Genomic DNA, 144,179 nt, shown 5'->3' on the forward strand with positions numbered 1-144,179 from the left:
CAGACAATGGTGTATTGGATTACTATCTTGAGAGAGTGCAGCAATAGTGGCGACGGCAAACTGTAACCAATACACACAGATAAGACTCATCAGTCATTTGTACATACACAGGCTGAACAAGCTCTGCTTTCCTCCATTAAGGGGAGAGCTGTGGCTAATTTGGTGTGCTGTGAAACATCATCATCATCATCATCATCATCATCATCATCATCATCATCAAAGTATTGCTTTCACATAGTAAGAGGGAGAAGGTAACAGAGCTCTGTGGCATCTGCAGATGGATGCAAAGTGACTGCTTTCAGTAACAATAGCTTTCCCCTTTGTGTTGCTGGTATTGCCAAGGCAGAGTAATGCAGCAGATTTTGGATTCCATCAAAGCAGCAATCAAGAACCTCTGTTCTATGGGCCAAACAATGTCCAGCAGCACCTCCTGCATTTTGCCCATGCTCTGATTTGGCCCAGGCTATGCCCACCTGATGCTCTGTGATGCCAGGTGTATGTATGACAGAATATGATGTGGTGCAAAATTAAAAGAAAAGAAAAATTGGAGTTTGCTACTTGAGTTCCGAATGTTTTGAATTGTGACAGAAAATGCAACAAATTAAGAAAGCACTGAATTTTCCAAGCTGGTAAGGAAGAATTTTGAGTCTGCTTAGAGAGACTATGTGCCATTCTTCCTTTGAAGCCATGGGTTGAAAAGGAAGAATCTGTGCAGCTGTGACTTTATTTATTTATTTATTTACTCAAGCTGTAGCTTTAAAGGAAAAATCAGGAGCGCTCCTGATACTTTCTTTGTAGTCACAGGTTTTAATTGGAACCGCCTGATGTCCTATGGCATCAGATGACTGGCAGATGGGCGACCCCACTACCTGTCAAAGTGGCTCGTGGAGGGATATTCAGTTCTGGATCCCCATCCTTGCATTAAAGAGAGCCATATACAAATATATGCACATGCATCTACATGCATGACCACACACCCAGTGCAAAAAAAGCCAGTCTCTTAGCCACTAGAACTGCACACAGACATCAAGTTTTTAAAAATTCTTATTTAGCTCCCAAATATGGTGGGTGGTGGGAACTATGGTCACACAGCTCTGAATAGTGTACATTCTTCATATCTGTTTCTATGTATTCCTGTAGAGGAGGGATTGGGCTCATTCAGGAGTGGTCAGTGAGACGGAGCAGGGCTACAGAGCTGCCCTCCTAACACCAGTGTTACTGCCATTTTCTGGAACAGTGTAGAGGTGTAACAAAGAGGCAGTGAGATTAGGGGCTTCTCAGGCGCCCCAGTAGAACCACTCCAGTGCTCCTTCTCAGTGTACCAGATATTTTTGACTAGACCAAAATAAAAATGGTGCTAGGCAAATACAATTCCTAGATCTTGACTACACCCCACCCCTCCTCCGGGGCTAGGGGCAGAGGGGAAATTTGATTTTGTTCCCATTTTAATGAGAAACTACCTAACTCCCACTTCTCAAGCCAATATATGAATTGAAACGCAGCAATTTTCACCTTTCTGAATTTTGCGATACAGTTCTCCAACGAAACAATACATATATTGGGGAGAAATGTGCACAAAATGCATGAATTCATGGAAATAACATCTTAAACGCATTCGATTACAGAAAATTGGTTGCAGAAATGTGTATATTAGACAAAAGTGCACATCAAAATGTGTTTATTGAAGGACATTTGCATTAAAATGCATACAATTTTGCATGAGGATCCCCCTGCCCCGCACAGAAATGTGAAGAACTGAATTTTAAAATGGGAAAAATGGGAAAGGTAGATAACCAAAATTGACAGATTTGTCCATTCCTATTTGGGATTGCAGCAGCTAGAGATAGCATGCTGAGCAGGGGGGCTTTGTCCTATGTCACTTGGGAATATCAGGAATTAACCTCCATGATCAAGGGTGTGCTGCATCACATTTTATACTTAAGACGGTTATCTCTGAAGTTCAGTCATATTTCTCAAGCACAATCATGACATAATTTGTGCTCTACAGGGAAAATCACAAGAGTAAATGTAAGGTGTTCAGGCTACAATCCTATATTCATTTATCTGGATGCAGGTCTGATTGAACTCCATGGGACTTTGTGTAAGTGCATTTACAATGGTGCTGTCTGTGCTGGGAAAATAGTCACAAAACGGTGCAGACATAGGAAGAAATGGTTTGGCTTCTCTCAAACAAGCACCACACAGAACTAAAAATCAGATTCCAAAGTCAGATTGTCAGAACTTTGGGTGTCTACAAGCCAACAGAGAATTTGAAAAGCTGAGCAAAACATTTTTAGTACAAAAACCAACCCCTTCCCAAATTTGTTTCAGCACTTTTGCTCCTCTTTTTTATCCCAGTTATAGAGGAGTGCCATACTTTTCGATAATTGTAGTAGTACAAATTCCTTTCTCAAAAGTGTCCATATGTCATTGTAATGCTATAAACCCTTTTCCAGATTATTTTTGGACCACTCAGATACTGGCATCTCTGGGGTGCCATGAGTTTAAATCCAAGTTTGTGTGATTTTGCCCTTGATGTGTTGGTCCTGCTATTAAATTGCTTTGTTGTTGTAGTAGTAGAAAAAATGCATTGTGTGCCCAGTCCAGTGCTCACAATGGCCTTTACTAGTGGCAACTGATTTTCTTCTTCTTGAGGCTTTGATGATTGCTCTGAGCCCATGGGGACTAACCCTCCCATGAGTTTCTGCTCCCAGACATATGGGAAATGGGCTTCATTACCAGAAGAAGCTGAACATCTGCATATTGTCCTCTTAGCATTTTGTCACATGGAAGCATGCAAAATTTGCAGCTTCGGCTTGTTTTGAAGAAGCCAGAGCAATGCATTTCCCATATGTTTGGGAGCAGAAACCATGACGGGGGGGGGGGCAGCTGCAGCAAGCGGGTTAAGACTGAACTCATCCAAAGTGGCCGCTGAGGGTTCTGTTGCTTGCCCGACTCTGCTCTACCCCAAACAAGGAAAGGGGAAAAGCAGGTCCTAAAAAGATGCTAATAAATTAAATATTAAGGTCCTCTTTTCCTGCCCCAAGGATCTTTGCTTTGAAACTCTTATAGGGATAACCTACAGTGCCTGGGAAAAGAGCAGAGGCGCTGGATTTCTGGAAACCATCCAAGACACTGCCCCTGTAAAACCCTATAACCTTCAGCGCTGTGCTGGGAGGTGTTGCAGAAATAACGAGTGCATGCAAAACACCTACTCGAATCCTCCCTTGAAGGGATAACAGCAGCAGTACTAAGTTAATAGCATTAAAAGTAATTAATTCTGTTTGTCTGAAGATGAGTTACCCTGGACTCAGTTTGATTTCATTCTTTGCGAGCAAGCGACACATAGACATAAAATCCTCTCGGTCTCTCTGTCTGTTCACTTGCAGATCATCATAGCGTGGGAAAGACGCAAGCTGCCGGTATCTAACCTCGGGATTTATGCCGCTAATCTGATTACCCCCATATGATGGACGTGTCCACTTGGAAGGAAATGGAGGTGGCACTGGTTAGTTTTGACAACACCGACGAGGTAGCGGAAGAGCCTTGTTTTTCAAATGACCTCAGGGCTGCTGGCCAATCGCACAAAGGGCATCCCAGCTGTACCAGCCTCCTGTCCAACTGGAGAATTCTCATCAACAGTGAGAACACAAACAATGAGACCATATTCTCCAAATTGTCTACTGAGTTCAGTGACCACCTGGGCTTGGAGAATGTGGGCATGGATGAGGGCGACCAGAGAGTCATCATAAACATTGCTGGGCTGAGGTTTGAGACGCAGCTCAAGACTCTTGATCAGTTTCCAGAAACCCTTCTTGGAGATCCTGAGAAGAGGATACACTACTTTGATTCCATGAGGAACGAGTACTTCTTCGACAGAAACAGGCCTAGCTTTGATGGGATACTCTACTACTATCAATCGGGAGGAAAAATCCGGCGCCCAGCCAACGTCCCTATAGATGTCTTTGCTGATGAGATCATTTTCTATGAGCTGGGCGAAGATGCCATGGACCAATTCAGAGAGGATGAAGGCTTCATCAAGGACCCTGTCACTCTTCTGCCAACCAATGACTTTCATAGGCAGTTTTGGCTGCTGTTTGAGTACCCTGAAAGCTCTAGTGCAGCCAGAGGGGTGGCTTTGGTCTCGGTCCTGGTTATTGTCATCTCTATTATCATTTTCTGTGTAGAGACCTTACCTGAGTTCAGAGATGAGAGGGAGATCAAGGACCTCAAGGCTGAAGCTAACAATCTAACCAAAGCCATTGCGGTCCCTAATACCTTCACAGACCCCTTCTTTGTGATAGAAACTGCCTGCATCGTCTGGTTCTCCTTTGAGTTGTTTGTCAGATTCATTGTTTGTCCCAGCAAGGCTGAGTTCTTCAAGAATATTATGAACATCATAGACATTGTGTCCATCATTCCTTACTTTGTGACCCTCACCACGGAGCTGATTCAACAGACTGAGCTAAACGGCCAACAGAACATGTCCCTGGCCATTCTCAGGATTATTCGCCTGGTGAGGGTCTTCCGTATCTTCAAGCTTTCCCGGCACTCCAAGGGGCTACAAATCTTAGGACAGACCCTCAAAGCCAGCATGAGGGAACTGGGCTTACTCATCTTCTTCCTTTTCATTGGGGTCATCCTGTTTTCTAGTGCCATCTACTTTGCAGAGGTGGACGAACCACAGTCACATTTCTCCAGCATACCTGATGGCTTCTGGTGGGCTGTGGTCACCATGACGACTGTTGGCTATGGAGACATGTGTCCCATCACCCTGGGGGGAAAGATAGTGGGGACTTTATGTGCTATTGCAGGGGTGCTCACCATTGCACTTCCTGTGCCAGTCATTGTCTCCAACTTTAACTATTTCTACCACAGGGAGACAGAGAATGAAGAGAGACAAGTATTACCTAGGGAGGTAGAAAGAATACTCACCGGTGTGGTTACAGGGAATGGGAGTATGGACTCCCTGAACAACACAAATGAAAATTGTTCTCAAGACAAGACAAAAAAATATTGAGCAGTCACAGAAGATAAAAGCCTTGAAGGGTCGAAGGGTCTCTGACTGACCGATTGATAAACCATGTCTACTGTGTAACTCAATCTCTTTTTTAAAAAACAGCAACAACAACTTGGTTTGGGTTTTTCAGTCTTTCATTTTTGCTATCTGACTTCTTGTGACTTTTCGAATAAACAGAGTATTTCTTATCTCTCTTCCTTGATCCTCTGTCTCTTTTTATAACCAAGTGCTAGGCTGTCTCACATTTGTTTCTTTGCTTTGAGGTCAATACTTGTTCCCTAATGTGAGAATTTATTATCAATGTTTTTTTGTTTTGCTTTGTTTTACAAACATGCTCTTTCCCTTAATTCTAGGTTGGCCATAGATACTCTGGGTGCCTCCTCTACACAAATGGGGTTATTGTTGATGGAAATTAACAACAAGAAAAATTTAAACTGATATTTGTTTTAATTGCTATTAGTCTAGATGAAGTAGCAGAAATTTGACTATTGTGCCAAAATGCAGTTGCTGCAACAGGAAAGCTTCTTGCTGCCCTTTTTGTCAGCCTGTCACAATTGCTGATCTCAGCAAAATTTGGAGATTTTCTTGGTAGTAAGGGAAGGCACTCTGTATATGCTCAGAAATATTCTCCATTTCATTACAGTTTTCAGCAACATTTGGAGGTATCCTTGGTAGTAAGGGAAGACACTCTGCATATGCTCAGAAATATTATTTATTTCATTGCAGCTTTCAGAACTGAATCCTGCTGCTAAATTATACCTGCTCAGGGAAGCTATCATGAATATGCCATGCAGTCTCCTTTGGCAAAAACTGACCATTTCCCCAAAAGAAGAATTTTTTCAAGTCAGTCATTAAGAATGATTAGTGCTAATATTTTGACTGTGGATGGAAAGAAGAAGTGAAACTTTAAAATAGAAAGGGAGATAAAAGGAACTATTTCTGTATAATAACTTTGCATAAATATCCCATGATGCATGATGAATCACTTGGTAATCATGTAGAAGCTTCGGAGAAGACATCCGGCTGCAAAAAATGTTTTGTTCAGCTCTATAATTGGCAGTTCATTGACCGTGAACACTTGGTTTTATTTTTGCTTTAAGACATTAACAATTACATCAGCATTCCTATTATTAACCAGTGTCTGTAGTACTATATTGCTAAGGTAGGTTTTTAAAAATGCAAATTTTCACTGCAATCTAATAGCCACTAACTTTGAAAATAAGCCTCTTTCTTGCGAGTAGACATGTATCAAATTACAGTTAGAAAGGTATTAACGGCATCTATTCAAGTTTTCATACTATATACATGATATCAGGCCATATTAATTGCTGTGGTAAATTAATGCTGTTTTATGGTCTTCCTCAATGGATTTCTCACTCAATTTGACCCATATGCAATTATTTGGCAGGATCTCTGGTTATTATGAGCCATTTTTTATCACAAGACGTGCTATTAAAATAAACCTCTTTTTTGCATTTATTTAGAATATATCTGAGCATATATTTTTGAACCTTGTTATGCATTTCCCGCCAGCACTGCTGAAAACTCCCTCTCCCCCCTGTCCTTACCAATGAAATCTGAGATTGCTCCCCTGTTCTCACAGCTTCTACCAAAAGCTGTTTGTTGAATAGAAGTTGTGTATAAGATAAAAAAAGCTACAGAAGCAGAAAGAGAGAACCTGCAAAAAACTAGACAATCCTTCTGGTGCATAGAATTGCCCTGTGGGTCAGATTAACAGGGCAAAATCCACAGCATTGGTTTCATACAGATATTAAATATAGCAAATTTTACCAGCTGAGCATCTGACTATGTATGTAATTAAACACACACACACACCTCTAGATTGTCTTATTTATTTAGCAACAATGCTACAACTATCAAGTATGAGAGAACTTGAAAGATCCAGTTCTCAGGTAGCATCTTTTGTATTTCACTCTGACAGGATTCTTCTTTCTGCTGCTCCTTTCTGAGCCCCTCCAATATTTCTAGGCATGCTCCTGTCTGCAATTTACCAAAAAGTGTACCTGTTTCTAGACCCATTTCCTCTGTTTGCCCTTCTTTCATCCCTATCCCTTTTCACCTGGTTCAGCTCCCAGTGTAAAGGTGAGTGCCTGCTGCTGCTTTCTCAGGTGGCAACCCTGTACACCTGGACCTGAGAGCAAGTCCCTTTGCACTCAGTGGGACTTGTTTCTGAGCAGACCTGTGTAGGGCTGCACTCTCAATCACTGGCAGTCCGCCTCTCGACCAGGGTATGTTGCTCAATGCTTGTCGCATTTCATTTCATTCTCTTTCCTCACCTTATCTGTGTAATAATCTTCTTGTACCTTCCATAAATATGTGTCTTTTCTTCTCAGAATTGCAGGCATGGGGTGTTTTTGCCCAAATAACCACACAAAATAAACACAAGCTTTTGTGCAACCGTGGATGATTTTTCAAGTGTGGGCACCCGCTTTCCGAACCATTCACATGATGTAGAGAAGTACATACCTCCTTCTTCACAAGGAGCATCAAATATTTCTTAGGTCAAATGGATGAAGTTGAATAAGCACATCACAGAATTCTAACTTCTTCTATTATCTAGTGAGGCCTCTGTGGTGGACAGAAGCACTCTCAAAAAAGGTGGATAAAGCCCTCATCTGACAAAAAACTTTGAGGAAAAAGCACTTCAGGATTTTTTGAATTTCCACATTCCTGTTATCTCCTTGTTTTAACCCCTCTCCTTGGCCATTTTCACACAAACCTTTAATTCAGATTAGCGCACACACAGGGCCGGATTTCGGTTTGATGAGGCCCTAAGCTACAGAAGGTAACATATTTTAATATGTGATATTTTAGGGAGCAGGCTAGCTGGCGAGACCCATTACTTACATCATAGGAGCCAACGCAACACGAAACACTGTTGCTGTATGTAGGTTTAATTTTATTTGTTTTTTATCTTATATTTTGGAAATGTACATCCAGTCCCCCCCTTTAAATCTTATCTTATATTTTGGAAATGTACATCCATATTTTTTCTTTAAATTTTTTTTGGGCCCCAAGCTATAGCTTGTTTAGCTTATACATAAATCTGGCACCACACACACACACACACACACACACACACACACACACACCTTTGTTTCAATGCTATCTGTTCTTACTTAGATCCAATTCATATAACCATTGGATACCTGGTAGCTGACTGTGTGCAACTGTGGCTCATGTATGGAACTGAACTATTGCACACTACCACAAATGCTTTTTAAAGAACAAAACCACAAACCTGACTCCTGCAGTAAAATCTGACACAGGATGGTGGCTGCAAATAATCAGATGGCTAGAAGCAGCCAAGGTGGTAGGCAGGGATAGGCAAATCTCTCAGTTTCAGGTTCTCTCAGTCTTTCCCCCATTAAAAATTAGAATCTCTTCATTTCTACATCAGTTTGTGAATTTTGTTTAAGTCCTCGTGAAAATTCACCAGTGAATTTCTCCTAATATAGACTTTTGTATGCAATTCTGTGTAATATACATGTTTTTGCAGAGCAATTTCCCCTGAAATAATGCATTTTGTATGCTATATTCACTAATATGTGCATCTTTATACACACAGTACCCCAATATATGCAGTTTCTTATGCATTACTCGGCCTAAAAGGAGAATTGCAAAATTCAGAGACTTTTGAAGGATGGCTGTGTTTCGATTCATATTTAGCTTCAGATAGTACAGATTCGGTAGGTTCACCTTTAAATGCAAACACAGTCAAGTTTCTCCTCCATCTCTACCAGTAGGTGACAGCTTTTCAGTGGTCACTATATGCCAAATGTGACTTGATCCGGGGAGAGGAGTTAAAATGGAGGTAGCAGGAATATGAAGTCCTCTTTAAAGAAGTGAGCATACCTCTGTTTCTGGTTCTGAAATATGAGCCTGGAAGCTGGAGGCTGCAGAGCACTAACATGCCCCAGGCTGTTATTTAAAAAGTAAAGAAAAACCACATATGGCTGGTTGTGGCTCTCAGTCTGCCGCCTATGGAGGACTGAATTGGGGGTGCAGGCTGTGGCTTGCCTCTTCAGTACCCCCGTTCATTGCTGATTTCAACCTCAAAACCTCTCCCCTCCATGTGATACCCTTTTTCCTCCCGTTTACTGGAAATCCCTTCTTTTTCTCTCGGTTGCTATGGCAACCATGAGAAGGTCAATTAGATAACGGATGTGCATGTAGGGATTAGATGTCAGATGGTTAACAGCCTGGCTTGATAGACAGCTTTTCCTCAATTTTTAACAACTTTGCTGTCGTAGTAACTGATTACCCTCAGTTGCAAAAACATAATAGCCTTCTGTAATTCAACTTCCTTCAAACGACACAAGTGGTTTTCACTTATGCTCAGGCATATTGTACCCTTTCCTAAATTACAAAATGTGCGACCCGTTTTTTTTTAAGTTTAAAAAACCCTCACTCCTGACTGCGCGCCAACTTTCTATGGAAAGCAAATCCACAAAGGTCAGGCTAACACGGAAAGCTGAATGAATATCTGTAAAAGTAAGGTTGGGAAATGCGATGCCCTGCTTACTATTTTGGGATCTTGAATTTAAGCTGCTGATTACAGAATTATACGAGTGGACAAGGCTTGATCAAATCCCACCACAGGCCATAAGGATACTGTGCACTTGCGCTGTATACACACAAGGACTGCCGTCTAGCTCGTTGTATTAATTAATCCAAAGAAATTTATTTCTAATGCCCTAAAGGGTATCATTAGCAACAGCAGCCTTGTCACCCCACTCCCAAATTCAAAAAGGCCAGTGGGCAGTATTAATAGTAATAGTAGTAGTAATTGCTGCTGCTGCTGCTATCATCATCATCATCAGGGTGCTTACTCACAAACTCATCACCAAGAGGTAAGAAGGTGAGGCAGTAAGATCTGGCAGATGGTAGCTATTTGACCCTTTGACTGCCTGTGTCTATGATAATGTCATAGTCCACACAGAACCGAGAAGTAGAATTAATCTGAATGTTGCAAACCTAAAATTACTGGTAATAATACCATATTGGCCCCAATATAAGCCGCACCTGCAAATAAGCCGCACCTTTAAAATTCAAAGTGGAAAAAGGAAAAAAGACAATACCTGAATATAAGCCGCCTGCAAAAGTTGCCGTACAATCACTAAAATCGTGAATCGCTATTCAGTTGCTACAAATCCATAGGCACTCACACCCATAAATGGCAAATGTAGAAAAAAATCCTATGGGTACTAGAGAGGACCCGCAAGTGGGTTAAACACCTGTTCATAGCACTGTAAGTACAAATAAAAAACCAATATTGCACTGTAAAATATGGGAAAAGCGATGAATGACATTAGAATTAATTGCCCAACAGTCTCAAGCTTGCAAATCACCAATAAAACATTTTTTATTCCGTTTTACCGTATGTCTGTTTCAGCAGCGATATCATAAAAGCCAGTTTTTGTAAGGTCGCGAATTTAAGCTACACTTTGACTTTTCATGGTCGGAATTTGGAAAAAAAAGTGTGGCTTCTATTCAGGCCAATATGGTATATTAACAATGAAGCAAACATAGTAGGGCAACTGGAGTGGAAAGTCAACAGTGATCTAGAGGAGGGAGGAAAATAAGCAAGGGTCCCACACCACTCTTTCAGTCCGGGGTTTGTTGACATATTTTCCAGCTGGCAATAGTTATGGTGGCCTCAGCCTCATTCTGGAGGGAGAGTTTGAAAACAAGTGGGGGGCGGGAATGGTCTCAGATCAGGTTGTTCAGCACTGCTCACCCAGTTGCTGTCACCACACTTTCTCCCTCAAACAGGAATGGCTGTCTTGTTTTTCGGTTTTGCTTTTTTTTGAAGGGGAAGAGGACTTCTCACTGGATCCAGCTGCTGGCTGTCCCTTGGGCCTCACCTCAGAAATCCAGCAGGCCTCTGGACCAGATAAAGGTTGACTTTGATCCTTGACTGAAACAATCCCGTGGTGAAAGCATGATAATACAATCAGGTACGAGATACTGATATGATGAAGTGCAGAAATGATGCAATAAGCTCTCAAAGCCCTTTGTACTTTACTGTTACCATTGGTGGTCCTTCTAGGGCCATTTCCCCATCTAAACTTGATCTCTGGTGTGGCATGGATGCTACCCCACCCCTGGTGCTTTTCTTGGATTTGCTGCCTTGGAATTCCTCCTCCTTAATGACATGCGTTGATACACGCTGCAGTTGCTCGTGGTGAGGTATAAATATTCTGCAAATGCCTTGGAGGAGCTCTTTAGCCGCACATTTTGGAGTATTGCCTTTTTGCCCAGTAACAGATTCTGGAGAATCCCTGCCATACATTCCCCTCGTAATTTTGGAGCCACTGTGTGGCACCATTGTCCCCTGGCTTTGGAGTTATTGCTATGATTTTTATGCAGTAAATAAGATTAAATTATCTGTATCTATAAAGAAGGAGCAAAGTCAAAAAATTTCCTCCCACTTTGATAAGAGCAAGACAGAGGCAAAGATTTAAGCTCTCTACCTTGGCCTGTCTTGAGGGTGGACCCCACCAGCTTCGTGCAAAACAAAACCAAACCCAGTGGCACAATGACATTGAACGTCACATCCTTTAAAAGACATAAAATACAGAAATATCTCACCTGAAAAGTCCCTTAGTTAGCTTGGATAGGCTGAGCCACTATGTGCAGCAGAATAAAATGGTAAATTTTGGGAATATGACTCTCTACCTACAAGTCTGAAGTAGTGCCATCCATTCAACTATCTCAGCATTCTTTTGCCTCATTCTGCTGAATGAAGCTGACTATGGCTTGGGACAGATTCAGCTAACTGGTCCCACCAGCAGAAGCCTATGAAAGATTTGCACTAGCACAGTTGGACTTCCTCACCTCTTACCAGTAGTGTACACCACTGGAGAAATCGCTGCTTGACTTAAGAGCAAAGTGTTTTACAATGAAGAACAATTTGGTTCAATAAGAAACCAAAAAACCCCTCATTTCACCACTTTGCTAAAAATAGCACAGCCTGTGGTTTAAACTGTATAGAACCATGTCTTGTCTTGAACTGTTTAATGAAGTGAAACAAAAATCCATACATTAGTCATCCTTTGCACAGTCTGGCTGGCAAGTCTAACTTGGAATAGTTTATTCTTATTCGTACTATTGTGTCTGGCGGTTACCTCACTGCGAGAAGCGAAGTTACAGGGAACCAGGCAGAGGGCCTTCTTGGTAGTGGTGCCCACCCTGTGGAACGCCCTCCCACCAGATGTCAAAGAAATAAACAACTATCTGACATTTAGAAGACATCTGAAGGCAGCCCTGTTTAGGGAAGCTTTTAATATTTGATGAATTATTGTATATTAATATTTTGCTGGAAGCCGCCCAGAGTGGCTGGGGAAACTCAGCCAGATGGGCAGGGTATAAATAATAAATTATTATTATATTATTATCCTGGGACAGAGATGCTTAGACTGATACAGCTTTTCTGCCAGGAAGTGGATTTTCACAGGGAGTGGGGAGGATGTAGGAGTGGGATGAATATTTTGAATTTTTCTTTCCAGCTATTCTTTGAGTGGGGGCTAAAGCAAAACCCTCCTAAAAAAACAACAACATGATGGGGAGGTGGGAAAGGGATTTCTCTGAAATTTCCAGGAAGGGTTAACCATCCAACTGACTTGACCTTAGAGGTGGCCAGGATTTTAAGTGTTTTCTTAATATATATAATATTTTAAGTTTTAAAAGAAAACTTAAAATAAACAATGCATCAACAAAATGAACACTGAACCACCTCTCTAGATAAGTAAGGTAAGCATTTTTTCAGTGTCATTATTTGCACTTCTGGGCAAAATTGTCAGATGAATCAGTTCCCAATGCTCACATCAGCACAAGGCTCCTTCTGCAGCTTCCTGCTGGCTGCACTTTCTGAAAAGCCTTGGGATCAACTCCACAACAATTGCATTGTTTTGCTCCCAAGGCATTGCGTTGTTCTGCTGCCAAGAAAGTGTGGCTGGCCAGAAGTGTCTCAAGGTTCTCTCCATAGCATCTTACCAGCTGCACTTCCAGGTGGGATCCAGGGCTGGTGGGGGTGTGGCCTGGGGAGACTCCCAAGGGCCAGAGAGAGAGAGAGGGCTAGAAGGAAGCATTTGGCCACTGGGCTTGGGATTCTCCACCCCACCTTTAACTCTTAAATTGCCACCATTAACTTTCAGTTTTCCTAGACCCATTTTGAGTCAAGTTAACGACCCCTCCCCTCCCCAGATGTGTCAAAATCTGATGTGCGGGTTTCTTAACAATGTGCCTCCAAAGCTGTGAGCTTATGGAAAGTATACATTATGGAGATGGCTCTGGCAAGTGCAAAGAAAGCTGATTCTCTTCTACATGTTACACTGCTTTCATAGATACCCCTGATTTGACCTTTGTCCTTGAGACCTTTTAATTTGTCAGGCTTTTTTCTTTCATTTTCAGAGGCCAAAGGTTGAGAGACATCAAAGTCATTTTTTTATCCCAAGCATCCTTACAATTATACAGGACTGCAGTCATGGTTCCTGGCCGCTAGAGGCTGCTGTAGTCTTTATGCATATATAGAGAGACAATGACAGCAATTGTTGGTGACGGTGTTGCTTTATTAGGGAGGGGGAATCCAACATGAACCAAAAAAATATCACAATGTAGCAAGTATCCAGACATTTGTTCCTCATCTCACATCCCAGTTAGACACCCCATTTATGGGAGCTAATTCATTATTAACTGTAGAACTATGGGTTGGCCACTCCCTCTCTCATCTGTTTTCTTGGTTGCCTTGTTGTGGAGCACACACTCCATATGCATAAGGTCATGGAATCCTAGAGCTGGAAGGTACCCCAAGGGTCATCTAGTCCAGCCCCCTGCAATGCAGGAATCTCAGCTAAAGCAACCATGACAGATGGCCACCCAACCTCTGCTTGAAAACCTCCAATGAGTCCACTACCTTCCGAGGGAAGGTCAAGCAGCTCTTACTGTCAGAAAGTTGATTCTTAGCATCCATCTATCCCAAGAGACTATGGAGTGCAGCTCCAGGGGAGAAGTCAAACATCTGGAGAATCGCAGCAGCTGCTGTGGCATGCCGACACCTACTTGGAACTATACATGTATTTTAAGAAGCAGATAAAATTGGGATATTATTTCATCTATTTCCATAAGGATATTGTAAGTAGCTTTTGAGATGTAACCCTGAAGTAGAGCTTCATCCATTATAGTGACCTTTTTGATCATGCAGTGGGATTACTAGCATAAGATTAATAATGTTTCATATTGCCCAGCTGTCTACAGGCTTCCAAAATGCAGCCCTTCATATCCTACGTAATGAGCCTTATCTTCTGGTTTAAATATAACATGCACTCAACTGCCAATATGATAATGTTGTTGTGTAAATATACAATGTGACTGCATCTGGAATACTGCATAAAGTTCTGGCCGCCTCACCTGAAAAAGTCTCTCTCTCTCTCTCTCTCTCTCTCTCTCTCTCTCTCTCTCTCATAGTACTAGAACTTGGAGCTATCCAATGAAGTTGAGTGTTGGAAGATTCAATACAGACAAAAGAAAGCACTTCTTCTCACAGCGTATAGGAATTTGTTCCTCCAAGAGATGGTGGCCACCTCCTCAAACAGCTTTAAAAGAGGATTGAACAAATTCATCGAGGACAAGGGTATCAATGGCGGACAACCACTATGGCTATGTTCTACCATCAATGTTGGAGGAGGAATGCCTCTGGATAGCACTTACTGGGAATCACATATGTGGATAATGCGCTCCCATTCTGCTTGTGGGATTCCCAAGGGCATCTGGTTGGCCACTTCAAGAACAGGATGCTGAACTAGTTCTGCCTTTGGCTTGATTCCACAGCCACATCACATGGCCTCATGTACTTTCTTTACACTTGGGGAACACCGATGAATTTTATGTTTTAATTTCAATGGCAGATTCCAATTGTAAGATCACAGAGCGCATAACCAACTTCTTTGCTGTGGCCATCAAAACTAGATCACAATTATTGAAGGGGAAATTAGTCCAAATTTTCTGTATTTTTACCTATTTTGGATTTTGCAATGTTCTTGCAAAAAGGGCACAATTTGTGTGCGGGGGCAGGTGTTTTGTTCCCCCCTACCCCACTTATTTTGATACTCTTACAGTGTATTTGATGTTTATGGTCTGTAGACCAAATACACTTGACTTGAATATTCATTATGTAAAGTGTAGCGTAACGTGAAGACTCGTTCAAAACATCTGCTGTCAGCATTTCCTAGTTCCTATATGCTTTAAGTCTCAAGCATTCATTACCTCACTGCAAACAAGACCATGAGGACTACACTCAGCTGTCTTCTAGGTGAGTAGGAAATTGCTAGGCTAAGAAAGCCAACGTAAGCAAGGAGAAATAGCTCAGAGAGAGAGCAAATGCATTGCACATAGAAGGTGGCAGACTCAGCCTTAGTCCTGTCATCAGCAGTTAGGAGGATCAGCTAGTAGCAGGCAATGTTAAATAACTCTTTTCTTCCTGATAACCTGCAGAGCTGATGTCAGTCAGAGTGGACAAACAGACAGACAAATAATCTGACTTGGTTTAAGGGTGTTTCCTATGCAGGCAGATAAAAGTGAGCAACCCATAGAAACAAAATCTACATGCCAGCTTCCAACAAACTATTAAAAATACAATAAAATATCAAACATTAAAAACTTTGCTGAACAGGGCTGCCTTCAGGTGTCTTCTAAAAGTCAGATAGTTGTTTATTTCCTTGACATTTGAAGGGAGGGCGTTCCACAGGGCTGCCTCGTTCCTACTGAGTCTAAGACTGTAGAAGTTAACACTTTAAAAAATCTATTGCAGAAGGTTTTGCAACTGAATTATTTGCACATCTTTATAATATGTTTGTTCCTATTGGGATAGCTCCTAACATCTTATAGGAAAGCAAACCTAGATCCGGTCCGCACTAAGCATTAGGGGTGGGGGTGGGGAAAATATCCTTTCTGATCCTGGTATGCCACGTTGAGATGGCCATAGTTTGGCCTCCACCAGATCTATCCGTAGGCAGAAAGGAATCATGATGGGAGCAGTGCGAAACCACCTCCAGCTGTTAAGGCTGCCAGGGCTTCTATGCACTTGGGAGAAACCAGTGTGGCTCATTTTAAGGTAGTGCCTGTTAAGCTTGGCATGTGCAAGAACTTTCATTGGGCCGCAACACAACAAACTGCAACGAGGACCATTTAGCCAAAGCCTTCAGCACACCCTATTTTCAGCGAAAGAGGTAGACACCTATGCAAGGATTAGCACTAGCGTAACTCAACTTCCACCCCATTCCTCCCTGTGTATGCACCCACACAGCCCCCAGCATCTGCTTTGGAGGTTTGGGGGAACCCCCAGAATAGCCCCAGGGGGCATGTGGGGGGAGGAGAGAAGGAGGGAGGACTTTCCAGCACACAAGGAGAAATCTTTGCATTGATGGACTGTTCTCTTTGCCACTGTGTTGAACACCAGGCTCTCCCAATAGCTCAGTCGGTAAAGCATGATACTCTTGATTTTGGGGTCTTGGATTTGAGCCCCACGTTGGGCAAAAGTTTCCTGTATTGCAGGGGCTAGATGATCCTCATGCTCCCTTTCAACTGTACAATTCTATGATTAAGGAGGAGGAGGCGGCGGCAGGGAGTTACAGCCCCTTCCAGGAAAAAACAACACCTGGGAATATTTGAAGGATATTTATTTCAGTAAAAATGCAGAGGACCCTTTGGCATTTTAAAGATGAATGCATTCAGTTTTGTGAGGAAGACTTTTCTGCTTTAGACATCTTTTTTGCTTAATTTCCAAGCATCTGCCGTCTCAGCAATGTTCTGTTAAAAGAATCAATACAGGGCTTTCTATCCCTGCAAACAGGTGATTTTTAACACAAATTTATTTTGGTGTTTATCCCAGGATCCATCATTTTTCACAGGATTATCTCCGGATTTCTCATCCTCGAAAATGTAAAAGGTAGAAATTACTTCATCTGCTGCAGGATGGGGAGGGATGGTTGGTGATAACTTAAGTTACTGCGGCTACGATGCAGTGTATCTATGCCAGCTCATTTTCTTTGCAGTGAAAGCCTGCTTTTCATCATGTTGTCCCTTTCCTAAAGTTATCCATAACCACAGCAGCTTTTAAATTATTGTAAAATAAGGTTTTACAAAGCCCAGTCTGGGACGCTAGTTCTCCTGCACTGCACAGAGCTCACTTGAACTTATGGGGACAGGCTAGTGCAATTCCAGCCATGTCACTGTGTTTGTATACTCCATATTTTTATGAAACATTCAAAGCACTTTTGCTATTTGTTGGCAGCAAAAGTGGGACTATGCTGGTGATTTTCTGGGAGGGCTTCTCCTAGTGGCAGTAGTGGCAGTCCTCCAGCTGGCGGGTAACCCCCACCCCTGATCTTAAAGTGCCTTGTTCAGCAGCTTCCTGTTTTCACCATTTTCAATTTTGTATAATACACATATGTAAGTAAGTAAAAAAAAAGAAAGTGATAAAAATGTTTCTTCTTTTTTAAATAGGAACACTTGGTCCACAGCAACAGCCCCCTGCTGCATATTGGATTCTTCTGGAATCGAAAGGTACATTTTGGACCATATCTGCAGCATTAGCAAATCATATGCTAAATCAACTGAATAGTGCACATAGCACCATGGAGTGGTGCCTGACACTGAACAGACACCAACACAGCAATTGCACCTGCTATAAATCAGTATATAAAGTCCATGCAACCATATACAAGTGACCTCATGGCACAGAGTAGATTGCTGTAGATTAGTAGAGCATTGGCTTGAATTTGAATAAATTTTTATTGATTTTCCAAACACATAATAAAAACAAACAATACACAAAACAAAAACATACAAACATATAAACATGTATAATTTCATAATCTTATTTTCATACACCTTACTTCCCGGACTTCCCCATACCTCCCCTTTTCTGCATCCTTGTTTTACATTTCTTCAGCAACTCCTCCAATTAACTAATTATTTAATTCACTTTCATTAGATTCTTTTTTCTTTAACTTATTGATTACAGCTGCAATTCTCTATTTCTTAGTTCCTTAACATCTTAACACTCCTCAATTTTACAGCAATTTTTAAGATATATTTTAAATTTCTTCCAGTCTTCTTCCACTGTCTCTTTGTTCAGTTTCTGTTAATTGGTTCTCGTGGGAAACTTGCAGATTCTAGCTTCGCACAATTAACTCAGGCTGGTGTCAATTTACTCTTGGCAGAAAGCCCAGGTCTGCTTGACCTAGAAACTACTTACTCTGATTGGTTAACGACCAGCACTCTGCTCTGTTATCAAGGGATTGCTAGCTCAGTTTGATGTGAGGTGTTGTTGGGAGTAGAAGTGCTGTGTATGGTTTTGAGAGAGAGAAAGAGAGGGTTTATTTTGCTTTGTTTTGTATGCAGAAACTCTGCTGGTTTTATTTCTCCTTTTTTAATAAATCCTGTAAATAGTTATTCTGAGTCTAGCTGACTTGTCATTACTGCCGCAACTAGCTTCCTCGCTGTGCAGGAAAACTCTGCTACGTTTGGGCTAAAGCCAATAGGGCTATGCCTGACACTTCAAAGTTCCATGAGGTTATGGGCATTGTGCTGCCAGCCTGAGTTGTGGTGGTGTCAGCATCAACGGCGTTGGTTCCAGTAGTTCCAGAAGTTGTTGGACTCTGGCTGGTTCCTGACCGTGGTGAGCTGGTGACGCAGCGGACACAAGGACAACAGCTGCAGCGTGTGAGTGCTGGGTGCTGTGGTTCCTGTTTTCTCTCTCGGTGGTCGTGAGTAGCTGGTTCCGGGTTCCAGGGACATCGCTCTCAAGATGGCCTCACAACCAGTTCAGATGGCTTTTGAGCATCTGAATGACTCCAATTACTTGCTGTGGTCGGAACGCATGCAGGCAGTGCTGCAGAGGGATCGTCTCTGGCAAGTGGTGAGTAAGTTTCCTGCGAAGCCTGATGATGAAGACCTCGATAAAGACCAAAGAGCAAGGGCCACAATTGTCTTGGGGCTGGAAGATTCCCAGTTGCCGTATGTGAGGGGAATCAAGACAGCTAGAGGTGTGTGGCAAGCACTTAAAGAACTCCATGTGCGTGAGACAGCGGTTTCCAAGCTGTTCATTCGCAAGGCATTGTACAAGGCAATGTTACAGCCTGGGGTTACAATGCAGGAACACCTACACAGTTTACAGTTAAAGTTTGTTGCGCTACAGGAAAGAGACTGTGCGTTAGACCAGCAGGAGAAGGTGGCTATTATTTTGAGTTCTCTCCCGGAAAGCTGGGATAATTTAGTTTTGTCTCTAGAAGGCATGCAGGAGCATGATTTATCAGTCAGTTACGTTACTGGCCGTTTGATTGAAGAATGGCAGAAGAGGCAAGAAAGGTCGTTGGCTGCAGAGGCTTCTACAGGTGGGCGGTTTGGAAGGAGTTCTCATGCCGTGCCAGAGGTGAAGCAAGAGCAGCGTACCGGTGAGGAGTCAGCGTTTGCTGTTAGGCGTTGTTTCCAATGTGGGTCTTCAGCGCATCTAAAACGACAATGTCCGGAGTTGGTCAAGTCTCAGTTGCCGGTGCAGGAGCAGAGACGAGATCAGCAGCAGCAGCAGCGTAAAAAGAAATTCTTCAAACGAAAACAGTCGGCTCAGCTGGTGACCGGCGAGGTCAAGATTGCTGATGAGAAACAAGCGGTCTGGGTGGTCGATTCGGGAGCATCTCGCCACATCGTGAATTCAGATGAATTGTTTGTTTCCAAGAACTCAGCACAGCGCAGCCAGGTGGCTCTAGCAGACAGAAGTACTTCCGAAGTGATTTCGGGGGGTGCAGTTTTTGTTCCTTGTCTTCGTGAATGCCTGCAAAATGTACTTTGTGTGCCGTCATTAAGGAGCAATCTGATGTCTGTAGATTGTTTGCTAAAAGCTGGGTTTAAAGTGTATTTTGAAGGAGACAGTTGCATTATTAAGAAGGCTGGTGAGATTTTAGGCACTGCTAAGTCAGAGGGAGGCTTGTTTTGGCTTAAAGCAGGATCTCAAGTTGCAGCAGTAGTCAGTAAATCTCAGCCTGCAGTGAATAACAAAGCTATACATGACAACTGTGTGCACTTATTGCATAGGAAAATGGGGCATGCTTGCTGGAAAAGTGTACTAAAAATGTCTGAATTGGCTGATGGGGGTAATTTAAAGAGTTGTAACAAGTACCTTGATTGTAATGTGTGTAAAAAGGTTAAAACCCACAGAGTCTCTTACCCCAGAAGTGACAGAGTTAGTGAGGCACCGCTACAGCTGGTTCACATGGACGTAATTGGTCCATTTGCTGTAAGCAGGGGTGGATCGCGCTTTTCACTAACAATTGTGGATGACGCCACGCGTTACTCTTGGGTTTTCCCCATGAAGAATAAGGGTGACGTGTTCACTAAGTTTAAAGGCTGGGTGGCATCTGTGGAAAGATTTCTGTCCATTAAACTCAAAAGGATTCAGACGGACAGAGGTGGCGAATTTATGTCAAATGCCTTTAAAGATTGGTTACAAAAGCGTGGCATTGGGCATAGAAAAACGAACGTTTTTTCCCCAGAGGAGAATGGCGTTGCAGAGCGAAAAAACAGATCTTTACAAGATATGATGTTTGCCATGCTTGATGATGCTGATTTGCCCATGTCTTATTGGGGGAGAGCATGCTCACCGCGTGTTATCTCCAAAACAGGCTCTTTCATCAAACAATAGGTACAACCCCGTACTTTAAATTGTTTCAGAAAAAACCCAAAATTGACCATTTGCATGTGTTTGGATCAAAAGCCTGGGTATTAATTCCGAAACAAATGAGGAAGAAGGGAGATCCTAAGACCAAACAGCTAGTGTTTGTGGGTTACCAGGAGCTGGGAAAAGGTTTCCGCTTTGCTGAAGGGACAAATGGCATTGTGATCTCCAGGAATGCCAGTTTTTGTGAACATAGTGGCTGGGAGAGACTACATGCCAATACTGAGGTTTGGTTTGAACCTTCCCAGGAGCTTCATGACTCTGAAGGTAGACACAGGGAGTCAGAGTCTGAGGGGGAGGAAAGTTCAGATAAGAGCTCTCAAGAAAGTGAAGTTAGCCAAAGACCAGTTGCTAAACAACAAAAGAGAGGTCGTAGTTCTGAGGAGGAAAGTGGGTCAGAAGAAAAATTTTCTCCCAGAAGATCTAAAAGACAAAACAAAGGAGTGCCTCCGGTGCGTTTTTCTCCAGATACTGCAAATGTGTTTAGTGTAATTGCAGAACCCAAGAGTTTTCAGGAGGTGTTAAAGTTACCAAAAGAGGAGGCAGAGCGCTGGAAACAGGCAATGGAGGAAGAGATGTCCTCCCTGAATGAGCACAAGGTTTTTACACCAGTAGCAGCGCCTGAGGGGGCAAAGATTGTAGGCTGCAGGTGGGTGTACAAACTTAAACCTCTGGTGACAGGAGAGTACAAATACAAAGCTCGTTTAGTGGCTCAAGGATATTCTCAAAGGCCTGGAAAAGATTATGACGAGACTTTTTCCCCTACTGCTAAGGGGGACAGTGTAAGGCTTATTTTAACGCTTGGAGCAAAGAGAAAACTCCTGTTAAACCATTTTGACATTCAGACTGCATATTTACATGCATCAATATCAGAAGACCTGTATCTAGCCGAACCGCCTGGTTATGAGACAGGTTCCAATAGAGAGTTAAAATTAAACAAAGCTCTATACGGTCTCAAACAGGCTGCAAGATCTTGGAACAAATGTTTCCACGAGGCCTTAGTGTCATTTGGTTTCAAGCAGAGTACAGCTGACAATTGTGTTTATGTACGTGGTACAGGCAGTGATCAAGAGTTTTGTCTGATTTATGTAGATGATGTTTTGTATGCTTGCAAAACAGATAAACAAACTAAAAGGTTTGCCAAACAATTGTCCAGTAAGTTCAAAGTGAAAGACTTAGGCCCGGTTAGGACATATCTAGGGTTGGAAGTGTGCTGGGCCCAAGATGGCAGCTGTCTAATTAGTCAGCAGAACAAAGTTAAACAACTACTGACTACATACAGGATGCAGGATTGCAAAGGGGCAGTGGTGCCTATGGATCCAGGTTTCATAAAAACACTTCATATAGATGAGAGTCCTGAATTTGAACATCCTGATGTATATCACTCTGTAATTGGAAGTTTATTGTATATAGCACAGTGGTCCAGACCTGATATTAGCTATGCAGTAGGCATATTAAGTAGATTGGTCTCAAAACCCACACTAAATGCCTGGAAAGGGGTAAAACAAGTTCTGAGGTATCTCAAACAGACAATTGGCTATATGTTACAATTAAATTCTTCAGAGGATGAAATGTTGAGTTGCTACTGTGATAGTGACTGGGGAAATTTGCCGGATAGAAAATCTGTCACAGGACTGGTCATAATGGTCGGTGGAGCTTTAATCAGCTGGGGTCACGCAAGCAAGACGTTGTAAGTGTGTCATCAACGGAATCAGAGTACGCCGCATTGAGTGAATTGTGCAACGAGGTGATTTATTTCAAGCATTTGTTGGCAGATTTAAACGTAAATTGTGGAGAACCAGTACAAGTTTACATTGATAATCAAGCTTGTATAACCTTAAGTAAAACAGAGGGTTTCAAATCGCGTTCCAAACATATCTCTGTAAAATACCAAAATGTACGTTGCTGTGTACAAGACAATGTAATCACCTGTACTTATGTATCAAGTGAAGAAAATGTAGCAGATGTGTTAACTAAACCATTGGCAAAGATAAAGAACAAGCGAATGTGCAAGGGTTTAGGTTTGCTGGAAAAATAATCTCCTACATAGGTGTATTTGATGTTAATTGTTCAGCAGAATCTGTGAGGGGGTGTTCAGTTTCTGTTAATTGGTTCTCGTGGGAAACTTGCAGATTCTAGCTTCGCACAATTAACTCAGGCTGGTGTCAATTTACTCTTGGCAGAAAGCCCAGGTCTGCTTGACCTAGAAACTACTTACTCTGATTGGTTAACGACCAGCACTCTGCTCTGTTATCAAGGGATTGCTAGCTCAGTTTGATGTGAGGTGTTGTTGGGAGTAGAAGTGCTGTGTATGGTTTTGAGAGAGAGAAAGAGAGGGTTTATTTTGCTTTGTTTTGTATGCAGAAACTCTGCTGGTTTTATTTCTCCTTTTTTAATAAATCCTGTAAATAGTTATTCTGAGTCTAGCTGACTTGTCATTACTGCCGCAACTAGCTTCCTCGCTGTGCAGGAAAACTCTGCTACGTTTGGGCTAAAGCCAATAGGGCTATGCCTGACACTTCAAAGTTCCATGACTCTTTCCCCTGGTCGCGAATTCTGCCGGTCATCTCTGCCAGTCCCATATAGTCAATCACCTTCGTCTGCCATTCTTCCAGAGTGGGTAGTTCTTGTGTCTTCCAATACTTTGCCAGAAGAATTCTTGCTGCTGTAGTGGCATACATGAAAAACGTCCTATCCTTCCTTGACACCAATTGGCCAACCATGCCCAGGAGAAAAGCCTCAGGTTTCTTAGGAATGGTCCACTTAAGGACTTTCTTGATTTCATTATAGATCATTTCCCAAAAGGCTTTAATCTTCGGGCAGGTCCACCAAAGGTGATAAAAGGTACCTTCAGTCTCATTACATTTCCAGCATTTATTATTGGGCGAATGGTAAATTTTTGCAAGCTTGCCACAGAGCCAGCTGCAAAAATCCATTGACTAAGCAGCATTTAAAATTTAAATATTAAACCATAACAAAACCAGGACAGGATCGCCAGATTAGGATTCTCAGTCTCAAGTTGCCAGATACTGAGATGAAGTAAGTACAGTGGTACCTCGGGTTACATACGCTTCAGGTTACATACACATCAGGCTACAGACTCGGCGAACCCAGAAATAGTACCTTGGGTTAAGAACTTTGCTTCAGGATGAGAACAGAAATTGTGCGGCAACAGCGGAGAGCCCCATTAAGTGGTGCTTCAGGTTAAGAACAGTTTCAGGTTAAGAACGGACCTCCAGAACAAATTAAGTACTTAACCCGAGGTACCACTGTACTACTTTTCCTGTCAAATGGAGGAGACTTTTCCTGGCCTCTTGCCATATTGACAGGCACTCCATGTGACATTATTTGGACACATGCCTGCTAACTTGCTAGTAGCGTTGAGTGCAGCCATGGTCCACCATTGTCACTGGCTCATGCTGGGTAAAGCAGGATGGTCCGATTCATCTGCCACTGTGACTCAACTGCCAGGACCATCATAGAATCGTGGAGTTGGAAGGGACCCCAAGGGTCACCTTGTCGAACCCCCTACAATGCAGGAGTCTCATCTAAAGCATCCATGACAGATAACCACCCAACCTCTGCTTAAAAACAACCAGTGAAGGAGAGTCCACCACCCTGTGAGGCCTTGTGTGGATCCCAGACCCCCTCAATTGCTGCTCGTTGCTTGGTCATCTACTACTCTCTATCTTATCACTATGAATTAATCAAAAGCTGACATTTATTCAGAGGGAACCAAGGCAGTATAAAATAGAGATGATCCGAAAATATTGCATAGAGCTGATCATTGTTCCCTTTTCGGATGAAAGTCATTGCACTAGTTAGTACTGCTTCTGCATGTTTGGCGTAACTATTTGCTGGTTGTCCACACCTTCCTAAGTTCTTGTCAATAAGACCTCTTCTGAATGAAAGAGGGCACCATTTCTGCCCTTGAAACACACTTTTTATTTTCCTAGGTTTCTTTACTGGGCATGAGGAAGACACGGACTTCAATGGCAGTGGCATAGTCTGTGAAGAAGGATACAGGGTTGTATCTAGGAAAAAGATTTATATGTGTATAACACTGTGATGCCAGATGGCGGTGTGGAGTCCCATCTTTCATCAATGTGATTTCCCTTTATGAAGTTTACAACACGTTTGACTGAAACACTTCTGTTCTGAATTTTGCCCCGTGCTCTGTTTATGTATCACAAACTGCTGCAAACATTAAATAATGGACTTTTTTATTTTCCAGAAAAATGAAAAAAGCACTGCTTCAGGAAAACAACAGAAGGTGGAAGAGCCATAATCCAGTACCGTGTTTTGGTATCTATCTCCCATGTCCAAAATACAACAGAATGAAACTGGACAGACTGCAGGAATGTTTCAGATCCAGACAAATATTCCTTGTTTGATTGCCTTATCCTTTTTTTTAAAAAAAAGATTATTTTGCATTTTTGTAGATGTAACATAGAAGAAGACACTCCCTTTCCACCACAAGAGTACCTCCAGAAAGTCAAGATGCTCCCATCTTTTTGATGTACCAGGATTCCAGAACCATGCAGATGCTGAACTCCAAGACATTTCCTATTGCTATTAGCATTTTCTCTCTGTAACCTAAAAAGCTAATATCTTTTTTAGATCTCTAAAATTCCTCTTGCACATTCTATTTTTTGATGGGACAGTGTGTGCTCTTAACAAAGCAATGGATTGAAAAAACACAGCAGAGAACACATCACTATTATTGGAGCTGCTCAGTAGTGCCTTGGCAGCAGCACACTATTGGCAATAACTCTCTCTCTCTCTCTCTCTCTCTCTCTCTCTCTCTCTCACTCACACACACACACACACACACACACACACACACACACACACACACGTGGTGATCCTTGAGTGTGTGCTAGGGTTGTTGAATTGTGTGATAAATGGAGACTGTGAATGGATATATTGGACTGCATCGGGGCTTTGCATGGATGGACTTTAGAGGTCAATCCCCTTGATCTAATGAGCGATTTATCTAACTCTTTTCCAGTGCCAGTTTGGTGTTATCCAGGACCAGTACACACGTGGGTAATCTGCTTGGAAACTGGCCCTTTTCATTCCAGGATTCCAATGTGCTTTGATTCCAGTGAATGTGAATGGATTATTAGGAGCACCAACTAATTATATATTCCACTTTCCAAATCATACTGGTCCGCCTTCTGAGATGAATATAAGGATAACTAAGAGAAACTAATGGGAGAACAAGGAGACACAGTCCAATCCCCTCTAGCCAGTTTATGGCAATATGTGATTACCAGTGAGGGCAGGCATGGGGAACCTGTAGCCCTCCAAATGTTGCTGGACTACAACTCCCATAATCCCTGAGCATTTAAACCCCTAAATGGCCTCGGTCCAGTATACCTGAAGGAGCGTCTCCACCCCCATCGTTCTGCCCGGACACTGAGGTCCAGCGCCGAGGGCCTTCGGGCGGTTCCCTCGCTGCGAGAAGCCAAGTTACAGGAAACCATGCAGAGGGCCTTCTCGGTAGTGGCACCCGCCCCGTGGAACGCCCTCCCACCAGATGTCAAAGAGAACAACTACCAGACTTTCAGAAGACATCTGAAGGCAGCCCTATTTAGGGAAGCTTTTAATGTTTAACAGACTATTGTATTTTAATATTTTGTTGGAAGCCGCCCAGAGTGGCTGGGGAAACCCAGCCAGGTGGGCGGGGTATAAATAATAAATTATTATAATATTATTATTGGCCATAGTCCAACAGCATATGGAGGGCAACAAGTTCCTCCTTCCTGCATTAGGAGTACCTGTATCTCAAACTGTATTGCACAGTAGTTGCTATGCATTATTAATACAGCATGAAAAAGAAAATAAATCACAAGAAATGAATTTAACATATTTTGGTGTTTTTTCTCCCCTGCCTTGCCCTTCCTGCTGACCTCAGAAATGGCACCCCAACTTCACTCACAATAACCGTAAGCTTTTGCACATGGTTTACTACTAAAAGCTTAGCCTTGGGGAAGTTTATTAATTTGGAATTAACAGTTTTCAGGTCATATTGTTGCACCCTGCTTGTGGTTAACGCTTAGCTGGAATGAAATATTCAACGCAGCAATAGAGAAATTAAAATAATTATTTATTTGTCAGACAAATAAATGAGAGGCACAGTGGTATATGGTTACCAAGCTCTGGCCTGGCCTCCTGCCATTATGGCCAGCACTTATATTCCCTTAATCCAGCCCCCTTTGCTCCTCCTGTGGCTGCATCTGTCCAATCAGCCTGGTTGAAATTCCTATTGGCTGCCTGCTATATCCAATCACAAAAGATACACCCATTTCCTTCTATCCTTATAAGGGAGACAAAGAGCTATATATTGTTACATCTATAAATGACAAATAAGTAATAATATATCTTACATGGAATCTTAATTACCAGCTCACCTCTTGCCCTCTTTGCCCTATTGCCTTCTAAAACAAATGGTTAATCTTAAATTTTTATCTTAAACATATGTCAAGGATCTTGAGTTTCACATCAACATTGAAAGATCTCCTTCATTTGAAGGTTTCTAAACAAATGTCTGACAACTATATATCAGGACTGCCTGGATGGCTGCTTGGATGGCGTCTTCTTGTCTGGCAGGGGGGCTAGGCTGGTGGCTGACTTAATTTCAGGATAAATACAACTCTTACAACTATATGAAATAAGAATCTAGCATTTCTTAAATCCTTTGCATAATTACATTTAAGCCAATATATTTAAGCTAATATATTTCATACATTATCATAGGTAACCTTTTAAAAGAATAAAGCTTCTCAAAGTAGAAAGGAAGGAACTCAGTAAAAAACAGCTTTTAAAAGAAACCTCTTCAGTTCACACCTCCCCCTTTCACCCTCCTTTCCAGCCTCAAAATAAAATAGGAAGAAGCTTCTTCTTCCCCAGCCAAGCCAGTTGCCTTTCCCAACATTTATTGCTCTTTTTAACTCTCTCAGTTTAAGAAAGAAACTGCTTTTAGAAGATTTCCTAAAAATGCTCTCTTTTTCTGTCAGCTAGATGTTTTTTTTCCCATTTGCCTCTGGCCTTTTTAACCTTAGGAAGAAGATCTGGCTCATTTTACTGGGAGGCACATTGGTATTATTTTACTATTTACCTACCACTTTTACAACTTAGTTGTACTCTACAGCAAGCAGGTCAGTGACCTGCTTCTCAGCCTTTTTATGACCGCAATAAACCAGGGGGCCCTTTGCTTGCCAGCTGCTTGCTGGAGCCGCTTGCTGGTTTTCTACCTTGGAAGAAACATTATTTTTAGAATTTTAGGAACCTGATCAAAATATAAGCCAATATAAGTCTTGATTAAAATGCAGTCTATATTCAGATGCCACATTCCCCCCTTTCAAGCTCAAGGACCTTCATCCCAAGTGTCCTTGATAGCTTGACCTTCATCATATTCCTGAGGTAAAGCTCTGTATAGGGCCATGATATGAGGTAGAGTTTCATTTGAAACCATCTTGCTAATTGTACTTCTAAAACATGAAATGATACATGGCATCATACATAAAACCATTACCACTACTGTCAAGAAGAACAAGCAAGACAATAGTATCCCTTTGAGTCCTGTGACATTAGGTAACCAATTGGTGAGCCATCCCATATCCCATCCTTCCCATGTTTGTACTGGGACATGTGCTATATTCTCCATCTTTGTAGCCAACACACGGATTGCCTCACCATTATCAGAAATGTTAAAGCAACAGGCATTCCCTGTCAAGTTCAAGACTCCACATAGGCCTCCCTGCCTGGCAAGTACATAATCCATTCCCATTTTCAGCTGCAAAATGGCGGCTCTACTTTCATCCAACTGTTGTGCAATAAGTCTCAAACTCTGGGCCGTTGCATTGGTTACCAGTTCCACTACTGCTTGCAATTGAATTATTCTGTTTAGATTATAAATAGGATCCCGTGCCCCTTGTATGAGCTCACCAGGATTCCAGGAGGCAGGATCATAATAGGCTATAATGCGCTCTGGCGGCCAATCATCAGTACCGCTCCAACTTTGGGTACTTCCTCCTGCTATACGAGAAATATCAGCATTTCTTCGTGTTCGCTTGGCCGAACTAGTGGGCATAATCCACATTGGTGGTAATACCCATCCCAGGAAACAAGTCCCACTCCATTTGGAAGGGAGTTTCTTGTATGCCCATTCTCCACATATCCACCACAACCATCGGGTCTGAGGTTTTTGGTACGTGGAGTACAGAAGGCGAAATATCAAAAGAGGTAGAGAGTTCACAGTGCAGTATGTTAGATTGCCTTTTTCTGTCACAGTTATGTTCCATACCACTTTCCATGCATGAATAAAAGGAGGTGCACAGGGCAAGGTATTCCGAGTTCGATAGGTAGTACCGTGTGCCCAGGTATGACTATTCTTAATATAATCCCAAGTATAGTGACAATGAGAAGAGCCTATCATGGTAGAATCAGCTGCATCTGATGATTTATGTACACAAAATTCCCCTTGTACAGGTATAACTCGTAATGGTTTAGTTGAGTTCCATCCGGGGAAATTCTGTATTTCTGTTTGGTGTGGCATTTCGCTTACCATACCAATGGCATCTAATGGTATCGGTAATAAGGGCATACCTCCCTCTGAATCATCTGGCCCAAGAGAGCAAACAAGGCAATTGGTCCTATTTGCAACATTGGCTACCATTTCAGCTAAACCTACCCACATATTGTGGTCATGGCTGAATCCATATTTAGCAAATTTGGTCAGATTCAAGGACCCTTCCCCTTCCCAAGGGATCAGGATTAATAATAAAATCATGTTGATGTCTAGCATATGCATTCCTTCCACAAAAGAGTACCTTATTGTGATAGCAAATAAATATTAGTCCCAATATAATTCCCCCAGTGACAGAAATGGGGAACCACCAAGACCAAAACATATATCCCGAGGATCCCCAATGAGTAATATCTCTGATAATTGTTCCACAAGGGGGGGGGGGCAGTCAATCAATTGTATAAGAGAATCTTCCCTTTCACAATCGCTGGTTCAGATGCTCCTCAAGCTTCAGGCGTGCGCAGGTCAGCCAGCTTCCAGGTTGTGGCTGCAGCAGGCCGGTCGTCTAATGTTGCCCGTGACCTAGCCCGTTCCCGGTAGGGCTAGATACAGGGGTTTTTGGAGAGAGTCAGTTTTAAAGGATTAGAGGGGTCACCTTTGCACGTCCAACTGCCTTCGGACTTCTTCAAACGAGAGTGATGAATCCAGGGGGTCACCTCAGCTACCTTCACCGCTGTTGGAGTAGAGAGCAAGACGGTGTAAGGTCCACGCCACTTAGGTGCAAGTGGATCACGTTTCCACTCTTTCACCCATACGCTATCGCCAGCCTGGAACTGATGAATCGGCTCGGCAATGCTGCACGGCGTGCGCTCGAGGACCCACCTGTTAAGAGAAACAAAAACACGGGAGAGAGATTGCACTTGTCCCTGTGTCACATGGTCTCCTATTTGTTTAAGATCAGCTGGAATATCCTGAACAAAGGAGGGCGGTCTCCCATACAGGAGCTCAAAAGGTGACAACTTAAGTCTTTTTGTGGGTGCACACCGAACACGAAACAGTGTTATGGGTAACACATCTACCCATCCCAATCCCGTTTCCTGGGTTAATTTTGCCAATTGGGTTTTCAGAGTCCGATTCATTCTTTCAGTTTTCCCTGAACTCTGAGGCCTATATGCTGCATGCAGTCTCCATTTCACTTGTAGGACTCGACATACTTCTTGTACTACTTGATCAATGAACGCTGGCCCATTATCACTTCCAATGCATCTAGGTAATCCAAACCTCGGGATCAATTCAGTGAGGAGTCTCTTAGTTACCTCTCGTGCCTTTTCAGTTCGGGTGGGAAAAGCTTCAACCCATCCGGTAAGAGTGTCTACAAACACAAGGAGATACTTGAATCCCTTAGAAGGGACCAGCTCTGTGAAGTCCACAATTAGACTTTCCATGGGGACATATCCCACATGTTGGATTCCAGGAGGTTGTACCGGTCCCTGCCTGGGATTGTTTTTAGCACAAAGAACACATTTCTGTGAAATGCAAGTTGCTAATTGTGATAGGTTAATAATATACAACTTCCGGCTGAGACTCTCTCTGGTTGCAGTACCGCCAAGGTGAGTAGATTCATGATAATTTCTTACAATTGTGCCTGCTAGATGATGAGGTACATAAATCCTATTGTCCGGCAGGATCATCCAACCATCCTTCACAACTGCTCCTTCCTGTTCAGCCCACTTCCTCTCTTCTGGGGTATAGTGAGGTTTAACTTCTTCTGGAACTACCTCTGGTATGAGGGCTGCTATAAATCCTCCCACAGGCTTTTGGGCTGCCTCTCGGGCTGCTTTGTCAGCAGCATGATTTCCTCTGGTTATTGGATCCCTTCCTCGTCCATGACCTTTGCAATGCATTACAGCAATCTGTTCTGGAGCCCATACTGCTTCTAACAGGATTTCTACTTCAGGTCCATATTTCAAGGCCTTCCCGTGGGCTCCTATTAGACCTCTTTCTTTCCATAGAGCTCCATGTGCATGCAGGGTTAAGAAGGCATATTTAGAATCAGTATAGATGTTTGCCTTACATCCGGCTGCCAATTGCAGAGCTCTAGTTAAACCTATAAGTTCAGCTTTTTGTGCTGAGGTGCCGGCAGGCAAAGCTTCAGCTTCCACAACTTCCTCATTGGTGACCACAGCATACCCTGCTCGTCTGGCACCTTCATGCAGGTAACTGCTACCATCAGTATAATATACAACATCTGGATTTTTCAATGGTTCATCTTTCAGATCGGGTCTACTGGAATAAACTTCATCCATTACTTGGAGACAATCATGTGATTCCTCATCATCTACCTCTGGTAGGGGCAGCAAAGTCGCTGGATTGAGCATATTCACTACTCGTAGATGAATCCTGGGATTTTCACACAATAGGCCTTGGTATCTAGCCATCCTTGGGTTCGTTAGCCAATAACTACCCTTATATTCCATGAGTGTCAGAACAGCATGAGGTACATTCACATACATCGTCTGGCCGAAGGTAAATTTATCAGCTTCTTTGACAAGGCTTGCAGTGGCCGCTACTGCCCTTAGGCATGGAGGCCATCCTTTTGCTACTGAGTCCAATTGTTTTGACAAATAAGCTACTGGACGGTTCCAACTTCCTAATCTCTGGGTCAGGACTGCCGCTGCAATCCCATTCTGTTCATGTACATACAGCTGAAAGGGTTTTTCCGAATTAGGCAGTCCAAGGGCTGGGGCCTCCATAAGTCGTTGTTTGATAACTAAAAAGGCTTGTTGCTGCTCAGGTCCCCATACGAATGGGTCCTTTTCTGCACCTCGAGTGCTTTCATGTAAGGGCTTGGCCAGACTGCTGAAATCAGGTATCCATAGTCTACAAAACCCTGCTGTTCCCAGGAATCCTCTAAGTTGTTTCCTTGTGGTAGGTTCCTTGATAAGGCAAATAGCTTCTTTCCTCTCTGGTCTCAATGCTCGTTGTTGGTGTGAGATGTCAAAGCCCAAATATTTGACCTTTTCTAAACATAACTGTGCCTTTTTCTGGGAAACTCGGTAGCCAGCTTGCCAGAGCAAGTGGAGCAGTTCCTCTGTCCCTTCTTTACAGGTATCAAAATCCTTTGCTGCTAGTATAAGGTCATCTACATATTGCAGAACCACCTTTTCTCCAGGTATTGAGGGGTAACTTGTTAGATCCTTCGCCAAGGCAGTGCCAAATAAAGTTGGGGAATTTTTGAATCCCTGGGGCAATCTTGTCCAGGTTAGCTGGCCTTTTGTTCCTGTTAAAGGGTCTTCCCACTGGAAGGCAAATATAGGTTGGCTCTGTGGTGCCAGCCGGCAACAGAAGAATGCATCTTTCAAGTCCAATACAGTAAAAAATGTTGCTTCTGGTGGGATCAAACTCAGCAGGGTATATGGGTTTGGTACATTTGGGTGCAAGGTCTCGATAGCCTGGTTTACGAGCCTCAAGTCCTGCACTGGCCTGTATTCATCTGTCCCAGGTTTTCGAACAGGCAAAAGAGGTGTGTTCCATTCTGATTGGCAGGGCTTAAGCAGACCATATTTTAATAGGCGGTCCAAATGTTTCTGGATGCCCTCTGCTGCTCGCCGGGGTAAAGGATATTGCTTTACAGATACAGGGGTAGCCATAGGTTTTAAGGTTACTACAATTGGAGCTATATTCTTGGCCATTCCTGGTGGGCTATTTTCGGCCCATACTCCTGGTGGCACCTGTAGGGTTCGGAGGAGCTTGTTTAATTCTGTATCCAATGTGGGTTGGACTTGCAAGGCTGACATTAGGCGCCATGATTGTTCCTTAGGTACTGAGAGGGAAATTATTCCTGCTGCCTTTGATGGCAATTTCATTTCTGGACCTCGAGGAGTGAAGGTGATTTGGGCCTGCAGTTTGGACAGCATATCTCTACCTAAGAGAGGTATTGGACACTCAGGTATATACAAAAACTGATGGGTTAAACGATGTCCCCCAATCTGGCATTCCAAAGGTTGGAGGAAAGACCTCTTAGCTGACTGACCAGTGGCACTTTTAATGACTACACTTTTGGATGCCTTTTTCTGCAATAGTTCTGGGAGTACTGAGTATTCAGCCCCAGTATCAATCATAAAGTCTATTAAATGGCTCCCTAATTGAATCGTGACCGTGGGCTCCTGGAAGCCTAACTTTATGGAGTCCGGTCGTTCCTAGTCTTGGGTAAAATCCTCCTCTGCCAGTCCAATGAAATTGTCTCTACTCTGTCCTTGTCCAGGTCTCTGATATCTTCCATTTCGGATCATTCCCCGTCCCCGTCCCTGGTTTCTTGGGCCGGAGCCTGGGCCTGGGCCTGGGCCTGGGCGTACTTCTTCCAACCTCAGGGGTTCAGGACACTCCCGCTTCCAATGACCCTCCTTCTTGCAATTCGCACATTGATTCCTTCCCAGTGGTGGATTCCTTCCCCGCCCTCTTCCTCCATTTAAGGGGCGGTAGTCTTGCTTCACTGCTGTGGCTAGCATTACCATCTTTTCCTTCTGCCACTTCTTCTTCTCTTGCTTCTCAGCCTCATCCCTATTCCGATAAACTCGGCGTGCAATGGCCATAATTTGGCTCATCAGCATCCCTTCCCATCCTTCTGATTTCTGAATTTTCTTACGAATGTCAGAAGCGCACTGGGCCACAAATGTAGCAGTAATCATTCTACTGTTTTCAGGGGCTTCAGGGTCAAAAGGAGTCCATATACGATAGGCTTCTTGCAGCCTCTCTAAAAAGTCTCCTGGACTCTCATTTGGTTTCTGTTCTACTTCTGAGACTTTAGACATATTAGTGGGCTTCTGGCATGCCCTGCGGATACCTTGCACAAGCGTCTGGCGGTAGGTGGTAAGTCTGGCCAGATGAATTGCATTGTTTGGATCCCAATTAGGATCTTCCAAGGGAAAGTTGTCCTGGAGATGACGGTCAATATTATAAATATTTCCCACTCTGGCCTGCTCACGCAAATATATCTGTGCCTTTTCAATTATGTCTCTTCTTTCCTCAGTGGTGAACAGAGTATTCAGAAGCTGGCGACAATCTGTCCAAGTAGGACTATGAGTATTTACTATTGAAGTCACCAAGTCCATCATAGCCTGAGGTTTTTCTGCGAAAGATGGGGTGTGTGTTTTCCAATTCATCAGATCCGTAGTTGTGAATGGAATATATTGCAGGGTCGAAGTCCGAGGTGGCCTTGGTCCAGGTAGCCCATTAACCAGCACAGGCTCCTCAAGTGCATCAAATACTCTTCTGAGAGGGGCTACTACGTGATCTTTCTCTTCGCTTTGCTCTAGGGGCCTCAAATCATAGGGGATGGTATTTGTCCCAAGGCGTTCTTTTAGCAGCTTAATACGCCTGGCTGTATTGCTTGCTGACCGATTAAGGTCTCCCTGTAACTTCTGTAATAATTCTCTAGGACTTGGATGTACAGGGGTTTGGGGTAGGCAATCAGTTGTTCCACTAAAAGAGACTGTAGATGGAGTTCTACTGGGACTCACAGATGGAATAACCACTTCTGCTTGGGCTTCATTATAGGACTCCAATGCCTCCTGAAGATATTTATCATAATCTATCAAGGAGTCAAGTTCTGTGTCTCTACCCCCATTATTCGTTCCACTTTCTTGCCTTGGGGTTACAACTGGTGGAGGGTTTGGATTAGGCTCCCTTCGATGTGGAGCATAGGGTGGAGGTGGAAGCACCTCTTCCTCTGGTCCCTCAAAAATGGGTTTGAGTTTATTTGGCAAGATTCCTTTCCTAGCTTCGGCTTTTACAGCCAATAATTTGCATCGTTGGACTTTGCATTCTCTTATCCATGGAGGATTTTTATTTAATGTGCTCAGCCAAGAATCTATATATGAAAATTGTTCTGGGCACCCTCCAGTTTCTTTGGTGATGTTAGACCAAAGTTTGCTTACTAAATTTATATCAAAAGTTCCCTGAGATGGCCATCCAGTATTTTGTTTCGGCCACTCTAATTCACATAACGTTCTCAAGCGCTCTGGCGTCATTTTGACTCCATATGCCCCTGAGAAGGCTTTCTTAAAATTATTTAACATACATTCAAGAGGTGTATTTCCCCCCTTTGAACCCCCAACTCCCATTGTATGGCCCTGTGAAGTATCCACTCAGTCACTCACACACACGCTTCGTGGGTTTCCTTGCCCAGATGGAGTCGCCTCACTGGGAACCGAAGTACTACCCACTCCACACTCAGGTCAGCTACAGATTGCTCTGTACTTTCTCACACATACAATGCGCAAGATACTTCACCACACTCTACCTCCCATTCTTCCCTTTTCCCCCACCAGACCACCATCTGATATACCCAACCACCTAGCGTACTCAGTTCCCACTTACTGAGACGCAGAAGTTTGATCAAGACTTCTCTTCCTCCCAATTAATTGGAGGGCCAAAAATCCCTTTGTGCACTTACCCTTGGTTGGTTCCGTTTCCCCCCGGTCCGTCGCCGCCAGTGAGCAGGGTATCAGACAGACGAGACTTCTGCGTTTCCCCTGGAAAAATTTACCAGTGCGCGCTGGGAAGCAGTTTAGAGATCCTCTCTCTTGTACCCTGCTCAGTAGAGCGAAGGGGCTGCGTTCCAGCAGACCACTTATCCGAGTCACAGGAGCACCATAAAATGTTGCACCCTGCTTGTGGTTAACGCTTAGCTGGAATGAAATATTCAACGCAGCAATAGAGAAATTAAAATAATTATTTATTTGTCAGACAAATAAATGAGAGGCACAGTGGTATATGGTTACCAAGCTCTGGCCTGGCCTCCTGCCATTATGGCCAGCACTTATATTCCCTTAATCCAGCCCCCTTTGCTCCTCCTGTGGCTGCATCTGTCCAATCAGCCTGGTTGAAATTCCTATTGGCTGCCTGCTATATCCAATCACAAAAGATACACCCATTTCCTTCTATCCTTATAAGGGAGACAAAGAGCTATATATTGTTACATCTATAAATGACAAATAAGTAATAATATATCTTACATGGAATCGTAATTACCAGCTCACCTCTTGCCCTCTTTGCCCTATTGCCTTCTAAAACAAATGGTTAATCTTAAATTTTTATCTTAAACATATGTCAAGGATCTTGAGTTTCACATCAACATTGAAAGATCTCCTTCATTTGAAGGTTTCTAAACAAATGTCTGACAACTATATATCAGGACTGCCTGGATGGCTGCTTGGATGGCGTCTTCTTGTCTGGCAGGGGGGCTAGGCTGGTGGCTGACTTAATTTCAGGATAAATACAACTCTTACAACTATATGAAATAAGAATCTAGCATTTCTTAAATCCTTTGCATAATTACATTTAAGCCAATATATTTAAGCTAATATATTTCATACATTATCATAGGTAACCTTTTAAAAGAATAAAGCTTCTCAAAGTAGAAAGGAAGGAACTCAGTAAAAAACAGCTTTTAAAAGAAACCTCTTCAGTTCACACCTCCCCCTTTCACCCTCCTTTCCAGCCTCAAAATAAAATAGGAAGAAGCTTCTTCTTCCCCAGCCAAGCCAGTTGCCTTTCCCAACATTTATTGCTCTTTTTAACTCTCTCAGTTTAAGAAAGAAACTGCTTTTAGAAGATTTCCTAAAAATGCTCTCTTTTTCTGTCAGCTAGATGTTTTTTTTCCCATTTGCCTCTGGCCTTTTTAACCTTAGGAAGAAGATCTGGCTCATTTTACTGGGAGGCACATTGGTATTATTTTACTATTTACCTACCACTTTTACAACTTAGTTGTACTCTACAGCAAGCAGGTCAGTGACCTGCTTCTCAGCCTTTTTATGACCGCAATAAACCAGGGGGCCCTTTGCTTGCCAGCTGCTTGCTGGAGCCGCTTGCTGGTTTTCTACCTTGGAAGAAACATTATTTTTAGAATTTTAGGAACCTGATCAAAATATAAGCCAATATAAGTCTTGATTAAAATGCAGTCTATATTCAGATGCCACAATATTTGCCAATGCCATGACCTGCAGGTTCTTTAAAGCAAATACCAATTTCAAAAGGACAACATTGGAGCTGCTATTTTTAGCTTAAATACATGGCTATGAATTTAAAATGCAATTTGAGTTACTGTATTTTTCGCTCCATAGGACACCCTTTTTTCCTCCTAAAAAGTAAGGGGAAATGTCTGTGTGTCTTTTGGAGCAAATGTGTGGTCCTTGGAGCCAAATCGCTGTTGCCCCGCCCTCCTGGGCTGCTCTTTGGGGGTGGGGGAGGAGCCACAGTGCTCTGCTGGCAGCCTCCACTTTCCCCTGAAGCCCCAGCAAGGTTTGCAAGCAGCGGGAAGGCTGTGTGCTCCTGGGCTGCTCTTGGGGGGGGGGGGAGCCACACTGATTTGCCTTCAGCTTCTGCTTTCCCCTGAAGCCCTGGCAAGGTTTGCAAGCAGCAGGAAGGCTGTGTGCTCCTGGGCTGCTCTTTGGGGGTGGGGTGGGGGAGCAGCAAATTGCCGCCTCTCAGTACCTCCTAATTCAACTGCAAAGGCTTGATTGCCTAACTGGATTCTGAGCTCCATTTGAAGTTTAAAAATACTAAGTTTGGGGATTTCTTCAAGCAGCAGTTTTGCGGAAATAGTCATAAATACATGCAAAGCATCTCCACAAACCAGTGAGCTCAGCTAAAACCGAGCAGGCATCTGGCATAGTAACAGTTTAAACTGCAGAACTATAACCGGACATCCTGTGTGTTTGTGTGTGGACCATGTTCCTAGCAGCTAATATTTATTGCAGAAAAGAGGCACTGATATTCCACTCCAAATCTATAATCCATTATACAAATTCTTACAAGTACAGTCCGCCTATACCAAACCAAAAGCATTGTGTTCTGTTGGTATTCAATGGAAGCTATTTATCTGCCCTCTTTTCCTCCTCTGTTCTTTGCTCAGTCACTCCATTTCCCACTCTTTGAATCTTGCTTTCAAAACAACCATGCCTGCTTTGAGAAAACTTCACAGATTTAGGAACTGGAGCGCAATCATTCGATTTCTTTGCTTTTCCTTCATACTCCGAGCACTTCTCATTTGCACAGCCCTGCTTTCTCTCCCTGACTATTACCATTCTTGATTAATAACAGTAAAATGCTCAAATTTTAGTTTATGCGACGGCTGCCAATACTGACTTCCCAGTGATAATGAAAACAGCTACATTGTAATGGAATGTCTATCCTTTTTCCATTCTCTTCATTATATATTCTGCCTCACTTTAAAGCAGCAAAGCGGACAGGAGCCACCCCCTTTGTTGTTTTAAATAGTTTACTACAACATTTGAGTCAGAATTTGTTTTTTCTTGTTTTCCTGCTCTAAAAACTAGGTGCGTCTTATGGAGCGAAAAATACAGTAAGTTGCTGTTGCTTAAAGGTACAATTATTTGACAGTACCTTTGCCAGTCCAGGAGCCTCTAAATAACTTTTTTTTAAAGCACTAAATTCCAATTTCAATAGAATTGAAGCTCAAAAACATACACTCCTGATTTAAACAAAATTTATAAACAAACAAACAACAATGATGAAAATCTTAGTGCACGACAACTTCAGAATGCCACACAGCTCTCAAAACAATATACTGAGACTTTAGTTATCTATTTAGCCAAGTTGTGCTCAGTGCCACAGTGTTGCCCAAGTGCCACTATGATGCTGTGCCAAGCTAGCCCAAGACATTTTGCTGCCTGAGGTGGAAGACAAGAACACACCCTATTCTCCATTTAATGCACATAATTCAATAAGACGTGCACTTTTATTTCAACACTGGGGATGGGGCAATGCCCTCCACCATATTTGAGGGCAGCAGGCTAGTTTAGGGGTCACAGGGCAGGCAGCGTGGCATCCAGACCTACGCCCCTTAAACCCTCACTGCCACAATAATTGCTAGTAACCCTTCTGGTTTCTTAGGGAGGGGGAAACTCATCAGTAACTAAAATGGTCACAGTGCAGTGTGCATACAGAAATTGTTCCTCATTTCACACTCCAGTTAGATAAACAAGGAAGTTGTTCTTAATTGTAGAAATGGGGCTCGGGAACTCGCTCCCGAGTTAACTCGCTGCAGTTAATAGGGTCTTGGACAGGAGAATTCAAACCCCCAATCTGCCATTTTGGAGCGGGGAAGTTGCATCCTCGCTGGCACTAGCCAATAAAACCCCCAAAACATGGTGCTTGAGGCAGGGAAGGGGTTAGGGATAGGGGAGAAACTTGAATTAGTTTGCATTTGTAGCCAAATCTATCAATTCTACACTTTCTGAAACAATATGCAAACTGAAGCACAGCTATCCTTCAGAATTTTGCAAAAATAGCAATAGTGTTTACAAAAATAGCAATAGGAATGCGGTGGTCTACACCACTGAGCCTCTTGGGCTTGCTGATCGTAAGGTCAGCAGTTCGAATCCCCCCGATGGGTGAGTTCCCATTGCTCTGTTCCAGTTTCTGCCAGCCTAGCAGTTTGAAAGCATACCATTATGAGTAGATAAATAGGTACCATTGCGGCAGGAAGGTAAACAGTGTTTCCATGCTCTCTATCTTCCATCATGGTGTCCTCTTGCACCAGAAGCGCTTTAGTCATGTTGGCCACATGACCCAGAAAGCTGTCTGTGGAAAAACACTGGCTCTCTCGGTCTGAAAGTGGAGATAAGTGTCACACCCCATAGTTGGATTTGACTGGACTTAACTGTCCAGGTGTCCTTTACCCCCCCTTTTTTTAACCTTTACAAAAATGCATAATTATTAAGGAAAATAATACAGAGGATTGCTGTGGGAAATAATGAAGGCAGTGTTTAAAGGCATATGTATTTAAGAAAAATGAAGATTCATTAAAATATAGAGGTCACCAAAGACACAGAACAGGAAGTCTCCTTCGTGGAACAAAGGCACAGGACAACAAGTTCAAAACATGAAAAAGCATAATTTAGGGGAAAGTGTGCATGAAAATGAAAATACTAGTGAAAATAACATATGAAAAATACATTATATTAAGAAAATTGCTTGCAAAAATGTGAAAATTAGGCAAAAACTGCCTCTACAAATGTGTTTATTAGGTGAAATTCACACTAAAATGCTGGTGAATTTTCAGAACAATTTTTTAAAACCACAAATTGCTGCAAAATGTAGAGAGCCAAATGAAGATTGGAAGAATGAGAAATAGAGAGAACTGAAATTGACACATCCTTCCATCCCTAGTGGGGCCCTCGGATCCCATGCCAACTGCTGCTGAGACCAAGAAACAGAGTAATGTGGAAAGTAGAGTCCACCCAGGTTTGGTATTTAGGCCTGTGTTTTTTAACTTATTCAGAAGATTAGTGAATGGTGGCTCAGGGGAGGGCATTCTCTCCCTATGTTGTGGAACTCTCCATAGAAGTGTGCCTGGTGCCTTCATTATATAGCCTTTGGCAAACGCTGAAGATGTGCCTCTTTAATCTTCCCTTTGACATATTTTTCGGACCCATTTTATTTCTGTGAATCTAAGTTGTTTTAAACTATTTTTAAGATTGTGTTTTAATTGTTGTAACCTGCCCTGGGACCTTAGAGTAAAGGGTAGGTTATTATTACTACAGTGGTACCTTGGGTTACATACATTTCAGGTTACATACACTTCAGGTTACAGACTCCGCTAACCCAGAAATAGTGCTTCAGGTTAAGAACTTTGCTTCAGGATGAGAACTGAAATCATGCTCTGGCGGTGCAGCGGCAGCAGGAGGCCCCATTAGCTAAAGTGGTGCTTCAGGTTAAGAACAGTTTCAGGTTAAGAACGGACCTCCGGAATGAATTAAGTTCTTAACCCGAGGTACCACTGTACTATTATTGTTAATAATAAATGAATGAATAATGGTATAGAGTTAGGAGTGAGGTGGTGAAGTTGCTGATGATACCAAATGGTTCAGTGTGGTTTTTGTGAAAAGCTCCAAAAGATTCTCTCCAGATGGGATGAACAGTCAGTAAAATGGCAAATGCAGCTCAGTGTAAGCAAGTATAAAATCATGTGCCCTGGGGCAAAATTTTTGAAATTTTGCATATACTCTCAACTGACCAGGAAAGAGATCTTGGGGTCAAAGTGGGGACTGAACCTGAATACTACTTATGGGAACTGTTCTAAACTTGTGGTTTCAGCATTTCTTAGTTCCTTTTTGCTTTAACTTCTAGTCACAAGCATAAACAAACCATTCATTACCTCAGTGCCAACAAGACCATGAGGACCACACTCAGCTGCCTTCTTCTGGGTGAGTAGGAAATTGATAGGCTAAGACATTCAACATAAGCAAGGAGAAATAGCTCAGAGGCAGAGCAAATGCATTGCATGTAGAAAGTTGTTGATTCAGGCTGCATATGGCCCATATATTCAAAGGCATATTTAAAACACATTCGCCCCCAAATGGTTCTGGGCATGGTAGTTTATGCTACAATTCCCAGCACCATCAAGAAGCAAAAGTTCTCAGGGTTCTTTTCTTCCTCCCCCTCTCTCTTTTTGCAAGGGGATGTGCTGTAAGTGTGTTATAAATGCATGGTAGTATGTATGTACAGTTAGACAGGTAAGATGTGATGTGAAATACCCCTGTTTTCATTGGAGAAATGTCAGAGGTTGTGCTGTTAGGACTGGCTTGTGCAGGAACTTTCAAGTTTCATTGTGATGCTGTAGAATGAGCTGCTGTCAAGACCATTTAGCCAAAGCCTCCATCACACCCCATTTCCAACTCAAGTGGCAGACCCTGATATTCTGGGTGGTATTCAACTAAATAAAAGCACTACTAGAAGGGTGAGCAGGGGACGCCAGTGGCGCTGCGGGTTAAACCACAGAGCCTAGGACTTGCCGATCAGAATGTCGGTGGTTCGAATCCCCACAACGGGGTGAGCTTCCGTTGCTCTGTCCCTGCTCCTGCCAACCTAGCAGTTCGAAAGCACGTCAAAGTGCAAGTAGATAAATAGGTACCGCTCCTGTGGGAAGGTAAATGGTGTTTCTGTGCGCTGCTCTGGTTCGCCAGAAGTGGCTTAGTCATGCTGACCACATGACCTGTACGCCGGCTCCCTTTGCCAATAAAGCGAGATGAGCACTGCAACTCCAGAGTCGTCCACGACTGGACCTAATGGTCAGGGGTCCCTTTACCTTTACCTTTACCTTTACCTTACAAGGGTGAGCACTAATGCAATTGGACCTCCCCCCTCCTACCCCTGTATGCACTGCACACTGTCCCCCAACTCTGCTTTGGAGGGTTGGCGAAACCTACAGAAAAGACTTAGGGGGAATGGGAGGGGAGGGGGGAACATTCTGCTGCATTGGAAGAAACCCTTGCTTTGACAGAACATTGTCCTTGGTGCTATGCTGAATACAACCCTTTGTAATTATGATTAAGATGGAAGCGGGGAGAGGAAAGGGACAGACACAAACCTGGAACAACCAAAAAACATTAGAGGAAATCCGTTTCTGCAAAATGTGAAGAAGTCTCTGGCATTTTAAAGATGAATGTACAGAATTTTATAAGGAAGAACTTTCTGCTTTAGACATTTGTTGCCTCAGCAATGTTTCTTTTTAAAAATAAAACTCAGTATGGGGCTTTCTATCCTGGCAAACAGCTGTTTTTAACATCGTTTTTTAAATATTGGTCCTAGGATTTGTTATTTGTCAAGGGATTTGTCTTGGATTTGCCGTTGTGTACAACGATGAAAGAGGTAAAAAATTATTTTCTCCTGGATATTATTTGGAAAAATGTGGGAGCAATTATTGATTCAATTTTTACCATTGTTTACTATTATTTTAATGTTGTTGAAGAGGGCAATGTTCTTGGCCCCTACTGCTTCCAGGTATCCATCTATTTAAGAAATGTATTTAATCAAATGATCTATCAGCACAAGTGATGGTCTTGCAAAAGAGTACAAATTTTGGGAAAAGGTGATGAAAGAAATTTCTGAATAATAGACCCCAATCTGTGGTTTTAAAATATTTTTTATGGGTCAAATATAGTCTTAATATATAAATATATTTTTTTAATTAGTAGCTGCTTGTTTGACCATAACATAGGAACTGAAAGTAATGTCAAACTGCACAAGCATTGTCCTCTGTACCAGACTTTGGAATGAAAATAAAAGGGTGGAGAATTTCTGATGCATGGGTTTCACTTCAGAAGATGGCTAGCTAATTTGCAATTGCAAGATCCTAACAGAAAGTGAGATGGGGAGAATTAATATAGGCAGCAGTCAGCTCCTTAGCTGAAGCCCAGGGACAAAGGTTAATCCCCCTTTCTTTCCTTTATCTGCTGAATAGTCCATAGCGTTTATATGATGTGCACATCCTATCCTCAAATGCACTAGAAAATACTTCCATGTAAACATATCTTGTTCGTGGGACTCTGCTTCTTTAAAAAATGTTAACAATTTCTGCTTCTTTGTAGGATCAGGTGGTCCACGACAATGGCGATTAGATGAAATTTTGAAGCCTTATGATATAGGTATGTTTTGGACCATGTCTGCATCGATAGCACCTGTAAATCCCATGCTGGAGCAATTGAAAGAAAGGGTCACAATGCACATTGCTCCATGGAGCCTGACACGGAACAACACGGCATTTGCACTTGTTATGAATCAGGGTGTAAATGTTATACAAAGCATGTACAAACAACCCCACCGCACAGTAAAATTTGCCAAAAACATGTAGACCATTGGCATGCATTTGATTGTCACAGTATGTACGCATTAAACCATGACAGAATCAACTTTAAAGTTAATACAACAGCCTAAAGGATAGTGACCTGGGTGGCAGTGCAAGCCTTGCCTCACCTTGGATCAGACTGATTTAACTGACCAATTGTGTCGCAAATAACTTGGTTCTGCCCCCTCCCCCAACATAAAGCTTTTCCCTCTAATATTAAGCCTGCCCCCCCCAAAAAAATCCTGGCTATGCCCTTGGCTGCCACCATGTTATGCTTGCTGGTATAATGATGCAGAGCCCTGACCCTCTCAGAGACAATCAAGCCAGTATAAAATGGAGAGGGTTTGAAAATATTGCATAGCTAGCTGGTGGCAGTTCTTTCTAAAAGTATTTTGCATGAAAATCAGTGAGCTCATACTGTTTATATAATTGTGCTAGTTAGTATTGCTAAGTAATGCTGCTTATATACTTGCGCATTAAATATTTGCTCCTTGTCCACTTCTTCCTCTGGTGGCGCTGTGGTCTAAACCACAGAGTCTAGGACTTGCCGATCAGAAAGTCGGTGGTTCAAATCCCTGTGACAGGGTGAGCTCCCATTACTCTGTCCCTGCTCCTGCCAACCTAGCACTTCGAAAGCACGTCAAAGTGCAAGTAGATAAAAATGTACCGCACCAGCAGGAAGGTAAACAGCGTTTCCGTGCACTGCTCTGGTTTCTCCAGAAGTGGCTTAGTCATGCTGGCCACATGACCCAGAAAAACTGTCTGCGGACAAACGTCGGCTCCCTTGGTCAGTAAAGTGAGATGAGCGCCGCAACCCCAGAGTCGTCCGCGACTGGGCTTAATGGGCGGGGGTCACCTTTACCCACTTCTTCCTAAGACCAACCAGTTCTTCTCTGCCCTCGGTGCAGGAGGGCACAGCTTGCCTGTGGAATACCATTTTTATGTTTTCTTCTGTTTAGTTTATGTGGATGATGAAGGCAGCACTACCATTGACAATGGCACATCCGTAGACTGTGGTCCTAATTCTGTTTCATATAATAAATCCAGCTGTGTCTGTGAAGAAGGATACAGGGAAACGACAACTTTGGGAACCAATCAAACCAGTTGTGAGAGTAAGTGTGTTAATTCTCAGATCCTTTAAATGGCATCTACTTGAGCTGCAGTGATGAATGGAAATTTGATATTCAGCCATTGCTAATGTCATAACCAATGGCAATACTTCATTACTGTTCTTCAATTCTAAACTGTTTCTCGGAGGGTTTTAATTGTCATTGTTTCAATTGGCTTCTTTATTGTATGTTTTAATAAATGACGTTTCATTCCTCTCTTATTGAATTGCTATTGTGTATTATAATCACAAATGAATGTCCTAATTGATTCTATAGTTGTAAACTGCTTACAAGCCATTCTGGAATGCATGAAGTATATAAGTTAATAAATAACACTGGGGTTTTAGCCATCCCAAAGGGTAGAAAGTATTTCTTTATTATCAATAAAATCCTAATTCTGTAGGTGAAAAGATGGTGCAGCTGTCAGGATCAGAAGCCGAAGCTCTTTAGGCACAGATATCAGCAGAGGATTGCTGCAAAACCTGGTGGGTTGAGGTTGGGAGCTACAATATATTCTTCACACATAGCAGTCTTTTCTTACACATATAAGCTTAAATGATTATTATACAAAAGCAATCCATGCTAAAAGTCTTTAGTATTTAGAAACCTGAACTCATTTAGACCCCAGTTCAATACATTCAGAAATAACTAGAAGATACAATTTTTGATCAGAAAAAATGGTGACACAATCTGTCATCTCCACACACATAACAAGCACACAAATCGTACAAGTTTACATGGAGCCCATGCATTGCACGTTAGTTGTAAATTATGTTTTCTTTACAGAAATTCCCTACCACTGCCAACCAGATATTGTAAGACAAAATGATGGTCTAGGGGTGTGTTTCAATGCAACAAAACCAGAGGTATGTGTGTTGTGATATGTGTGAAATTAACACAGTTCTGTAAATCTGATATGCTTAACCTTACTGGGTTGGTTGGTATGCTAACACTGTCAATGTTTTTTCTCTGAAATGCAAATGGCGATTCTCCCCACTAGAACAGTAGTGCTAAATGCAAATTAGATGTATTGATTGTTAGCTAACTCACTCTCATTCTCCAAATCTGTTGAAAATTGAGGGAACTGGAGGGAAGGAGGAAATTGGACAAGGAAAATGCTTGATTCATGTTCTACTCACTCCTTTACTTTATGGATAAAGGACATTTAAAAAATGTTGAAGTGATTCCTTCCCATCTTCTGGAAATTCGTTTCTTCAGTTGGGCGGGTGGGTGGGGAAAACCATTTTCAACTGATTAGAAAAATAATTATTGGAACACATAATGAAAATCCTGTGCTAAGCATGTGTGGGAGGCAACCTGCTTATGATTTCTATATGCGGAGCTAATTACTCTATATATCCTCGATATTCATATGTATATAGTATATAGTATATATTTTGTATTGCTCATTGTTTTAAAGTTTACTGGTTGTAAAATGCTTTTGTTGTATTCTATCTTTGAGACTTTTATGTTCGTCACTAACAAATGTAATAAAAATTATTATTATTATGTTCCAGACCTCACTCTGATGTTAAAGACAGGGTGTGTTAAGAAAGGGGTTGGGGGAGGGTTGTGAAAGAACCACTGTTTTTGTGAAGAGCTGCTGGAAGGAAAGGGAGGAAACTGAAATAGGTCTTATCTGCCCAACATCTCTGTGAAGTAAGTTTGGCTGAGAGATAATGGGCAGATCTACCCCATACATTTACAACATATTCAATGGACAATAATCAACACGACTTCCTTCACAAAATCCTGAGAACTGTAGTTTGTTCAGAATTCTGCAAATTGTAGCCCTGGGAGGGGAGGGGGGAACTACAGTTCCTAGAATTCTTTGGGGGAAGTAATTTGCCTTAAATGCACAACTGATTTGCTCAACAACATGGCCAAAGCTCTCCTAGTGAGCGTCATAGCTAAGAGGGGATTTGAATCTGGGTGTCTCTAATCCTAGTGCAACCATTATAACCACTATTTGGCCCAGCAAAATATTTTCTGCTCATGTCTGGGGCAATATCAGACCATTTGACTTAACCCAGCCTATACTACTTTTTTGGAGTATTTCATTGTATTTCCTTGTCAGCTGATCTCTGCCAACACACATTTCTTCTCTTCTCTTAGAATTACTTCAGTCATAACAACAGTTTCTACTGCTCAGTGGTAGGGACAGCCTTCAATGCTTTTTTATCCTTCTGTGAAAATGGCAGTGTGATACCAACTTCCTTGCAGGTAAGGCTTCCCAAGAACTGAGGCAACATTTGGCCACAGCATCTCCTTCCTGAGAAGTTCTGTGCCTTCCTGTTTGCAAGACTGTGTGGTTTCCTACTGTGGTCAGTGAAAGATGGGTGGATCTATGACAGTTTACACAGACAAGGCTTTCAATGTTCAAAACTGTTTAATTTCAAACAAATAAAAATATTGAGATCATGTGGCCCTTCAGATGTTATTGGACTAGAACTCCTATCATCCTTACCCATTATCCATGGGAGAAGAATATAGAAAGAAAGATAATATTTTTTGGTCTTGAAGTGGTCTATGTAGTTGATATTAAATTGTAAATTTTGTTTTTGTTTCACAATTAAAGAACAGACAGACAGGTAGATATTTTCTTTTGCTCTAGGATAATGTACACCCATTGAGCCGTACAAAATCTACTGTGCTATGTACATATTCTGAGAATTCATTCATTTATTTATTGAATTTTTATACCGCCCTATACCTGGAGGTTTCAGGGCGGTTCACAAAAAAGATCACAATATATGAAAATAAAAACAATAATCCAATAACACTCCCCTCCCCAAAAAGTCACATTTTAAATTTCAGCCAAATTTCAGCCAAAGGCCTGGTTAAAAAGTAATGTTTTTGCCTGGTGCCTAAATTTCAGCCAAATTTCAGCCAAAGGCCTGGTTAAAAAGGAATGTTTTTGCCTGGTGCCTAAAAGTGTATAATTAAGGCACCAGGTGAACTTTCCTGAGGAGAGCATTCCACAAACGAGGAGCCACTGCAGAGAAGGCCTGTTCTCATGTGGCTACCCTCCTGCCTCTCTTGAAGAACTGATTGTAAGAAGGCAAGCAAGGTTTTGAATTGTCATGTGGTTTCTTGGCTTCTTGTAATGCTGCAGGACACAGTGGGCTCCGTTGACAAACTTCTTGTCAGCAGTTCGCTACAGAGTATTGAAACAAATGAGGAGCGTGTATCAGCTGTGACATTGGTTTTGGACGGACTGGCCTCAGCTGCAGTTGCAAAAGCTATTGCATCTCCAGAACACCAATCTCAGACTGTGGTTACTAACTCAATAGGTAAGGAGAATTGTCTGTGGAGTTTTCTTGGCAGGGATACTGGAATGGCTTGTCGTTTCCTGCTCCAGGTGGATCACGTTTAGTCAAAACTCTCCACTATGACTTGTCCATCTTGGGTGGCCCTGTACGGCATAGCTCATAGTTTCTCTGAGTTGTTCAAGCCCCTTCGCCACGACAAGCCAATGATCCAACTACCACACAATTGCGCTCATTTCACATGCTAGCAAGGTTATGCTTAAAATTCTACAAGGTAGGCTTAAGCAGTATGTGGACCGAGAACTCCCAGAATTGCAAGCTGGATTTCGAAGGGGCAGAGGAACCAGAGACCAAATTGCAAACATGTGTTGGATTATGGAGGAAGCTAGAGAGTTCCAGAAAAACATCTACTTCTGTTTCATTGACTATGCAAAAGCCTTTGACTGTGTCGACCACAGCAAACTATGGCAAGTTCTTAAAGAAATGGGAGTGCCTGATCACCTCATCTGTCTCCTGGAAGAGAATTCTGTTTGGAAGAGAATTCTGTTTGGTCTGCACTTTAAACAGGACATACATGATTTGCAATTAACAGACTTATACATTGAGTGGAACACAGTTGAAAACTCCCCTGCATACAAAGGGGGTTGGGGGATGAGTACAAAATGTGTATATTAGGAGAAAATGGATGAAACTACACAAACATTTTTCTTCTTCTTCAAAAAAAAGTGCAGTAAATGGGATGGAACAGACTTATTATTGAATGCACGTGAAACCGACTTTAATGGAAATAAGCTGATCCATACACCCCTAGTCATTTATAGTGATGGGTGAGCTCTCAATGGCTAGATCAGGAATGAGCTAGGCTTTTTGTGAACTTTCATGGTTAGTGTTTGGAAAAGTCAGTATTTCATGGTTTGTGTTTCATGACATGTGTGCTCCTGCCTTCATGTATGTTGTTGCGGTCCCTTCTGGGATTTGCTTTTTCATTGTCCCACGAACACATAGCTAGTCATCATGATGTGTATCTAAGAACCCATATCCCTTCTTTGCTCATTGTAGTGATCCAAACCCACATAATCAGTGAAGAGGTTATTTCAAAAAATGAAGCTCTGCATTTAGAGGCTCAGGAAGACCAAATGACCATTGATCCCAGAGCAGTGATTGACAGGATCACCCAAGGTATGCTTTCTGCTCATTCCTCAGATAACACTTGTTCAAGATAAAAAATAACCACTTATCACAGTGCTTCTAAATCCCTTAGAAAAGTACCTTGAATATTCTCTTTCTTCAGGCACACCAAACTTTTTACTATCTTTACCATGTACTTTTAACTAGTTTCATTGCTGTACAGCATCAATTTGATGCTGTACATCAATTTGACCTGTATTTCTCAGCAGTAAAAAAGTGCAACCTAATTGTCCATATTTGAGAAGGAGGTCCAGTCTTCAGGTACAAACCACTGGCCCTGGCTGGGAAATGAGAATCTGGGACTTGTGGCAGGACAACTAGAAAATATGACTCCCTATCCCTTGTGGCTGGCATCAGGATGTGGTGTCCCTGTGCAGGGACAAACAGTGCATTGTGAAGACAGCAGCATGAGAAATTTATATGTGTGGAATTGCCTAAGGGACAATCAGATTCTTACTCCTGCAACACTCTATTCTACCAAAGAAAAGTACATGTGTGTATACCGAGGCAATCTTTGGTATGTGACATGTATTTTCACTATTCTGTTGTTTTTTTAAAAAGATTTTTATTAAAATTTTCAAAGTATTACAAAAAGAAAAAAGAAAAAGAAAAAATACAAAGTAAAAACAGTTAAAAACAATTCAATCTTTTCATGTCTTATCTTTCATTCGCTTGTTTCCCAGACCTCCTCACACCTCCCTTTTTTGTATCCAGTTCAATTGGTTGGTTCAGCAAATCCTTTCCCTCTTTATTTTTATCCTAATCTTTAATCTTAAATATATTATGACTTTAAATTATTCCCTTATTATCAATCCATTTTTACACATCCTTATAACATTACTGCTGAAAACCACTTAGCTTCAATCCAACATTGTTCTAACATTCATTAATTTTACAATATTTCTGTAAATAATCTTTAAATTTCTTCCAATCTTCTTCAATCAACTCTTCTCCCTGGTCTCGGATTCTGCCAGTCATTTCCGCCAATTCCATATAGTCCATCACCTTCATCTGCCATTCTTCCAGGGTGGGTAGATCTTGTGTCTTCCAATACTTTGCGATAAGTATTCTTGCTGCTGTTGTGGCATACATAAAGAAATTTCTATCCTTCTTTGGCACCAATTGGCCGACAATGCCCAGGAGAAAGGCCTCTGGTTTCTTCAGGAAGGTATACTTAAATACCTTTTTCATTTCATTATATATCATCTCCCAGAAAGCTTTAATCCTTGGGCACGTCCACCAAAGGTGAAAGAATGAACCTTCAGTTTCTTTACATTTCCAACATTTATTATTGGGCAAGTGATAGATTTTTGCAAGCTTGACTGGTGTCATGTACCACCTGTATATCATTTTCATAATATTCTCTCTTAAGGCATTACATGCCGTAAACTTCATACCTGTGGTCCATAACTGTTCCCAGTCAGCCATCATAATGTTATGTCCAACATCTTGTGCCCACTTAATCATAGCAGATTTCACCGTTTCATCCTGAGTATTCCATTTCAACAGCAAGTTATACATCCTAGACAAAGTCTTATTTTTGGAATCTAACAGTTCTGTTTCCAATTTTGATTTTTCCACCTGGAATCCAATTTTCTTGTCCAAATTGTATGCCTCCATTATTTGATAATAATGAAGCCAATCTCGCACTTTGTTTTTTAGTTTTTCAAAACTCTGCAATTTCAATTTATCTCGTATTTTCACTATTCTGCCTCCGATATTCCTTCTGTCTCTTGCAGGTCCTGTCGCTGTGGCCTTTATGTCATACAGTGGACTGGGATCACTCCTGAGTGGGATTCTTCTGCAGGATGAGACTCAGCAGAGCAGGGGAATTCTGGGAGAAATCTTCCGCATGAACTCCAGGATGCTAAGCGTTTCCACCAGCCGCTGGATGAGGAATATTTCCAGCCCTGTCAACCTCACCTTTTGTCACCTTGAGGTGTGTAAATGAATTCTGTACAGGAGATCAGGGAAGTGTTTTTTCTGTTCATATTGTGAATATCTATTAAGACGTGAGAGAGACCCCTCCCCCAGTGTCAAGGAAAACGTAGAGCTGGGCCAAGACCCTCAGCTGAACTCCCTGTATTCATCCAAGCTTTGTTCCCTGACACTCAGATTCACAGGCAGGTATCCTAGTTTATCAGAAATGTTGTCATAGACATAGTTCCTTCTGCTTGTCATGTATTCTTTACCTGTTAATCTTACTTTGCGGCTCCTATTCTTTGCATCAGAAAGACGCATAACTTTCAGTGGACTTTCTCCAGATCTTCCTCCAACCCTTCCCCTTTCTTACAGAATAAAGTTCCCCAGGAAAAAGGGGTTTGTGTCCACTGGGACTCTGCAAGCAGAAGTGGTGCCTGGTCCCCTGAGGGCTGCCAGCTCCTCCAGTCTAACAGCACTCATTCAGAATGCAGCTGTCAGTACCTGTCTAACTTTGCTGTGCTGATGGCCCCCACTCCCAGGCAGGTAAGTCAGACTTAGGTCCAGCAATGTCTGAGTTCCCTGTTGGAGGAAAGAGTGAAAGACCAGACCCTAAGTTACCACTAATCCATTACTTTGGGGTCTTGTTATAGTATTTCATGGATTAGATAGTGTGAGGCTACTCCAGAGTTAGTGGTGGAGAAACACGTTCATAGAATACTTCTTAAAACTGCTGCAGGTTTCTTTGTCATCATTAATGGTTAAAAGGGCAATTCGGACACCTGATGTCCAAACTGGTGAGGGGGTGGAATCAGGCTGAGGTGCTGCACACCAACTTTTTATTGTATTTAAGGCATAACTATTAGGTTTATTATATATATACATACATATATACACATATTACATTTCAGCAAGATGCTCAGCATCACTTTAATTTTCCTTATGGAATCATGGGAGCTTGTGGAAGCTGAGGATTTTGTGGAATCAAAATCTGCTAGATGCAGTGTAAAAAACCCCACATGTTTATCAAAAGTCAGTTTTTTGGTTCTGAGAGCCACTGTCCTGTGTTACAGGGAGCTCTGATCCTCTCCATTATCAGCTACATTGGACTCATCATCTCGCTCATCTGCCTCTTCCTGTCCATTGTTACCTTTCTCTTTTGCCGCTCCGTCCAAAACAGCAGCACCTTCATCCACCTGCAGCTGAGTTTGTGCCTCTTCTTTGCGGACCTCATCTTCTTAATTGGAATTGACAAAACATACAACAAGGTATTTTGGCACATCCTTGAAGGATATGGCAGACTTGATAACTGCTCACTACCCCATCCAGTCATGCACTCTGATCCAAAGCAGTACAGGAATCTAGTACTGAGTACTGACAAAAGGGCGCCTTTGATTTCCATTCCAGATCCTGTGCTCGGTCATAGCTGGGGCACTGCAGTACCTCTTCCTGGCCTGTTTTGTGTGGATGTTCTTGGAAGGTGTGAACCTCTTCATCATCGTCAAGAACCTGAAAGTGGCAAATTACGGCGGTACCAGCAAGTGCATGAAGATATCCATGTACCTCTGTGGCTATGGGCTCCCTGCCATGATAGTTGGCATTTCTGCAGCAATTTCACCCGGGTCCTATGGGACCCATTATCAGTAAGTGTCTGTTTTAGAATATAGGGAGGCAGGGAGATCTGCAAAGGTCATCCTTTGAAGTCCTCTGTTTAAAATAATTGGATTGCCCATGTAACTAGTGCACCTCAATCTTGAATGTATTTACTGATGGATTTTATTATCACTCTACAGACCCAGGTTTGTGGGCTAACAGACACAAAGACCAGCTAAGGTTTTCCAAGCCCTTTCCACACACCCCAACACAATAAGGAAGTGGTAACTGTGATCTTAGTTAGAACGTCACTGGGCAGATGTGGATCCCACCTCCCCTGCAATCGCTGGATCCTCTTCCATCTATATTCAAATGGACATACTGGGCATTAGACATAAAACAGAATCAATCTGCATTGAGTTTCTATTTTCAGAATGTAACTACATTTATGAAAAAGTGTTTTTGAGGGGTATATAGTGAGGAATAGTTCCAGACTGTGTGGACTAGGTAGGGAAAAACAAACAAACAAGCTGAGTGAACACTGAATGTAGACTATATAATGTTGTGTACATGTAGCCGTGTTTTCAGGTGTAACTGCAGTTTTGGTGCTTGTGGGTTTTCCAAAAGTTATGTTGATGGTATTTCTTTTTCCTTAGCTGCTGGCTTAACCATGAGAAAGGTTTTATCTGGAGCTTCCTGGGACCCGTCTGTGCCATAATCGTGGTCAGTAAAAATAGCTCTCATTCTCTAAAAATAACAGGAAAATGGGGCAAAAACACAAGAAAACACAGACTGCTTGTGGAACATCTCCCTGCTTTATAACTGCTAAAGGAAAGGAAATCTTTTATAGGCTGAGGGGCAGAATTCATAATTCTTGTTGTCAGCCAGATCTAGGCCAGGTCTTTGGCTTCATCTAATACTTGAAAGGAGTCCTGAGAGTTACTTCTATATTTGCCCTCATGTCTTCAGTTTAATTAGTTATCAATAATGTGCAATAGCTCGGTTTTACTACACTGATATGGGCTAGAAATAATTTTGCAATGTCACTAGAAACTTTTTCAAACTGATAGTGAATCTGCATCACTCATCTAGAAACTGGATATGAATAAAGTGACTTCCAGAGAGTTTGTTCATTGAAATGTCATCCTGATTGGTTTTCACAATATTTGCGGGCAGGTTATACAATGACCCAGTTTATTATTTCTGCTTAGTTCATGGTGCAGTTACATGAGTTACCAGTATATTGCCCCATAATTTTATTTCCTGCAAAAGGTCTGGTGTGTGTGTGTGTGTGTGTGTGTGTTTATTGCACATAAGCACCAAATTTGTTTTCATTGCCCAACATAAACTTACTGCTTTGCAACTGAATCCCACTCACAAAATGCAACAGTCCTAAGAATTATGCTTCACATTTTCCAGTGGAGCACTTTTTTATCCTTTCTCAAATTATTTTTCTTTTTCTCAGATCAACATTATGTTTTTCTGCCTTATTCTGTTGATCTTGCATAAGAAACTTGCATCTCTCAATTCTGAGGTCACTACCCTCAGAAATACCAGGTAAGATAAACCACATAGTAGTGCAAAATCCAGCTCCCCAGTTTTAAGTGGTTATTTTAAAAACTGGACTTGGTGATTGGCACCTGAGTTACTGGAACACTTCAGACATTATAGCAAATCTTAACTGCTTTTCATCGCTACCCACAACTTTTCCAAATCCTCTCCTGTCTTATGAAGCTTTGGTTTCCTTCTATTAAACATGAGTGAAGAACATGTACTTTCAAGGACAGCCACTGAGAAAGAGAGGGTTGTCTGGGATTCGTTCAGATAATACAACTTCCCAGTACTCCCTTACCTTTTCAGACCATCCACGCTGTTGCCTTCCTCTTTTGTAGGTCACTGACATTTAAGGCAATGGCCCATGTTTTCATCCTTGGTGTGACTTGGTGTCTAGGACTCTTTCAGTTTGGCCCTCTGGCTGAGGTAATGGCATACCTGTTCACAATCACCAACAGTGTGCAAGGATTCTTCATCTTCCTGGTGCATTGCTTGCTGAACAAGAAGGTAATGTATGGAACGAGAGAGGGTAGCACTTAGAGCAAGCAATATCAAATAAAATGTGGGGCAATAGGATACAAGGGTCATTTAAATTCTACTCAATATCGATCCAGAGCAGATTCCAACATATAGTTAGCGGAGTAAAAACTTAGACCAGAGGCAATGAATATTTCATCCAGCAGAGCTTTACTGCTATTGAAGGCAAATGAGCATAATGGTCTCAAATCCAATACATTCAGGATTGGCACTGTCCATAAGAAATCCAGTTGCAGCAGACTTAACTTAAACTTACAATACTTATAATAAGTCTTAAACTTAACACTAACCCACAGAACACCACACCAGACGGAAAAGAGATAGAAAGAGAAAGTAAGTGGCCCTACTATTATAGTCGGCATGACCTTGACAGAAAGAGATAACAGAACCAGTTTAAACCAGCTGTACTCAACTTCTCAAACATCATGAAGTTTCTTTCACACAGAGAAGCTTCCAGAATCCTCTTGAGCTAAGTAGAATAGGAAAGATCTCTACACATCAGACCAATAGTTTATGTACTAAGAAATGTAAATTGACAACAAAATATAACTTAGTGCAAATTTTCAAGGCTGACTCCTGGTTTGTGGACCGTTGAACAAGGGACAATTTTGTTCCTTGCTCCCTGCAATACTCACTCCAAAGAAACAGAATTAGATTTAGTGTTTTTATGGGGAGACTAGAAATCTCTTCCTAGTAGCTTTGTATTTTGAATCCTCAGGTAAGAGAAACATACGGGCATTTGATTTCTTGCAAGAAAGATTTCAAGCCTCCTGCTTCTGACATGACGATGACTTCTGTCCCCATCACCAATCCCATGGTAAGAAAGGTGCATAATCCACATATCTTAGCAATAATGATATGGTTACCCTTGCTTCTGCCATGTATTCATGGCATTCCATAGGATATCTGCACATTTAGGGGGCAGATATGCTTCTCCAGCACATGCCATCCTCCTAGTAGAAACATAATCTCTCCACAGATTGTAGCTGGGAGAAGTTAGCTGGGCCATCATCTGGGTATCATATGCCTGGCTAGAAAAAGTAATGTTGGTGCAGGTTCTGAGATGTCTATGATTTCTGTACCTGTCAGTGTCCCCCTGGTAAGACAGATGCATGATCCAGACATTTTCTCTAACCAGCAGTGATATGGTTAACCTTACATCTCTCAGCCCCTAATATTCACAGAATTTCACATTCTTAGGACATCTGCCCTTTATAGGTGACGGATTTGCTTCTCCAGGACATTTGTTCCTCCTACTATGAAATACCATCTATTCACAGATAGCTGAGCTGTTTTGTGATTATTATATACCTGGCCAGAAAGAGCAATGCTGGTGTAGGCTCTGCATGATGTTGTACCTTCATTTCTGGGAGTTTTCCCCCCACCTTTCTGGTTCAGCAGTAAATTGCTGAGTCAAGTGAAACCTCAGTGCAACCTCGATGAACTCTAGAGAGCAATCACAGCTCTGCCTGTAATAAAAAACATCACTTTGACCTGTGCTGTGCTGGACATTTTGAAACTTTCTTTTTCAACCATTCATTGCATGAGAATGAAAGACTCCCAAAATATCATGGGGGCGGGGAAAGGAAATTTCTTGGAAGTTTTGAGATGGGGTTTCCTTTCTTTAACTTCATCAGGTGGCCAAAGGTTTTCTTTTTTACAAGTTTTTTTTTTTAAATCCCATTCTGCCGAAATGGTGCAAAGCTCTTACTGCAGCTTCCCACTGGCCACACCCACTGGAAGGGAATTTCAGCCCAGCCTTAATTTCAGGCTCCTATTTTAATAAACTATTTGGTTTATAACCCTAGTGCTGATCACTGCCTTGCAGGGTTTAACAGAGAGGAACATGGTGGTAGGAACATGTTGTTCATTGCGCCGGCCTGGAGCTCGCACAGCAATTGCGCCCTAATTGGTCCCAATACCATCGTGTGATTGCAGTGCAGCCAACTTGGGATGCAACAGATTTTATAGATCCAGTATTTCATGGAATGTTTCATAGGAAATGTGTTCAGATATTATGGATTACAGTTTTTAAAAGAACTGCTTTTTACTATTAGAGTTGCAGGTTGAGCGTTGTAGAAAATTCTCCCTGCTGTTAAATGCTGGTTTCTTCAAGGCTGAAGTGGCCGATAGGTTTCAGTGTTAAAGGTAGACAGACTCACATATTCTGAATTTCGCACTCTTTTGCTTATGTATCATAGCCTGTGATCTAAGGAACTTCTTTCCTTATCTTTTCCAGAGGAAAGAGGAAAGCACTGCTTCAGGGAATCAACAGATGGTGGGATGGGGGACAGAGCCATAATCAAATACCATGTTTTGGTCTCTTCCGTCTGTATCCAAAATACAACTGAATGAAACTGGACGAACTACAGGAATTTTTCATATCCAAGCAATTATTCCTTGTTTGGTTGCCTTCCAGCTTTTTAAGGTACCAGGATTAAAAAAACCATGGAAATCCTCATATTCAAGACATTTCCTATTGCTATTACGATATACTGTAGATCTCAAACACTCCTGTTGCCCGTTGAAGTTTTAGGTAATAGAACATGATGAGCTTAACAAAGCAATGGACATTGAACAGAGGAGAAGACTCATGGCTGTCACTGGGACTGCTTCATAGTGCCTTGGCAACAGTACCCTAATGGCAATAACTACTTACTTTAGGTAGCACTGATCAAGTCTGTACCTATATATTCATATTCATATTCTGGCTGAGGCCTTTGAGGCAAATTTTCCTTCGAAACCCAGGTTCTCACAAATATTTGGGAACAGAAGAAAAGCTCAGCTAATAATTTCACCTGCTGTCACTTGAGATGAAATATGTATACATATATGCATACATACACAAATACGATGATTCTTGAGTGTGGAGAGAGAGAAAAACACCAGGAAAGACTGAAAACGTTTGTTGTTATTTATTTTCTTTCCCTTTCCTGCCCCCCTTGCTGACATCGGAAATGGCGCCCTATCTTAACTCAGATTAACTATAGGATTTCACACATGAATCACAAAAAGCAAAACCTTAGCTTTGGGACAGTTTATTAATTTGAGATTCATAATTTTCAGATTGTATACTCTATGCCATATTAGCACTCACACCTGCAGGTTCTTAAAAGAAACCATCCAGATGCTTATTTTAAAACAACACAATTGGAATCACTACTATTAGCTCAAATATCTTGCTATGAAGTTAAAATGAAATTTGGATAAGCTGATTACATGAACAGGCACAATTATTCTAGGTTGCCTTGGCAGCAAAACCTGTCTGTTTGCCCTGTCAAATGTACTATTGTATTCTCAAAGGTGCTTGCTGAAAGCCTTTGAAGACTTGAGACACTGCTGCCAGTATGAGCCTCTGAGTGACCCGAACTTCAGTCCAAATACCCCAAACCTATATCTGAGCCAAAGACTCCCAGAACCCTGACTAGCCACTTGGGACAATCCATCCTCGAACCTCAAAACTCCTCTGGTTGGAATTCTGACTGCTTGGACAGCCTGACCAACCAAAAACCCTCACAAATAGCTTATCACCCCCTTTCTCCTCAACTGACAAATCTCAGCTATCCTACCAACAACTGACAGTTAACTCCCAACTGACTGGAACCACTAGTTGGCCAGCAAAATATTTTCTTCTCATGCCTGGAGTAATATTAGACCTTTAAACATGCCTGGGATCACTTAAAGCACCACAACAGTTTCTACTGCTCAGTGATGGGGTCATCCTTCAGCCATCCCTCTGTGAAAATGACAGTGTGACACCAACTTCCTCACAGGTAAGGAAGGCTTCCTAAGAACTGAAACTATGTTTGGCCACAGCATCTCCTTCCTGAGAAGATCTGTGCTTTCCTTTTGCAAGACTGTGTGGTTTCCTTTTGTGTACTGTGGTCAGTAAGGGATAGGTGGATTTATGACAGTTTACTCAGATGAGGCTTCCAATGCTCAAAATTGTTTAATTAAGAAAAATGCAGGGGGGTGATGTGGCCTTGAAGATGTTATTGGACTAGAACTCCAATCATCCTTACCCATTATCCATGGGAAAAGAATATAGAAAAACAGATAATATGTATCTGTTTTGAAGTTGTCTGTGTTGTTGGTATTAGATTATATTTTTGTGGTTTTTTCACAATTAAAGAATAGACAGGAAAATACTGTGTGTGTGTGTGTGTGTGTGTGTGTGTGTGTGTGAGAGAGAGAGAGAGAGAGAGAGAGAGAGAGAGAGAGAGAGAGAGATACATAACTAAGTCAAAATCTCTGCAGAACTTCGAGCTTACAGGAACCAGAGGCTCCTATTTTCCTGCTGCTTTCCCCCAGGGAAAACTGCCGTTTAGTGCTCAGCTGGAGCAAACAGCAATTTGTGTTTTCTCCGGATTGATCTTTGCTCTGATTTGGCACTAAAGAGTGGGTTTTCTCTGGGAAAGGAATGGGGCATGGGGAAAAAATGCTCTGAAGCATGCCTAGTGAGCATGGGTCAAGCAGAAAACCATTTGGACTCATGCTTTCTAGTCATGGGAGAAGCAGAAGTGTGGATGAGCCTATTTGAGTGATTCTGAGAGTGGGCCTTTGTCCCTCCCCTCGCCAGCTCACTGACATCTGAAATGGCACCCCAACTTCACTCACGTTAGTTATAGGATTTTGTACATGAATCACTAAAAAAGAAGAAGATTTGGACAGTTTTTAAATTTGAAATTCATAATTTTCAGATCATATATGCCACAACAGTGCTGCCACCTGCAGATTCTTTACAAACTTTAGACAAATACTGCTTTTTAAAGGACATCATTGGAGTTGCTATTATTAGCTCAAATACATGGCTATGAAGTTAAAATGCTATCTGCGTAAGTCAATTAGATGAACGATTACAGCACTTGCTGTTGTTAAAAGGCACAATTATTTTAGACTGCCTTTGCCAGTCCAACTTGGTTGTTCTCCCGGTCAAAGATACTGTAGTATTCTCTGATGAACACATCTCCTAGGTTCCAACTGCCATCAAATGAGTATCCAAAACCACTAAAGCAGCCGACTTGTTTGTCCTAGAGAGAAGGAAAAGGATAGTCACCACATGCAGGAGGTTCTACAAAAATATCATCCCAGAAAGTAATTGGGTAGCAATGCATACAGTAAAATTCCAGCACAAAGAAGGAAGAGTTTTTCCTGAAAAAGTCTCCAAAGGAGATAAATAATGTAGATACAACAACAGTACAATAGTAATAGTGCACAAGGCTGTACATTATGTATTTGGCCTCTTAATAAACAGGATGATGTCCCAATCAATACAAACCAGAGAATTGTACAAATAAGCAAAGTATTGAAAAGTGATAGGAATCCTCCACAATCCCAAAATGCTTTTTGCCTACAAAGGTAGTGGCTGGGGGTGGGGAACACTCCCATTGAAATCACAGGGAGGTGCCTTACGCTGAGTCAGACCACTGGCCCTCTAGAACAGTATTGTCTACAGTTCGACTGACTGAGTTTCATGCAAAAATCTTAGCCAACCCTACTTGGAAATGCTGGAGATCTTCAAGTTGCAAAGCCACTGAGCTATGGCTCCTCCCTGTGGAGCCGATGAAGAGCACAAGAGCATGGTTTCCTATCTCCTCCCCTGCCTTGCCCCCTGCCACAAAGGAGGCAGTGACAGTACAGGTGTACAGCATGGGCCCATCCACATTCCTGTTTGGATGACGGGATTTTGAAACTCTCTAGAATGCCTCATCACCACAAGGAGGAAACGAGGGGAGGAAAAATAGTGTTTGCTTCCAGCTTCTGTCTTCTCTGCAACTTCCATGCAAATACTTGGAACACCTGAGCGCTCCATAGACACATTGCTACATTTTGATGGAAGGTGTAATATGCGTCCTGAGGATGAGTGGGCACCCAGGTTTTGCACTAACGGGGGCAACATTCTGGGGATAGGAATAATTATTCTGTGGTCAGAGATATAATATCTGTATTCAGAGATACAATACAATTGTACAATACAATTCTGTATTGTACAATACAATTCGAATCAGGATGTTGCTCAGCAGAGCAGAGCTGTTATCCGAATTTGGATTGATTTTTTCCCTATCAGACATGCATGTATTAGCCCAGCATTTCTGACATTTTCAGCATATCTGATATGATTTCCCCCTAAATATTTATTCCATTTTTTCTGTTTTCAGCCCATGTGTTCATAAAGATTTTGCACTTTAAATCTGCCCCAACCCCTTTTGAATTTGCATTCTTATGGCAAGTAAATGAGATTCAAGAACGATTATGTACCTTAAGAGTGTAGGCTGATGGCGGCAATGGATAGTGGATTCCATTGATTACAAAAACAACATCTGGCATATTGGAGAGTTCACTGCAGTTGATTTCACTCTGAAAAAGATAAGGAAGAGAGCTGAGTTCTTGTGTTGTTCTGATGATCAAGGAAATGAACTGGCAAACCTCAAGCTTGGTTAAGAAATGCAGTGGACTCGTCCCAGTGCCAATCCCAGGAAAGAACCTTAAGAGAGAACTTGAGTATTCTGGACTTCCCTTCAGACCGTCTAATGTAGCACACAGGTCTGAACAGTGCATTGTAGCACAGAAACAGGGCATTTAGCCGAAGATTGCAAACAAATAAACTCAAAGCTTTGAATCCAATCTTCATATCCCAAACCATATCCTCTCAATTCAGATGATACAACCATCCATTCTAAATTCTGCTCTGAGACCAAATCCCCCATTCTAAAGGTGATGCTGATGCCATGCTGACATACTGAATCTGTATGTCTGTTCTTTCTTGAAATATACTGTTTGGGGAAAATAAAGATACCACAACTGTGAATACAACTATTTTGAGGAGAGGCAATGGTACTAGATAATAGCAGCAAAGCCTGCCCCCTCTCTCTGCAGATGGAGTGCAAAAGAATTGTGCACATTTCATATTTGTACTGAAGAAGGACCTTCCGCAAGTTTAAGGTTGCATGACAAGGTACATCTGCTGAACTTCCTTCTTCTGCATAACTCTTAAAGGTCCTCTTTTGCCAAGAGCCAATAAACCCATGAAAAACATATCCTCACTTCAGCTAACTTTGTTAATTCAACATTAGGCCCATTTTTTCATGGGATGTCACACTGGTCCAGCCAAACCCCAGTTTGTTTCCTTTTCCTGCTCTTACCATTGCCTCTCCTTCCTGCACTCTCACTACATACTCACAAAGCCTTGCATGCTGTATCCCCTATGCCCAGGCACATTAGTGTGCATGAGCAATACCATGAAGTACTGTGAAGACTAGGACTGGGATGCAAGCAGGAATCCGAGGTCAAGCCTAATCTTAAGCACCTTACTCTGCATGTATCTGAAATGTGAGCTCAGCTAATGATATGGGGTCTCTTTCAGCTACTGTGTGAAGACAATGGCCAAAAAGTAAAACTTACTATGCCAAAGTGCGTTGGAGTGGCTCCAATGGCTTTTTCGATTTTAATCATCTCATATTTTGGGCCAAGCAAGAGGGATGTCCCTGTATCAATGATTCCGTGGCATCCACCTTTGCAGGCAATCTCTGTACCATCCACTAAAATGCTGAGAAATGAGAAATCATTAGAGTATGACATAGAACTTGCCTTGGATCAGACCACTGGTCCACTGAGCTCAAAATAGTCTATGGTGAATGGCAGCAACTCTCCAGGATTTAAAATGCGGGGTTCTTCTAACTGCGTCTGGAGATATCAGTTATTAAACCTGGGATCTTCTGCATGCAAAACATAGGCCCGACCACTGAGATACAACCCTTCCCCAAACATGAACTTAAAACAAAATGGATAGTGGGATATGATAAGTGGTTTCAGTAAGATATCCATCCCTATGCAGCTTAGGTTCTCTGTTGTACTAGCCAATATTACATCACATATTGGAAGCTGTAGAAGGTAGTAAAGCAAGATGTATGAACTATCGATTTTAAGGTCTTCAGGGCAGGAACCTGTCCTTATATACACTGTAGATCACCATCATCATAACAAACAAACAAACAAACAAACAAACAAACAAATATAATGATAATAACATTGACAATTCATCCTAACAACTGACATCTTGCAAACACAAAGTAAACTGCATATTAGTATTTACATTTTATTGCAAATCCTTCTCTTCATTTCCTTTTGTGCCTTATATTTTTAGCTAGCCAATAACTAGGGCTGGATCTGCACTGATATGTAAAAACGCCATTGAAAGATTTTATTTTAAAGTTACATAGCTCTCAATGTAATTTCCCATTGCCAACTGATTGCTTCTCTGCAGCACAGCGCTGGTGTCATATTTTTATAACACATTTTAATGTTATAACTGACCAGTATAGATTTGGCCAATGAATATTAGTCACAATAATTTTCCAGTGTTATTGTAGACGGCACCTACTTTTCCTTGTGGCAGTCTATATGTTAAGAATACCTTAATGCTACAACAACAACTAATAATAATAATTCCTGCTTACCTATCCAGTGCAATCTGCCAAAAACCTGACTGATAATTAACAGGTATCCAATTAATACGACCAGTATAGTGAGATTGATCAATTCCACCAAAAATGAACTCACTTCCTCTTTTCTTTCTGAAACATGAATATATGGTGTGCTGTTACCAAGCCATTCATTCAGAATAAATTGAACTGCATGTTAAAAAGTGAATGTATCATATTCTTGTACCTCTGCGCAAGAGAGAAAAAGAAAGGAACATTCGTAATGCACCAGTATCTAATTGTGAACAATGACGGCTCTAAGATTCTGAAAGGTGAATGCTGTTAATACTGTATACTTTTCCTGTTTTGTTCTCCATATCACCATGCTTCCTTTTCTGTACATCACACACTGACTTCCCCCTTCATAATCTTCATAAGATTTGTTCTTCCCTACTGTAATTGGTTTTCATTGTGATTTTAAGGAAGCCAGTTTGGAGCAGTGGAGGCCATTCTGCAGAAGGGGCCTCTACTCCACCAACCTCAGGTTACCTCCAGCCAGCCTCATCTGCCTGCCTGCTTGCTTGCTTGCTTGCACCCAGTCCAGGGAGTGTCATTGCCTGTGAGATGCCTTCCCCTCAGTCAGTCTTACTGCTGCCATTATATACACAGCAGGGAGGAGAATGGGGAAGAAAGCGAGAATTGGTTGTCTTTGCTTGTGACTGGCTCTGCTTCCACATACTGTTTGCCTTCCTGCCTTCTGCCCTAGAAAGGCTAGCTGACATCACTCCACCCTTCACTCTGGCCTTTGTCTGTCTAACTACTAGCAAGTAGAGGGAGGGGGTCCCACTTATTTGCTGGCTAGCACAGAGACCCTTCATTTGTTGCCTCGATAACTCATCACCCAAGCTATCACTTCAGCAAAGAAGCTAGCCTAGCTATTCCAGGAATTCGAATCCTTGATTAGATTGTTGGACCCAGGAATTAAAAGGGTCTTGCCATACAGCCTACGCCTCTCACAACTCATAACAATACATTTTGCTGACTACTTGACCTTAAAAATAGTCAGGTGAAAAGGTCTTTGTAATGCTGTCCTCCCATTATTCTGGATGGGGTACAGTTGCAATTGGGAACAAAGATTCCATAAGTGTTTTTAGGTAGGAGGGTCTCAAGGTGATCCAATATTAAATTAAAATCAAAAGCGATGTGAGCTACACTGATGAGATATAATCTAATTTCCTATTCTGCATTTACATAAATTATAGAATGCTCTTCGTCTTCACTCTCAGCCTCAAATCTCTACCTTCCCACATCAACATAGTTCACCTGAACTTGGTTCTTCCCTTAAAGCAAAGCTCTTCTCTCAACAAATCAACTTAGCAGTAAAGCAAAATAGTATTTACCTGCTGAGATAAACAGAAAATTGGTGTTTCTCAAGCAAGCCTTCCTTCATCAGGCTATCAAAGAATGGAGTTGCTTTTTCTTCAGAAAGGGAGGGGTAGGCTAAGCCCAGGATCCCATCAAATGTCATGTTGACAAAGGCTTTACCTGGCTCAGTGGTACTCAAGCCAAATCCCTGATGAGAAATGGAAAGACTGGATACCTAGGAGAGAAGCAAAGTATCTCCTTACTTTTATATCAAGCTGTGAAGTACAGAGCAGGGTTTTACTAGTGATGTTCATCTGCTTATTCACACACACACACACACACACTCACTCACACACACACACACACACGTGATGTATTGAAGTTACAGCCCTGTGCATGTTAACAAAAAGGAAACCTCATCAAACAGTGTTCTGTCTTGCTTTTCTTTTTAAACATGTATGGAATTTGGCTTTCCAGAGAATAATATTCAAATGTAGATAGTGGGTAAGAGTGACTTACATCCCAGTTTTAAACTTCTTTATTCAGAAGTAAATCTCAACAATTTCATTGACGTTTACTTCAGGATCCCATGATTTTGTACTGCTTCAATTTCGTATTACTTTGATGCTAACAATGGCAATTAAAAATCAAGAAATCAATGGACTATGCTGCTACGTGGGGAATGCTTTGATGTATATTAAAAAACAAACTCAGGGTTGGCATGTTCCCATCACTTTTTATTTTATTTGGCAGTAGCCCTTTCTGCTTCCTCCCCCAAAATAGTATTCTCATTTTCTTGATTGATATTGGATTGAACCTTTCTATGTTATGAAGTGATATCTAACTATGTATCACAGATCTATCATAGTAAGTCACCAGTTGGTTCTTTTTTGTTGTATTGTATAATGTTTTGATTACTCAGTAAAGTCTTTTTAAACAAAAAACAAAACAGCTATTAAGTTAAAATATATTTTGTTTTGAGTTCCTTTATATGCATCCATCTGCAGCTACATCTACATATGTATTTATGTATATATGTATGTGTGTGTGTGTGTGTGTGTGTGTTTCCAGAGAAAATAATGGGCTGTTTTGTTTTTCCTGCGTTAAAGTTTGAGTTCCAGCATTCAAACAGGCTGAGATTCACTGGCCTTGGAAATGCACAGAACCAATAGCTGAGTATAACACTGTACTGTACATATATAATATTATTAGTTTACCTTAAGTGTATCAAATACCAAGATTCCTTTCATGGTTCCGGTCCCATTCACAATGTGGAAGTGTTTTCCTGTTCTGCGGAAGGTAGAAGACTTAGATGAGTCAAACCTCCGATGTTTTACTAAAAGTAAAAAAGAAAGAAAGCATTAAATAGATATAAAAATAGTGTTTAATTAATCATAGATATCAGGCAGAAATCACAGTATAAATTTGCGGTCTGAAGAAAACTATTGTAAAATTTTAAAGTAAAGGGTGTTTGGAAAATACTAGCAATCTTGCTAGTCTACCTGCAGGAAATATTTAGATAAAACTGGGAGCTATTATTATTTAACTGAATAAATTTTACCCAATACAAAATGATTCCCTGATATTGAAACTTGAATCTTTATTTCCCTCCCCCATTTCTCTCTCTCTCTCTCCACACATGCATATATTCATTCTAACATTTTCGTACCATTAACTAAAAATGTCTATGTACGATGATGGGAATTGAGTTTCACACAACCAAATCCACTTGATATTCTTGTATACTCTTATGTGTGTTTACTCAGAAGTAATGGCTCTAATGGACTTTGATGGCACTTCCTTCCAGGAAAGTGGGTATATAGGATTGGAGGCTCACTCGCCAATCCAATGCATATTTATTCAGAAGCAAGTCCCTGTGCATTCAGTGAGTCCTAGGTAACTGGAATTATAGCCTCAACCAGACTCTGGATTTCTGGTTGTGAAATAATGAGCCTATTCCTTATAGCTCCCCACCACCACTTTTACATCTGACTAACATGTTCGACTACATTGAGGTACTCAGTTACTTACGGCATGCCTCACTACTGCACTTGACAGATGGTACCCAGAGATCAGATGACCCAGTGTCAAAAACAACAGAGAACTTCTGTGGCGGGGATCCAATGTAGATTGTTCCATAGTATTCGAGCTGTTGATTTATAAAACAAATACACTTTGTAACACTTATTTTGGTTACTTCTCTCTTTTTTCCGACTTTTGAAAATTTTAGTTCCTGACAGATATGCAAGTTAATCACTGTAAATTTGAGTGCCACATAACTAACTGAAGGGTGGAAGCAGGAAGTAGATTCTTGGCAAAGATTGGTTCATGCAGAAAGGGGATTTTTTTCTCTCCAAATAAATGAAGAATGAACATCAAAATGTTCAAGCTGAATGCACAGAAACATAACCTACAATCAGCAAAGATACAACAGTAGGAATACCAATTTTCCCCAGTGTCCTTCTGTGCATAGTCAGTAAGGTAAAATAATATTTTTCTGGCTCATGTCACCCCAACTTGCCCTACATGTGGTTCAGTAGGGTGGCCAGATGCAAAAGAAGTCAGGACTCACAGACCTTTAATGGATGTGTAGAATTAGGGTTGTTGTTTAGTAAAGGGCATTTCAGTAGGTGTTAAGTTTCCATGATGAGAAATCACTCCTGTTGGAAATATCAAAGGTCCAAGAGCTCTGTTCTCTTTTGCATCTAGCTCCCCCTAGGTGCCAATGGGATTTCAAAATGCTTAACTATGGGTGGATCATGGGTACAATCCATCCAAAGTTAGTTTCAACATGTCCCATAGAAATCAACAAGGCTAGTCATGACTAAATCGTATTCTGTTGCTTTTAGTGGGAATGACTATGTCTTGCTTAATTGTGCCTATTATGTTCTTAAGCCTGCATGCCGAGATAAATGTAAAAAGGGTCTCAACTGAGCCTCATGAATATATTTGGGAATGTTCTGCAGCACAGCAAACTGATAAAAGCAAAACATGAACTCACATCCAAGAAATCCAGAAGCGGTTAGACACATGGCCATTTTTTGCAAAAGGGAGGTATTGAGCACAAAAGAAGCCATAACAGTTTTTCAAAAGAAAATCTTGCAGCAAGTTTTCCTCCCTGAGAATCTTTCTTAGACTCTTCCTCCTCTCCAAAGAAATCCTGGTACAAAAGAAACAAACAACAACAACAACAACAATATATGCCACCCATCTGACTGTGTTACCCCAGCCACTCTGAGTGGCTTACAACAGATTAAAACACAGTAAGATATCAAACATTTCAAACTTCCATATACAGGGCTCCCTTTAGATGTCCTCTAAAAGTCAGGTAGTTGTTTATTTCCTTGACATCTGATGGGAGGGCATTCCACAGGGCGGGCACCACTACCGAGAAGGCCCTCTGCCTCGTTCCTTCAGGGAGGGTGCAACTACTGAAAAGGCCCTCTATCTGGTTCCCCGTAATGTGCTTATTTTGCAATTAGTCTTTCCACTCTATAGCCCAGAACTTAAGAATAGGTTTGATGCAGTGTGTGTGTATATATGTATATATACACACAAATATAAGTGTGTGTGTGTGTGTGTGTGTGTGTGTGTGTGTATTCTTAGATTTGTAGATACAATTCACACTCCTTTCCTCTCTTGCTTGATTAGTTAATCAGAAAGCACATATGTCTGTGAAGTAAATATCAGCAATATAACGATAACTTACTTAAAGAGACATTCGGAGAGAGTAATAATGGTGAAGAGAACTGTAAGGCACTTCATCCTGCTTGTTCAGCAGAGGCTGCTCCAGTTTCTCTAGTGTTTGTTGCAGAAAGGCTCTTCTTTTATAGCTCCTTGTGAAGTATTCAATGTTATTGAAAGGGTGAATTATGATATTTCATCACAGAAAGCCCCTCCCATTCCAGGAAACCAAAACTGACCAGTCATATTTCTTTGTAAATATGCTGAAATTCTCCCTAAGGTGTGTCTTCATCATAAAATATTTTCAGTTATAAATAAATCCAGTGAATAAACTGCCATGCATTATATTTTCATATCTTATTTGAAACCACAAAGATGTGCTGATGGTCAGCGTAGGCCAGTAGTCTTCAACCCGTCCAGACTCAAGTCTAGAGATAGTGGAGAAATTCATCCAGGCAAACTGAACAGGCCCATGGTTTGCATGTTCATTGTCTTTGTGGTCTTGCTTACAGAGAAATATGGTGGCTTTCCAATACAGGGACTGAGCTTGCTTGCTTGTTTGTCTTTGAGAATTTTGCCAGTATGACAACATTGCTTTCTATACGATTCAATCAGCTTCTGTCGGACTTGGCATCTGAACTGAAGTGCCTGCTACTGCTGAAATCTGTATTTGCTTTAACTTCAGTCTCATTGATTTATTGTGGGGGCAATGATGTTAGCAATTAACTAATAACATTCACCGTCTTATTCTTGTCTCTCCCACCCCTGCCCCCTGTGACTATAGCCTCCTTCCTGCATTTTCTTAGTCCTTTTTCTGTTGCCACTTACAAGTCTTTCCTCCTTTCACAATTCTTCCTTTTGTCAGCTCTCTGCCTGTCCCCTTTCCCTCTCTGTTGACACCTTCGTCCACCTTCTCTTTACCTAATCACACACTGGAGTCCTCTCTTTCTCTCACCTTAATTCCACTTTCTTTCACCAGCTTTTATTGCTTTTCTTATAGGCATTCAAACCCATTCCATCATGCTCCTATGACCCAATAAGAACTAGCTAAAATCATCTCTCCACCCCTTCTTCACAGACATAAATCTACTTCTGATGCACATGGAAAGTTTAGCACATCTTTCTTCATGTGTAGCTCACCAGAACATTAAAAAAATAAAAGTGCTGGTGTGAGGCTGGGTGAAATGGGCATATGACCTGCCCAGATACCCTGAGAAGGGTACATATGAAGCAGGATGAAGGTGAATGGCAACAGGGCCACTTGAGGCATTAGGAACTTGACAACTGAACAGAGAGACCTCGAAATGGATCCCTTCTCTCTGCCCAGCAAGGAACTTTTCCCTTCACCCAGTCCTATTGCAGGTTGCTGGGAGTATTGTTGGCATAAACATGTGTTCCGGCTCCCTCCAATTCTTACCACCTTCAACCACCAGATTCCTGCCATCACTGGTAGGGTCCAGAGGATGCCATCATGGCAGCAAATGGGCAACCAAGCTCTCCCACTGGACTAACACTTCTGCATTCCAGCATCCTCCCATTCCTGGAGAAGAAGACCACAGAAACAGGCTAGAAAGTGAACCAAGAACCTCTGCTCCATATAGAGGTAGAGCCAGGGCCAGCCCACCCATGAGACAAGGTGGGATGACCACCTTAGGCAGCAAGATCCACAGGGGCAGCAGACCCCGCCTCCAAGGAATGCATCGCCTGCTGTTGCTGCCATTGCCATGTGCTCCTTGCAAGCCAGATCTGCTGCCTCCTCAGCAGCCCCCCTCCATGCCATCTCTACAGTGACTTGGAGGAGCTACTAGTCTCCTTTTAGGTTCTGCATTCACCCAACATGATTCAGACCTAACATGAGACTGAACTTTCAATTTAATGTGTTTTAAGAATTGGGTAGCAAGAAAAACAAGGAAGAGTTTGAAGAAGAAGAGTTTGGATTTGATATCCCGCCTTTCACTCCCTTTAAGGAGTCTCAAAGCGGCTAACATTCTCCTTTCCCTTCCTCCCCCACAACAAACACTCTGTGAGGTGAGTGGGGCTGAGAGACTTCAAGGAAGCGTGACTGGCCCAAGGTCACCCAGCAGCTGCAAGTGGAGGAGCGGAGACGCGAACCCGGTTCCCCAGATTAGCAGACTACCGCTCTTAACCACTACACCACACTGGACCTAATCTAAATTCCACCAAAAGAGATGAATCACTTTTATTTGGGTGTGATCATTAATGGTGCAACATCAGGAAGGTGATATAGCTTTCACAATCACTCGTTTCTTCAGAAGAAGTTTTGCAAAAGCAACAGCTGTGAAGACAAAGACAGCAAATAGGTGCAATTTCCTTTATGCTGGAGAAATTTGTAAGTTCTAACTCAAAGCTCAGAGCTGCAGTTCAACTGCCCCAGAAAGAAGGAAAGGCAGGTTGGCTCTTCAATAAGCTTGATTATTTTATCCTTAACAGTTATTTTTATCCTCCAGTCTTCCTTGGAGAATTGTTAAGGTAAGCAGCCTGTTTTTTCCAGGAGCCCCCCGGATCCCTTCTTAAAAATTGGTGATACATTGGCTACTTTCCAGGTTTGTTTCCATTCTATTCTCCATTTGGACAAGACTTATTTCTTTTAAAGAAGCCTTTTTGTCTATACTAGCTTCTTCGACATTGCCCATTAACTATGCTGGTATCCTTTGGGCTTTCATGGTATCTTTCCTGATCTGTACTATACAGTCAGTGGGTGGTGAAGCAACCTAAAAACTGCTTGATCAAGAAACTCCCCAAGGTCCAAGCAAGTTGAAAAGGCTGCCAAGTTTGGCCCTTGAATCAGATGTCTCATCTGGTCAGAATGTGAAATTGTGAAAGGAGGCAGTGAAAACAGATGTTGCTCCAAAGAAACCACTAGATGGTGAGGGGGCACAGTCCTTTCACTGCCACCCAGTTTAGGACAATATGTGATTATCAATAAGGGCAGGCATGGCAAACTTTTGACCCTACAGTTTCCATCATTCCTGAACTCTGGCCATGCAGGTTGGGGCTGGACTGCAGCTCAACAACATATGGGGGCCCACAGGTTCCCTGTCCCTGCAGAATGAGTGCTTGTATCTGTGACAACTCTCCAGTTCTGTGCGTGGTATTAGTGTACAGTACTTGCTGTGTATTATTTATAGGGCATAAAAAAGAAATAAATGAGTAAAAATACTGTTAATGTACATTGGTGGCTTTTTACTCTCTCTTTCTCTCCATAACTTAAACTTGACTATCCTGAGACTGTGCCCTTTCCCCTTGCCTTTTCCCTCCTCATTGACCTCAGAAATGGCACCTCAGCTTCACTCACATTAGCTATAGGGTATTGTACACGAATCACATCCAAAAGCTTAGCCATGGAACAGTTTATTAATTTGAAATACATAATTTTCAGATCATATATGCCACAACAATGCTACCACCTGCATCTTCTTTAAAGACATCTGACAAATATAATTTTTAATAGGACACCGAGTGATAGTATTTGTTCAAATACATTGCTATTAGTTGATTAAACGAGAAACTACAGCACTTGCATAGTTTAAATGCAGAATTTTTTTTACACTGCCTTTGCCAGTCCAACTTGGTTGTTCCCCCTGTCAAATACACTGTAGTATTCTCTGAGGAACATATCTCCTAGTATCAAGTGATCATAATCTTTGCTGCCAGAGCTAAAGCCACTCTTGCAATGGTCGTCATCCTAGAAGGAAAGGAAAGGATATCCTTAAGATGTGGGTGATTCGACATCCATATCAACCAAGAAATTAATCTAGGTAAAAATGCACAAGGAAGGGTTGCCATATTTTAAACCCTAGCATAAGGTAACATTCCAACATAAAGAAGAACAAGGAAGGATTTTTCCTGGAAGAAAAGTCTCAAAAGGACATAAATGTTGTAGATGTAACACTAGGACAATAGTAATAGTGCACAATATTGTAAATTGTGTATTCAGTCTATAATAATTAGCATAATAATGAACAACCAAATTGTACAAGTCAGCAAACTATTTTAAAATTATAGGCAGTCTCCACAATTCAAAATGTTTTTTGCTCTCCTCTGTTGGAAGAAATAATTGCATGGAAATGCCATCTTATCCCCGGAATTATGCCGGCTTAAAGATGATAGAATCAGTTCCACACAAGGAATCTTTGCTAAGCCCACTTGGAAATGTTGGAGGTTTAAACTGTGAACTTCTATTGACAAAGCAAATCCTCTACTACTGAGCTATGGCCCATCCCTATGGAGTCAATGGAGATCACAAGAGACTTATTTCCCATCTCCTCCTCACTCCGCCTCTCTTGCTAGCTATAAAGGATAGGATCACTGTGTCCCTCTGCCAATAGAAGCCTTTCTTCAGGGCTACATGTGGAGCATTAGGATGCTGCTGAGAGTGAGATTTAGAAACTCTCTAGATTGTGTTGTCACTACAAAGAGGAAATGAGGGGAGAAAGAACATTATTTGCTTCAAAATTGTTCCATATCTGCAACTGTCAGACAAACACATCTGCATACAGTATATATGTTGCTCTATGTGATGGAAGTTTTAAGTCCTTCTTGGGGTCATCAAGCACCCATGTTACACAACATGTCAGAGGCAACCTTCCTGGGATGGGAATCATCTGTAGTCAGAGATACTATACTAAACTGTCATGAAACTATGTTGGTGGGAATTTGCATTGGCCTTTTTTCTGTAAGACATGCAAGTTTGGGTCCAGCTCTTCTGACCGTCTCAGCATATCTAATAGGCTTTCTGCCCCAAAACGTATTCCATTTCCCCCTGTCTTTAGTCCATGTGTTCATAAATATTTTGCACTTCTAATCTGCCCTAAACTGTTTGAACCTGCATTATTATGGCAAGTAGATAATATTCCAGTTTTATCATATACCTTATGAGTATAGGCTTGTGGAGTCAAAGGATATTGAATTCCATTGATTACAAAAACAACATCTGGCATATTGTGGAGGTTTCTGCAGTTGAAGGAATGCTGAAAGAGATAAGGAAGAGTTGAGTTTGGGCATTATTCTTATCATGAAGGAAATGAACCAGCAAACCTCAAGTTTGCTCAAGAAATGTCATGGATTTGTCCCTGAGTCAGTCTCAAGAAAGCAAACATACCGCTTTAAGTAAGAACTTAATAACCATCTAGTGTAACTCACAGGTTTGAACAGCACACTGTAGAACACTGTAGCACAGAAGCACGCCATCTAGCTGAATATTACAAATAAATCATCTCAACACTTCACATCTAACCCAATGGAGATGATCCAATCCATTTTTAAAGTCTGGTATGAGACCAAATTCCCAGCCTGCTGATGGCAGGCTGATGTACTGAATCTGTTTTGAGAGATGTTGTCTGGAGGAAATAAAGCCAATGTATTTTGCAGAAAAGACTACGGTACGAAATAACAGCAGTGCTCTTTCTCTCCCCCCCCCTCCTTTACTGGATCCCACAGCTTATTTTCTTTTCCTGCCATTTCCATTGTTGTAGCTTGGATGCTCATGCACATTTGCATGCATGTGCTGTAGGTATCATGAAGAACCATGAAGCCTGACACTGAGGTGCCAGCAACTATAGTCCAGGAGGCAGGGCGGGGCACCGACTTGGGCCCCAGATTATGGGTGCCCAATGTCACGTTACATTGCACACGCTGCAGCAGTGCCTGGTAGGCCTCCAATGCAATCTCCGGGGTCATGTCTGTGGTCTCTCAAAGCCTCCAATGTGACTTCCGGTTTCTCCTGAAAGTGCTTTGGGAGGCCCCGCAAGGCCTTGGATGTGACTTCTGGGGCCTTGTGAAGCACCCTAAATCACATCGGAGACTCCACAGTGTGGGTGCCAAACACCCACAATTTTGTGTGTGGTGCCTGCGCCCCCATGGGCCCCCATGGGCCCCCTGGAGTTGGTACCAGTGCCAGGAGGTATCCAAAGTCAAGTCTAATCCTCACCACCTTCGGTAGTGTGCCTCTGAAACCTGAGCTCCGGCTAACAATTAGAGTATGGAGTGTGGACACTAGAGTGATAAGGATGAAATGCACCCTCTATCTGTCCATGTATGGGACTTGGACGTAGAAGAGGGGTTTTCAGCAGAACTAATACCTGCTGAAAGTTCCTCCTCTGCACAACTATTAAAGGTGCAAGAGTTTTGTTGTGTTTTGCATCTGGCCACTTTTCATGTACTGTATAGTGGATTCTTTTCCACTATACAGTACATGAAACATAGGAAAGGATAGCCAGATAGCCCAAAGCACATGTTGTTGTTGTTTAGTCGTTTAGTCGTGTCCAACTCTTCGTGACCCCATGGACCAGAGCACGCCAGGCACTCCTGTCTTCTACTGCCTCCCGCAGTTTGGTCAGACTCATGTTTGTAGCTTCGAGAACACTATCCAACCATCTCGTCCTCTGTCGTCCCCTTCTCCTTGTGCCCTCAACCTTTCCCAACATCAGGGTCTTTTCCAGGGAGTCTTCTCTTCTCATGAGGTGGCCAAAGTATTGGAGCCTCAGCTTCACAATCTGTCCTTCCAGTGAGCACTCAGGGCTGATTTCCTTAAGAATGGATACGCTTGATCTTCTTGCAGTCCATGGGACTCTCAAGAGTCTCCTCCAGCAGCATAATTCAAAAGCATCAATTCTTCGGCGATCAGCCTTCTTTAAGGTCCAGCTCTCACTTCCATACATTACTACTGGGAAAACCATGGCTTTAACTATACGGACCTTTGTTGGTAAGGTGATGTCTCTGCTTTTTAAGATGTTGTCTAGGTTTGCCATTGTCTTTCTCCCAAGGAGCAGGCGTCTTTTAATTTCGTGACTGCTGTCACCATCTGCAGTGATCATAGAGCCCAAGAAAGTAAAATCTCTCACTGCCTCCATTTCTTCCCCTTCTAGTTGCCAGGAGGTGATGGGACCAGTGGCCATGATCTTCGTTTTTTTGATGTTGAGCTTCAGACCATATTTTGCACTCTCCTCTTTCACCCTCATTAAAAGGTTCTTTCATTCCTCCTCACTTTCTGCCATCAAGGCTATGTCATCTGCATATCTGAGGTTGTTGATATTTCTTCCGGCGATCTTAATTCCGGCTTGGGATTCATCCAGCCCAGCCTTTCGCATGATGAATTCTGCATATAAGTTAAATAAGCAGGGAGACAATATACAGCCTTGCCGTACTCCTTTCCCAATTTTGAACCAATCAGTTGTTCCATATCCAGTTCTAACTGTAGCTTCTTGTCCCACATAGAGATTTCTCAGGAGACAGATGAGGTGATCAGGCACTCCCATTTCTTTAAGAACTTGCCATAGTTTGCTGTGGTCGACACAGTCAAAGGCTTTTGCATAGTCAATGAAGCAGAAGTAGATGTCTTTCTGGAACTCTCTAGCTTTCTCCATAATCCAGCGCATGTTTGCAATTTGGTCTCTGGTTCCTCTGCCCCTTCAAAATCCAGCTTGCACTTCTGGGAGTTCTCGGTCCACATACTGCTTAAGCCTGCCTTGTAGAATTTTAAGCATAACCTTGCTAGCGTGTGAAATGAGTGCAATTGTGCGGTAGTTGGAGCATTCTTTGGCACTTCCCTTCTTTGGGATTGGGATGTAGACTGATCTTCTCCAATCCTCTGGCCACTGCTGAGTTTTCCAAATTTGCTGGCATATTGAGTGTAGCACCTTAACAGCATCAGCTTTTAAGATTTTAAATAGTTCAGCTGGAATATCATCACTTCCACTGGCTTTCTAAGCAGTGCTTTCTAAGGCCCATTTGACTTCACTCTCCAGGATGTCTGACTCAAGGTCAGCAACCACACTACCTGGGGTATACGAGACATCCATTTATTTCTGGTATAGTTCCTCTGTGTATTCTTGCCACCTCTTCTTGATGTCTTCTGCTTCTGTTAGGTCCTTTCCACTTTTGTCTTTTATTATGGAAATCTTTGTATGAAATGTTCCTTTCATATCTCCAATTTTCTTGAACAGATCTCTGGTTTTTCCCATTCTATTGTTTTCCTCTATTTCTTTGCATTGCTCGTTTAAGAAGGCCTTCTTGTCTCTCCTTGCTATTTTCTGGAAATCTGCATTCAATTTCCTGTATCTTTCACTATCTCCCTCGCATTTTGCTTGCCTTCTCTCCCCCACTATTTGTAAGGCCTCGTTGGACAGCCACTTTGCTTTCTTGCATTTCCTTTTCATTGGGATGGTTTTAGTTGCTGCCTCTTGTATAATGTTACGAGCTTCCATCCATTCTTCAGGCACTCTGTCCACCAAATCTAAATCCTTAAACCTGTTCCTCACTTCCACTGTGTATTCATAAGGGATTTGACTTAGATTGTATCTTACCGGCCCAGTGGTTTTTCCTACTTTCTTCAGTTTAAGCTTGAATTTTGCTATAAGAAGCTGGTGATCTGAGCCACAGTCAGCTCCAGGTCTTGTTTTTGCTGACTGTATAGAGCGTCTCCATCTTTGGCTGCAGAGAATATAATCAATCTGATTTCGATGCTACCCATCTGGTGATGTCCATGTGTAGAGTCGTCTCTTGTGTTGTTGGAAAAGCGTGTTTGTGATGACCAGCTTGTTCTCTTGACAGAACTCTATTAGCCTTTGCCCAGCTTCGTTTTGAACTCCAAGGCCAAACTTGCCAGTTGTTCCTTTTATCTCTTGACTCCCTACTTTAGCATTCTAATCCCCTATAATGAGAAGAATATCCTTCTTTGGTGTCATTTCTATTAGGTGTTGTAAGTCTTCATAGAATTGGTCAATTTCAGTTTCTTCAGCACCAGTGGTTGGTGCATAAACTTGGATTACTGTGATGTTAAAAGGTCTGCCTTGGATTTGTATCGAGATCATTCTATCATTTTTGAGATTGCATCCCAGTACAGCTTTTGCCACTCTTTTGTTGACTATGAGGGCCACTCCATTTCTTTTACGGGATTCTTGCCCACAGTAGTAGATGTGATGGTCATCCGAACTGAATTCGCCCATTCCTGTCCATTTTAGTTCACTGATGCCCAGGATGTCAATATTTATTCTTGCCATCTCATTTTTTACCACATCCAACTTACCAAGGTTCATGGTTCTTACATTCCAGGTTCCTATGCAATATTTTTCTTTACAGCATTGGACTTTCCTTTCGCTTCCAGGCATATCCGTAACTGAGCGTCCTTTCGGCTTTGGCTCAGCTGCTTTATCAGCTCTGAATCTACTTGTACTTGTCCTCCACTCTTCCTCAGTAGCATGTTGGACGCCTTCCGACCTGAGGGGCTCGTCTTCCAGCGTCATAATTTTTATATGCCTGTTGTCTTTGTCCATGGAGTTTTCCTGGCAGGGATACTGGAGTGGCTTGCCGGTTCCTGCTCCAGGTGGATCACGTTTGGTCAAAACTCTCCACTATGACCTGTCCATCTTGGGTGGCCCTGCATGGCATAGCTCATAGCTTCTCTGAGTTATTCAAGCCCCTTCGCCACGGCAAGGCAGTGATCCATGAAGGGGCCCAAAGCACATACAACTGTACAATAAACCCAGGGGACATTCTCAGGTTATGTCATATAAAAATGGCAAGGTCACACATGAAATCACCATCAGTCAGAGAGAAGCTTCCATGGATCATACTCTCATTGCATCAGGATCTAGCAATGGGGAACAATCTTCCAAGAGCCAATAAGCCCATTAAAAAAAGGCCATCACTTCATTTAATTGTGTGGATTTTGTATCAGGCTCACTGGAAGTGTTTATTTCATGGGATGTCACCCTCCCAGATTGTTTTCTTTCCCTGCCATTTCCATGGTCATAGTTTGTATGCTCATGTACATTTGCATGCATGTGCAGTATCATGAAGAACTATGAAGCCTGGCACCGAGGTTTCAGCAGTTGCAGTCCAGGCGATATCCTAGGTCAAGCCTAATCCTCACTACCTTTGGTTATGTGCCTCTGAAACTTGAGCTCTGGCTAACAATTAGAGTATGGAGTATGGACACTGGAGTGAAAAGGATGGTACTGGGCCTCTTTCAGCTACAGTATGAAGACAACTAGCAAAAGTCAATCTTACTGTTGTAACTCCAATGGCTTGTTGAATTTGGCTAATTTCAGATGCTGGGCCGAGCAAGAAGGACGTCCCCGTGTCAAGAAGTGCTTCACAGCCATCTCTGCAGGCGATTGCCTGACCATACACTAGAATGCTGAGAAATTGGACATCATTAGATTCTTTAGATTCTGACATGAAACATAAAAATCCCACATTGTATAGAGCAGCTCTCCAGGATTTCAGAGAGGGAGTTCTCATAGCACAGCCTGGAAATATCAGCTATGCAACCTAGGTGGAATAAAAAATGCTATTTTTTTAAAAAAAAGTTTTTAAAAATACATTGAATTTTCCGTAAGGCTCACCATCAACATCTAGCGTCACATTGTATATTTCACTTAAAACATTTTCTTTGCAGCTGTATAGCTATGTATAGAGTGCCTGGAGGCGGTTGGAGGTTGGATGGCGGCTAACAGATTGAGGTTGAATCCTGACAAGACAGAAGTACTGTTTTTGGGGGACAGGAGGCGGGCAGGTGTGGAGGATTCCCTGGTCCTGAATGGGGTAACTGTGCCCCTGAAGGACCAGGTGCGCAGCCTGGGAGTCATTTTGGACTCACAGCTGTCCATGGAGGCACAGGTCAAATCTGTGTCCAGGGCAGCTGTTTACCAGCTCCATCTGGCTCCATCTGGTACGCAGGCTGAGACCCTATCTGCCTGCGGACTGCCTCGCCAGAGTGGTGCATGCTCTGGTTATCTCCCACTTGGATTACTGCAATGCACTCTACGTGGGGCTACCTTTGAAGGTGACCCGGAAACTACAACTAATCCAGAACGCGGCAGCTAGACTGGTGACTGGGAGCAGCCGCAGAGACCACATAACACCGGTCTTGAAAAACCTACATTGGCTCCCAGTACGTTTCCGAGCACAATTCAAAGTGTTGGTGCTGACCTTTAAAGCCCTAAACGGCCTAGGTCCAGTATACCTGAAGGAGCGTCTCCACCCCCATCGTTCTGCCCGGACGCTGAGGTCCAGCACTGAGGGCCTTCTGGCGGTTCCCTCACTGCGAGAAGCCAAGTTACAGGGAACCAGGCAAAGGGTCTTCTCGGTAGTGGCGCCTTCCCTGTGGAACACCCTCGCACCAGATGTCAAAGAGAACAACATCTACCAGGCTTTTAGAAGACATCTGAAGGCAGCCCTGTTTCGGGAAGCTTTTAATGTTTGATGTATTATAGTATTTTAATATTCTTTTGGAAGCCGCCCAGAGTGGCTGGGGAAGCCCAGCCAGATGGGCGGGATATAAATAAATTATTATTATTATTATTATTATTATTATTATTATTATTATGTCCCTGGAGGCTTCTGCTTGCAAAGCAAATGATCTTCAGCTGAGGTAGGGCCCTTCCCCAAACATGGGTTGGTTTTTTTAAATGGAGAGTGGGATGTGGTAAGTACTTTTAGGAAGCTGCATTGGAAATAGTACAAGGCATAAAACAAAACTCATGAACTACAGATTGTAAAGTGCTCAGAGCACTTTTTAAATGCAATTTATAAGAACGGTCCTATATAAGTCATTCTAACAAAGGACAACTAGAAAACACAGAGTAAGTCGCACATTCGCAATTGCATTTTATTGCCCTCCATCTCTTCCTGTTTAGCTAACTAGTAGCCATTAAAATTATTCAGAAAAACTTTTCAGTTTTATTGTACCCAGTCAATATGGTAAGATTAACAATAATGTTGCTAATACTACTAATAAGAATAATTCCTGCTTACCTGTCCACTTCAATCTTAAATTTCCTATATGTGGCAGGAATCCAGTTAATAGGACCAGTGAAATAAGATTGATCAATTCCACCAAAAATGATCATGCTCCCATCTGTTTTTCTGAAACATAGATATAGATATGATGTTGTGAAGTCATTCATTTAGAATAAGCTGGACTGCATATTTAAAAAGTGTATGTATCATGTTCTTGTACCTCTGTCCAAAGAGAGAGAGAGAAAGGAACTTTTGCAGTGCACCAGTATCGACTGGTGAACACTGGACAATGAAGGCTTTAAGATTTTGAAAGGTGAATGCTGTTAATGTTCTATATATCACCATGCTTCCTATTCAACTCTGTATTTCTTGTTCTATATATCACCATGCTTCCTATTCAGCTCTGTATATCACACACTGACTTCCCCCTTCATAATCTTCATAAGTTTTGTTCTTCGAATTGATTTTCATTGTGATTTTAAGCAAGCCAGTTTGGGGCAGTGGAGGCCATTCTGCGGAAATGGCTTCTACTCCACCAACCTCAGTCTACTTCCAGCCTGCCTGCCTGCCTGCCTGCACCCAGTCCAGGGAGTGTCACTGTCTGTCAGATTCTCCCTCCTTAGTCAGTCTAATTGCTACCATTATATCCTCAGCTGGGTGGAGAATGCGGACAAAATCACCTGGCTTCATTTGTGGCTGGCTCTGCTTCCATCTACTGCTTTCCTTCCTGCCTTCTGCCCTACAAAGGCTTGCTACCTCCCTTTCAAAAAGCCATTAAGGTTGCAGTGCCAGGCACTGTAGCACTGACTTCTGAGCTGACATGTACAGGATGGGCTGTATATTAGCCACCCGATGGGAGGGAGCAATTTATACCCTTCAGTTCTTGATCTACCCCCAAAATAGTCAGGTGAAATGGTCTTTGTGATACTATCCTCCAGTTATTCTGCATGGGGTAGGATAGTGAATTGGAGCAAAAACTCCAAATCTCTAAAGTGTTTTTTTGGGGGAGGTTTCAAGTTGGTACAATATTAAATGAAAATGAAAAGGATGAAATACAATATTTTTTTAATTCCGTATTTCCATGCATTAAATAATATTAAAAGAAGCAGGGGGGTTGAGCTCTTCACTCTCTGCCTCAAGTCTGTCCACCTCCCTCTCTTCCCACATTAACACTTAGCTCACCTGAACTTGGCCCCTGCTCTGCTCTGCTCTCAAGGCACAACAAGCAAGATGGTGCAGTCGACTGCTGGGTACTAGAAAACTGGAGGGATCTTTTCTTCTTCTTCATCAAGTAGCCTTGACTACAATAGCTTATTCATCCCTGGAGAAGCTTAGCATTCTGACCAATTTTGGGATGGAGGTTCCAGTCCCCTCTACCCATCAACCTCTGTGCAAACAAAGCACAGTGGCAGACAGCCTGTTCTACAAGATTCAGCAGGCAAAGCATTAGCCAACCTGTAAAGTAATCTCGGGTGCAGTTTCCTTCCATGAGTCCTCCATCAACATGCAACAAATCTTCTTAGCAGTAAAGCAAAATAGTGTTTACCCGCTGAGATAAACAGAAAATTCGTCTTTCTCAAGCAAGCCTTTCTTCATCAGGTTCTCAAAGAATGAACTTTTTTTCCAAGGGTTTAAGCCGAGGATCCCATCATATTTAGTTCTGGAAAACGGGTCTTCTGACTCACTGGTACTCAAGCCGAATTCCATATCGGAAATGGTAAGATCAGATATCTAGGAGAAAAACACAGTCTTCCCTTACTTCTGTATCACGTTGTAAAGTACAGAGCAGGCTTCTATGAGCATTGCGTTCAGGCTACAATCCTGTGCATGTTAACATGAAAGGAAACCTCATTTGACCTTTCAGACAATAATATTCAAACTTGTATAGAGGCAGGTAAGAAAATATTGGGGGTGGCAGGTAAGTCCCATCCTGCATAATTGATCACAAGACACAGTCCATGCACACCATTTGAATGGCAAAGCCCATTAACTTTGAGGGGCGGCCCCCGTCATATAATATTTGGGGGATGAAGGGACCATGGCCCATAAGAATTGGCTCCTATGGATAGTGGGCAAGAGCAAATTAGGTCCTAGTTTTAAACCTGTTTATTCAGAGGTAGGTCTCATCAATTTCATTGATATTTACTTCAGGATTGCATAACCTTAGTACTGCAGCTTTAATTGTACTACTTTGACTGTAACAACGACAATTTAAAATAAACTTATTGGTTACCACATATTGTGTTCTGAATTCCTTGAGGAGCAGCCATCAATGTATATATACTGTGCATAAATATCTCCACAGAATATAAAGGGCTGATTCAGTTTTTACTGCTTTAAATTTTCCAGGATTCAAAAACATTGAGAAGTATCGTCCTTGGAAATGCACAGAAGAGTCAATATTTTTATAAGCTTGTATTCTCAACTTGTCCTGTATCTATAAAATACTATTCGTTTACCTTGACTGTATCAAGTCCAAAGATCCCTTCCATGCTTCCTTTCCCATACTTAATGGAGAATGGCTGTCCTGTTCCTTGGAAGGTAGAAGACTTACGTGGGTCAAATCTATGGTGTGTTTCTAAAGGTAAAAAGGAAACAGAAATTAATTAATACAAAAACAGCTTTTAATCAGTGATGAATAGCAGAAACAAACTGAAGGTATAAATTTTCTGAAGAAAATAATTGTAATAAAAGGACATTGGAAAACACTAGGGAAACATTTGGATAACAGGAGCTGGGATGTATTACTTTTTTTACTAATCTCACCAAACACAATTTTTTTTTACTAATCTCGCCGAATAATTGATGCTTTTGAATTATGGTGCTGGAGGAGACTCTTGAGAGTCCCATGGGCTGCAAGAAGATCAAACGCATCCATTCTTAAGGAAATCAGCCCTGAGTGCTCACTGGAAGGACAGATCCTGAAGCTGAGGCTCCAATACTTTGGCCACCTCATGAGAAGAGAAGACTCCCTGGAAAATATCCTGATGCTGGGAAAGATGGAGAAGGGGACGACAGAGGACGAGATGGTTGGACAGTGTTCTCAAAGCTACCAGCATGAGTTTGACCAAACTGCGGGAGGCAGTGGAAGACAGGAGTGCCTGGTGTGCTCTGGTCCATGGGGTCACAAAGAGTCGGACACGACTAAATGACTAAACAACAAAAGAGTGTCCCCGGGACAGGTGAGGCTGCTGATCCCTTATTTTCAAATCTGAAAGTTGACAGCTATGTACAAGGTGGGGACTCAGATTGAGCACCTTGTAGCTGAGAATGGCAGGCTCATGCTGCTCTCTCTGTATTAATTGTAAACTACTGTAAATCTTCCAAGAAACTCATTACTTCTTTTTGGAGCTTGTTTGCCTGCCTGAGATCATTACACCCGATCACTGAAAACTAAGATCTCTCTCTCCAGCAGTGGAGTGCCCTATTTTGCCATTTGAAGCATAATGGGATGTGCCCCCACTCTACTACCCTGCCCCCCCTCCACTGCCCCCCTTACTTGGGCTGTGTGGGGACACTGATGACACATCAGGTAAATGGGTATAGGATTGCAAGCCCACATCAGGTAAATGGGTATAGGATTGCAAATTCAACATATATTTATTTAGACGTTGGCATCACTGAATTCAATCAACCCTACTCATATGTAAATAGAATTATGACCTGAGTCTGCAATGCTGGATTGTGAAATAATGAATCCATTCCTTTACACAACTTCATAGGCCCTCCCAGGTCATTTTTAATATCAGAGTGACATGCTTGAAGACTTTTTTTATAGTCAGTTACTTACGGCATGCTTGACTACTGCAATAGAGAGAGGGTACCCAGAGAGTGGATGATCCAGTATCAAACACAACAGTGAACTTCTGTGGTGGGGTTCCAATGTAGATTATTCCATAGTATTCAGTCTGTTTTATTCATAAAACAAACACAATTTGCAAAACTTTCCTTCTTTTTAGGCTTTTGAACATTTTACTTCCTCACAGATATGCAAGGCAATCACTGTAAATCTAAGTGCTACATTTTAAAAAAAATAGTTAGAAAGCAGAAATTTATTTCCTGTCAATAGTGGGATAATGTGAAAAGGGAATTGTTCAAATAAACAAATAATAAATGACATAATGTAAAAGCAGTATGTGCTTTAACATAACTCACGAACAGGAGAAATATAGCAGAAGAAATGACATTTTCCCCACTTCAAATAACTTCTGTGCATAACAAATAAGTGCTATTGTAAAAACCTGCAGTTTCTAAAAATATATATAATATCAGATTTTTTAAAAAGAATAGATTGAGATAATTTGGGATATGCAGGGAAAGATGAAAACAATTTTAAGGAACTACAGAAAAAGGGGGAGGGAAGTCAAGATTCAAAGTGCCAGAATTACTGTTGATTGATTTGTGAAATGTTTTCCTTTTTGTTATAATTGAAAATTATAAATATTTTTTTAAAAAACAAGTAAGTACCATTTATTGCCATAGAAGAACTCTCACAATGTTCACCACAAAAAGCAAGCTAAAGTACTATTTTTCTGGCCTACACAACACCCTGGCTTCCTCATTTTCCCGCTCTGCCCTTTAATAAGATGGCTAGATGCAAAAAAGAACACGGTTCTCACACCTTGAATAGTTGTAATAAAGGGGCACTCAGCATCTGTGAACTTGAATGAAAAGCCACAGCCTGCTGAAATTCCCTCTTCTACACAACTATTAAAGGTGCAAGAACCCTCTTCTCTACTGTATCTGGCTATCCTAGGTATCGATAGCATTTCAATGTAATTAACTTTGACTGGATCACAACTCCTCTATGGGTCACAATCCAGCAAAAGTTAGTTGCAACTTCTTAAGTTGAAAACAACAGGGCTTTGTGATAGTCATAACTAAGTCCATTGTGTGATTGAGTTGTGGCTGTGTTTTGCTGAATTGCATCTAACATATTATGTCGATAACCTCTGGGTGTCAGGAGAAATATGAAGAAGTATCTCAACTGAGCATCATGAAAACTTTGAGGAAATGTTGTTCAGCAGCCCAGCAAATTGATAAGAGCAAAGCATCAACTCACCTCAAAAGAGTTCAGAAGTGGTTCTTCAGCCACCTGGGCAGCATTAGAAATATCTGAGTTGTATTTTATACCAATGTCATAACGGTATTTCTGAAGAAGATTTTCCAGCAGATTTTTCTCCTTGAGAGTGTCTCTTACTTTCGTCCCTCTCTGCAAGGGAATCCTGGAACATAAGAAACAAAATTACTAGGTTTGGATTTTCTGTCTCCCTAAAATTTGCTTATTTTGCAACTAATCTTTCCACTCCATAACTCCAAACATAATAATAGGCTTAATATCACCATCCCATCATAGCCATAGCTAGGTAATCTTGCGCTCCTGGCAGAACTGTCCAGATTGTGCCCCTTAGCCACTGACAAATTAGCTCTTCTTTCCACCTCTCCTCCATCCCCCCTTCAATTCACCCTCTATTTAAAACCTTTTCTAATGAGGCAATAATCAATATTTTTATAGACATATTTATGGACATATTTTATCCAATTTTGTGCCCCCCCCCCCAGCCTGCATCCCTGGTAGGGGCCCACCTTGCCACCCCCTAATTACAGCCCTGCACACCTTCCAAACTCTCTTAACTACTAGATCTAAGCTATTCCAAAAATTTGGTACTTAGGAAATTGAAGTGAAAGTCCGCATCCACTCAATGCAATCAAAGTCTTTTTTTAGCATCAAGAAATAGTAACATAGCCTATAATCTTGCACACATTCATTCATGCATCTTTTCCATAGAATGGGTGGGATTTGAACAGCTTTTATGCAGGGGAAAGAAGCCTGTGGATCTCCAGAGGTTGTTGAGCTCCATGTCCCATCAGCCCCAACCAGCACGACAAATAGTCAGGGATGGTGGGGGTTCAAGTCCAGCAACATATGGAGTGTTAGGATCCTAGTTCCTGCTGTAATGCATGACAGGGATGATAATCTCCTTCATCTCTCAATTAATTTAAGGAAGATAGCTGAAAAGAAAAAAAAAACAACTGTAGGTGTGTAGGGTGTTTAATATTTGACTGACATAAAATGAATTCTTTGCAGCCCATTTTTTAAGACTCCTTTTGTTTCAATTAGTGTCAGCAGCACTTCAAAGTGTGCTATTGGGCCCTCAATTGCTGAACAGTTTGACAATTCCACTTTCTCTTGTCACTTCGGACATGCTGTGGTGAGCTTCAGGTGCTGAGAATCATCCTGTTACTGCGCTACTGAGGGCAAGGAGACCTACTGGGCTAAAAAAAGCACACACACAAATGCCCCAAAATATTGTTCCATCTCAAATTAGACGTTAGCCATGCTTTTTTCAGTGAGTCTATGTGCTTCTACCCTTGTAACTGCAGCCAGAGGACCATTTTGCATTTATTAATCTCCTCTCAGTTGTGTGTATATGATATATATATATATATATATATATATATATATATATATATATATGAAAAATTATATAGGATTTGAAGTTATAATTCACACTCTCTCTCCTCTTCATTAGTTAATCAGAAAGTGTAGCTGTCAGATGAGTAAATATCAGCAACAAAACAATAACTTACTTAACGAGACATTCGGCGAGAGCAACAATGGTGAAGAGAACTGCAAGGTACTTCATCCTGCTTGTCCAGTGGGGGCTGCTCTAGTTTTTCTGGTGCTTGTTAGGGGGAAACTCTGTTATTTTATAGCTGCTTGAGAAGTGCCCACCATCATCTAAAGATCATATTTCATCACAGAATGTCCAGCCCATATGAGAAGTAATCAGTCACCTTGCTTTGTAAACACAATGAAATCATACCTAAGAGGAAGTCATGTATTCAGCATTTAATAGGGTAAATATCTCACTCGCTGGATTGTCACCTTGTCGGGGGCGAGTGGGCTTGCACCTTCCTATCACCCTTGTGAGCAAAGCCATCAGGAGTCTCGTACTCCCAGCAGAGTCACCCAAGACGGTAAGGTCAAAGGGGAGGATCTAGACAAAGAATGATCCAAGAAGTCCTCAGAAGCTGAAGAGGTGGAAAATAACAAGGTATGTTACAATGGCTGTGAAGGTGGATGAAGGCTGCAGCAGATAAGAATCTACCACTCGTTGTGCCATCGAAATAGAGCCTTACTGTGAAGACTGAGTGTTGGTCAGCGTGCACTGATCTACATACATAAAACAAATTCACGCGCAGGCTTCTTCCAAAACCCCATCCCAAACCCAAACCCCCAAAGTCCCATGGCCATCAGCAAATGGTAACGGGGGAAGGACCGTGAAATCTGGAATATATATATCAGAATATGCACTGCTTGCAAATGAAGCACTGTGACACTCCAGAAATTTTTCATATGCAAACATAATTAAAATCATGACCACATGTGACCACCACAATAGCACATGAGCACAAATCATAATGAATGGGAAAAAAGAAGAGAAAAGGATGCCAGGAAGGACCTGAAATTGCACAAAAAGAAATGAATCAATCTTATTTTGGGAGTTGTCATTTCCTTAAGGGTAATATACCAGCCATTTAGGAACAGAGAAAGCTACCTTATACAGATCCAACTGTTAGTCCACCTACATTATATCAGCCAATGTTCTCATGCCCTTGATGGGTATATCTACCGGCATTGTATGTCCAAAGAGCAAATTTACCACTCTTATCTGAGGTCCTCAACACATATATTTGAGCACAATCACTTTGATGTCTTATTAATAACAAATGTACATATTTAACACTGCTATTGGACTAAGCATTCTAATGGAAATTTGATAAGGTGCTCAAAATGGAATGAGATAAGGTTCTCAATAACTTTGCAGGTGTGTGTTAGGTTAAGTCTGAACTCTTAAGTCTAGTCAAAGGCGACTAGGGGGTTGCAGCGCTCATCTCGTTTTTCAGGCTGAGGGAGACAGAGTTTGTCTGGAGACAGCTTTCCGGATCATGTGGCCAGCATGACTAAACCTCTTCTGGCGTGACAGAACACTGTTTACCTTTCCACCTCAGTAGTACCTATTTATCTGCTTGTACTGGTATGATTTTGAACTGCTAGGTTGGCAGAATCTGGAACAGAGCAACGAGAGCTCACCCCGTCATGTGAATTTGAACTGTCAACCTTCTGATCAGCAAGCCCAAGAGGCTCAGTGGTTTAGGGTATATCTGAACCAATTTTTTCCCATGGATTTGCACCTAATCTGAATGTCCTGTGATGATCTTCTGAACAACATCCTGAATTCTGCTCTACTTTCAAGGTGTTAAAGTCCAAACCTGATGGGTAAATGTCTTTCAAGTGTGTGCTATTCAATTGTCTCAAACACAACAAGGGTTAAGAAGACTTCTGAAAAATTTTAGTCAACTGGCAGTGCAAGAAAAACTAAAAATTCTGAAAGGACAAAAGTCACTCTGCACCTCTGAGAAAGTGGCTTGTTTTGTCTTTAGAGCAGCAATTTTAAGGAGAAAAATTTCTTCAGGAGAACAAACTCTTATCTGACAGAATGCATGGTTTTAAAAATTATTTTAACTGTATAAAGTATTTTATTCTGTTTATGTAGTTTGTTTTTTGTAATGTCACTTTGTAATGTCACTTTCTACATATCTCTATTTGGAGAACTGTCCATTTATTCCTACTCTTGCCTTCCTGCTTCCCAGCTAATTCCTGATGCAGAAGAGGACCCCTCCTCTTAGCCTATGACTGCCAAGCTTAATCAGGAGTCACTTTGTCAGAAGGTTTTTGAATGTATGCTTTTTTGACCAGATCATCTCTATCTAGGGTTTGTGAGACAACTCTTTCCCTTGGAGGAGCCTTGCTTGGTTCATAAGAGCCAGATCCTTGGGGCTGAGGTCCCCCCCCCCCCGATAAAATATTTAGTGGACCTGTGGACCCCAAAGTTGATGGTCATTGCCATTCAATTGGTGTTCGTGTACAGCATCTTATGATTGATTATGTGGCATGAGGCTTACCTGCCTCCCCCAATATTTTATTTAACTTGACACCCCAACGTTGAACATTTTATCCTTAATAATACTTACCACCAGTTTTCCCTGGAGACTTGTTATGGTAAGCAGCCTGCTATTTCTAGGAGCCCCCCTGGATCCCTTCCTAAAAACTTGTGATACATTGTCTACTTTCCAGGTCTTGTATATGGCGGCTGATCTTAGGGACAAGTAACATATTTTTGTTAGAAGATCAGTGATTGCACATTTTCATTCACTGAGAACTTGGGTGGATGCCATGTAGACTCGGTTATATGTCCATTTTTATTTTGTTTATTAGGCTAAGAACTTCATTTCTTATCAGCACTCATCAGTTCTTCAGAGTTGATCCTACAAAAGTTAAATCTCCCCCCCCCTCACCAAAGTTGGCACCTCAGCTTCAATCACATCCAAAAGCTTAGCCATGGAACAGTTTATTAATTTGAAATACATAATTTTCAGATCATATATGCCACAACAATGCTACCATCTGCATCTTCTTTGAAGGCATCTGACAAATATAATTTTTAATAGGATACTGAGTGATAGTATTAGCTCAAATACATTGCTATGAAGTTACGATGACGTTGGCATTAGTTGATTAAACGAGAAACTACAGCACTTGCATAGTTTAAATGCAGACATTTTTTTACACTGCCTTTGCCAGTCCAACTTGGTTGTTCCCCCTGTCAAATATACTGTAGTATTCTCTGAGGAACATATCTCCTAGTATCAAGTGATCATAATCTTTGCTGCCAGAGCTAAAGCCACTCTTGCAATGGTCGTTATCCTAAAAAGAAAGGAAAGGATATCCTTAAGATGTGGGTGATTCAACTTCCATATCAACCAAGAAATTAATTGAGGTAAAAATGCACAAGGAAGGGTTGCCATGTTTTAAACCCTAGCATAAGGTAACATTCCAACATAAAGAAGAACAAGGAAGGATTTTTCCTGGGGGGAAAGTCTCCAAAGGAATATAAATATTGTAGATGTAACACTAGGACAATAGTAATAGAACACAGTATTGTAAATTGTGTATTCAGTCTATAATAATTAGCATAATACCTTAATAAGGAACAACCAAATTGTACAAGTCAGCAAACTATTTTAAAATTATAGGCAGTCTCCACAATTCAAAATGTTTTTTTCTCTGCTCTGTTGGAAGAAATAATTGCATTGAAATGCCATCTTATCCCTGGAATTATACCGGCTTAGTATACCGGCTTAATGATAATAGAATCAGTTCCAGACAAGGAATCTTTGCCAAGCCTACTTGGAAATGTTGGATGTTTAAGCTGTGAACTTCTATTGACAAAGCAAATCCTCTGCTACTGAGCTATGGCCCCTCCCTATGGAGTCAGTGGAGATCACAAGAGACTTATTTCCCATCTCCACCTCGCTCCACCTCTCCTGCTAGCTATAAAGGATAGGATCACTGTGTCCCTCTGCCAATAGAAGCCCTTCTTCGGGGATACATGTGGTGTATTAAGATGGTGCCGAGAGTGAGATTTCAAAATTCTCTAGATTGTGTCATCACTACAAGAGGAAATGAGGGGAGAAAGAACATTATTTGTTTCAAAATTCTTCCATATCTGCAACTGCCAAGCAAACACACCTGAGAGCTGCATACAGTATATATGTTGCTCTATGTGATGGAAGGTTTAAGTCCTTCTCGGGGTCATCAGGCACCCATGTTATATAACATGTCAGAGGCAACCTTCCTGGGATGGGAATCATCTGTAGTCAGAGATACTATACTAAACTGTCATGAAACTATGTTGGTGGGAATTTGCATTGGCCTTTTTTCTGTAAGACATGCAAGTTTGGGTCCAGCTCTTCTGACCGTCTCAGGATATCTAATTGGCTTTCTGCCCCAAAACGTATTTCTTTTTCCCCTGTCTTTAGCCCATGTGTTTGTAAATATTTTGCACTTTTAATCTGACCCAAACTGTTTGAACCTGCATTATTATGGCAAGTAGATAATATTCCAGTTCTATCATATACCTTACGAGTATAGGCTTGTGGAGTTAAAGGATATTGAATTCCGTTGATTACAAAAACAACATTTGGCATTTTGCGGAGGTTTCTGCAGTTGAAGGAATGCTGAAAGAGATAAGGAAAAGAATTGAGTTTGGACATTATTCTGTTCATGAAGGAATTGAACCAGCAAACCTCAAGTTTGCTCAAGAAATGTCGTGGATTTGTCCCTGAGCCAATCTCAGGAAAGCAAACGTACCGCTTTAAGTGAGAACTTAATAACCATCTAGTGTAACTCACAGGTTTGAACAGCACACTGTAGAACACTGTAGCACAGAAGCACGCCATCTAGCTGAATATTACAAATAAATCATCTCAACACTTCACATCTAAACTTCACAGTCTAAAGCAATGGAGATGATGCAAATGGGTGCTGATGGCAGGCTGATGTACAATCTGTGTTGAGAGATATTGCTTGGAAGAAACAAAGCCAATGTATTTTGCAGACAGACTACAGTACGAAATAACAGCAGTGCTCTCTCTCTCCCCCTTCCTTTACTGGATGTCACAGCTTATTTTCTTTTCCTGCCATTTCCATTGTTGTAGCTTGGATGCTCATTCACATTTGCATGCATGTGCAGTAGGTATCATGAAGAACCATGAAGGCTAATGCTGAGGTACCAGCAGCTGTAGTCCAGGAGGCAGGGGCACTGACTTGAGCCCCAGATTATGGGTGCCCAATGGAACCTGCGACATAACACGACGTGTGTTGACATTATGATGTCCAATGCAATCTCCGGGGTCATGTCTGAGGTCTCGCAAAACCTCCAACATGACTTCCGGTTTCTCCTGAAAGTCGCTTCGGGAGGCCCCACAAGGCCTTGGATGTGGATTTGTACCAGTGCCTAATCCTCACCACCTTTGGTTGTGCGCCTCTGAAACTGGAGCTCCATCTAAAAGAGTAAGGAGTGTGGACACTAGAGTGATATGGATGATACAGGGCCTCTTTCAGCTACAGTATGAAGAAAATCAGCAAAAGTCAATCTTACCTTGCCAATGGCTTGCTGGATTTGGTTAATTTCAGATTTTGGACCAAGCAATAAGGAAGTCCCTGTGTCAAGAACTGCTTGACAGCCATCTCTGCAGGCAATCTTCTTAGAATTCACTAGAATGCTGAGAAATTGGAAATCATTATATTCTTTAGTTTCTGACATGAAACATTTTAAAGCCACACTGTATGGAGCAGCTCTCCAGGATTTCAGATAGGGAGTTCTCATAGCACTGCCTGAAGATATCAGTTATGGAACCTGTGACCTTCTGTTTGCAAAGCAATTGATCTGCCACTGAGGTAGGGCCCTTCCCCAAACATGGGTTGTTGGTTTTTTAATGGAGAGTGGGATGTGATAAGTACTTTCAGGAAGTTGCATTGGAAATTGTAGAAGGCATAAAACAAAACACATGAACTACAGATTGTAAGCTGCTCAGGGCAAGGGCCTGCAATCATATACTCTGTTAATGCCATTTACAAGAACGGTTCTATATAAGTCATCCTAACAAGGGACAACTAGAAAACACAGAGTAAGTCGCACATTCGTATTTACATTTTATTGCCCTCCATCTCTTCCTGTTTAGCTAACTAGTAGCCATTAAAATTATTCAGAAAAACTTTTCAGTTTTATTGTACCCAGTCAATATGTTAAGATTAACAATAATGTTGCTAATACTACTAATAAGAATAATTCCTGCTTACCTGTCCACGGCAATCCGCCATTGATATTTATATATGACAGGAATCCAGTTAATACGACCAGTAAAATAGGATTGATCAATTCCACCAAAAATGACCATGCTCCCATCTGTTTTTCTGAAACATAGATATATAGTGTGCTGTTGTCAAGTCATTCATTCAGAATAAGCTAAACTGAAGTGAATGTACCATGTTCTTGTTCCTCTGTCCAAATTAGACAGACAGAGAGAGAGAAAGGAATTTTTGCAGTGCACCAGTATCTACTGGTGAACACTGGACAATGAAGGCTCTAAGATTTTGAAAGGTGAATGCTGTTCATGTACTTTTCCTTTCTTGTTCTATATATTACCATGCTTCCTATTCAGCTCTGTATATCACACACTGACTTCCCCCTTCATAATCTTCATACGTTTTGTTCTTCTAATTGGTTTTCATTGTGATATTAAGCAAGCCAGTTTGGGGCAGTGGAGGCCATTCTACTCCACCAACCCCAGCCTACCTTCACCTGCCTGCTTGCTTGCTTGCACCCAGTCCAGGGAGTGTCACTGTCTGTCAGATTCCTTCGCTTTAGTCAGTCTCATTGCTGCCATTATGGTGGAGAATGCGGAGAAAGGGAGAATTAGCCGGCTTCATTTGTGCCTGGCTCTACTTCCACCTACTGCTTCCCTTCCTGCCTTCTGCCCTAGAAGGGCTTGCTACCTTCCTTTCACAAAACTATTAAGTGTGCAGTGCTGGGCACACTTACTCAACAGTAGAGCTGACATGTACAGGATGAGTTGCATATTATCCACCTAATGTGATGGAGAGATTTATTGTTATTGATCTACCCCCCAAAATAGTCAGGTGAAAAGGTCTTTGCCTTTGCATTAAAGGTAAAGGTACCCCTGCCCGTACAGGCCAGTCTTGACAGACTCTAGGGTTGTGCGCCCATCTCACTCAAGAGGCCGGGGGCCAGCGCTGTCCGGAGACACTTCCGGGTCACGTGGCCAGCGTGACATCGCTGCTCTGGCAAGCCATAGCCGCACACAGAAACGCCGTTTACCTTCCCACCAGTAAGCGGTCCCTATTTATCTACTTGCACCCGGCGGTGCTTTCGAACTGCTAGGTTGGCAGGCGCTGGGACCGAACAACGGGAGTGCACCCCGCCGCGGGGATTCGAACTGCCAACATTTCGATCGGCAGGCCCTAGGTGCTGAGGCTTTTACCCACAGCGCCATTACAGTCCTCCAATTATTCTGCATGAGGTAGGATTGTGATTTGGATCAAAGACTCCAAAAGTATTAAATTAAAATCATAAGTGAAGGTAGCTACATGGATGTGTGTGTGTGTACCGTATTTCCATGCATTACAGAATAGTACAAGAATTAGAAGCAGGGGGGTTGACCTCTTCACTCTCTGCTTCAACTCTGTCTCCCTCCCTCTCTTCCACATTAACACTTAGCTCACCTGAGCTTGGCTCCCGCTCTGCTCTGCTCTCAAGGAACAAGCTGCAAGGGGGGAGCAGTCGACTGCTGGGTACTAGAAAACCGGAGGGACCTTTTCTTCTTCATCGTCAAGTAGCCTTGACTACAATAGCTTATTCATCCCTGGAGAAGCTTAGCATTCTGACCAATTTGAGGATGGGGGTTCCAGTCCCCTCTACCCATCAACCTCTGTGCAAACAAAGCACAGTGGCAGACAGAATTGTACAGCAGGCAAAGCAATAGCCAACCTGTAAAATAATCTCAGGTGCATTTTCCTTCTATGAATCCTCCAAGTACACACAACAAATCAACCTAGCAATAAAGCAAAATAGTGTTTACCCGCTGAGATAAACAGAAAATTCGTCTTTCTCAAGCAAGCTTTTCTTCATCAGGTTATCAATGAATGAACTTCTCCGCCCAGGGCCTAAGCCGAGGATCCCATCATATATATGTTTGGTAAAGTCTTCTGACTCCGTGGTGCTCAATCCAAATTCCATATCAGAAATAGTAAGATTGGATATCTAGGAGAAACACAAAATATTCCCTTACTTTTGTATCATGCAGTAAAGTACAGAGCAGGCTTTTATGAGCATTGCATTCAGGCTACAATCCTGTGCATGTTAACATGAAAGGAAACCTCACTTGACCTTTCAGACAATAATATTCAAACATGGATAGTGGCAGGTAATAAAATATTGGGGGTGGCAGGTAAGTCCCATCCTGCATAATTGATCACAAGACACAGTCCATGCGCACCATTTGAATGGCAAAGCCCATTAACTTTGGGCGGCGGCCCTCGTCAGATAATATTCGGGGGATGAAGGGACCATGGCCCATAGGAATTGGCTCCTATGGATAGTGGGCAAGAGCAAATTAGGTCCTAGTTTTAAACCTGTTTATTCAGAGGTAACGGTAAAGGGACCCCTGACCATTAGGTCCAGTTGTGGCTGACTCTGGGGTTGCGGCGCTCATCTCACTTTATTGGCCAAGGGAGCCGGTGTACAGCTTCTGGATCATGTGGCCAGCATGACTAAGCCGCTTCTGGCTAACCAGAGCAGCGCATGGAAACGCCATTTACCTTCCCGCCGGAGCGGTACCTATTTATTTACTTGCACTTTGACGTGCTTTCGAACTGCTAGGTTGGCAGGAGCAGGGTCTGAGCAACGGGAGCTCACCCTGTCGCGGGGATTCGAACCGCCGACCTTCTGATCGGCAAGACCTAGGCTCTGTGGTTTAACCCACAGCGCCACCTGTGTCCCACTATTCAGAGGTAGGTCTCATCAGTTTCATTGATATTTACTTCAGGATTGCATAACCTTAATAATGCAGCTTTAATTTGTGCTACTTCGAATCTAACAACGACAATGTTAACATGAAAGGGAACCTCATTTGACCTTTCAGACAATAATATTCAAACATGTATAGTGGTAGGTAAGAAAATATTGGGGGTGGCAGGTAAGTCCCATCCTGCATAATTGATCACAAGAGACAGTCTATGCATGCCATTTGAATGGCAAAGCCCATTAACTTTTGGCGGTGTCCCTCGTCAGATAATATTTGGGGGATGAAGGGACCATGGCCCATAGGAATTGGCTCCTATGGAGAGTGGGCAAGAGCGACTTAGGTCCCAGTTTTAAACCTATTTATTCAGAGGTTGGTCTCATCAATTTCATTGATATTTACTTCAGGATTGCATAACCTTAGTACTGCAGCTTTAATTTGTGCTACTTTGATTCTAACAATGACAATTTAAAATCAACTTCTTGATTACCACATATTGTGTTCTGAATTCCTTGAGGAGCAGCCATTCTATGAATATATACATAAATATATCCAAGTAATATAATGGGCTGATTCTGTTTTTACTGTTTTAAAGTTTCCAGGATTCAAAAACATTGAGATGCAATGGCCTAACAGTTAAGTATTTATAAGTTTGCATTCCCAACTTGTCCTGTATCTATAAAACACTACTATATTAGTTTACCTTGACTGTATCACGTCCTAAGATCACTTCCACGCTTCCTTTCCCATACTTAATGGGGAATCGCTTTCCTGTTCCATGGAAGGTAGAAGACTTATGTGGGTCAAATCTGTGGTGTCTTACTAAAAGTAAAAAGAAAACAGAATTTAATTAATATAAAAACAGTTTTTAATCAGTGATCGATAGCAGAAACAAACTGAAGGTATAAATTTTCTGAAGAGAAAAATTGTAATAAAAGGACATTGGAAAACACTAGGGAAACATTTAGAGTGGCTGGGGAAACTCAGCCAGATGGGTGGGGTATAAATAATAAATTATTATTATTATAATTATTAAATTATTATAGATAACAGGAGCTAGGACGTATTATTATTTTACTAAGGAAATTTGACCTAACCCTGATCATTGAAAACTAAGATCTCTCTCTCCAGCAGTGGAGTGTCCTGTTTTGCCACTTAAAGCATAATGGGATGTGCCCCCACTCTACTACCCTGCCTCCCCACCCCACCCCTCCTCCACTGCCACCCTTACTTGGGTTGTGTGGGGACACTGAGGACAGCTGGTTCCAGTGATATTTAGCAAGATCTCACCGAAATCTTGCCAGATCTTGCATGCTCCATGAGATCTCATGAGATCTCACCGGAAACTGGTGCTGCTGCTGGTGCCGGCCAACAGGATACCCAGGGGTGCCACCTCTTCTGCTTCTGCTGCCCGGGGTAGCTACCATACACTGCCTCATGGGTGGGCCAGCTCTGTCTCTCCTTCCACCATATATATTACAAAGAACCACATTGTTTTAGCATTGTCATTTTGTACCTGTCACTAAAAATGACTGTGCACAATGATGGAAACTAGGTTTTACAAAACCAAATCTACTTGATTTATTGTGTACTCTAGTACGTGTTTACTCAGGAGTAACTTCTATAATTGAGTTTAATTTCTCCCAGGTAAGTGAGCATATAGGATTGCAGACTATGTATATTTATTTAGAAGTCCCATTGCATTCAATGAGTCTTACTTTTAGGCAAATAGAATTAAGGCCTCAACCAGACTGGTTATGATATAATGAACTCTTTCCTTTATGCCACTTCGTTTCCTTCCTTTTGTATACCTGGCTAACATGCTTAAACACTTGGACATTCTCAGTTACTTACTGCATGCTTTGTCCTTGCAAGAGATAGATGGCACCCAGAGAGGGGATGATCCAGTGTCAAACAGAACCTTGAATGGCTGTGGTGGGGTTCCAACGTAGATAGTTCCATAGTATGTCAGCTGTAGATTTATAAAACAAATATGCATTGCAGCACTACGCTGCCTCTCTCTTTTGGCTTTACATTTTAGTTCCTCATACTTATGCAAGATAATCCTGTAAATCTGAGTACTTAACTAAGAGGTGGGGTGGGGGAGAGGCAGAAATAAATCACAGTCTTTCATAGGGTCATGTGGAAAGGACCTTGTTCAAATAAATGAAAAATAAACAGTATAAATTGTTGAAACTTGAAAGATGCAGCAGTAGAGCTGACATCCCTTCCCATGTATATCTGTGCATGGGCAATAAACACCGTTTATCTCACTTAATCCTTAGCCTTTTCTTCTCTTGAAAAGACTTAGAATCAGAGGCAGCAGAGGTTTAGAATCTGAGTTTTCCTTCTCCTAGATGGGCTACATTCCCAAGTTAACAAGCCCCATCTGCCCCTCACTTCCCTCTACAGCAGGGGTAGTCAACCTTTTCATACCTACCATCCACTAATGCATCTTTCTTGGTGGTAAAAATTTCCTTACTGCTCATCAGTGCTCAGTGGAATGAGGATTCAGCTTGTGCCGTAGAACCCCCTACCGCCCACCCAGATTCCTGAAACACCCACTAGTGGATGGTAGGGACCAGGTTGACAACCCCTGTTCTACAGCATGTACAGAAACCGCTTTCTTGACAGTTCCACCCACTATTGGTCTCATCCGCTCAATCCACCAGAGCCTGTCTTTTCATGCAGAGGACGTTCCCAACTCACCAAGGGTCTCACACCCATTGGCTCCCCTCACCTGATTTAGCTGGCAGGGCTGACAAACCTTTAAGGGTCTTTAGCAAAGAGACTCTGAGCAAGTGGAAGCTTGCAAGACGACAAACCATTCTTGTTGAAGCACTGTATTCTACACCACTACAGATATTACAGATGCAAGAACTCTGTTCTCTTTTGCATCTGGCCAATGGGATTTCAATGGGGTTCCAAAGTGCTTAACTTTGGATAGTGCTTAACTGGGGGCAATCCAGCAACTCGTCCCATAGAAATAAATGGGGCTTTGATCTAGCCATGGCTAAATCCCCTTTCCATGCTTTCAGTGGGAATGAATCATGGGTGTGATTTGCTTAACTGATTATGTTGACACCCCCTGGGTGTCAGGAGAAATATGAGGTATTTCAATCAAACATCAGGAAAACATTGGTGAAAATTTGCTCAATGGCACAGCAAATTGATAAAAGCAAAGCAGACTCACATCCCAGAGGTTCTTAAGTGGTTTCTTAAATCGGCCACGTTTAGAAAAGGCTGTGATATATTCTGTATCAATGTCATGATGGGTTTTCTGAAAACTTTCTAGCAAGTTTTTCTCCCTGAGCATCCCTCTTCACGTCTTCTCCCTCTGCAATGGAATCCTGGTACAAAATAAATGAATGAATATGCTTGGATTCTTTTCTGCTACTGTAAATGTGCTTATTTTGAAATCAGCCTTTCATAATTAATAGGTTTAATGCCATCACCACATCCAAACATTCTCAACTACCAGGTCTAAGCATTTCCAAAATTAAGGCATGTAGGAAATGAAACTTAAAGGTCACATCTACTCAACATGACCAAAGTCGTTCTCAGCCTAAAGACTAATATAGATTGCAATGTTGCACACAGTCATTCATGCTTCTTCTCCATTGACTTCAACAGGATTTGAACAGGTGTAATTTGGGATTAGAGAACCTGTAGATCTCCAGATGTTGTTGAATTCTGGCAACGTAAGGAGAACTACAACTTTCCCATCCCATCTGCAATAGAAGGGAGAAACACATATGGATCTGCTTCATCTCTCAATAATTTTAAGGAAGTTAGCCAAAAGAAAAGAAAAACCTGTAGATCTGTGGGTGTTTAGCATTTGACTGAGATAAAATGAATTCTTGAGATGCCTTTTTGTTTCAATTACTGTGAGCAGCAGTTTAAAGCATGCTATTGTACCTTCAAATAGTTGAATGCCAGTAACAGTTTGGCAGTTCCACCTTCTTTTGTCTCTTCAGACATGAGCATCACCCTGCTAGAGGGCTAGCAAAGGCAATGTGACATATTGGGTTAGAAAATATAACACACACACACACATGCAACTCAAAAGAGCTGAACCAAAAATATTGCCCTGTCTCTAGTTAGAGATTAGTCACTTTTTCTTAGTAAAATCTACATTCTTTAAATTTAGAAAATTAACATTATATCATATCATTGATTAAAAAAATCTGAAGATCCTAAAATGACAAGAAAATCAATCTTTCAATAGTTAATTTTGAAAACAGTTAGAAGTTGGCCATTTTTTCCAATCTATGTTCTGCTGCACTTTTGGCTCCTACAACATATTGCTTTCCGCTAACAGTCAGTTAAGTGTGTACACACACACACACACACACACACACACACACACACACACACACACAAACCTATAGATGTGTTATTAGTTCTGAAGATGCAATTCACATTCCCTCTCTCTCTTCCCTTGCTTTATTAATTAATCGGAAAGCACAGCTGTCAATAAAGTAAATATTAGCAACTTAATGATCACTTACTTAACAAGACATTCAGAGAGAGCAACAAAGGTGAAGAGAATTGCAAGGCACTTCATCCTGCTAGTTCAGCAGAGGCTGCACCAGTTTCTCTGCTAATTGTTCTAGAAACTCCATTATTTTATAGCTGCTTGAGAAGTAACCACCACTTTCTAAAGAACAGGTGGTCATATTTCATCACAGAAAGTCCAGCCCATTCCAGGAAACCAGAACTGATCAGTCACATTTCTTTGCAAATATGTGGAAATCATACATAAGATTTCAGCATATACCAGGCATCCCCAACCTTTGGCCCTCCAGATGTTTTGGACTACAATTCTCATCATCCCTGACCATTGGTCCTGTTAGCTAGGGATCATAGGAGTTGTAGGCCAAAACATCTGGAGGGATAAAGGTGGGGATGCCTGGCGTATACCACTGTAAATATAAACAATTCCATTGAATATGTTTGACACCCTGGAGACTCACTGACAGTCAGTGTAGTCCAGTGGTCTTCAACCAGTCCAGACAAATAATGATTGAGCAAAACAATTATTTTAATAATAATTTTTATAATTATTAAAATCATGTAATAATAATTTAATATTATTTTTAATGTTGGAGCAATTCATACAGGTGAACTGAGCACCAAACAAACCCAAAGTTTGCATGCTTGTTGTCTTTGCGAAGTTGTCTTGCTTGCAGTGGAATTCTGTGGCTTTTCCTCATACCGGGGTGGTCCTTTTTTGAGAATTTATCCAGTATGACAACACTGCTTTTAATACAACTTAGTCAGCTACTGCCATCATTGACATTTGAAGTGAAGTGCCTGCAACTGCTAAAGTTCCAAGGAATACATCGCCTACTGTTGCTGCTATTGCCATGTGATCTGTGGAGGCCAGATCTGCTTGGAGGAGCTACTCGTCTCCTCTTACCCCAGGAAGGAAATGGTGGAGGCTGCCATCTTGAGTCTCCTGGGTTTTGCATCCACCCAACATGATTCAGACCAGGCCCCTTCTGCCCCCTCTTCCCTGGCAGTGGGTAGGGTGTTATGTTTTTGCTCGCCTCAGGTGCCAAAATGTCTTGGGCCAACCCTGGAGGGGGAAACCCCCCTGTAACAATAGCAACTGATTGCATTCTTGACAATTAATAGCAATTCCCTTTATACCAAATAATAATTTGAAATTTAGATCCTTTGATAATTACTGTTACCAAATAGGAGGGCCATTTGCAGTGAAGCCATATTTTCTCATAAAAATGTAAATGAATGATAGTTAATTGTTGTTTCCCAAGTTCCTCATAATTTGATAAATTTTACGCTGCCTTACTTTGGTTTATACCGTATGAATTTTTTGAACTCATTTAATGACCTCAAGGCCTAGATTTAATTACTGATTTTTTTAATTAGGCCATAGGAATTCATTTCTCAAACATTGCTACATTCTCACTGTTTCCTCAGTAGCTCAGTTGAAACCAAAAAAAGCTTATATTGGATAAGATACTGATCATTCTTGCACATATCCAGTCTTGCACAACTAATCCAGAATGCGGCAGCTAGACTGGTGACTGGGGGCGGCCGCCGAGACCATATAACACCGGTCTTGAAAGACCTACATTGGCTCCCAGTACGTTTCCGAGCACAATTCAAAGTGTTGGTGCTGACCTTTAAAGCCCTAAACGGTCTCGGTCCAGTATACCTGAAGGAGCGTCTCCACCCCCATCATTCTGCCCGGACGCTGAGGTCCAGCGCCGAGGGCCTTCTGGCGGTTCCCTCACTGCGAGAAGCAAAGCTACAGGGAACCAGGCAGAGGGCCTTCTCGGTAGTGGCGCCCACCCTGTGGAACGCCCTTCCAGCAGATGTCAAAGTGATAAACAACTACCTGACATTCAGAAGACATCTTAAGGCAGTTCAGGGAAGTTTTTAATGGGTGATATTTTACTGTATTTGTGGTTTTTATGGAAGCCGCCCAGAGTGGCTAGGGAGGCCCAGCCAGATGGGCGGGGTATAAATAATAAATTATTATTATTATTATTATTATTATTATTATTATTATTATTATTATTATTATTATTATTTTCATCTGGAAAAAGCTAGTTTTAAGAATTCCCATCTTTCCATTTTTACTTTATTTATTTTTTCTTCCAAAGTATAATAATTTACTGAGCAGGGAGAGTCTGTGGCAGAGAGAAATGTGGAAGCAGAAACAGGAGAGGAGGGAGGCCAAGAGGCAGGGATGAGTCAGGCTTGTGACGAAGCCAGGATGTCTCCTACTCCTGCTGCGACAAGCTACCCTCCCTCCTGATCTCCCAGAACTAGAAGAGGTATGAAGAAAGAGGAGCAAAGATAGGTGCACCAGTGGAATCTCAGATTCCTTGGGAGGGACCTGGGAGAGGCGGAGACTTAGGCAGCTGTGGGAAGGTGAAGACCTGCAGTCCCCACAACTGCCTCATAGGGGCAAGATCTGAGAAGAGCTGCTGTGCTCACTAGGCCTGGTACTCTTGAGCAGACCTTGTTTCTTCTAGTAAAGAATTAACTTCACTTAGTCTGTGTGATAAGGGACACGGGTGGCGCTGTGGGTAAAACCTCAGCGCCTAGGGCTTGCCGATCGCATGGTCGGCGGTTCGAATCCCCGCGGCGGGGTGAGCTCCCGTCTTTCGGTCCCAGCTTCTGCCCACTTAGCAGTTCAAAAGCACCCCTAAGTGCAAGTAGATAAATAGGTACCGCTTTATAGCAGGAAGGTAAACAGCGTTTCCGTGCGCTGCGCTGGTGCTGGCTCGCCAGAGCAGCTTCATCACGCTGGCCACGTGACCCGGAAGTGTCTCCGGACAGCGCTGGTCCCCGGCCTCTTAAGTGAGATGGGCGCACAACCCTAGAGTCGGACACGACTGGCCCGTATGGGCAGGGGTACCTTTACTTTTACCTTTAGTCTGTGTGATTTATTGTTGACCTGCTTTTGACACCCACTCCTGGCAGCTAGCAGCCAGAGCAGAAGGTTGGGGGACAGGCAGTTCACTGTACCAGCCTGGGCTTGGGTGAAAGAACATGACCACCTAATCCATTCACTCTCCCCACAAGCCCAGTGCAGAGAAGGTTGGAGTGCTCTGTTACAGAAGTATTTTAGAGAGCCAAAATTTTATGAAACTGTTTTTTTTCCATTAAAAATGTTTATTTCTCTTAAATAACACAATTAGTTCAGGTCCTGACAAGCATCTGTATAGAAGGCAATATACAGCTTATGTGAGTCAAAACATTTTCTAATGTGTGGGAAGTCCTCTGTTTTTATTTCTTGCCTTTTAATGGTTTTTTGTTGTTTTTTTTGGTACAGTCGTACCTCGGAAGTCAAACAGAATCCATTCCAGAAGTCCGTTCGACTTACGAAACATTCCAAAGCGTGGCTTCTGATTGGTTGCAGGAAGCTCCTGCAGCCAATCAGAAGCTGCAGAAGCCCCGTCGGATGTTCGGCTTCCAAAAGAACATTTGAAAACTGGAACACTCACTTCCAGTTTTCGATTGTTCGGGATTGTAACAATTTGTCAAAGATATAATCTCTACATTCTTCCAGTGTCTCCTTATTACAAGCCTGTCCTCTAGCAAAATGGAACCTATTAAGGGTTTGAACTGTAAGTTAGTATTATCTTGTGTGGAAAGATGGAATAGCAGAAACTCTGGACATATTGTCCAGTAATTGCTTTTATTTTGACAAATATTTGGCCCCCAAACTGAACCACTTCCCCACATGTCCACCATGTATGTTGATTAGAGCCAAAACGGGCCATATCCTCTCCAACAGTTTGGTGAATAAGACAATCTAATATGGGCTAAACATATAGGCGTGAGATATCTTTGCAATATTTTAAGTGCTATCTTTCATTGAGGTTGAGACAGATTTAAAAGGAAATTTCCCCACAGTGATGCCCAGACCTCTTCATTAATAGTGACAGTAGGCTTCCCACATCTGACTTAGACCATCAGATGTACCCATATCTATTAAGATTAGCGTACTATACAGTCTAGACACCAGACTCTGATCCATTCATATCATGAAACCGTTGATGTGCTCCGATATTATCAGATACAGTTCTAAAAAGGGATACTTCTTATGAGAGTGGTAGGTCTTCATGAAGATTATAAAAACTTCTTTCTTTACAGTGTGGTTCTTTCATTTAAATTCCTATATTTGCTTTTTAAAGGTGGAAGTTGCTAATAAATTTCTATGCTAAAGCTAGGCAGGCTTCCCTGTTCTGAAATCTGGACTGAATGCCACCCAAAATTCAAATGAAGCTGCACAGACCACAGGAATTTTTCATATCCAGGCAATTATTCCTGGTTTGGTAGCCACCCCACCCCCCATCTTTTGAATGTACTAGGAATCCAGAACTGTGGATACTCTGATTTTCAAAACATTTCTTACTGCTATCAGAATTATCTCTCTGTAACTTTTAAAAAAATACACTGTATATCTCAAATACATTCACATTACATTTTTAGATAACAGAATGTGTGATTGCAACAAAGTTTGAACAAACACAGGGGAGAGGACATATGGCTTTGACTAGGGCTGTTCAATAGTCCTTTATCAACAGTACCCTATTGGCACTGATGAAGTCTGTACCGAAAAACCTACACAAGTAACAATAATGATACATAAACAAATGTGGGTATCTTTGAGTGTGGGCTGGGTTTGTTGTTAACCTGGAAAGTGTGATACAACTTTAAAAGCAAATGAGGACTGTGGAGGAATGTGTTTGGACTTCAAAGATCAGTCCCCTCAATCTAATGAGCAATTCATCCAATTAATTGGCATTAACTATAGGCTGACATTAACGATAGGTTTCCGCACATGAATCACTACAGAAAGCCAAGCTTTGAGCCAGTTTCATAATTCATAATTTTCAGAATGTCTGTGCCATAGCAATGCTTCCACCTGCAGGCACTTTAAAGTTATTACTTTTAAAGTTATTACAACTGGATCTACTTTAATTTTTTCTTCCCAAAGTATCATAATTTGCTGTATAAAGTAATTTCTTATGGGGAGGGGGTGAGTGGGCAACTTACAATATATTTTAGTGGTTTAGATTTTTCTTTTGAAATTTAGTTGTTTCTTCTATATATTTTTTTTAAGAAAAAGCCTCTAAAAATTTAAAGCTCTGTTTGGTTAATATTAATCTTGCATGCCTCGCTCCACACCCAATAAGCACGGGGTGCCTTTGCAGCAAAATACAAGGCAAGGTTTTGCCCAGTATCTTGGCTGTGTGATGGGCTCTTGGGGAAAAGCTGTGCAAAACAGGATGCACAGAAACCTAGGTGCTCATTTAATGAGCAATTTCTGCCACTCTTTCAGCATGCCATGCCAGCTTTGGGTTTGCCAGTACAAATGCACATGAAGTGGTGAGCAGAGTTGGGGGAGAAATTCGATTCTGTTCACACTGAAAGGCCACCCAACAAATGCCAAAATGCAGCCACCTTTCAGGATTTGGACTTTTCCAAATTTTGCAGGACAATTCTCCTGCAAAACAATGGGTGCAAAAAAATAAAACCCACATACCAGGGTAATGTATTGGTGAAAATAACAAACAAAAACGCACTTTTGCTTTGGAAAAATATGCCTATTTGGCAAAATGGCATGCAAACCTGCATATTAGGAGACATTAGAACTAAAATTATGTGAATTTTCATGAAGACTTTTTTAAAATTCTGGAAATGTGGAGAACTGAAGTTAAGGCTGGAAAAGGAAGAAACTGGGAGAAAGCTAAATGGGTGGATTTGCCCATCCCTGGTGGTGAAGCTTTCTGGAGAAAAGATGTTTTCAGTACAGGATCCAGATATGGTTGTGAGGCATCAGGCATAAGCCTGCATTTTATTAATGTTTGATCAGGACTTGTATATTAAAGAGGGCTTAGATTTTCAAAAGTTTCATGCCAGGCAGACCAGCTGCTTAAGAAAACACTGGCAATGTTTTCCTCCTAGACAAGGGGCCCCCTTGATTTATAGCAGGAAAATAACTTTCAAAGTCGTAAAAGCTGGAATTACAGACTGAGAGCAGGACATTGACCTACATGTTACAGAAGATAAAAAAAGCAGAGATAAACATAATTAGGAATGAGCAAAATGATACCAATGTGCCTCCCAGTAAAATGAGCTAGATCTTCTTTCCAAGGTTAAAGACCAAATGGAGAAGCATCTGGCTGGCAGAAAGAAAGCATTTTTGGGAAGTCTTTTTTAAAGCTGTTTTCTTTCTTAAACTGAGAGAGTTTAAGGGTAATAAATATTGGGAACAGCTAAAGAGGAGAGCAGATGGCTGAAGGGGGGGTAAACTGAAGGGGTTCCTTTTAAAAGTTGTTTTTTACTGAGTTCCTTCCTTTCTACTTTGAGAAGCTTTATTCTTTTAAAAGGTTACCTATGATAATGTATGAAATATATTAGCTTAAATATATTGGCTTAAATGTAATTATGCAAAGGATTTAAGAAATGCTAGATTCTTATTTCATATAGTTGTAAGAGTTGTATTTATCCTGAAATTAAGTCAGTCACCAGCGTAGCCCCCCCCCTGCCAGACAAGAAGACGCTATCTGGGCGCTCCTGATATATAGTTGTCAGACATTTGTTTAGAAACCTTCAAAATGAAGGAGATCTTTCAATGTTGATGTGAAACTCAAGATCCTTGACATATGTTTAAGATAAAAATTTAAGATTAACCATTTGTTTTAGAAGGCAATAGGGCGAAGAGGGCAAGAGGTGAGCTGGTAATTAATATTCCTTGTTGAGACACATGTAAGATATATTACTACTTATTTGTCATTTATAGATGTAACAATATATAGCTCTTTGTGCTCCATATAAGGACAGGAGGATGTGGGTGTATCTTTTAGGATTGGTTATAGCAGGCAGCCAATAGGAAATCCAACCAGGCTGATTGGACAGATGCAGCCCAAGGAGGAGCAAAGGGGGCTGGATTAAGGGAATATAAGTGCTGGCCATAATGGCAGGAGGCCAGGCCAGAGCTTGGTAACCATATACCACTGTGCCTCTCATTTATTTGTCTGACAAATAAATTATTATTTTAATTTCTCTATTGCTGCGTTGAATATTTCATTCCAGCTAAGCGTTAACCACAAGCAGGGTGCTACATTTTATGGTGCTCCTGTGACTCGGATAAGTGGTCTGCTGGAACGCAGCCCCTTCGCTCTACTGAGCAGGGTACAAGAGAGAGGATCTCTAAACTGCCTACCCAGCGCGCATGGAAAAATTTTTTCCAGGGGAACGCAGCAGTCTCGTCTGTCTGATACCCTGCTCACTGGCGGCGACGGACCGGGGGGAAACGGAACCAACCAAGGGGTAAGTGCACAAAGGGATTTTTGGCCCTCCAATTAATTGGGAGGAAGAGAAGTCTTGATCAAACTTCTGCGTCTCAGTAAGTGGGAACTGAGTACGCTAGGTGGTTGGGTATATCAGATGGTGGTCTGGTGGGGGGAAAGGGAAGAATGGGAGGTAGAGTGTGGTGAAGTATCTTGCGCATTGTATGTGTGAGAAAGTACAGAGCAATCTGTAGCTGACCTGAGTGTGGAGTGGGTAGTACTTCGGTTCCCAGTGAGGCGACTCCATCTGGGCAAGGAAACCCACGAAGCGTGTGTGTGAGTGACTGAGTGGATACTTCACAGGGCCATACAATGGGAGTTGGGGGTTCAAAGGGGGGAAATACACCTCTTGAATGTATGTTAAATAATTTTAAGAAAGCCTTCTCAGGGGCATATGGAGTCAAAATGACGCCAGAGCGCTTGAGAACGTTATGTGAATTAGAGTGGCCAAAACAAAATACTGGATGGCCATCTCAGGGAACTTTTGATATAAATTTAGTAAGCAAACTTTGGTCTAACATCACCAAAGAAACTGGAGGGTGCCCAGAACAATTTTCATATATAGATTCCTGGCTGAGCACATTAAATAAAAATCCTCCATGGATAAGGGAATGCAAAGTCCAACGATGCAAATTATTGGCTGTAAAAGCCGAAGCTAGGAAAGGAATCTTGCCAAATAAACTCAAACCCATTTTTGAGGGACCAGAGGAAGAGGTGTTTCCACCTCCACTCTATGCTCCACATCGAAGGGAGCCTAATTCAAACCCTCCACCAGTTGTAACCCCAAGGCAAGAAAGTGGAACGAATAATGGGGGTAGAGACACAGAACTTGACTCCTTGATAGATTATGATAAATATCTTCAGGAGGCATTGGAGTCCTATAATGAAGCCCAAGCAGAAGTGGTTATTCCATCTGTGAGTCCCAGTAGAACTCCATCTACAGTCTCTTTTAGTGGAACAACTGATTGCCTACCCCAAACCCCTGTACATCCAAGTCCTAGAGAATTATTACAGAAGTTACAGGGAGACCTTAATCGGTCAGCAAGCAATACAGCCAGGCGTATTAAGCTGCTAAAAGAACGCCTTGGGACAAATACCATCCCCTATGATTTGAGGCCCCTAGAGCAAAGTGAAGAAAAAGGTCACGTAGTAGCCCCTCTCAGAAGAGTATTTGATGCACTTGAGGAGCCTGTGCTGGTTAACGGGCAACTCGGACCAAGGCCACCTCGAACTTCGACCCTTCAGTACATTCCATTCACAACTACGGATCTGATGAATTGGAAAACACACACCCCATCTTTTGCAGAAAAACCTCAGGCTATGATGGACTTCGTGACCTCAATAGTAAATACTCATAGTCCTACTTGGACAGATTGTCGCCAGCTCCTGAATACTCTCTTCACCACTGAGGAAAGGAGAGACATAATTGAAAAGGCACAGATATATTTGCGTGAGCAGGCCAGAGTGGGAAATATTTTTAATATTGACCGTCATCTCCAAGATAACTTTCCCTTGGAAGATCCTAATTGGGATCCAAACAATGCAATTCATCTGGCCAGACTTACCACCTACCGCCAGACGCTTGTGCAAGGTATCTGCAGGGCATGCCAGAAGCCCACTAATATGTCTAAAGTCTCAGGAGGGTAGATGTGTTACCCATAACACTGTTTCGTGTTCGGTGCGCACCCACAAAAAGACTTAAGTTGTCACCTTTTGAGCTCCTGTATGGGAGGCCGCCCTCCTTTGTTCAGGATATTCCAACTGACCTCAAACAAATAGGAGACCATGTGACACAGGGACAAGTGCAATCTCTCTCCCGTGTTTTTGTCTCTCTCCCGTGTTTGTTTGTTTTTTTATCTTAACAGGTGGGCCCTCAAGCACACGCCGTGCAGCATTGCTGAGCAGATTCATCAGCTCCAGGCTGGCATAGCATATGGGTGAAAGAGTGGAAACGTGATCCACTTGCACCTAAGTGGCGTGGACCTTACACCGTCTTGCTCTCTACTCCAACAGCGGTGAAGGTAGCTGAGGTGACCCCCTGGATTCATCACTCTCGTTTGAAGAAGTCCGAAGGCAGTTGGACGTGCAAAGGTGACCCCTCTAATCCTTTAAAACTGACTCTCTCCAAAAACCCCTGTATCTAGCCCTACCGGGAACGGGCTAGGTCACGGGCAACATTAGACGACCGGCCTGCTGCAGCCACAACCTGGAAGCTGGCTGACCTGCGCACGCCTGAAGCTTGAGGAGCATCTGAACCAGCGATTGTGAACGGGAAGATTCTCTTATACAATTGATTGACTGCCCCCCCCCCCCTTGTGGAACAATTATCAGAGATATTACTCACTGGGGATCCTCGGGATATATGTTTTGGTCTTGGTGGTTCCCCATTTCTGTCACTGGGGGAATTATATTGGGACTAATAGTTTTATGCTATCACAATAAGGTAATCTTTTGTGGAAGGAATGCATATGCTAGACATCAACATGATTTTATTATTAATCCTGATCCCTTGGGAAGGGGAAGGGTCCTTGAATCTGACCAAATTTGCTAAATATGGATTCAGCCATGACCACAATATGTGGGTAGGTTTAGCTGAAATGGTAGCCAATGTTGCAAATAGGACCAATTGCCTTGTTTGCTCTCTTGGGCCAGATGATTCAGAGGGAGGTATGCCCTTATTACCGATACCATTAGATGCCATTGGTATGGTAAGCGAAATGCCACACCAAACAGAAATACAGAATTTCCCCGGATGGAACTCAACTAAACCATTACGAGTTATACCTGTACAAGGGGAATTCTGTGTACATAAATCATCAGATGCAGCTGATTCTATCATGATAGGCTCTTCTCATTGTCACTATACTTGGGATTATTTTAAGAATAGTCATACCTGGGCACACGGTACTACCTATCGAACTCGGAATACCTTGCCCTGTGCACCTCCTTTTATTCATGCATGGAAAGTGGTATGGAACATAACTGTGACAGAAAAAGGCAATCTAACATACTGCACTGTGAACTCTCTACCTCTTTTGATATTTCGCCTTCTGTACTCCACGTACCAAAAACCTCAGACCCGATGGTTGTGGTGGATATGTGGAGAATGGGCATACAAGAAACTCCCTTCCAAATGGAGTGGGACTTGTTTCCTGGGATGGGTATTACCACCAATGTGGATTATGCCCACTAGTTCGGCCAAGCGAACACGAAGGAATGCTGATATTTCTCGTATAGCAGGAGGAAGTACCCAAAGTTGGAGCGGTACTGATGATTGGCCACCAGAGCGCATTATAGCTTATTATGATCCTGCCTCCTGGAATCCTGGTGAGCTCATACAAGGGGCACGGGATCCTATATATAATCTAAACAGAATAATTCGATTGCAAGCAGTAGTGGAATTGGTAACCAATGCAACGGCCCAGAGTTTGAGACTTATTGCACAACAGTTGGATGAAAGTAGAGCCGCCATTTTGCAGCTGAAAATGGGAATGGATTATGTACTTGCCAGGCAGGGAGGCCTATGTGGAGTCTTGAACTTGACAGGGAATGCCTGTTGCTTTAACATTTCTGATAATGGTGAGGCAATCCGTGTGTTGGCTACAAAGATGGAGAATATAGCACATGTCCCAGTACAAACATGGGAAGGATGGGATATGGGATGGCTCACCAATTGGTTACCTAATGTCACAGGACTCAAAGGGATACTATTGTCTTGCTTGTTTTTCTTGACAGTAGTGGTAATGGTTTTATGTATGATGCCATGTATCATTTCATGTTTTAGAAGTACAATTAGCAAGATGGTTTCAAATGAAACTCTACCTCATATCATGGCCCTATACAGAGCTTTACCTCAGGAATATGATGAAGGTCAAGCTATCAAGGACACTTGGTATGAAGGTCCTTGAGCTTGAAAGGGGGGAATGAGGCATCAGGCATAAGCCTGCATTTTATTAATGTTTGATCAGGACTTGTATATTAAAGAGGGCTTAGATTTTCAAAAGTTTCATGCCAGGCAGACCAGCTGCTTAAGAAAACACTGGCAATGTTTTCCTCCTAGACAAGGGGCCCCCTTGATTTATAGCAGGAAAATAACTTTCAAAGTCGTAAAAGCTGGAATTACAGACTGAGAGCAGGACATTGACCTACATGTTACAGAAGATAAAAAAAGCAGAGATAAACATAATTAGGAATGAGCAAAATGATACCAATGTGCCTCCCAGTAAAATGAGCTAGATCTTCTTTCCAAGGTTAAAGACCAAATGGAGAAGCATCTGGCTGGCAGAAAGAAAGCATTTTTGGGAAGTCTTTTTTAAAGCTGTTTTCTTTCTTAAACTGAGAGAGTTTAAGGGTAATAAATATTGGGAACAGCTAAAGAGGAGAGCAGATGGCTGAAGGGGGGGTAAACTGAAGGGGTTCCTTTTAAAAGTTGTTTTTTACTGAGTTCCTTCCTTTCTACTTTGAGAAGCTTTATTCTTTTAAAAGGTTACCTATGATAATGTATGAAATATATTAGCTTAAATATATTGGCTTAAATGTAATTATGCAAAGGATTTAAGAAATGCTAGATTCTTATTTCATATAGTTGTAAGAGTTGTATTTATCCTGAAATTAAGTCAGTCACCAGCGTAGCCCCCCCCTGCCAGACAAGAAGACGCTATCTGGGCGCTCCTGATATATAGTTGTCAGACATTTGTTTAGAAACCTTCAAAATGAAGGAGATCTTTCAATGTTGATGTGAAACTCAAGATCCTTGACATATGTTTAAGATAAAAATTTAAGATTAACCATTTGTTTTAGAAGGCAATAGGGCGAAGAGGGCAAGAGGTGAGCTGGTAATTAATATTCCTTGTTGAGACACATGTAAGATATATTACTACTTATTTGTCATTTATAGATGTAACAATATATAGCTCTTTGTGCTCCATATAAGGACAGGAGGATGTGGGTGTATCTTTTAGGATTGGTTATAGCAGGCAGCCAATAGGAAATCCAACCAGGCTGATTGGACAGATGCAGCCCAAGGAGGAGCAAAGGGGGCTGGATTAAGGGAATATAAGTGCTGGCCATAATGGCAGGAGGCCAGGCCAGAGCTTGGTAACCATATACCACTGTGCCTCTCATTTATTTGTCTGACAAATAAATTATTATTTTAATTTCTCTATTGCTGCGTTGAATATTTCATTCCAGCTAAGCGTTAACCACAAGCAGGGTGCTACAGTTGTATTTCAATTAATCCAAATGGTTATACACTCACTTTTCAAACTGTTCTTGCCTGCCTAACAAGGTGGCTCTAAGGATAACTAAATTTGGAATCACCTGAAACTATCAGGGCAGCAAGGTGACACAGTTGTATCCTCTCCACCCAGTTTAGGGCAAAATGTGATGATCAGTTAGGAATAGGATGGTGAACCTGTGGTTCTTCGGGTGTTGCTGGACTGCAACTCACTTATGGGGGGGCACAGGTTCCCCATTCCTGAATTAGGAGCTCCTATATTTCTGGGCACTCCAATTCTGTGCATTGTTTTATTGCACAGTAATTTATATTTATAAGCTATAAAAAAGAAAAGAAATAACAACAAATAAAGTATATTGATGTGTTTTTTCTCTGTATAACTTACTCTGGAGTGATTCTGAGAGTGGGCCCTTGGCCCTTGCCTTTCCCCTCCCCTACTCTGCTTGCTGACCTCTGAAGCAGCACCCCAACTTCACTCCTAGGCACTGAGGTCCCTTTGGTCCCCCAATAAAATATTTGAGCTCCCCCACCATTTATGGTCATTGCCATTCAAATAGTGTGTGCACACTGCATCATGTGATTGATTATGCAGGGTGGGGCTTACCTGCCCCCCTATTTTATTCAAATAGGCACCCCTGACTCACATTAACTATAGGCTTTTACACAGAAATCGCTAACAAAAAAACTTAGCTTTAGGACAGTTTATTAATTTGAAATTCACTATTTTCAGATCATATATGGCATAACAGTGCTATCATTTGCAGGTTCTTTAAAGACATTAGATAGATATTACTTTTAAAAGTACATAGCTGGAGTCGCTGCTATTTGCTCAAATAAATAGCTATGAAGTTAAGATGCAATTTGAGTAAGTTGATTAGATGAGCAATTACAGCCCATGCTGTTGTTTAAAAGCACAGTTATTCTAGACTGCCTTTGCCAGTCCAACTTGGTTGTTCTCCCGGTCAAAAATACTGTAATATTCCCTGATGAACACATCTCCTAGGATCCAGAGGTTCCCAGCTGTGTTTTGAAAACCGCTAGTGCATTCTGCTTGCATTATCTAGAAGGGAAGAAAAGGACAGCCATCAGATAGTGGTTATTCTACATAAATACCCATCTAGGTAAAAAATGCTTAGGGTAACATTCCAACATTTAAAAAAGGAAGTTGCTGGATATTCTCTGAAAAAGTCTCAAAAGAAATGGAGAGAAATAACACAAATTCAACAACAAAAGAGACAATGGTGCACATTGTGTACTGACTCTATCAATAAATAATTTGATATCCTAATCAATTCAAATAAGCAAATTGTACAAGTATGGATAGTATTTAAAAGTTATAGGAAATCATGATTCTGACATTGCTTTTGTTCTGCTCTGTTGGAAACAATCATTGAATGGAAATGCAATCCTATCCTTGGAATTTGTATAGGGAAAAGGTCGTGCCAGTGTGGCGAATTTGCACTGCTGCACTGACATTAACCTTATTCCTGGTTGACATCACAACCACCACAAGGGGGTGGGGAGGGCATTTGATAGGGAGAAGAGCTTAGTTGGATGACAACAGAATGTGACAATATGCCTGCAAAAGAAGTTGTCTAAAGGGGGGGGGGGGATACTTCCATTGAAGTCATAGGAAGATAGGGAGCTGCCTTATACTGAGACAGACCATTGCTCCATCCAACTTATTATTGTATACACTGACTGGTAGCAATTCTTCAGGGTTTCGGAGATGCCACAAATGGAAGATGCCCCAAATTGAAACTGGGGCCTTTAGCATGCAATGTAGATGCTCCAGCCCTGAGCTACGGCCCTTCCCTGTGGAGTCAGTGGAGGGCCCAAGAAAAACGCATTGATTCCTGCATTGCAGAGGGTTGGACTAGATGATCCTTGGGGGTTGCTACCAGTTCTGTGATTCTATTATTCTATTAAGTGCTACTTGCTTCCTCCCACCTGCCTCTGCTACATCAAAGGATGGGATGCAAGCCAATGCAAGTGGCAACTACCAGGCACAGCACAATCATAGAATCAATCTGCCAGGCATCCTATATTGAAAACATATTGTATGCTAGGGTTCGTATTATGTTATGTTGCTGCTGTATCTAGGTTATTTTCTTTTTTCTCCTTTCAGATGGAGTGGGGAAATTGTTAGACTCCCAACTCCCATCAACCCCAGACAGCATGACTAATGGTCCGATATGTTGGGAGCTGGGGTCATACCTTATTGGGAGGGCCACAGGTTCCCTATCAATGCTTTAGGGCAATGCTTTGCCTTCAAGCCTTTGGTGTGGAAATGGAGGAGCTATTATACATGGAGCAGTCAGGGGCAGTGGGTGCAAAGGGGCCCTTTTTCTTGCATTGCGTTTCCAAGGTTAAACTTGATACATTGGGAAATAGGATAACGCGGGGAGTGAGATTTTGAAATTCTCTGGATTGTACAATATCTGATAAGAGGAAACAAGGGGAGGAAAACAGAGCATATTTCCACATTCAGCCATCTCTGCAACAGCAAAACAAATAACTTGTAGCATTTGAGCACTGTATTTATAGCTTGATCCCAGGAGGCTATTTTTGGTGGAAGGTGTAATGTGAGTCCTCCTGGGAATGATCGGGCACCCAGGTCTTCCACCTTAATGGGGCACCTTTCCCAGAATGGGAATCATCTGTGGTCAGAGATACAATATCAACAGTCACGAAACTATGTTGATGGAGAGTCTCTTGATCCTTGACAGGACAGAGTCATCTTCTGTATCTGGGTTGACCGGTTTTTTCGTGAGATACACAGGTATCAACCCAGCTCTTCTGATAGTGTCTGTATATCTAATAATATTTCTTCCCAAAGATTTCTTTCCTTTTTCTGGTTTGCAGCCCATTTGTTCATAAAGATTTTGCCCTGCTGATAAACCCCCAAACCCTTTTGAACTTGCACTCCTGATGAGTAAATACAATTCCCTAATTCAGTAAATATAAATCTGTTTTGTACCTGATTAGTATAGGCTGAAGGGGTGAGAGGATACTGGATTCCGTTGATTACGAAAACAACATTAGGCATATTGGGGAGGTTACCACAGTTGATTTTATACTGAAAAAGATAAGCAGGAGTGTTGAGTTATTCTGAAGGAAATGAACATGCAAACCTCAGGTTTGCTCAAGAAATGCAGTGGTTCCCCCCACCCACAAAGTCTGCCTCAGGAAACCACACCTTCCACTTTAAGTGAAATTCTGAAACTTCTGGACTTCACTCAGATAAGCATCTGGTATAACCCACAGGCCTGAGCGGAACATTGTGACATAAAAGCAAAGCAACTCACTGAAGACTACAAGTGAATCAACCTAAAACTTCTCATCTAATCTTCATACATAACAACCATGTGCCCCAACCAATTCAGATAATACAGCACTGCATTTTAAACTCTGGTCTGAGTCTAGATTCTTCATTCGGAAGGTGGAGCTATTTGCATGCTGAAGTAATGAATACCTATGTATGCTCTGTGCTGAAGAACACTGTTTGAGGGAAAGAACCCCTTTTCACAATTATCAGTCAGGATATTTTGAAGAGAGACAATAGTACAAATTAATGACAGTAAGGTCTCTCTCTCTCTCTCTGCGGGTAGTGTGGTCAGATCCAGAACTGGACAGGACTCTTGCACCTTTCATAGTTGTGTAAAAGAGCAAATGTCTTAGCCTGTCTTGCGAGCTTACACCTACTGAAAATCCCTCTTCTACACAACTATAAAAGGTGCAAGAGCCCTGTCCAATTCTGCATCTGGTCACCTTACATAAATTGCAAACCCTTCTCAGAACACACAACAGTCCAATAAACTCATGGGACATTCTCAGGTTACCCTTGTCATATGATAAAGGCAAGGTCACATGTGAAATTCCAGCCAGATAGAAGATTTCACAGATCATCCTCTCATTACATCAGGATCTAACAACAGAGGGCAATTTACCAAGAGTCAACAAGCCTTTTTGAATGAATGCCATCATTTCAGCTATCTTTGTGAATTCAGTATTAGGCCCACTGGAGCTGTTTCTTTCCCTGGATGTCACCCAGGCTCAGCCAAACCTCAGCTTGTTTCCTTTTCCTGCCATTGCCATTGTCTCTTCCTTCTGCATTCCCTATACATGCTCACAAGGGATGCTACCACTCCAGTCTTACACACCGTATTTCCTTATGCTTCTGCACATTTGTGTGCCTCTTGCAGTATCATGAAGAAACATGAAGCATGGGACTGAGATGCCAGCAGCTGTAGTCCTGGAGGAAACCGGGATCAAGTCTAATCCTAACCATCTTATGTTGCGCATATCTGAAACCCGAACAATGGCCCAGGATTTGAGTACTGAGTGTGGATGCTAGGGTGCTTTTGAGTATTTTTCAGCCACAAAGTGAAGAGAATTGGTGGGAGAGAGTAAATCTTACCTCGCCATACTGTGCTGCGGTAGCTCCAATGGCATTTTGGATTTTGCTAATTTCATATGCAGGACCAGCCACGAGGGACGTCCCCGTGTCAACAATTGCTTGACAGCCACCACTGCAGGCGACTGTCTGACCATTCACTAGAATGCTGAGAAATTGGAAATCATTAGATTTAGACATGGAACGTACAAAACTGCCATATATAGACCATTAGTCCATCTCACTGAGTAAACTCAAGCTGACTACCAGGGGCTCATCAGTGTTTCAGATAAGGCTTCCTCCTAGCCCTACTTGAAGTGATTGAGCCTGTAACCTTCTGCATGCAGAATAAAAATGCTCTGCAACTGAGCAATGGACCTTCCCCCAAACATGAACTTAAAACAACATGGATAGCAGGATGTCATAACTGCCTTAAGGTAGCTCTCCATTCTCATTAAGGAAACGTTCTCTCCTGTGTTAGCCGATATTACATCATTGGAAATTGTAGAAGGCAGTAAGACCACAGGCACTATAGCTTGCAAGCTGTTCTGGGCAGGGACCTGTCCTCTTATACTCTGTAAAAGTGCTGTTAATGAGGATTCTATATAACTAGATAATGATAATAACTAGTCAGTTCGACCTAACTGCCAACTAGCAAATACAAAGTAAACTGAACATTAGTATTCACATCTCATTGTCCTCTATCTCTTCCTTTCTTTTTGTATTTAATATTTTTAGGTAGTAGTAGTAGTAGTAGTAGCAGCAGTAATAATAGTAGTAGTAGCAGCAGCAGCAGCAGCAGCAGCAATTTATGCTTACCTGTCCACTGCAATCTGCCAATAACCTTGCTGAGTGACAGGAATCCAGTTAATAGGACCAGTAAAGTAAGAGTGATCAACTCCACCAAAAATGACCATGCTCCCACTTGTTTTTCTGAAACAAAAATATATGGTGTGCTGTTGGCAATCTATTCATTCAGAATAAGATAAACTGCACATTTAAAATGTGAATGTCACTTACTTCTGTACCTCTGTCCCAATTCCCATTGAGAGAGAGAGAGAGAGAGAGAGAGAGAGAGAGAGAGAGAGAGAGAGAGAGAGAGTAGGAAGGTGTATAATATCTCACAGTGAATAAGTATCTATTGGTGGTTAGTGAATTTCAAAAGGCAAATTCTGTTAATACATTTCTCCAGTCTTGTCAAGTACATCATAATATTGGCAACTCTGGTCTATATATTACAAACTGATTTCCCCTTCATCATCTCATAATGTCTTTCAGTTTCCTCCTCCTTAGTGTCACTGTTACCCTTGTAGTTCTCAGCCGGAAAGAGGACAAGAACTAGAATTGTCACCACCTGGAAGATTGCAGTCTTCCTTTCACAAGACTTCAGTCCTGTGCACACTAACTCATGAGTATCACTGTCTTCTAAGCTGACATATATAGATCTGGGCTGCATATTATACACATGGTGAGGGGGAAAGATTGACACTTTTTGTTGACTCCTCTACCTCAGAAATAGGTGAAATTATCTTTGCAATGATGCCCTCCAGTTATTCTGGATGGGGTAAGTTTGTGATTTGGAGCAAAGACTCCATAAGTGTTTTTATAGGGATATCAAGGTGGTTCAATTGAAATCAAAAGGGATATTAACTCTACTGATGAGATAGTAATTAATTAATTAATTAATTAATTAATTATCTATTCTACAATTTCACAAATTATAGAATAGTAAAAAAAATAGAAGCAGAAGTCTTGGCCTCTTCTCTCCCTGCTTAACTCTGTCTACCTACCTCTCTTCCACATTAACACTTAGCTTCCCTGAGCTTGGCCCCTCTCTTCATTGCAAAACTCTGCTCTCAAGGCACAACAAGCAAGAGGGTGCAGTTATGTCCTAGAAAACTGGATGGACCTTTCCTTCTTCATCAAATAGCATTGACAACAATAGATCATTCACCTCTGGAGGGGCTCGGCGCCCTGGCCAGTTGAGGGGGGCTTCCAGCCCCCTCTGCCAATCATTTTCTGGGGTCCCTGCCTTATACCAATGCAAGTACAGCACAGTGGCAGCCATCTTACTTAGAGTACAGGATTGGCCAGCCTGATTTACAACACAACAGCCAGAGCAATAGCCAAAAGACAAGCTGTGTCAGATCAGGCACATGATTCCTCCCAGCTATACAAAACAAATAATATTACCAAGAGATAAAAACACTATTTACCGGCTGAGATAAACAGAAAACAGGTTTTGCTGAACTAAGCCTTGTTCCACCATGTTATCAAAGACCGGAGTCGCACCATCAACAGCAATGTTTGGGTAGCCTAAGCCCAGGATCCCATCAAACTGAGAATAGACAAATATGATGCCTGGCTCACTGCTGCTCAAGCCAAATGGCTGATCTGAAACGGCAAGACCGGATACCTAGGAGAGAAACAGAGTAGACCTTTACTTTCATGTCAAGCTGTGATCTGCAGAGCAGGTTTTTACTACTGATGTATTAAGGCTTCAGTTCTATGCAAGCAAACTAAACCCAGTAGGGTTTATTTCTCTTTTTCTTTTAACCATAGAACAAGATTAATCTGTAAAAAGGTGCAGAGCAAGTAGTGGCTCTTTTAAACTTGCTTTTTTCTTGAAGACGAAACTTCTTTATATGACCAACTGTGTCTTGACATTTTGTACATGAATCAATAACATCTCCTATGTACCCCTCATACAGTGATCATCTGGGAGGCTTCCCTTTTGTCAGAGAATTTCCACAGGGCATGTGTCTTATATTCGTTCATCAATGTTTGCTTCTGTTTAACAGGCTTGCACCCTCTTTTTCAATTTGTTAATTCAGAAGGAAGTCCCATGTATTTCACAGAAATTTACTTTAGGATCCTATGACTTAAGGACTCCAGCTTTAATATTGCATGGCTCTGATTCTCTAAATGGCCATTAAAAATATACACTATTTGGATAATTTGGATAGTTTGTTCTGAATTACTTGATGTGCATCCATCTACACATCTTTAAAGGAAAGACTGCTTTCCAGTTCCAGGATTCAAGGAGACTGAATTGCACTGGTTCTTGAGATGCCTATAACATTGTCTTCGCAGTTTGTACTGTACTCATGTAATGCAACTGAACTGAGTTGAATTACCTTCACTGTATCATATCCCAAGTACCCTTGCATGCTTCCTGTCCCATACTGAATGGATATGGTCTGTCGAGTGCTTTGAAAAGTAGAAGACTGAGATGGGTTAAACCTCTGGTGCTTTTCTAAAAAGAAAAAGAAAACAGTGTTTAACTAATGTAAAAATGGCTTTTAATTATAGATATAAGACTACAGTATAAATTTGGTTGCTTGAAGAAAACTATTGGAACAATGTAAAGTGTAGGGCATTTGGAAAATATCTAGCAGAAAAACTCATATATTCAAAAAAGCATATTCTTTTTAGCATTTTCATTTTTGTACACATTACTAAAAATAATAGTGGACAAAAAAAATGGGAATTAAGTTTTGCAAAACCAAATCCACATGGTTTGGAGTAAAGTTTTACACAATTTTACTCAGAAGCATGCCCCATAATTGAATCTGAAGGAGCTTACTCCCAGGTAAGTGGGTATAGGATTGCAAGCCCACCTTCAATTCTACACATATTTATTTTGAAGTTGGCCTCACTGAGTTCAATCAACCCTACTCATAGATAAATAGAATTATGACCTGAGTCATGAATCCATTCCTTTACACAACTTCATAGGCCCTCCCAGCCCATTTTTAATATCAGAGTGACATGCTTGAAGACTTTTTTATAGTCAGTTACTTACGGCATGCTGGACTACTGCAATAGACAGAGGGTACCCAGAGATTGGATGATCCAGTGTCAAACACAACAGTGAACTTCTGTGGTGGGGTTCCAATGTAGATTGTTCCATAGTATTCAGTCTGTTAATTGATAAAACAAACACAATTTGCAAAACTTTCCTTTTTTTTAGGCTTTTGGACATTTTACTTCCTCGCAGATATGCAAGGTAATCACTATAAATCTGTGCTAAGTACATGCAACATACCGTGGTACCTCGGGTTACGAACGTAATTCGTTCCAGAGGTCCGTTTTTAACCCGAAACCGTTCTTAACCTGAGGTGCGCTTTCGCTAATGGGGCCTCCCGCTGCTGCCGTGCCGCCGACACGCAATTTCCGTTCTCATCCTGGGGCAAAGTTCACAACTCGAGGTACTACTTCCGGATTTGCGGAGTTTGTAACCTGAAGTGTTTATAACCCAAAGTGTTTGTAACCCAAAGCGTTTGTAACCTGAGGTACCACTGTATTATGTTGATCACCTCTGGGTGTCAGGAGAAATATGAAGTATCTCAGCTGAGCATCATGAAAACTTTGGGGAAATGTTGTTCAGCAGCACAGCAAATTGATAAGAGGAAAGCATCAACTCACATCCAAGGAGTTCAGAAGTGGTTCTTCAGCCACCAGGGCAGCCTTAGAAAAAGCTGGGTTGTATTTTGTACCAATGTCATAATGGTGTTTCTGAAGAAGATCTTCCAGCAGATTTTTCTTCTTGAGAGTGTCTCTTACTTTTGTCCCTCTCTGCAAGGGAATCCTGGAACATAAGAAACAAAATACTAGGTTTGGATTTTCTGTCTCCCTAAAATTTGCTTATTTTGCAACCTGTCTTTCCACTCCATAACTCCAAACATAATAATAGGTTTAATCTTACCACTACATCTAAACTCTCTTAACTATTAGATCTAAGCTACTCAAAAAAAAAAGGGGGGGGGGAGCACTTAGGAAATTGAACTGAAAGTTCGCACCCACTCAATGCAATCAAAGTCTTTTTTAGCATCAAGAAATAGTAACATAGCCTATAATCTTGCACACATTCATTCATGCATCTTTTCCATAGAATGGGTGGGATTTGAACAGCTTTTATGCAGGGGAAAGAAGCCTGTGGATCTCCAGAGGTTGTTGAGCTCCATGTCCCATCAGCCCCAACCAGCAAGGCAAATAGTCAGGGACGGTGGGGGTTCAAGTCCAGCAACATATGGAGCGCTAGGATCCCAGCTCCTGCTGTAATGCATGACAGGGATGATAATCTCCTTTATCTCTCAATTAATTTAAGGAAGATAGCTGAAAGAAAAACAACTGTAGGTGTGTAGGGTGTTTAATATTTGACTGACATAAAATGAATTCTTTGCAGCCCATTTTTTTAAGACTCCTTTTGTTTCAATTAGTGTCAGCAGCACTTTAAAGTGTGCTATTGGGCCCTCAATTGCTGAACAGTTTGACAATTCCACTTGCTCTTGTCACTTCGGACATGCTGTGGTGAGCTTCAGGTGCTGAGCATCATCCTGTTACTGCGCTACTGAAGGCAAGGGATAAAAAAAGCACACACACAAATGCCCCAAAATATTGTTCCATCTCAAATTAGACGTTAGTGATGCTTTCTTCAGTGAGTCTATGTGCTTCTACCCTTGTAACTGCAGCCAGAAGACCATTTTACATTTACTAATCTCCTCTCAACTGTGTGTATGTGTTTATATATGTGTCTATATCTGAAAAATTATATAAGATTTGAAGTTATAATTCACACTCCCTCTCCTCTTCATTAGTTAATCAGAAAGTATAGCTGTCAGAAGAGTAAATATCAGCAACAAAACGATAACTTACTTAACGAGACATTCGGCGAGAGCAACAATGGTGAAGAGAACTGCAAGGTACTTCATCCTGCTTGTTCAGTGGGGTCTGCTGTAGTTTTTCTGGTGCTTGTTAGGGGGAAACTCTGTTATTTTATAGCTGCTTGAGAAGTGCCCACCATCATCTAAATATCATATTTCATCACAGAAAGTCCAGCCCATACTTGGAAACAAGAAGTGAACAGTCACCTTGCTTTGTAAACACAATGAAAGAGGAAGTTATACATCCAGCATATCATAGTGTAAATATAAATATCAATGAAGTCAGTGAATGTGTTGCAATGTATTCTGGTTTCAGCTCCTGTCTGAAATTCTGGAGAACTGATGACAGTCAGCATAAGCTATGCTGAGCTAGAGGGACCAGTGGTCTCACTCTGTATTAAAGGTAATGGGACCCCTGACCATTAGGCCCAGTCGTGGCCGACTCTGGGGTTGTGGCGCTCATCTCACTTTATTGGCCAAGGTCATGTGGCTAGCATGACTAAGCCGCTTCTGGTGAACCAGAGCAGTGCACGGAAATGTCGTTTACTTTGCCGCCGGAGCGGTACCTATTTATCTACTTGCACTTTGACATGCTTTCAAACTGCTAAGTTGGCAGGAGCAGGGACCGAGCAATGGGAGCTTATGCCGTCGTGGGGATTTGAACCGCCGACCTTCTGATCGGCAAGTCCTAGGCTCTGTGGTTTAACCCACAGCGCCACCTGCATCCCTTGACTCTGTATTAAACAGCTTATTTTTATCATTTAAATTTGTATATCACCCTTCATTCAAATATCACAGTGCAATTCACAACATATAAATAGAAAATGACAACACAAAATATGTAATAAAGCAAAAGCAAAGCAAATCAAATCAAAAACCCTCCTCCCTGCAATGACCTGAACTTAAGTGTCATCGAGTATATGAAACATATCATGGTTGAGGACTGGAGCACATAATGTATGCTTTATGTGTGTTGCCCTTCTTGCATTTGGGTCGCCTGCCTTTTCCCTGTGGCAGAAGGCAAGGCGTGTTATGGTACACCCTACTGCGGAAAGTGTTGGGAGAGGTGTCAGAAGCAAAACCAGCTATGGCTACGCTCTTGAGTTCTTATTGAGCATTTTGCTCACATGACTTGCCCTGTTCTGCAGTCAACAAACAGAAAGACACCCCACAGCGGGGAAGGAAAGAGTTTTATCTAGCAGGCAAGGATGCAACAAAAAGATGGAAGCAAGATTGAAAGGAACCTTTCATAGAAGCAAGATGTCTGTAACACTATACCTGTTTTCGTTTTCCTGTTTCATTTTCTGCTCCATGGAGAGTGATCCATTAGTAAAATATTGCAGTAGAACCAGCACAAAGCCTCTACTGAAGGAGCCCTTTACAACTCTGTTTATGCTCTGGAGAGTCCACTAGAAATCAGAATGATCTCTTGCACTTTCCCAGACAGTTGTGGGGATACTGTTCCAGCAAAGGAGATGCTGATTCAGCAGGAGGACTGGAGTCCTCCTGGGCAGGTGATTAAGATACAGGCAGAATTGTTAGTGGATCAGTGGTACACAATGAGATTCATTTGGACCGTCTGATCAAAATCTCAGTAATTTTGCATATTGTTATGGCATGCTGTTTATTCTTTGGAGGATAAAGAGCTATGGAGATCTGAACTTCATTGTCAGGACTTATACATTTAACTTTCAGGTTAATAAAGAGCCACAACAAAGGCAGGAGCCTATTATTTTCCAGTCAAAACCATGCATGCCATTAATTTTAGCCGTTCTGCCCTTACCAATCAAGCTAGACTTCTGGCTTCCCAATCTTCCATGACCTCCAGGCCCCCGATGCTTGAAAAAGCTGCATCCTTGGGAATAACTTCAATTTAAATCAAGACGATTTACTTCAACTAAATATGTTTACGACAGGGGTGTAACAGAAATACATGACATATATATTGTCTCAATGAGCAGCCACAGGCTACTTTCCAATGTTGTTAAGTACTGCCAAGGACAAGGAATGCCTAGAAATATTCTTCTCCCCCCAAACCTTGATTCCAGTCTTCATCAAGCCTCCAGGTGCCAAATTTCCTCCTACACCCAGGCTCAAAATTCCTGTTCTGATTTTTCACTAAGATTCCCCTATAATCTACTAGCGATAAATAAATGCAGGCCTGCTCCAGTTTACATGAACTCGATCAATGTTTTATATTTTCAGGGGAAACTATAGTTTTGGTGCAGGTAGGTTTTATGAAAATTCTGTTGATTGCATTTCTTTTTACTTAGCTGCTAGATTAACCATGAGAAAGGTTTTATCTGGAGATTCTGGGGATCTGTATGGTCAGTAAAAATAGCTTTTGCTATGAAAAGATAGAAAAATGAAAGGATTTAGTAGAACTGACTCTGGGACAAAAAACACAAGAAAATGTGGTGCCATCATTTCTTGCAGGTGTATTCCACAACAAATTATTGACACAACAACAGTGCATTAGTGGTGGTTTTATTCTATTTATATATGTGTGTGTGTATACGATTTCAGAATACGCACTGCTTGCAAATGAAGCACTGTGGCACTCCAGAATTTTTTTCACGTGCAGACATCATTAAAATCAGGACCACATGTGACCACCTCAACAGCACATGAGCACAAATCATCATAAATTTCAAAAGAAGAGGAAAAAAATGGGGGGGGGGATGCCAGGAAGGACCTGAAATTGCACAAAAAGAAATGAATCAATCTTATTTTGGGAGTTGTCATTTCCTTAAGGGTGATGGGTTACTGGGTTCATCGGAAGACGTTGTGGAAAAATAAGCAGTGAAAACAAAACAGGAAAAAGGTGCAATTTCCTCCACACAGTGAAATTTGTACCTTCCAACTTCTCCTGTGACAGCAGCAAATTTACAGGGGCAAAATGGAAGGGGGGGTAGAGGCAGCCAGCCATTTAGGAACAGAGAAAGCTACCTTATACATATCCAAGCTATTAGTCCACCTACATTATATCAGCCAATGTTCTCATGCCCTTGATGGGTATATCTACAGGCATCATATATCCAAAGAGCAAATTTACCACTCTTATCTAAGGTCCTCAACACATATATTTGAGCACAATCACTTTGATTTCTTATTAATAATGAATGTACGTATTTAACACTGCTGTTGGACTAAGCACTCTAATGGAAATTTGATAAGGTGATCAAAATGGAATGAGATAAGCTTCTCAATACCTTTGCAGGTGCATGTTAGCTAAAAGGTAAATGACCCCTGAACGCTTAAGTCCAGTGAAAGGCGACTATGGGGTTGCAGCACTTATCTCGCTTTTCAGGCTGAGGGAGCCAGTGTTTGTTTGGAGACAGCTTTCCGGATCATGTGGCCAGCATGACTAAACCGCTTCTGGTGTGACAGAACACTGTTTACCTTCCCGCCGCAGTAGTACCTATTTATCTACTTGCACTGGTAGGTTGGTAGAAGCTGGGACAGAGCAACGGGAGCTCACCCTGTCATGGGGATTCAAACTGCCGACCTTCCGATCAGCAAGCCCAAGAGGCTCAGTGGTTTAGACCACAGTGCTACCCGTGTCCCTAGATGTGTGTTAGGGTATATCTGAACCAATTCTTTCTCATGGATTTGCACCTAATCTGAATATCTTGTGATGAACTTCTGCACAACATCCTGAATTCTGCTCTACTTCCAAGGTGTTAAAGTCCAAACCTGATGGGTAAATGTCTTTCAAGTGTGTGCTATTCAATTGTCTCAAACACAAGGGTTAAGAAGACTCTTGAAAATTTTAAGTCAATTGGCAGTGCAAGAAAAACTAAAAATTCTGAAAGGACAAAAGTCACTCTGTACCTCTGAGAAAGTAGCTTGTTTTGCCTTTAGAGCAGCAATTTTAAGGAGGAAAAATTGTAGAGATAATTTACATTCTTCAACAGAGCAAACTCTTACCTGACAGATTGCCTGATTTTAATAATTATTTTAACTGTATAAGGTATGTGATTCTGTTTTATGTATTTTGCTTTTTGTAATGTCTTCTGCTATGCAAATAAATATTTGTATTAATTCATTCAAGTGTATGCAAATATATAGACCTGTCTCCTGCCAACCTTTATTCCTCCATTGCTCCTCCAATATCTGAATGTTCCTGTTGTTTAAGAGTAACATAAAATAAGCATTTCAACCTATTCATCTGTCCTCCAACAACATTCACCTCATACAGGTTGTTTCTTACTGACATTTTGTGTGCCATGATGTGGCTCCAACTAATTCTGTATACTAGTCAGATGGAAGTTCTCCAAGAGCACCTGTTTGCACTCCAGAAACACTATTGATAGGAATGACCTGTTTTAATGCAAAATATGTGGTACTGCTTCTCATTTCTCAAATATTCTATTCAATTCCATCTTCTGGTGCAATAATATCACATCTTCAGAGCATGCAAGACTTCAATGTTGATAGGAAAATGAGGTCCCTTCTCTTGTTAGCACATTCATTGCAGTGTGGAATGTGGTTACAGGAGTTCCAGTGACTAGGGTTAGATATTGCATGTGACCCCTGCACAACTCTGCCAGTTTTGCTTGCCATTTTGTAACTGCATTTTGTGACAAATATTGTATGATTGAGTCTTCTTTTTAAAATGTTGTGTGAATGAACACAGTGATTCTAATCTATCTTAATTTCTGGATAAAAAAGTGCATAGTTTATGAAATTCGCTATCACAAGATGTGCTCAGGGCCACCAGTTTAGAGGACTTCTTGGAGGATAGAGTGACTGGCTATCAATGGCAACTAGTCTTGATGACTACACATTACCTGCAGTTATCGGGGTTATGATGCTCATCTCTGTGATACAGCCTCCTAAAAAATTCTATCACATGCTTATGGTTGACATCATTACTCTGATGAATATCAGTAACGGGACCACGCACAAGACAGTGTTACTGTTTGTGATTCACATAGGCATCTGGTTTGTCATTGTGAAAAACAGGATGCTGGACTAAAAATAGGCCTTTGGTCTGATTCAGCAGGGCTGCTCTGACGTTCTTAACACCAGAAGGGTATTTCGTCCCGCACAGCTGTGCCCCACAGCTGGACAGATTGTTTAAATCTCAGCAGCTTTTAGGGATTGCGATCTGATGTTTGGTGAATACTTACTTTTCATTGCCAGTGCCCTCACAGAACGGCAGAACAAGAACTATGGGTGATATCCATATCCCTTGTCCCATCAGTACAAGGATTTCTGTCCATGCAATGGGATTATCCTCCCTCTTCTCGCACTTTTAGTCTTCAACTTGGTACAAGAGACTGTTGCATTTGGACTAAACAAACATTTGGCCTGATCCAACAGGGTTCCCTATTCTCTTGTTCTATTTCCTCAATTCAAATTTATTGCCTATTTCCCTTATTAGATTTGTGCATGGCTTGTCATGATGCAACAGGGCATTTGAATTTGACACTGAAGTACTTAAATGAGTCAAAACACATTAGTTACCAACTTTATCTTAGAGAATAAACAAAGAATGAAACGAGCTCTTGTGCGGTAGGTCACCTTTTCTACAAAGCAACCTTTTTTGGATGTTGTACGTGGCAAGTATGAATTCATTTAGCAGGCCATCACCTCTTGCACAAACCTCTCATTGTCTGGCACATGGAGGGGGGTTCATTGCATGATATTTTAAAGGTGCAAAGTTGTCGCATTCAAAATGATAACGTGAAGAACACCACTATTATTCACATTTTACAGATGGGGAGCCAAGTGAAAAATGGAGACTTGCCCAAGGACAAGGTGGAACGTGAACCCAGGCTTGCCAGAGGGATAGACAACAGGGATATCTATAGGCCACAAACATAGGCACATGGGCCATTTACCTGCTCCTTAGACTTCTGTGTAAGAGACTAGTTCAATCTCAGCCCCATATTGCAGACAGGGCTGATAGCAGGGCCAACCAGCACAGCAGTAGACAAATTCATAGAGGACAAGGCTACCCATGGCTACTAGCCATGATGGTCATATTCTACGGCCACTGACAGACACCGCATGCCTCCAAATACCTGTTGCTCAGAATTGCAGGTGGGAAAAGTGCTCAATTCCTGCTTGCAGGCTTCCTGCAAGCATCTGGTTGGCCATTGAGAGAACAGGATGTTGGACTAGATGGGCCATTTGACCTGATCCTGCAGGGTCTTCTTCCCATAGTGCATTCGCACAATTTTCTTTTTGTCCTATTGGTGAAACAGGTTTCTGAAGCTGTACAAAAACAGTAAAACCTATTTATCAGTGGCAAAAGTAGGAGAATTGTCTATGTCATGAGAAGTGGCCTCTTTTTCAAGCATCTATGAAAAGGCTTTGAACTTCTGCCTCCAGCCAAAGAGTTCCCAAAACAACACCACAATTTCACAATGAGACAGAAGTTCCATACATATATAATATTATGAACAACTGCAGGAAAATAATTCAAAATACAATACAGCACACTTGATGGTTAAAAAAAGAAATGTACACATTACAGAGAAACATTCCATATTATATGGCATATTCAGGCCCTGTTATTCTGGGCTTCAATCCACAGTCAAAGCAATGTACTTGAGGCTGCGATTTGGATATACACATCTTCAGCAGTGAGCCTGCTAGGAATTCACGCTCAGCCCATTTTTCAATAGATGTACACATTGTCAAATTGAGTCAAGATAAAAAGCAAGGCTTTCCTCTTGATTCCAGTGAGAACTAGCTGTGTGGAATGCAGGTGTGGTCAGTCCTTGTGGCAATCATATCACTTGTCTTTCTCTTTCCCTCCAGCTGTCCCCCCTGAGGAATGTTTCAAGGTTTTATTTATTTATTTTAAGGATTGGCTTCTTATTTTAATATTTTTTAAAATAATCTGTGAGGTGGTATCTACATAAACAGGAAAACCAATTCCACTGGCTGAGTTCCTGAGGGTGGAGGTGGAAGAGTGTTTAAGGGAAGAAGTAAAAGTCTGTCCAGAGCATATTGAAGCCTGGAAACTGGTACTGGAAGAATACAGCACTCTCTCTCTCCCCCTCTCCCTCTGTGTGTGTGTCAGTAGAGGGGTGCATGTCAACTGCAGAGCTCACCCAATAGCAAACAAACTTATAATACTTATTCAGGCCTTAATAATGAAAATTGGGGCAGGGCCAAACTAGATGGGACTTTGAACTTTCAAGATTTAATAGTAGTCATGGATGAGGAGGAAGAAGAAATATAACCAAGACCACAGTACTAGGGGAACGTATCTACAGGTTTTGTCCTACGGGGCAGCTGGCAGTTGCAGAGGGGATTTTATTGGGGAAAATCTATAGGGGGAAAGGTTTGAACCTCCCATATTGCAATCCTGATTTGATTTTCACACACACACACACACGCTCAGGGTGGCATGTGAAAACCTTTAAAAACCAGTGGCTGAGGCTCTTGGGGGATGTAGTCTGAAACATGTGTAGGGTTGGAGAGTCTGCTCTAGACAAGCACAACTGATCAACAGCCTTTTTAGGATGGAGTGCAAACAGCAATTCCCCAAACTTATTTCAATTAATCAATTATATTATAAAATCTCCCCTGATTCATTTGTGAGCACAATTCTTGGGTGTTGATGAATCACTGACTCCATTAATGTCAATGGACAATGCTTGTGTAAATGGACACTGAATTGTTCTCGTGGGATGTCAAAGACATAAGGATGTGTTTAATATGCACTGCAGATTAGGAAGGACTATGCAGCTTTCCTTTCCATTAAAAGTCCATGCTCTTGAAGTCTATTGAACATCGGTATCGACCATCAATGAATTTGGAGCATATGAAGTTTGGCAAACATGGACAGGTATGATGTTGCCGTTTTCCAAAGAAAGGGACCTTTCAGAGAAAACACAAAATGAAGAATGTTAATAATATGCTGTCAGTGGAACCCAAGGTAAATGCTTTAGAACAGAGCTGGGCAGACTTGTGGAATCTACTTTGTGTTTTTGCTAGAACTCCCAGGTCCACAGCCAGATCTGGTTCAAGAGGTGGAAGCAATTAACTATTGCATCCCAAAAGCTATTCACTGGAGTAAACTGCAAATATGAGTACAAATAGACATCTACAAATACTACAAGTTGGACTCTAATACTAGACAGCAGACATGTACAAAGATCAGACAGAAAGCAACCGCATCAGATGTATCATGTCCCTCTCCTTCTGTCCCTCTTCTGTCTCCACTCTGTCCTTGCCTCCATGCCTGAAGACAAGCAGACAGACAAGCCAACCACTGCTCAGAGACATTCCACACCCCTTCAGGCATGGCAGCACCCTGTCTAAATGGGCTCCCCTCCATCTGACCAACTCTGTTTAAAAAAAAAGTGCATCAGCAGTCATTAAGAACATTAAAAACAAAGGATGTTGGTTTGTGGGCCGTGGCCACTTGCAAATACCTTATGACTGATGGGGTGGCATTCATCTCCCTCTTGCCCTAATGGCGTGCACATCCGGAGCCCCCGGAGCCACAAGCTGATGGCGCAGCATGTCCCAACTCCACACTGGAGGTCCCTTTCACAGGCCTAGAAGAAAGATGCACCACAGTAGTATGAATTAGCAACATGGAGGAAACTACTATTCCTGGCAGCAAACTGACTTGTCTGGAGGTGCAATTGTATCTAGGAAATTTAAAGGTGCCCGTCTCTGGTGAAGAGCTTTTTAGGATAGAAAGAAAACCATTATGTCTCGGAGACATTGCGGAGTAGGAAGAGTAGCCATGTTGGTGGTGATTATAGGGGCACAGGTTTTTGTGTAAGCAGTAGAAACATTTAGACAAGGCTGGCACCAAGGGTAAGGGACTTTCTGATAAAGTGTCTCCCAGTGTGCCTTCTCCAGCAGCTCCTCTCCTGAAGGCAACAGCATTGCAGCAATCTGTGGTGGGTGCCTGTGAGCTGCCCATTGTTTCTCTTTTCCCCAGCATGTAGCATCTCTCTGTGGCATTGTGGGAACATCCAGAAAGCGGCTAGGATTGTTGCTGTCATATTAACATGGAGGAGCTGAAGGATGCTCACAAATTTATCTGGGCAGCTGATTTTCAGAAGGACAGTCCACAGGGCATTACGATTTACAGTGCCGAAGGCCTTAGTCAGGTCAATAAATGCCATATACAGGGGTTGGTTTTGCTCTCTGCATTTTTATTGATGCAATCGAGTGGTGAAAATCATATCCACTGTCCCCCTAGAAGGTCTAAAACCATTTTGGGATTCAGGAAGAGTAGCCTCAGATATTGTTATGAGACAGTTTGCTAAGAATTTTGCTGACTGCAGCTAATAAAGAGATGCCTCAATAGTTTCTGCAATCCATTCTATCACCTTTTTAAAAGAGATTGATAATTTTGGCATCCATAAAATCTGCTGGGATCTTCCCCCCCCCCCTCGATTTTTTCAATGAGCTTGTGAAGTTGTGTAAGTTCAATTCCTCACACTTTGAAGACTTTGGCAGGTATCCCATCAGGTACACAACTCTCCCAGATTTGGAGATACTGCAAGCTCATCTCTAATTTGCCTTTGGTGCAGCTCTTCCTAAATATTTTTCTCTCCACTCTGCAATCCCACCTGACTACTCCTCATTTGTTTTTCTTTTTCTATTGGAGCATGAAAAATCTGATGAATTGGTTACACTGGACTGTATTTGGTATCCCATTGGCACAACGGTTTCCACTTGTGTAATGGGAACTCCCTTCCCGCCCCCCGCCCCCCAGTGTCTGCCCTACACTTCCCCAGAGGGTTGGGGAAACATCTAGAAAAGCTCTAGGGGGCATGTGGGGAAGGAGTGGAGGAGAGACTCAGTGCTACATTGGATTCCACCCTCTGAAAGGTGGGGTGGACATAATGGATCCTGCCATTGAGTACTCCATTGGATAATATGTCATAAGATCCCTTCTAGCTATAACCTTGCATAATTTTTTTTTTAAATGGTTATTGGTTTATAGATGTAGCCCTAAAGTGGGTTGATCTTTTTAAAACATCTACTTCCACTGTCATTCAAAAACCATCTGACTCACTCACACAGCTGTGACAATTTAAATAGATAAAAGTCAGGACAAATACGTAATAATGCAATTTGCTGCATCTGTTAAAATTCAAATAGTTTAAATTAAGTAAAGATGAGGAAAATAAGTATCAGTCTTATTCAAGGAAATGCCACACAAATAAAAATCAAGTTCTGCCAAGCTTATTCATGAGACATCACGTTGAAGCCAAGAGAATTATTTAAGGAACAGGAAGTAACCCATCAATAATGAAACTACCACAACCCAGTTATTAGAATATGAAGTTTGACAGTTTCATCCTTGTTTGAGATGGGGGGCTGGGAAAGACGACTGTGATGGAGTGTTGACGAAACAGTTGTACTTGACACTTGACTTTGAATTAATCTGAATTCTGCTTGTTTTAGACCTATATAGAATAGCATTTATGAAATTATTTAAAAGCATTTATATCACAAATGTCATCATCAATCTTTATTACGGTCCAGAGACCCAACAAATCATTACAAAACAATACACAGTTCATACAGCCTACCTCCAGGTTAAACAAGCATTTTGTTTAGAATATAGGGCTCATTTGATCTTGCAACCACTGATAAAAACTTTGCCACTGCTAATGTTCTAACATTTGTCTGGTCTTCCAGTAGGAACCTGACATAGTGAGCCTCTGATTTTCCCGGGAAAGGTACCAGCAAGGGTAGTATCAGTTCAGCCCTGGCTTGCTCATATTTTGCACAATGCAACAAAATATGTTTTATGGAATCGATGTCTTAAGCACACGAGCAAAGTCTGTCCTGGTAGGGAACTCCTCTCAACCTGCCATCCAACACTGCAGAAGGAAAGACATTTAGTCTGGCTTTGGTGAAAAGCCTTCGGTAGTTTGGTACTGTCAGGTTTTTAATGTAAGGTGTTAACTTAAAGACATACCCATATTGAACTCCTACTGCCAGCGGGCTACAGACTGCGTGTGATCGTGATTTATATCACAAAAAATTCCATGCCACATCTAAATAAGTGCTCCGTATCATTGGAAGCAACTTTATTTTTCACAGAAGAATACTGTTTTTTTCTCAAAAGAACAGGCTACTCCAAACTGTGTAATATTTTTGTCCATTGAAGAAGTGGAAGTCCTTGCATCAGCTGATGAGACTCCTTAGACGAATCCCACTGATAGTTACACATTTTTGTAAAGCAGTTTCCCATAATATGGTGCTTTTATACACTATTTTCACATATATGCATTGAAATGCTTGGGTGGTTACCCTGCCTAGTTTCCATGCTGTGCTCTTACATCAATTTTAGCACAAGCTGACTTGAGCCTTAGAAAGCCACCTTATTAATGCTTTGTTCTAAAGAGATTTCCCAGCAGCTTCATAGGAGGCTGCCTTATATTGCATCAGACCATTGCTCTATCTAGCTTAGTATTCTCAACACTGGCTGGCATCTGCTCTCTGGAATTACAGGCAGAGATTTCTCCCAAGCCATATCTGGAGATGCTGGGGATTGAACCTGCAACCATCTGCATGCAAAGCAGACAATCTACCATTGACCTACAGCCCTTCTCCAACCACAAACAGGATTTTGCCTTAGAACTGATGTAGAAATCAGCTGCTGTGTGGAAATAGCTGCTCACGCAAGTGCTCTTCTCACATGAGTAGTGTACCATGCAATACTGAGACTTATGAATCATCTCTGGGGCTACCTTTGCCATTTTTCTAAACACAGAATAAACTGCTGCAATCTTCTATAAAGGCCTTAATTAACACATGGAGGAATTAATTAGGTGTTAAAATATACTTTAAATATAAATTTTGCACCAGCTCTGGTAATAATAGGCATTTTAAGCTACTTTAAGTTGTAAAACAGCAGCTTTGGGGGGGGGGAGAGCTTTCTCATCATTTTGTGTAGGAAATTCTATATTGGAAATAAACAAGTTGGGCGGAATCAGTAATACTGAGTGGCAAAAACTATGTATCCAATGTTAGTTCTACTTCAAGTAGACCTACTGAAAGTAATGGACATAACTTAATTTTGATAGGTTTGCTCTGAATTGATTTAGTGTGATTCCACCCACTATCAAGGAAGAAAAACATTTCAATAATTAAGGTTGTGTTTATAGTGAACATTTAGAGAACTATTCTGCATCGCAGACAAAAAAAACAATTCTTACTATTCAGTATTGCTAGTCAAATTCAGCATTGTTGTTTTTAAAAATTAAGATGGAAAAATAATTTGATATTAATTTAGCTTGCACACTAAACTCTTGAACCATTACATAAATGGGTTAGGGTCACATTTTAATTCCCCACCCTCCTCTGTGATCACAAATATTTTTCAACCCCCCCCCCAAAAAAAACTTCAATATTTGCACCCAGTTCCATGATTACAGCAAGCCTTAAATAATTAAAATATATTGTGTAACTCTTGTCCATTTCTTTTGTTGTTTGATTTCTTTTGTTGTCATTTTGCAGGGTGAGATCCCCCCCCTTTTCAATCCTGAAGTTGCATTAAATGAATGTATGTCCTTAATAAAGGGTAAAGTAACAATTTTACTGTCATATTAAAAAATGAAAGCCATCCCTTCATTTCTTCCACCCTGGCTCTAAACATATTAACATGTAAATCACAGTCCACTTCTTTCAGTCAGGCTTGCCCCATCAACTTTACCAATGCAGTGGTTAGACATAAGTAGTGGAGCCCAAATCTGAATTAAGCATGGCCATTTATATCAGCTGACAATAGAAGGTAACACAGCTTTCTAATTGCTACTGTAAGTATTGCCGTGACCTTAAATGATAGCAATTCTAGTTTTTAAAATGCAAATTTGGGGCTTCTGCCAAGAAGACCTTTGCTCTGGAGAACAGGCTTCTAGTTTGCTTCTGACCCACACTTGCCAAAATCATGCTCCCATCTTCCTAGCAAATGGGGCACAAGTTCCCACACATCCCAGCCAGACCTTCTGCCACAATTAGAATCAGACGAGCGAAGTAGAAAGAAAAGAACTTACCCCTGTGATTACTGCACACTCATACAAGGTTATCAACAGAAAGATGCACATGATTTGGATAGTTATTTTCATGGTGCTTGAAAGAATAAGGAGATCCTTGTCTTTTTCCTCCTCTTCACAGCCTCTCTTTCATGTCACGGCTGCACTGTGGTGTTGCGAGTCCCTCTTCTCCCTCCTGCCTTGTTAGGTTCTCAACGAGAGCTGATCACACCCCTCTCTCCTGCCTCTCTATTTAACATCTTCTCAGCCCCTTTCAATCTCTTTTACTGATGTGAGACTTGCTATGATGATCCCTGATACCACAGACAAGGCTCGTATCCATAACATAGCAAAACAGGAGGAGGACGATGATGACAGCAGTCTGGGGGCTTTGAAAGATTTATTGCACGTGGAATTTAATCACACGTCATTTTTAAGATTGCTTTATTTTTAATGTAATGTTGGTGGATTTACAAGACGTTGAAGTCCTGTGGCTTTAATTATCCATTTGTATTAATTTACCAATTTATTATCACTTATTATCATTACCTTTAGATCTCAAAGGGTCCTCCAAGGAGTTTAAGGTGGCAAACATTTGCCATCACGACAACCCTGTGAGGTAGGTTAGGCTGAGAGACAGTGACTGGCCCAAGGTCACCCACTGAACTGACTGAGTAGGGATTTGAACACTGGTTTCCCAGTTCCTACTCTGACACCCTATCCATTACATTACAGTGGATCACCAGTGTTATGTCCATATGTACACCTTTAGGCCTTTGGAAAGAAGTGGGTGGAATATAAACTAGAAGTACATGGTCTCCTCAGAGACAACAGTGGTTAGATCGCACTAATTGATGCAGAGTAGCTGAGTTGGCATAAGCAGTGGGTTACACCACCATAGCTAAAGCTTGAGAACTCTGTACCTGGAAAGAGAATCTCAGCCTTCTAGTCCTATCCAACAAGTAAAAGACAAATTCTCTTCTGCAGGCATAGGCAAACTTGGCCCTCCAGATGTTTTGAGACCACAATTCCCATCATCCCTGACCACTGGTCCTGTTAGCTAGGGAGTTGTAGTCCCAAAATATCTGGAGGGCCGAGTTTGCCTATGCCTGCTCTACTGAGACCAGCACATGGTTAGAAGCACAGAAATCTACCTTATACCAGGTCCTAGCCCATAGATGTTGACTCTAGAAATGGCTTCCTTGGATCTCAAGCGGAGGGATTTTACATCGCTGTCTACCCGATTCTTTTAACTGGAGATGTCCAGAGCTATATCTGAGGCCTTCTGCATACAGAGGTGCAACAAATCAGGGCTAGGCTAAGACATTTTGCTGCCTGATGTGAAGGGCAAGATGATGGCACCCTTCCCCCATTTCTGCTGCATTAGCAGTTGAACTTCAACATTAGTTATGAACAGCCAATGAGGACAAAATGGGGCACATGAGTTCTGAGCACATGTTAATTTATACATAGAGATTCAAATTCAGAAATAAACACTAGAATCTAACTGGAAATGCACTGCATCTCAGCACAGTGGGAAAGACTGGGACCAGGGGGCTTTTGATGTGTATTTGCTGTCCAGGTGCTGACTTATGATGGGCAACTTCAAGGCCCCTGAAGCTCTCCCATCTGATGCCTCTTTCACATGAAGTTGGACACAGCCCTTCAAAGAGAGAGCTGTTGTTTCTAAAGTAGGGACACATGGCCACTCTGGCCCGTGTTTTGATCCCTTGGAGTTCTGTTAGAGATCTGTGACTTAGAGAGCAGGATAGGTTCCACTAACCCACCTCTTTCAATCTCCATTCTAAAAGGGTGCTTTGATCGAGCAGCATCACCCCTCCTTCTGCTGGGGAAACAAATGTTTCCAAGACATCCTCCTGAAATATTATTCTCAGAGAAGTGAGGCTTCACTTGTGAGAAACAATGGTCTCCTTAGGGGACCTCTTCCTTGCAAAATATTCATGAATTCAGGATTTTTCAGAGTGCTACTAATTTGGATGGCCTGGTTACAGTATCTAGTGTGGCCAGCAAATCTCAAGGGAGAACATGAACTGGGTTCAGAGCACATGCAATTTCTGTGCTTTACTGTCATTGTTGCAACAAACAATGCAAACTTAGTGCCCCACTACCAACAAGTAGCAGTGGGCTGAGAGGGGTCCCTTCCTTCTTAACTTACCTAGGTAGTTTGCAGGCTGCTTCCCTCTTATAGAAGTGCAGCTAGGAAAGAAGAATGGACGAGAAAACGGTGAACACCTCCCACCCACCCCAAGCAGCTGATGGCAAAGGCAGAAATTAGCAGAGAAAGGGCAATCGCCTGCACCCAGTTAAACTTTGGGTCATTAAATGTGTCTGCATTCACCATGAACACCATGAATGTTTTGGGGGGTGGTTGTTGCTAATTATCAGAATTGCAGCTGCAGTCCAAACTAAAATTGCTCATCTGAAATTACTATTTCCATTGGGAGGAAATCCCATATTGGGAGGAAATGCCCTTTTGGCACCAATGCAAACAGCCATTTTAAAGTTATATTTTGCCTTTCTATCTGCTGTGATTCTGATAGTTTTCAGGGAGCCTTCCCCAGGTGCAGTGTTTACATTTTTAAAAAAAGTATCTTTGATGCATCTTTGTATTAAATGCATTTGATGTTACATCTAATTTGGCCCTAATTGTGAGAAGCACTTTATATGCCTGAGGTGAGGGTCACTGCTGTCTGAGATAAGAAGGGGAGCTCATGCTCACCTGAGCAACTTTCTTAAATTAAAGTGCCTTTCATGGTATTTGTGGATAGTCACTAAGCTAACAGTAGAAGTTGCCTCCCATTTAATAAGCAGAAGTCACAACTCAATGCTGTAACGGCCCCTCCAGAATGGAGTTTTGTTTTGCTGGTGTTTTCTGCAGCATATCATGTCATCTGGAGGGGCACCCCTGCACTGTGATGCAACCAAAGTGGGACAAGAAAATCCTGGCACATTTTTAGTAAAAAAAAGCTGCAGGATTTTAGCAGGACATTATGGGACATGCAGTGATTGGCAATGAAGCAGTATGTTCACCCCAAAACCTTTGCAGGCAGTATTGAAAGCACAATGCTGTATAACAGCCCTGATACCATAAGGTGCATAAATCATCATGACTGCACAGTAAAGAGGATGTATCAAGGGACCTCAAAGTATCGATCAGCAGCAAGCAAAACAACAGCATCTTCTCATGGCAAATGAACATGGCACACATGCCAAGAGCAAGATAAATGTGAAAAAAGAGCAGCCATCCACAGGGTTCCAAGGTCCGATTGCAGAATAACATGCAAAGTATGGCTTGACTATGTGCAAGGGCATTGCAGGCGCAAATTAGTTAACTGTGGAGAGAAATGTTTCCGTTTTATTATAAGTCATTTGTGAGTACCCACCTATCTGCTTAAGTCAGAATAGGTAATAAATAAACCACTGATGTATTTATATTGCAGCATCCTGATGAGTCAGGAATTAGAATTAGAATTATAAGCCAGGAGCCCCTAGACTCCTCCTATTAATCTTCCTGGCATTTGCCTTAGGATGACATTTATTTTCAACTAACCTTACTTGCTTTTTGCCAGCACTGAATCCTCCAGTGTGATCCTGGATCTGCAGAGGCTGCTGCTGCTGCTGCTATAGTTCTTCTCATTCTTCTCATTCCCACCTTCACCATAATCATTGACAACAATCCTGTCTTTCTATTGCATTAGGCTCTATCTTTTTCATAACCAGTGGCCACCATTTATACCCACCTACACCAAGAGATGCGCTTAATTTTCAGCACATATGATTGTCTTTCTCATTCTTTTCTTCCTCCTCTCTTTTTCTTGTCTTTCCCTCCATCAACTTTCTCCTCCATCCCAGCTCTGTCCTCTGAAAGAGGAGACTTGGCCCGCAACAGGCTACTTTAGCTTTAAAATGTGTTATGAAAAATGTTGGTTGGAAATTAAAAAGGATCTAGAAATTTGGTCAAGACTGAAACTTTCCTTGTTAGGTAGAATTGCAGCTATAAAGATGAATGTATTGCCGAAAATGTTATTTTTGTTCCAAACCCTACAGATCGTGGACAGAGTGGAATGTTTCGGAAAATGGCAGAAGGAAATATCTAAGTTTGTCTGGCAGGGCAAAAAGCCTCGAATAAAGTTTAAAATACTAACTGACTCGAAAGAAAGAGGAGGGTTTGCCCTGCCGGACTTGAGGTTATATTATGAAGCTGCAGCCTTCTGCTGGCTGAAGGATTGGTTCTTGCTAGAAAACACTGATGTCCTAGATCTGGAAGATTTCGATAATGCTTTTGGTTGGCATGCATATTTATGGTATGACAAGGTTAAAGTTCACAAATTGTTCAAAAACCATATTGTCAGAAAAGCAATTTTTGCAGTCTGGATGAAATATAAAGACTTATTAGAGAGTAAAACCCCGAGGTGGCTATCACCGATGGAGGCCAAGGCTCGAAAAAGGCCCAATATGGAGGCCTTTTGGCCGAAATATTGGGAAATAATCGAAAAAATTGGAGACAATTGGAAGCTGCAGAGCCAGGACAAACTAAAAAATAAGGTGAGAGACTGGTTACATTATGCTCAAATTCAAGAGGTTTTTAAAATGGATAAAAAAGTTGGTTTCCAAGTGGAAAAATCGAATTTGGAGACAGAACTGCTAGAACCAAAAACTAAGATATTATCGAGAATGTATAACTTGCTGCTTAAATGGAATACACAGGACGAGATAGTTAAATCTGCCATGATAAAATGGGCACAGGATGTTGGACATAACATTATGTTTGAAGACTGGGAAAGGTTATGGAACACCGGAATAAAATTCACGGCATGTAGTGCCCTGAAAGAAAATATTATGAAAATGATATACCGGTGGTACATGACCCCAGTCAAGCTAGCCAAGATATATCACCTGTCTGATAATAAATGTTGGAAATGTAAGGAGGCAGAAGGGACATTCTTTCATCTCTGGTGGACCTGCCCAAAAGTGAAGGCTTTCTGGGAAATGATTTATAATGAACTGAAAAAGGTATTTAGGTATACCTTCCCTAAGAAACCAGAGGCCTTCCTGCTGGGCATGGTGGACCAGAAAGTGTCAAAGAAAGACAGAACGTTGTTTATGTATGCCAGCACAGCAGCAAGAATACTCATCGCAAAGAACTGGAAGACACAAGATTTACCCACGTTGGAGGAATGGCAGACGCAGTTGATGGACTACATGGAATTAGCTGAAATGACCGGCAGAATCCGAGATTTGGATGAGGAATCGGTTGAGGCGGACTGGAAAAAATTTAAAGACTATTTGCAAAAATATTATAAGTTGTATGAACCCTAAGATAGTGCATGTTATTGGAAATGTTATGCTTTAGCAAATATGATTAAGCAAATGGCAAAATAAGTGATAAAAGAGAAAAGAAGACAAAGTGAACCAAACATATTATGTTTATTTTAAAGGTATCAAATTTGAGATACAATATATTGAATACGGATACATAATAATTGAAAGTTGTAACAAGGTTTGAAATAAGGTAACAAATTGCTGATATTGTTATTACAAAGAATGCAGATCTGGAAGGTGTGGGGAAGTACAATGGTTTTTTTCCTTTTCTTTTGTAAAAAAAATCAAAAAATTGTTTCTTGTATTTGATTTATTCTGTATTGTTTGGAATGCACAAAATTATGAAAAGAAACGCAATAAAAATATTTTTTTTAAAAAAATGTGAAGGATAAAATCACAGAACATGAGACCATAGTTTGAACCCTAGTGGGTCAATAAGAACATAAGAAAAGTGGTGTATTCTGGTTGGATGCCACAAGGCAAGATGAATCGGGAGTTGCAGGACAATGGATAGCTCTGATACAGCTATCCATGGTCCTGAAGCCTGCTCTGACAAAGCCTCTTTCTGAACCTCGGCCCCAGACTACTTCTTCCAGGCTCTGCCTCCTTGTATTGAACTCAGATCCTTAAAGGGCAAACCATCTGTAAATATTGGGGGTAAAAATTGCTCCATTCAATCCAATTTCTTTGATTGGGTTGGGAGTTGCATATTAATATACACTAAGAAAATGTTCAAGTATGCAGGACTCCTCAGAAGATCACCAGACACTGCGTAATATGGTGTATTACTCAATTTGTGATTGATAAGGCAAGTTCCAAGTCTTACTTCAAAGTAATTAGGAAATGGTAATATGTCAGGGAAATCCTTGTTTAATATGAGTACTAGACCAACCAGATATATGGGTACAAAGCAATGCATGAAGGAGTCTGATGCACTCAGCATAATTCTTTAAAGATAACTCAGTTGAAACTGATGTGTTTAATACCAATATTCATAATTTATTGAACACCTAAAAGATATAAGCCTAAGAAAAATAGGTCTTGCCTAGATGGGCTTGTAATCTAATATATTGTGTAACATGGTGTATTTACAAAAGACAAAATAAATTAAGCTAGAGGAAGAAAAGAAATATGCCAAAATTTAAATTATAACAATTTAACCTTAGATTAGGTGAGGGTCAAACTAGACATTTGTAATTTTATTTCGCCTTATTTATCTTATTTGTAAATCTCTATAAAGGGTTTTTTTGTTTGTTTTTTACAATCAAGTGATAAAATCATAGAAACATAGAATTGTAGAATTGGATGGGACCCCAAGGGTCATCTCTAGTCTGACCCCCTGCAATGCAAGAATCTCAGCTAAAGCATCCATGACAGGTGGCCACCCAACCTCTGCTTTAAAAGCACAACTTCCTAAGGGAGACCGTTCCACTGTTGAGCAGCTCTTACTGTCAGAAAGATTTTCCTGATGTTTAGCAGGAACATCTTACTCCCTGCTTTTACTTACCTTGCAGTATGCCCCATTGAACTCAATGGGGTTTAATTCCAAGTAGTTCTGCATGGGCTTGTGTTGTAAAATGGTATCATAATAATGCAACATGAAGCAAAGTAAAAGAACGAACCAAAACAGAAAGGAAATTCAAAAGAAAGGAAAGAATGAACTGCTTTGTTAACAATTGAAATGGAAAGACCAGGGCTATGGATGGAATCTGAAAACTGTTTAGCTTGAGGAAGGGGAAATGTCAGAATGGAGCTTATAGTCAAGCCTTTTCATGTTTATTGCAGTTAGAAATCTACTGGAAATTTAGCAACAGATTTGACACCAATGGAATATATGCTAGATAGTTGAACTATATAGCTGGAAGCACATTTCCTGTTCCTAATTTAGATGATCACATGCCATGTTTAATTACCCGGTTCTCTAAAAGTGCATCAGCAACTTTCTCTGCTGGGAACCAGTAATTATTTAGAAGATGGGACTTTTTAGATTGCCCTGGTGCTTCAATACCATCCCAGGGTGCATGGCTGTGAGTTAATTACCGTGAACCACCGAAGAAACCAAGCAAATAAGAGCTTATCTCAGCAAGTGAGCAGAAATCAAATGTGGCAATACAAAGGTACATCCTGTGAGGCAAAGCTGACCTGTTGCCTGTGTTGTGTCCTGTGGTTAGGGTTTCTCATCCCATTGGCAACCACACTTCCTTCATTTAATTTATAAACTGGGATCAATGGATTGTAAAGGCATGTGACTCCACCCTTGGAGGTTGTGTTCTAGTCATTCACAAATGAGGTAATTCACATACATGCATGAATGACACCATTCATCCAGTCTATGGTGTCCATTTATTATTATTATTATTATTATTATTATTATTATTATTATTATTATTATACCCCGCCCATCTGGCTGGGTTTCCCTGGGCGGCTTACAGCATATATCAAAACATAATAAAGCATCAAACATTAAAAACTTCCCAATACAGAGCTGCCTTCAGATGTCTTCTAAAAGTTATGTAGTTCTTATCTCCTTGACATCTGAAGGGAGAGTGTTTCACAGGGAGGGTGCCACTATTCTATTAAAGAAACAGACATAGTTCCCCCCGATGGTACTCAAGGGTACGGAGTACTGGCACCTTTTTTTCTAGAAGAAAAGCACTGGAAAAGCACCCTAAATGGCCTCGGCCCAGTATACCTGAAGGAGAGTCTCCACCCCCATTGTTCTGCTCGGACACTGAGGTCCAGCGCCGAGGGCTTTCTGGCGGTTCCCTCACCGTGAGAAGCCAAGTTACAGGGAACCAGGCAGAGGGCCTTCTCAGTAGTGGCACCTACCCTGTGGAATGCCCTCCCACCAGATGTCAAAGAAAAAAACAACTACCAGACTTTTAGAAGACATCTGAAGGCAACCCTGT

The 144,179-nt window shown here is 41.7% G+C and overlaps 6 protein-coding genes and 1 pseudogene across 6 annotated transcripts; 2 read left to right on the plus strand and 5 right to left on the minus strand.

Moving 5' to 3' along the window:
* Positions 1 to 3,320: 3,320 nt before the first annotated feature.
* KCNA10 (potassium voltage-gated channel subfamily A member 10) lies at positions 3,321 to 5,034 on the plus strand. Its single transcript, XM_028732025.2, has one exon. It carries the CDS (start codon positions 3,467 to 3,469, stop codon positions 5,018 to 5,020), a length of 1,554 nt encoding a protein of 517 aa, XP_028587858.1. The 5' UTR covers positions 3,321 to 3,466; the 3' UTR covers positions 5,021 to 5,034.
* A 36,460-nt stretch (positions 5,035 to 41,494) lies between these two features.
* On the plus strand, positions 41,495 to 58,029 carry LOC114598448 (adhesion G protein-coupled receptor E3-like). Its single transcript, XM_028732116.2, has 17 exons — positions 41,495 to 41,537; positions 42,922 to 42,981; positions 43,701 to 43,757; positions 44,917 to 45,069; positions 45,853 to 45,932; positions 47,182 to 47,289; positions 48,182 to 48,359; positions 49,395 to 49,514; positions 51,263 to 51,462; positions 51,819 to 51,989; positions 52,517 to 52,711; positions 52,851 to 53,086; positions 53,693 to 53,759; positions 54,502 to 54,593; positions 54,929 to 55,097; positions 55,846 to 55,944; positions 57,367 to 58,029. Exons 1-17 carry the CDS (start codon positions 41,507 to 41,509, stop codon positions 57,427 to 57,429), a joined length of 2,079 nt encoding a protein of 692 aa, XP_028587949.2. The 5' UTR covers positions 41,495 to 41,506; the 3' UTR covers positions 57,430 to 58,029.
* Positions 58,030 to 59,834: 1,805 nt separating this feature from the next.
* Positions 59,835 to 71,243, minus strand: LOC114598449 (embryonic pepsinogen-like). Its single transcript, XM_077928121.1, has 8 exons — positions 71,229 to 71,243; positions 66,944 to 67,061; positions 66,130 to 66,248; positions 64,948 to 65,147; positions 63,584 to 63,700; positions 62,529 to 62,673; positions 61,386 to 61,484; positions 59,835 to 60,157 (listed from the first exon to the last, which is right to left on the minus strand). Exons 1-8 carry the CDS (start codon positions 71,241 to 71,243, stop codon positions 60,020 to 60,022), a joined length of 951 nt encoding a protein of 316 aa, XP_077784247.1. The 3' UTR covers positions 59,835 to 60,019.
* Positions 71,244 to 72,161: 918 nt separating this feature from the next.
* Positions 72,162 to 87,006, minus strand: LOC144327808 (embryonic pepsinogen-like). The gene is made up of 9 exons (XM_077928835.1): positions 86,951 to 87,006; positions 85,422 to 85,584; positions 84,150 to 84,267; positions 82,819 to 82,937; positions 81,906 to 82,090; positions 80,375 to 80,485; positions 78,626 to 78,755; positions 73,489 to 73,587; positions 72,162 to 72,302 (listed from the first exon to the last, which is right to left on the minus strand). Exons 1-9 carry the CDS (start codon positions 87,004 to 87,006, stop codon positions 72,162 to 72,164), a joined length of 1,122 nt encoding a protein of 373 aa, XP_077784961.1.
* Positions 87,007 to 89,990: 2,984 nt separating this feature from the next.
* Positions 89,991 to 100,376, minus strand: LOC114598450 (embryonic pepsinogen-like; annotated as a pseudogene).
* A 13,198-nt stretch (positions 100,377 to 113,574) lies between these two features.
* On the minus strand, positions 113,575 to 123,032 carry LOC114598349 (embryonic pepsinogen-like). Its single transcript, XM_077928085.1, has 9 exons — positions 122,943 to 123,032; positions 121,713 to 121,875; positions 121,090 to 121,207; positions 120,422 to 120,540; positions 119,501 to 119,700; positions 118,104 to 118,217; positions 117,309 to 117,453; positions 115,869 to 115,967; positions 113,575 to 113,948 (listed from the first exon to the last, which is right to left on the minus strand). Exons 1-9 carry the CDS (start codon positions 122,996 to 122,998, stop codon positions 113,811 to 113,813), a joined length of 1,152 nt encoding a protein of 383 aa, XP_077784211.1. The 5' UTR covers positions 122,999 to 123,032; the 3' UTR covers positions 113,575 to 113,810.
* A 6,333-nt stretch (positions 123,033 to 129,365) lies between these two features.
* On the minus strand, positions 129,366 to 136,270 carry PROK1 (prokineticin 1). The gene is made up of 3 exons (XM_028733833.2): positions 135,949 to 136,270; positions 131,350 to 131,475; positions 129,366 to 130,792 (listed from the first exon to the last, which is right to left on the minus strand). Exons 1-3 carry the CDS (start codon positions 136,018 to 136,020, stop codon positions 130,673 to 130,675), a joined length of 318 nt encoding a protein of 105 aa, XP_028589666.1. The 5' UTR covers positions 136,021 to 136,270; the 3' UTR covers positions 129,366 to 130,672.
* Between the last annotated feature and the right edge of the window lie 7,909 nt (positions 136,271 to 144,179).

The sequence above is a fragment of the Podarcis muralis genome, chromosome 5 (assembly GCF_964188315.1).
Source record: "Podarcis muralis chromosome 5, rPodMur119.hap1.1, whole genome shotgun sequence".
Taxonomy (NCBI): Eukaryota; Metazoa; Chordata; class Lepidosauria; order Squamata; family Lacertidae; genus Podarcis; species Podarcis muralis.

Bases quoted from the DNA above. Each gene is read 5' to 3' on its own strand.
- LOC114598448 (XM_028732116.2), top strand. From the start codon at position 41,507: ATGAGGACCACACTCAGCTGCCTTCTTCTGG. The intron at 48,360-49,394 runs GTAAGGAGAATT...TGCTCATTGTAG, and splicing joins TGTGGTTACTAACTCAATAG to TGATCCAAACCCACATAATC. The intron at 51,463-51,818 runs GTGTGTAAATGA...CCTTTCTTACAG, and splicing joins TCACCTTTTGTCACCTTGAG to AATAAAGTTCCCCAGGAAAA.
- LOC114598349 (XM_077928085.1), bottom strand. From the start codon at position 122,998: ATGAAGTACCTTGCAGTTCTCTTCACCATTGTTGCTCTCGCCGAATGT. The intron at 121,876-122,942 runs GTAAGTTATCGT...CTTATGTTCCAG, and splicing joins CTCGCCGAATGTCTCGTTAA to GATTCCCTTGCAGAGAGGGA. The intron at 115,968-117,308 runs GTAAGATTTACT...TATCTTTTTCAG, and splicing joins CCGCAGCACAGTATGGCGAG to TATAAAATCAACTGTGGTAA.
- KCNA10 (XM_028732025.2), top strand. From the start codon at position 3,467: ATGATGGACGTGTCCACTTGGAAGGAAATGGAGGTGGCACTGGTTAGT.
- LOC114598449 (XM_077928121.1), bottom strand. The intron at 63,701-64,947 runs GTAAATACTATT...TTCATGTTTCAG, and splicing joins TTTTCTGTTTATCTCAGCAG to AAAGAAAAGAGGAAGTGAGT. The intron at 61,485-62,528 runs GTAAGTTTTACT...TATCTTTTTCAG, and splicing joins CTCCAACGCACTTTGGCATA to AGTGAAATCAACTGCAGTGA.
- PROK1 (XM_028733833.2), bottom strand. From the start codon at position 136,020: ATGAAAATAACTATCCAAATCATGTGCATCTTTCTGTTGATAACCTTG. The intron at 131,476-135,948 runs GTAAGTTCTTTT...TCTTTCTTCTAG, and splicing joins AGTGTGCAGTAATCACAGGG to GCCTGTGAAAGGGACCTCCA. The intron at 130,793-131,349 runs GTATTTGCAAGT...TTTCTCTGAAAG, and splicing joins GCCACCCCATCAGTCATAAG to GTCCCTTTCTTTGGAAAACG.
- LOC144327808 (XM_077928835.1), bottom strand. From the start codon at position 87,006: ATGAAGTACCTTGCAGTTCTCTTCACCATTGTTGCTCTCGCCGAATGT. The intron at 84,268-85,421 runs GTGAGTTGATGC...TGAATAAAACAG, and splicing joins CACTTCTGAACTCTTTTGAG to ACTGAATACTATGGAATAAT. The intron at 82,938-84,149 runs GTAAGTAACTGA...TTTTACCTTTAG, and splicing joins TTGCAGTAGTCAAGCATGCC to AAACACACCATAGATTTGAC.